Source organism: Enhydra lutris, unplaced genomic scaffold (genome assembly GCF_002288905.1).
Source record: "Enhydra lutris kenyoni isolate GAN:26980312 unplaced genomic scaffold, ASM228890v2 scaffoldscaffold9, whole genome shotgun sequence".
NCBI classification, from domain to species: domain Eukaryota; kingdom Metazoa; phylum Chordata; class Mammalia; order Carnivora; family Mustelidae; genus Enhydra; species Enhydra lutris.
Window position 1 is genome coordinate 21,343,847 of NW_019154093.1, and position 140,844 is coordinate 21,484,690.

The 140,844-nt window shown below is 42.3% G+C and overlaps 2 protein-coding genes across 3 annotated transcripts in view; both read right to left on the minus strand.

The window, feature by feature from the left end:
- The window catches only part of LOC111142972 (nardilysin convertase), a 109,152-nt gene extending 105,006 nt beyond the window's left edge, over window positions 1-4,146 (minus strand). For both annotated transcript variants that reach the window (XM_022496332.1, XM_022496331.1), the window contains exon 1: window positions 3,638-4,146. In XM_022496332.1, coding sequence (XP_022352040.1) covers window positions 3,638-3,981 — 344 coding nt within the window. In that variant the 5' untranslated portion in view covers window positions 3,982-4,146. The remainder of the gene's footprint in view (window positions 1-3,637) is intronic.
- Window positions 4,147-55,116: 50,970 nt separating this feature from the next.
- On the minus strand, window positions 55,117-120,649 carry LOC111143450 (RAB3B, member RAS oncogene family). Its single transcript, XM_022497205.1, has 5 exons — window positions 120,449-120,649; window positions 109,674-109,901; window positions 72,673-72,791; window positions 68,855-68,979; window positions 55,117-55,616 (listed from the first exon to the last, which is right to left on the minus strand). The coding sequence occupies exons 2-5, from the start codon at window positions 109,899-109,901 to the stop codon at window positions 55,429-55,431; spliced, it is 660 nt and encodes a 219-aa protein (XP_022352913.1). The 5' UTR covers window positions 120,449-120,649; the 3' UTR covers window positions 55,117-55,428.
- Between the last annotated feature and the right edge of the window lie 20,195 nt (window positions 120,650-140,844).

Genomic DNA, 140,844 nt, shown 5'->3' on the forward strand with positions numbered 1-140,844 from the left:
TCAAGTTTCTAGAATTTACATAAATGTAAGTACATGATTTCTTTTGTAGCTCTCAGATTCTATAATCTTACCAATAAGGTGTATTGTAACTGCTGTCTCATATACGAAAAAAAAAGCAAAAAGCATCACTATTCCAGGCGGTTTTAGTTGAAAAGATCAAGAAATAAAGCCACGTTCTTCCCATCCAATACAAAAGAAAATGTTATCTGATGTATATTCTGATTTCTGAGATTTGCCTAAAACTTCTGCTCAGAAGTGTGTCACCCCACTCTTAACTTTGGGAAGCCAGCATATATTCACTTGGATTGTAAACATCCTTCTATTCATCAGCATATAATAGTAAACAACATTCAGAAATAACCTGTACCTTATTCAGTACACATTCATTATTTTCTATGGTATATTGAGAATTTATTAAAATAACCAACCTCTCACTTGTAACAGTCTGAACAAAATTTAAAATAAAAGAGCTTGCCCTTCAGAAGCTTGTAAGACTTTTCATATTGTTCTTCTCCCCTTCCCCACAGAAAAACACAGGACTTTTTACAAACTGGTTAAACATGGAAAATGTTTTATACTCTTAAGATTTTACTTTGGGGAAGCCTGGGTGGCTCAGTCAGTTAAGCGTCTGCCTTCGGCTCAGGTCAGAATCCCAGGGATCTGGGATCAGGTTTCTCTTGTCAGGCTCCTTGCTCAGTGGGGAGCCTGCTACTCCCCCTGTGCCCACCCCCTCTGACAAATAAATAAAAGCTTAAAAAAATAAGATTTTTATTTTTAAACAATCTCTATACCCGACATGGGGTTCGAACTCACAATCCCAAGATCAAGAGTCACATGCTTCACAGACTGAGCCAGCCAGGTGCCCCAGTGTTTTATACTCATTTAAGTCAATCCAAACTTCCTAACTGCTCTTCATTATTAAAATAATTTACTATTTAGACTGAAGTAAATAATTCTGTCCTTCTAGTTTCCACTTTATACCAATAAAGATTTGAACAGTAGTTTCCAACCTGAAGTCCCTTAACTCCTGCAGATGAGAAGGAAATCAACATTTACCACTTATACAGATCCCTAAAAAAAACAGAATGGATGTCCTTCAGGTACGTTTAACATTTCAAAAAAGCTGAATACAAATTACACTTATACATAAGTAAAATTCCACAGGCTATTACTTAATAAATGCAGACTGGTATACAAATCTTTCCAGTCTTTATTTCCCCATAATATTCCTTTACTCAGGTCTGCCTCTGGGGCTTATTCACACACTCAAAAGACACATAATCATAATATGATGGATATAGACCATCATACAATAGACCATGTACAAAATCCCACTGAAATACAGTGAAAGGAGGAATTGGTTCTACATTTAAAAACTTCACAGAGATAACATCTGAGAGGGTCCTGGAAGGATAATTCAGCTCTCTGGGCTATAAATGCCTCACGTCTGTTTCTGACTACAAAAACTCACAGAATTTCACTTTAAGTTAGATAAGTCTTTAAAGATAGTCTAGTACGGAGGTTTTCCAACTTTATTCTACAGTCACAGAATCTTAGGGTGGCTCAGTCCGTTAAGGGTCCAATTCATGATCTCAACTCAGGTTTTGATCTCACAGTCATGAGACTGTGCACTGGGCTCCATGCTTTTTTTTTTTTTTTTTTTTAAAGGAACAAAACTTTTCATTTTAGTCTAATTGAAACTTGTAGTATGTAAGATAGATAGAAACGGACCTGCTTTTTGAAAGGAGAAAGTTGCTGGAAAACACTGTTGTTCTAACCAACTTCATTCACTTTAAAATAAGAACTGACACTAAGAAGAACAATGATTTGATAAAAGACCACAACAAAATAGAAATGCAACAATATATTCAAAGAATACCCCTGAAGTATTACCTCTCCTTTTAAGTCTTTCTTAATTTTCCCCCTAAAGGTAGTCTGTAACTCCTTATATTACTCCCCAATATATCTAGCATATACTTCCATTATGGTTTCTATAAAACATTAGTGTCCTAATTTTACCTTTTTTTTAAACGTGTGTGCCACTCTTCGAGACTGGAAGCTCCCTGAAGGCAGGGACTGTCTTACTCACTTTTGTATGCCAGCACTGAGAATAAGTTATATACTCAGTCAAGTTTTAGAAAAGATTTAAGATTGTGCAACACCTGACACACAGGAGAACTTAAGCATTTGTCAAATAAATTTACCAAAATGAGGTCATTAAATGAAATATCTAAAGCAGTTCGAACAGTATTTGACACATAAGGTATATTCTATAAACATGAGCTGTTATGTACAATTTTATATAGGGAGAAAAAACTGAAGCTGTTACTCAACATTTCATCTGGAAAGTAAGCACCTTTCATCAAGGTTTCAATTTGCTCATTCACATATTACTAATGCAACCATCCTCATCTTTGACAAGAAAAAGAAAAAATTTAGCCCACCACAAATATCTCTTGACCCTACAGCCTGCAAAAAATAGTACAAAGAGCTGTATTCTGTTAATCTCTAGGCTTGGGCATGAAAGGAGAAATTAGGCCAGTCTTAAACTTGGGGCTAAATCACTTCTTTCTAGACCTCAGTTTCAGGCATTTGTCAAGTGAGAGTAACGCTGAGTGGAAAAGATTACCTCCAAGGTTCTTTCCCGCTCTAACACTATAGAGGCTTATAAGAAATTGGGATCTAGAATCCTTCACCTTCCAACCCAATATGAGTAAGAACATTATAAAAATCAGTAAATGGTGCACTGGGTTTGGTGCCAAATCAACAGAGTTTTAATATCAGCTGCTACTCAGCTGTGTAATTCTAAGAAGCCAACTCTCTGGATCTCATTTCTTCAACCTGGAAAAAGAAGCTGTTGGACAATATGATCTCTCTTTACATCACAGTCACAACATTCTATGAAATAAGCTATCTCTGAAAGAAATATTCAGGTGGGGAATTGAGCCACCAATTTAATTAAAGATGTTCAGAGGATTCCAGCATAAAAGTAGACAATTTCAGGATTAGAAGAAACCTCACAAGTCTTCTATGACTCACCCAACTGAGAGCCAAGTCCTCTCTAACAAGACCTTGGAAGAGATCCCCCAGTCTAGTAAATGAAGACCAACCCATGGAAACAAGCCACTTCATTTTGGCCAACTAGGATGCCTAAGTTCTTTTATTAAGGCCATACCATCCTCTAGCAACTTCCACCCACTAGTTTTACCTCACTTTCAGCCATGGGCACCTAAAATATTTCTGGATAGTGATAATGTGCCCCTTAAATATCCTCTCCAGAATTAAAATTGCCAACTCCTTCAACCTTTCCTCATAACATAATACCAAGACTCCCTCACCATCCAGCTTGCCTTCCTCAGAGAACCATCCATTCTTGCTTTGGTGAATGTCAAAATTACTCGAACAGCCCCTTCCATTCTGACATCCTGATTCCTCGTAGAACCCAAGATTTTGCACTTGTTCAGCTGAAACCACATGGGAGACCCTAACTGCCCTTGCCACCTCCACCCAAGAAGCACTTGGGATGGGAAGTGTGCCCCTGTTGCTCCTTCGGAAAACAGAGACAAGAAGTGACGGCGTCAGCAACAGAGAGGCCCGCACCCCGGCTCTCCTCCCCGGTCCAAGCCTCCTCCCTCACCGGTATTGCTTGGGGTCGCTGGGAGACTTGACGATCTCAGGGTCTCCGGCATTATTAATAGGCCCCCTCCGTCCCTCCTCCTCAGATTCATCAGCTCCTAGACGGGCAACCCGGCCGCTCTCGCCCAAATCCTGTCCGTTGGGCTGCAGGTCAGGACAGCTGCAGCTAGACTTCGCCTTGTTCCTTCCAGGCATGGTCAGAATAGCAAAGGGTCCGACAGCAGCCGAGTCTTCACACTGACCCCGCGCTTGGATTCTCCACAGCGCCGCGAGCTCCCGCCCGGCCTCACGCCACAACTTCCTCCCGGTGGCACAGACTGCAGCAACCGTGACTCTCCTCAGCATTCACCACCAAGCCGGAACCATGAGCATCCCGCTCGCCAGGGACAACCTCCTCCTCCTACTCCTCCAGCCGCTCCTCCTCCTCCGCGTTCCAGAGGCGGCGGCGGCCGGCGCTGGTGCTGCCGCAGCCGCTGGGGAGGACAGGCCTGAACCCCTCCCCCAACCCGGTGTGCCTCACGCCAGCTTCCCTCATACCCCCGCCCTCCCGGCCGCCGATGACGCTACTGATTCTAGCCAATCAAGAGGCAAGAAGAGAGGTCACGCTCATGCAAACCACCAATGGGAACAGGGAATAAAAGGAACCAAAGCGACCGGGCCGGATTCTCGGAGCACCTGGAAACCCAGGGTGGGCGGGGCGAGGAAGAAGAGGCGGAGACAGTGGCGCGAAGGACGACGGGAAGAAAAGCGCTTGCGCCGCGTTTATGACGTACGAGGGTGTTGGTGTGAGGTAGTCGCTGAATAATGCTCCGCGGCTCTTAAAAAAAAATTCCCCTGATGAGAAAACTGGGAAGCGAGTGGAGAAAATGAATTTCTAAGTTCCCCCCCCAATTATATATTTTTTGTATTCTGCCTCCACACCTGGGGCGTGGCCTTCAGCCATGACTCAGCACGTAAAAAGCGGAACGCCGGAAGTATTTTTCGTGGCGGGATGGAAGCTGCGAGGGAGTGAAGCTGAGCTGTATGCCCAAGATAGTGGTTGTGGTTCTCCGCCTTATCACCTGGAAAATGTTGGTGCTATTCCCGCTCAGAGCCTAAGAAAGTGCTTGAAAGACTAGTGTGTGTAGATGTGTTCATTCTTCCATGTGAGAACATTAGCTCCTCCACAGCCTAGAGTTTACAGCGTGTCTGTCTGCTGCCCTTAAGTACCTTCTTCTAAAGTTTTTCCTGCCTCTAATGGTCTTTGGTGGGCCATCATTTACAATGTGACTGAGACAGACATAATTGAAAAATATAAGCAACTGACGTGTTAAGAAGATACAATATACTAACATCGTGAAGCAAAAGATCCTCACACATAAAGGGAAAGAATATATATAAATGAATGGAGGAAGTCAAGCAGAAAGAGGTATTGACGGCTGTTAAAGGTGTTTAAATTTTTCTAGGCTTCTGGAGCTCCAGACACAGGGAATGCAATCATGATCAAACAAAAATCCTTGTCTTTATGGGATTTGGATTTTTTTTTTCTACCCCCCAGTGTGGGGCTCCAACTCAGACTCTGAGATCAAGATGGGCATGCACTGCATGCTAAGCAAGCCAGGCACCCCTGGGGCTTGCATTCTAATGAGGATAAACAGACAATAAAATCGATATATTTTAAAAAACAATGAATGCTATGATAATTCATAAATAATAAATGAATAAGGAGTTGGGAAGGCTAAGTAATGATTCAGACAGTTGATGAAAATCTGAACGACGGCAGCACATGAGATAAATTAATTGAAAAATGTTGTCCAAATAGCCCAGTTTATTTTCATACATCTTTTCAGGAATTTGTCAGTTTTTAAGGTAAAAACTCGGGAATGCCCTCCTTCAAGGAAATGTTTTTTCTTTGTATATCCAGTTCCTAGCATAGTTTCCAAGTCAGTACAATGTAAAGCACTCAGTAATGTTAGCTGTTGAATAAATACCTGAAGTGACATGTTTATTTTGAGAGTGTTTTGTTTGTTTTTGCTTACCAAAGCAATAATACTCTAAGGAAGGAATCTGTGGGTTCAGCCAGTCATTAGAATTTTTTTTTAAAGATTTTATTTATTTATTTGACAGAGATCACAAGTAGACAGAGAGGCAGGCAGAGAGAGAGAGAGGGAAGCAGGCTCCCTGCTGAGCAGAGAGCCCGATGCGGGACTTGATCCCAGGACCCTGAGATCATGACCTGAGCCGAAGGCAGCGGCTTAACCCACTGAGCCACCCAGGCGCCCCCAGTCATTAGAATTTTATAACGACAAAGAGAGGCTGCATCTAAAGTGTTAGTTTTTCCCTTTAAGAAGAGGCCTCTGAATCTTACAGTTCACCTGACTGTAGAGATATGGTAACACTCTATGTAGCAGGACATGCATTTATTCATTCAACCAACGAGTTGAGCTCCTAATATGTGCCAGGTACTGGGAATACAAGATACTGGGAATTACAAGAGAATCAATAGGAGAGACATTAGACAAGGCACAAACTTAAATTTATCATTGTGAAAAGGTCTAAGAGGAAAAATACAGAGGGACCTAGTCTAGTCAGAGAGTTTCTTTAAACAATAGACGTTTAAACTTAAATTTGGTGACACCTAGGTGGCTCAGTCAGTTAAGCATCTGCCTTTGGTTCAGGTCATGGTCCCAGGGTCCTGGAATCAAGTCCTGCATTGGGCTCCTTTCTCAGCTTCTTCCTCTGCTTGCCTCTCCTCCTGCTTGTGCGCTCGCTCACTCTATCTCTCTCTCTCTCTCTGACAAATAAAATCTTTAAAACAAAAAAATAAACTTAAATTTGAAAAGTATTGAAATTCGTCTATAATTTATAGGAATAAACTTGTTCAAAAGCTCTGAGAAAGCAAGTCAGTATGGCTAAACTGTAGTAATCTGGGAGTAAAGGAGAAGTGAGTCAGTGGCCAAGATCATACATAACCTTCATAAGAGTAAAAAGAAGTATTTGCCTTGTGTACCACTGGATTTCTAGCTTCTAGAATAGTGTCTGGCACATTAAAGATACTCACTGGGGTGCCTGACTGGCTCAGTCAGTAGAGCATGTGAGTCTGATCCCCACATTGGATGTAGAAATTACTTTTTTAAAAACAACTAAAGATACACACTAAACAATGGTTGAACAAATGGAATAGGAAGACAGGATCACAAGTGTTTTCCAAGCAGATCACTCTGGTTGCTGTGTGAAAAGGATTTTAGTTGGTGGAGATGAGGGCGGGACTAAAAGTAAGAAGAGAGAAATCAGGAGAGTATTAAATATAGGTAATTAAGGATAGTCAGAAGAAAGGCAGGCAGCAACAAGGGGCCCCTACCCCAAGAGGAAACCACCCCTAAAAAGATTTTACACCATGCTGAAAGGAGCCCTCCAGCCTTTCCCAGGTGATTGATAGACGATAAAAGCCTGATTGGGTGACAGGCACATGGAGGGTTAATCAGATTTAAAAAGCCAGCAACAAGCCCATAAAAACCCTAGACTTAGAAACTATAGTAGCAACCCTCTCGGATCCCCTCCTTTTTGGGATGTACGATCACTCAACAAACTGCTTTGCTGCCTACCACTCTTCCTCTGGTCTGCCTCTTCACTCTTTGAAGCAGTCTGACCAAGAACCATGAACACTGAAAGAAAAGAAACCCTGTAACATAAGCAATAGAAAATTATAATTTGGATTTGAGGAGTGATAGTGGAGATGGAGAGATGTATACAGAAATGTCACATATTTAGGAGGTGGAATTGACTGGTTGGGTATAGTAATTGATTTAATGTGGAAGATGAAGAGAGAAGTGTCAAATATAACTGCATGGTATCTTATTTTCTGGATGAGTATGAGACAGAGCAGGGAGTGGACTCAGGTCCTCCCCACTTTGACTGCAAAATCCAGTGTTCTTTGGCTTCCTGCATAAGGAGGGAGGGAGGGGCTAAATCTCTATGCCTCTTCAGTAGCATATCTTGCAGGAATGCACAGGGAAGATGCTTACCAAAATGAGGACGCTTACTACGAAAACTGGTGAAAACTGCTAAAGACTGGACTAAGCCAGTCTGTGCCAAGATGGCCCCCAGTGCTGAAATTTCACCAACTTTTCCCCTCATTATAACACTAAAAATCCTCCTGGGGGGTGGAGATTTAATATGCCAGTTAGATATGGAACACATGAGGAAGCATGACCTTAAATGTACAGGTGCTAATAAATCCCAGCCTCTACCTGTAGACATCACCCTTTTCCCACCTACATTTCTTTAAAATAACTCTCCCTGACCTCTCCTCCTGGAGTCAAACTGAGGATTCTTCCCTTTGTGTTGTCTACCTTAAGTTCAAGCAAGCCCTAATAACGCCTTGCCTAAAACTCCCTTTGGGCTCCTATCAATTTCTGTTGTTTAGAGAGCCCAAGGTAGATCATGGTGACCTATCTCAGTAAACAAATTCTGAAACGGGAACAGGTTTTAGAGGAGAAAAGCATAAGCTTGGTTTGGAATGTTAAGTTTGAGTCATTTGTGTGCCATGCAAAAGAAAGCTTAGGGCGGAGATCAGAAGAGAGGCTTTAATTAGAGATGCCAATTTGGAATTTATCAGTTTATAGGTGGTAACAAAAGCATATTGAGATCACTTACATTGAGGCTGTAAAACAAAAAGGGAAAAGGGCTGAATGACCAAGCTTTGAGGAGCTTTAAGAAAATGAGCTCCCAAAAGACGCTGAGAAGGAGCTACCAGAATGGTAAGAGGAAAACCAGAAGAATGTAATATTCCAGGAAAAATACTTCTTTGATGGTTAGCCTAATACAATTCTGACCCTACAGCAAATGTCAGAGTGTCAGATTAAATGTATAAAATATGAGAACTAGCAGAGGATCACAGAAATACTTTAATCTGGCCTCTTCAGATAGAGAAATACCTACCCAGAGAGGTGAAGATCATAAGCAATCTGTGGCACAGCCAGGACTTCCAAATCAGAAGTATTGTTTTCCCACTTAAAATACAGTTAACCTGGGGTGCCTGGGTGGCTCATTTGGTTAAGTGTCTGACTCTTGATTTTGGCTCAGGTCATAATCTCAGTGTTGTAGAAAAAAGTCCTGTGTTGGGCTCTGCACTGGGCATGAAGCCTGCTTAAGATTCTCTCTCTTCCTCTGCCCTTCCCCCTGCTCTCTCTGTCTCAAAAAAATAAAATAAAGTAAAATACAATAAAATAAAATACGTTTAATAAATAATAATAAAATAAAATAAAATACAGTTGAACAATGAAAAGCTTAGGGACACTGACCTCTCATGCAAACAAAAATTTGCATACAACTGATAGCCTACTGTTATTGACTAGAAGGCTCACCAATAACAAAAACAGTCAATTAACACATATTTTGTATGTTATATGTGTTATAAACTATATTCTTACAATAAGGCTAGAGAAAATAGTTATTAGGAAAATCATAAGAGAAAATACATTTACAGTATAGAAAATACATTTACAGTGTACTGTATTTTAAAAATCTGCATGTAAGTTATTGTACACAATTCAAACCATATTGTTTAAGGGACAACTGTAGTTTAGAACTTTGTCAGTCTTCTTTTGAAGATTCATAATTATTGTTATGAATATTCCTCAGAAAAAAACAAATAAATTAAGCTATTGCCATTTTATAGGAAATTGAGACATTAGAAAGTTAAAAATCTTGAGATCCACAGGAGCACCCAGGTGGCTCAGTTGGTAGAGCATGTGACTCTTGATCTCAGGCTTGTGAGTTCAAGCCCCACATTGGGGACAGAGATACTTAAAAATAAGCTCTTAAAAAGGAAAGAAAGAAAGAAAAAAAAGTTGAAGATCACATATTATGATTTTTAGCCTCATTTACCCAGGTCCTCTCAGAGTGTTTAAATGCTTTCTTCTATCTTCAGCCACCCTTCCCTTCCTATTTTTACCTCAAGGATTCCATCCCCCGCCCCCACACCGTTAAGTTTGGTGACACTTCTATTTTTCTGAAGACAGGTCAGAAATCATAAAAATTAAATTCATATAATTTCTATGTTTGATGCTTCCCTTTGAACATTATTTCAGTCAATGCAATGGCTGTCTACATCCCAAAGGGACAAATCAAGCCCTAATCCTAAAAATTCAAAGGTGAATTAATTTTATTAACCTCATTACCACCTTTATATTTGAGAGTCATGATAAGTCAGAAATATGAAATGTTGATTTTAGGTTGAAAAGATTGGGAGTGCTGTGAGCCCATTAAAAAGTCTCAAGCCCCCAAACAAACAAACAAACAAAAACAAGTCTCAAGCCCAAAATTATCTTTTTTACTTTATGTCTGAACTTCCCCCATTAGTGAATCATTGTCCTCTTTAGAACTCTTTTTCAATGCCAATGATAACCCTGAAAGGAATGAAAAACTACCACCATTTTATGAGCAGATTTGTTTTATTCTCCCATTTTTTAAATATGCTGTGGGCATCTTGAGATCATGAACCTGGGGTGATTGAATAAATGTGGTTGCTAAATGTGGGAAGAAAAGCACAGAAAGAGGAGGTAGGTAACAAGAGATGTATTATTTACTTTATTTACAATGTTATCCTGGGCCCACACTCTAAGCAATTATATCTTTAAGCTCCAGTTATTAAGTGTCCTGCCCAATGATTGCTCTCCATATTTGGTAGCTTTGTATCTAGGTCAAGAAGTATGTATGTTCTTATACAGTCTTCTCTTGGGAGACCAAATGTGTGTACAACATTCCAAAGAATTTGTGTGATCATAAAAATTGTTTTTTTCTGGGGTCCCTGGGTGGCTCAGTGGGTTAAAGCCTCTGCCTTCAGCTCAGGTCATGATCTCAGTGTCCTGGGATCGAGGCCCCATCAGGCTCTCTGCTCAGTGGGGAGCCTGCTTCCCCCCACCTCTGCCTGCCTCTCTGCCTACTTGTGATCTCTGTCTCTATCACAAATCCAGCTAAGTGCTTTACTCCCTGATCTAAAGGTACAGATTTTGAGAATCTGCCTGGAAGGGAGACTGTGAAGGCATAAAATGATATTTAAAATAAATAAATCATGGGCCTATTGGGTGGCTCCGTCATTAAGCATTGCCTTCAGCTCAGGTCATGATCCCAGGGTCCTGGGATCAAACCCCACATCGGGCTCCCTTCTTAGTGGGGAGCCTGCTTTTCCCTCTCCCACTGCCCCCCCCCCCCCCGCTTGTGTTCCCTCTCTCTGTCAAATAAATAAATAAAATCTTTAAAAATAATAATAAAATAAAATAAGTAAATCAGGTGCATCTGGGTGGTTCAGCTAAGATTTGACCCTTGATTTCAGCTCAGGTCATGAGATTGACCCAAGGGCTCTACACTGGGCCTGAAGCCTGCTTAAGATTCTCTCTCTCTCTGCCTCACCCCTCCTAAAAAAGTAATAAAAAAAATTAAAAATAAAATAAAGGGGCACCTGGGTGGCTCAGTTGGTTGAATATCTGACTCCTTGTTTCAGCTCAGGTCATGATCTTGGGGTCATGGGCACAGAGTCTGCTTGAGATTTTCTCTCTCCTGCTCCCTCTGTCCCTCCCCCTGCTTGCGCTCTCACTCTCTCAAATAAATAAATAAATCATGAATAAATAAATAAAATATGTAAGTCAGAACATATTATTTCCCTTTTTAAAAACCTACTGATGGCTTCTCTTTGCACTTTGAATAAAATCTAGTTGCTTACCATAGCCAATAAGGCTCACTTATGATTTCTAACCTTCCTCTATGTTTACAATCTCATCTACCTGTATGCCTTTGCTTCATTCACACTGTTTTGTTTTGTTTTTTGGGTTTTCTCTCTTTCTTTCTTTCTTTCTTTCTTTCTTTCTTTCTTTCTTTCTTTCTTTCTTTCTTTCTTAGAGCCCGATGCGGGACTTGATCCCAGGACCCTGAGATCATGACCTGAGCCGAAGGCAGCGGCTTAACCCACTGAGCCACCCAGGCGCCCCCAGTCATTAGAATTTTATAACGACAAAGAGAGGCTGCATCTAAAGTGTTAGTTTTTCCCTTTAAGAAGAGGCCTCTGAATCTTACAGTTCACCTGACTGTAGAGATATGGTAACACTCTATGTAGCAGGACATGCATTTATTCATTCAACCAACGAGTTGAGCTCCTAATATGTGCCAGGTACTGGGAATACAAGATACTGGGAATTACAAGAGAATCAATAGGAGAGACATTAGACAAGGCACAAACTTAAATTTATCATTGTGAAAAGGTCTAAGAGGAAAAATACAGAGGGACCTAGTCTAGTCAGAGAGTTTCTTTAAACAATAGACGTTTAAACTTAAATTTGGTGACACCTAGGTGGCTCAGTCAGTTAAGCATCTGCCTTTGGTTCAGGTCATGGTCCCAGGGTCCTGGAATCAAGTCCTGCATTGGGCTCCTTTCTCAGCTTCTTCCTCTGCTTGCCTCTCCTCCTGCTTGTGCGCTCGCTCACTCTATCTCTCTCTCTCTCTCTGACAAATAAAATCTTTAAAACAAAAAAATAAACTTAAATTTGAAAAGTATTGAAATTCGTCTATAATTTATAGGAATAAACTTGTTCAAAAGCTCTGAGAAAGCAAGTCAGTATGGCTAAACTGTAGTAATCTGGGAGTAAAGGAGAAGTGAGTCAGTGGCCAAGATCATACATAACCTTCATAAGAGTAAAAAGAAGTATTTGCCTTGTGTACCACTGGATTTCTAGCTTCTAGAATAGTGTCTGGCACATTAAAGATACTCACTGGGGTGCCTGACTGGCTCAGTCAGTAGAGCATGTGAGTCTGATCCCCACATTGGATGTAGAAATTACTTTTTTAAAAACAACTAAAGATACACACTAAACAATGGTTGAACAAATGGAATAGGAAGACAGGATCACAAGTGTTTTCCAAGCAGATCACTCTGGTTGCTGTGTGAAAAGGATTTTAGTTGGTGGAGATGAGGGCGGGACTAAAAGTAAGAAGAGAGAAATCAGGAGAGTATTAAATATAGGTAATTAAGGATAGTCAGAAGAAAGGCAGGCAGCAACAAGGGGCCCCTACCCCAAGAGGAAACCACCCCTAAAAAGATTTTACACCATGCTGAAAGGAGCCCTCCAGCCTTTCCCAGGTGATTGATAGACGATAAAAGCCTGATTGGGTGACAGGCACATGGAGGGTTAATCAGATTTAAAAAGCCAGCAACAAGCCCATAAAAACCCTAGACTTAGAAACTATAGTAGCAACCCTCTCGGATCCCCTCCTTTTTGGGATGTACGATCACTCAACAAACTGCTTTGCTGCCTACCACTCTTCCTCTGGTCTGCCTCTTCACTCTTTGAAGCAGTCTGACCAAGAACCATGAACACTGAAAGAAAAGAAACCCTGTAACATAAGCAATAGAAAATTATAATTTGGATTTGAGGAGTGATAGTGGAGATGGAGAGATGTATACAGAAATGTCACATATTTAGGAGGTGGAATTGACTGGTTGGGTATAGTAATTGATTTAATGTGGAAGATGAAGAGAGAAGTGTCAAATATAACTGCATGGTATCTTATTTTCTGGATGAGTATGAGACAGAGCAGGGAGTGGACTCAGGTCCTCCCCACTTTGACTGCAAAATCCAGTGTTCTTTGGCTTCCTGCATAAGGAGGGAGGGAGGGGCTAAATCTCTATGCCTCTTCAGTAGCATATCTTGCAGGAATGCACAGGGAAGATGCTTACCAAAATGAGGACGCTTACTACGAAAACTGGTGAAAACTGCTAAAGACTGGACTAAGCCAGTCTGTGCCAAGATGGCCCCCAGTGCTGAAATTTCACCAACTTTTCCCCTCATTATAACACTAAAAATCCTCCTGGGGGGTGGAGATTTAATATGCCAGTTAGATATGGAACACATGAGGAAGCATGACCTTAAATGTACAGGTGCTAATAAATCCCAGCCTCTACCTGTAGACATCACCCTTTTCCCACCTACATTTCTTTAAAATAACTCTCCCTGACCTCTCCTCCTGGAGTCAAACTGAGGATTCTTCCCTTTGTGTTGTCTACCTTAAGTTCAAGCAAGCCCTAATAACGCCTTGCCTAAAACTCCCTTTGGGCTCCTATCAATTTCTGTTGTTTAGAGAGCCCAAGGTAGATCATGGTGACCTATCTCAGTAAACAAATTCTGAAACGGGAACAGGTTTTAGAGGAGAAAAGCATAAGCTTGGTTTGGAATGTTAAGTTTGAGTCATTTGTGTGCCATGCAAAAGAAAGCTTAGGGCGGAGATCAGAAGAGAGGCTTTAATTAGAGATGCCAATTTGGAATTTATCAGTTTATAGGTGGTAACAAAAGCATATTGAGATCACTTACATTGAGGCTGTAAAACAAAAAGGGAAAAGGGCTGAATGACCAAGCTTTGAGGAGCTTTAAGAAAATGAGCTCCCAAAAGACGCTGAGAAGGAGCTACCAGAATGGTAAGAGGAAAACCAGAAGAATGTAATATTCCAGGAAAAATACTTCTTTGATGGTTAGCCTAATACAATTCTGACCCTACAGCAAATGTCAGAGTGTCAGATTAAATGTATAAAATATGAGAACTAGCAGAGGATCACAGAAATACTTTAATCTGGCCTCTTCAGATAGAGAAATACCTACCCAGAGAGGTGAAGATCATAAGCAATCTGTGGCACAGCCAGGACTTCCAAATCAGAAGTATTGTTTTCCCACTTAAAATACAGTTAACCTGGGGTGCCTGGGTGGCTCATTTGGTTAAGTGTCTGACTCTTGATTTTGGCTCAGGTCATAATCTCAGTGTTGTAGAAAAAAGTCCTGTGTTGGGCTCTGCACTGGGCATGAAGCCTGCTTAAGATTCTCTCTCTTCCTCTGCCCTTCCCCCTGCTCTCTCTGTCTCAAAAAAATAAAATAAAGTAAAATACAATAAAATAAAATACGTTTAATAAATAATAATAAAATAAAATAAAATACAGTTGAACAATGAAAAGCTTAGGGACACTGACCTCTCATGCAAACAAAAATTTGCATACAACTGATAGCCTACTGTTATTGACTAGAAGGCTCACCAATAACAAAAACAGTCAATTAACACATATTTTGTATGTTATATGTGTTATAAACTATATTCTTACAATAAGGCTAGAGAAAATAGTTATTAGGAAAATCATAAGAGAAAATACATTTACAGTATAGAAAATACATTTACAGTGTACTGTATTTTAAAAATCTGCATGTAAGTTATTGTACACAATTCAAACCATATTGTTTAAGGGACAACTGTAGTTTAGAACTTTGTCAGTCTTCTTTTGAAGATTCATAATTATTGTTATGAATATTCCTCAGAAAAAAACAAATAAATTAAGCTATTGCCATTTTATAGGAAATTGAGACATTAGAAAGTTAAAAATCTTGAGATCCACAGGAGCACCCAGGTGGCTCAGTTGGTAGAGCATGTGACTCTTGATCTCAGGCTTGTGAGTTCAAGCCCCACATTGGGGACAGAGATACTTAAAAATAAGCTCTTAAAAAGGAAAGAAAGAAAGAAAAAAAAGTTGAAGATCACATATTATGATTTTTAGCCTCATTTACCCAGGTCCTCTCAGAGTGTTTAAATGCTTTCTTCTATCTTCAGCCACCCTTCCCTTCCTATTTTTACCTCAAGGATTCCATCCCCCGCCCCCACACCGTTAAGTTTGGTGACACTTCTATTTTTCTGAAGACAGGTCAGAAATCATAAAAATTAAATTCATATAATTTCTATGTTTGATGCTTCCCTTTGAACATTATTTCAGTCAATGCAATGGCTGTCTACATCCCAAAGGGACAAATCAAGCCCTAATCCTAAAAATTCAAAGGTGAATTAATTTTATTAACCTCATTACCACCTTTATATTTGAGAGTCATGATAAGTCAGAAATATGAAATGTTGATTTTAGGTTGAAAAGATTGGGAGTGCTGTGAGCCCATTAAAAAGTCTCAAGCCCCCAAACAAACAAACAAACAAAAACAAGTCTCAAGCCCAAAATTATCTTTTTTACTTTATGTCTGAACTTCCCCCATTAGTGAATCATTGTCCTCTTTAGAACTCTTTTTCAATGCCAATGATAACCCTGAAAGGAATGAAAAACTACCACCATTTTATGAGCAGATTTGTTTTATTCTCCCATTTTTTAAATATGCTGTGGGCATCTTGAGATCATGAACCTGGGGTGATTGAATAAATGTGGTTGCTAAATGTGGGAAGAAAAGCACAGAAAGAGGAGGTAGGTAACAAGAGATGTATTATTTACTTTATTTACAATGTTATCCTGGGCCCACACTCTAAGCAATTATATCTTTAAGCTCCAGTTATTAAGTGTCCTGCCCAATGATTGCTCTCCATATTTGGTAGCTTTGTATCTAGGTCAAGAAGTATGTATGTTCTTATACAGTCTTCTCTTGGGAGACCAAATGTGTGTACAACATTCCAAGGAATTTGTGTGATCATAAAAATTGTTTTTTTCTGGGGTCCCTGGGTGGCTCAGTGGGTTAAAGCCTCTGCCTTCAGCTCAGGTCATGATCTCAGTGTCCTGGGATCGAGGCCCCATCAGGCTCTCTGCTCAGTGGGGAGCCTGCTTCCCCCCACCTCTGCCTGCCTCTCTGCCTACTTGTGATCTCTGTCTCTATCACAAATCCAGCTAAGTGCTTTACTCCCTGATCTAAAGGTACAGATTTTGAGAATCTGCCTGGAAGGGAGACTGTGAAGGCATAAAATGATATTTAAAATAAATAAATCATGGGCCTATTGGGTGGCTCCGTCATTAAGCATTGCCTTCAGCTCAGGTCATGATCCCAGGGTCCTGGGATCAAACCCCACATCGGGCTCCCTTCTTAGTGGGGAGCCTGCTTTTCCCTCTCCCACTGCCCCCCCCCCCGCTTGTGTTCCCTCTCTCTGTCAAATAAATAAATAAAATCTTTAAAAATAATAATAAAATAAAATAAGTAAATCAGGTGCATCTGGGTGGTTCAGCTAAGATTTGACCCTTGATTTCAGCTCAGGTCATGAGATTGACCCAAGGGCTCTACACTGGGCCTGAAGCCTGCTTAAGATTCTCTCTCTCTCTGCCTCACCCCTCCTAAAAAAGTAATAAAAAAAATTAAAAATAAAATAAAGGGGCACCTGGGTGGCTCAGTTGGTTGAATATCTGACTCCTTGTTTCAGCTCAGGTCATGATCTTGGGGTCATGGGCACAGAGTCTGCTTGAGATTTTCTCTCTCCTGCTCCCTCTGTCCCTCCCCCTGCTTGCGCTCTCACTCTCTCAAATAAATAAATAAATCATGAATAAATAAATAAAATATGTAAGTCAGAACATATTATTTCCCTTTTTAAAAACCTACTGATGGCTTCTCTTTGCACTTTGAATAAAATCTAGTTGCTTACCATAGCCAATAAGGCTCACTTATGATTTCTAACCTTCCTCTATGTTTACAATCTCATCTACCTGTATGCCTTTGCTTCATTCACACTGTTTTGTTTTGTTTTTTGGGTTTTCTCTCTTTCTTTCTTTCTTTCTTTCTTTCTTTCTTTCTTTCTTTCTTTCTTTCTTTCTTTCTTCCCTTTCTTTCTTTTTTAGCAACAGAGGGAGAGAGCACATGCTTGCTTGCAGGGGTGGAGGAGGAGGCAGGCAAAGAGAGAGAGAATCCCAAACAGGCTCTGTGTCCAGCCTGGAGCCCAGGCATGGCTTGATCTCACCATCCGGAGAACACAACCCTGATATCACCACTGAGCCAAAATTAAGAGTTAGATGCTTAACTGACTGAGCCACCCAGGCGCCCCACACTGGTTTTCTTACTGTCTTTCAACACACTAGGGTAGTTCTTGCCTTAGGGCCATTACATCTGTTCCTATGCCTGGACTGTTCTTCCTTTAGATTTTGCATCATGGCTTCTCTTCACCAGTCATATGTCATTTCAAATGTCACCTCTTAAAAGAGGCCTTCTCTTAACATTCTATCTAAAATAGCACTCATTAACTGAAAGTATGCTATTTTTGTCTATATATCCCCTCTATTTTATAAGGTCCACTGGAGAGTTGGTACTTTGTCTATCTTGTCCCCCACCATGTCCCCAGAATCAAAACTAGTGCCAGGCATATAGTGAGTACTCAATAAATATTTCTTGAATTAATAAATGATGATACAGGAAAAAGAGGGGACCATTGAAATTACAAGGTCCCAAGGGAGGAAGAAAAGAAGGATTAGCCTTAAATTAGAAACAGACATCTTTATCATTAGGCATGGAGGGAAAGAGGCACAGATAGGTACAAAAGCAACAAAGATTTTAAATGTTGTAAGGAGGAATGAAGGGGTAGAAATTTAAAAGCCTCCACCTTCCAGGGCACTTGAATGGCTCAGTCAGTTTAGCGTCGGTCTCTTGATTTGGGCTCTGGTCACCATCTCAGCGTCCTGAAATCAACCCCTGTGTGGGGCTCTGTGCTAAGCAAGGAGTCTTCTTTTCCCTCTCCCTCCTCCTCGGCCCCTCCCTGCATGCTTGTGCATTCTCTCTCTCTCTCTTTCTCTCTCCCTCAAGTAAATAAATAAAAATCTTTAAAAAGTCCACCTTCTTTTTGAAATGTAATACAAAGTGAATGCTGGGAATGAAGGGATAGAGAGTGATGAGTCCTGCTTCTGTGGGAATCAGTAAATAAGATATTTGCTTTTTTAGTTTGTTTAAATTTCATACATCTTGAAGCCAAGCCCATTTGGTAGTTTTCATTTACTGATTAGCAATAGTTTGGGCCAAACATTTTATTTACATTAACCTTACATAATTCCTCATAACAACCTAAGTCTGTTATTCACCAGTTTATAGATGAAGAAACTGAGGTTCAGAGAGGTTAAATAACTTGCACAAAAGCACACAACAGGAAAGTAGTATTATCAAAATTCCAAAAATTTTATTTTTTATGTCTTACATGATGTCTTCTCATTCATTAATTTGATCATTGATATTCCTTGTTGTGGTTAACACCCAGTCCAGTTTTTAAATGCAATATGCAAAATAACAAATGTCATAACTTACGTATCCCATAAGTATAAGTATCTCTTACATATCTTACATATCTCATAAGTATCATAAAGAAAAGCATCTGGCTCTCCATCAGCCTACCTTCCTTCCTTTCTGAGTCATTATATCTAAAAGTCATTTGCATAGGTGGGGCTAAGCAAACTAGGTCCTGTGTCCAGGGTGTGGAAGAGCAGCCTGATGAGAGGTGTTGGAGCATGAGCAATATGAGAAGAGTGAATATGTGGGTGGATGGTGAAGGATATCAGAGTCCAAGCAGAGTGAAGAGGGTGAGGGATGATGACAGCAGTGGCAATGGCAATTGGTTACATATAGGGGTGATTTATCAAATAAATAAATATGTTGAGGATAATGGGAGTCAGGCTTCTTTTTTTTCCCTTTTTCTTTTATTTTTTATTTTTTAATAATCATATAATGTATTTTTATCCCCAGGGGTACAGGTCTGTGAATCACCATGTTTTACACACTTCACAGCACTCACCATAGCACATACCCTCCCCAATGTCCATAACCTCACCCCCCTCTCCCAACCCCCCTCCCCGCAGCAACCCTCAGTTTGTTTTGTGAGATTAAGAGTAATTTATGGTTTATCTCCCTCCCAATCCCATCTTGTTTCATTTATTCTTCTGGGAGTCAGGCTTCTTACTGAAGGGAGATGGGAGTAGGGAGTTATAAATATGGCAAAGCAGAAATTAGAGTGAACTCACTGGGTATTTACCCCAAAGATACAAATGTAGTGACCTGAAGGGGCACCTTCTCCCCAATGTTTATAGCAACATTGTCCACAATAGCCAAACTATGGAAAGAGCCCAGATGTCCATTGACAGATGAATGGATAAAGAAGATGTGGTTGGGACGCCTGGGTGGCTCAGTCGGTTAAGCCACTGCCTTCGGGTCAGGTCATGATCCCGGGGTCCTGGGATCGAGTCCCGCATCGGGCTCTTTGCTCGACAGGGAGACTGCTTCTCTCTCCGCCTCTGCCTGCCTCTCTAACTGCTTGGGCTCTCTCTCTCTCTCTCTCTCTCTCTCTCTCTCTGACAAATAAATAAATAAATAAATAAAATCTTAAAAAAAAAAGAAGATGTGGTATATAGATACAATGGAATACTACTCAGTCATCAAAAAAATGAACTCTTACCATTTGCAATGATGTGGGTGAAACTAGAGGGTGTCATGCTAAGCGAAATAAGCCAATCAGAGAAAGATAACAATCATATGATCTCATTGGTATGTGGAATTTAAGAAACAAAACAGAGGATCCGTAGGGGAAGAGAGGAAAAAGATAAAACAAGATGAAATCAGAGAGGGAGACAATCCACAAGAGACTCTTAATCATAGGAAACAAACTGAGGGCTGCTAGAGGGGAGAGAGGTGGGGGGATGGGGTAACTGAATGAAGGACATTGAGGAGGGCATGGGATGTAAGGAGCACTGGGTATTATACAAGACTATGAATCACTGACCTCTACCTCTGAAACCAATAATACATTATATGTTAACTGAATTTAAATAAAAATGAAAACAAACAACAAACAAACAAAAACAAAAAAGAAATTAGAGTGAACTTTGTGGTGTTGGATTGGAATTATAGGTATCAGTATGAACTCAAAATTTTCAATACACAGATATAGAAATAAATCCAGATAAGTGTATATGCATATGTGAACATGTATATACATACATATATTCTCAAGCATTGCTCAATTGACAGGGCCTGGGAGCAGTAACACCCTAACAACAATAAGCATACCTAATATCTCCATCTTGGTTTCCAAATTCTGTTCTTCACTGAAAGGCCATTTTCCTCTAAAAGGAACTGTTTCTTAGAGGAATAGCTGATTCCAAGGCTAGGGCAGGGAAGGTACAAGATGGATATCTTATATGCCAGAAAGTAAGGAGTATTCAAAGAATGATGAGACCATGTCAAAAGGACACAGAGGAGAGCCTGAAGAGACCCCCATACGACCAGAATGGGACAATTTGGGAATCAAAATAAATAACAACAGCAACAGGTTATAACCCGTTGTATTAAATTGGAATCCATGCATCTAAACTGATATAAATAAAGAAAGCTTTTTGTTGAAGTGGAATGTCAACATGAATGGAGAAGGGATGATGGAATTAGAAGTTCACCATTTGGCAACCATTGTAGTAATAATTAATTAAGCCAAGAAATTTCTTGGCTTAATTAATTAAGCCACTTGGTGAAAATTTGATGAGGAATGGGTATTTATATAGCCTCAAAATACTTCCCTACAAAATACTTATCAATTAAGAAGGGTAAAAGAACAACTTTACTATGGAAAAAAACAGGCAAATACCACTTAATCTGTGAAGAGTTAACATCAGTAATAGGAAAATTGAAATTGTTACCACCTGATGGCATGCAATGAGGAAAAAGCAGCATCACTTCTGTGCTATTCTTGTTAAAAATGCATAATCTTCCACATCAGTCGGCATCAGGGAAATACAAATCAAAACCACAATGAGATACCACCTCACACCAGTCAGAATGGCTAAAATTAACAAGTCAGGAAATGACAGATGCTGGCGAGGATGTGGACAAAGGGGAACCCTCCTACACTGTTGGTGGGAATGCAAGCTGGTGCAACCACTCTGGAAAACAGTATGGAGGTTCCTCAAAATGTTGAAAATAGAACTACCCTATGACCCAGCAATTGCACTGCTGGGTATTTACCCTAAAGATACAAACGTAGTGATCCGAAGGGGCACGTGCACCCGAATGTTTATAGCAGCAATGTCTACAATAGCCAAACTATAGAAAGAACCTAGATGTCCATCAACAGACGAATGGATAAAGAAGATGTGGTATATATACACAATGGAATACTATGCAGCCATCAAAAGAAATGAAATCTTGCCATTTGCGACGACGTGGATGGAACTAGAGGGTATCATGCTTAGCGAAATAAGTCAATCAGAGAAAGACAACTATCATATGATCTCCCTGATATGAGGGAGAGGAGATGCAACATGGTGGGTTAAGGGGGTAGGAGAAGAGTAAATGAAACAAGATGGGATTGGGAGGGAGACAAACCATAAGTGACTCTTAATCTCACAAAACAAACTGAGGGTTGATGGGGGGAGGGGGGTTGGGGGGGTGGGATTATGGACATTGGGGAGGGTATGTGCTATGATGAGTGCTGTGAAGTGTGTAAACCTGGCGATTCACAGACCTGTACCCCTGGGGATAAAAATATATTATATGAAGAAGACCCCACAGAGTTCCCTTGCTCCTTCTACCATGTGAGAACAGACTGAGAATGCACCAGCTATGAACCAGGAAGAGGGTCCTCACCAGAACTTAACTGTGGTAGCACCCTGATATTGACCAATTGAGCCACACAAGCTCCCAAGACCTTGATCTTGGACTTCACAGCCTCCAGAACTGTGAGAAATAAATTTCTGTTGTTTAAAAACTAAAAAAACAAATATATATATATATATATATTATATGTTTATAAAAAATAAAATTTAAAAAAAATGCATAATCTGAATCTAATGAAGAGGAAACATCAGACTAACCCAAACTGAGAAACATTCTATAAAATATTCACCTATAATCTTTAAAAGTAGCAAGGTCATGAAAATAAAAGAAAGGCTATGGAAGTGTTTTGATTAAAGACTCACAAAAGGTGATAATTAAATGCATCACTATAAAGGCCATTATTGGGAACAGTTGGCTAAACTTGAGTGGAGTCTGTGGACTAGATGAGAGTAATGCATCAATGCTAATGGCCTGATTTTTACAATTTGTGAATGATAAAAAATCATATGGGCAACCTACTCTCAAAGGTTTAGAAATTAAAATATCCTTTTTGTACTGTTCTCGTAAACTTCCTGTAAGTTTGAAATCTTTTAAAAGAAATAGGAATAAAAAAAATAAAATAAATAGGAATAAGTAAATATCTTTTAAAATAAATAGGAATCTTTCAGGTGGGCGGCTGGGTGGCTTAGTGGGTTAAGCCGCTGCCTTCGGCTCAGGTCATGATCTCAGGGTCCTGGGATCGAGTCCCGCATTGGGCTCTCTGCTCAGTGGAGAGCCTGCTTCCCTCTCTCTCTCTCCGCCTGCCTCTCTGTCTGCTTGTGATCTCTCTCTGTCAAAAAAATAAAAATTAGGGGCACCTGGGTGGCTCAGTGGTTTAAGCCTCTGCCTTCAGCTCAGGTCATGATCTCAGGGTCCTGGGATCGAGCCCTACATCGGGCTCTCTGCTCAGTGGGGAGCCTGCTGCATCCTCTCTCTCTCTCTGCCTGCCTCTCTGCCTACTTGTGATCTCTGTGTGTCAAAGAAATCAAATCTTTAAAAAAAAAGAAAGAAAAAAAATTAAAAAAATAAAATAAAATAGGAATCTTTTAAAATAAATAGGAAAAAAATATTAGCAAGGGGGGGGTCCAATGTTCCAAACATTGGAACTGACTGACAATGTCTTAAATGGAAAACGTGATTCCTTGAATTGTGGGTAGAAAACCATTACTTTATGGGCTTAATAACAGCAATTATTCTCCATCTAACCACACCTTCCAAGATCCCTATAGAAATCTACCTCCTCCTGGAAGCCTTCTTTGACTCTTCCAGCCCACACTCATCATCCATTCCATACCAGCACTCAGGGTACATATTTTTTGCATCACCTCCTTGGCATTTAATCATATATAACCTTATGACCTCTCTTGTCCTATTACCATACATAATTTTGGGGTTCTTGTTAAATCCTCTCATGAGTATATCGTCTCCATAATTATGTCACAATCAGCTTAGGAGCAGTCACCGTATATGATCTTTTTCTTCCCAGAGGGCCCAGCGTATCTTCGTTTGTTGTTGTTTTTTATTCAAGTATAGTTCATACACAACATCACATTATTGTCAGGTGTACAGCACAGTGATTTGACGAATCTGTGGTTATGGTACCCAGCAGGTTTTGTCATCACATTTCCACATTCCAAGGACTGTCAAAGGATAATTGATCTCAATTGACAATTGATACTACTTGCATTCCCACTGTGTATCAGGTACTGTAAATAATAATTCCTCACATGTATAGAATGCTTTACAGTTTAGGCAGCACCTACAAATCCATTGTCTTGTTCTACATCACGAATGAGGTGGGTGCCGCCACAAGATAAACATGCTCAGAGAACTGTGATTTACCGGAAGTCACACAGCCATTTAATAGCAGAATTGGGATGCCAAGCTCGGTCTTCAGATTCCAAGTCCAGTGCTTTTTCAACATCATCATAGGAAACAGGTAACAAGTCTGGACACAGCGATGGTCATAGATATTGTATTAATTTTCTATTGCTGCTGTAACCAGTTATCACAAATATAGTGGCTTACACAACACAAATACCTTAGCTTGCAATTCTGTAAAATAGAAGTCTAACAAAGGTCTCAGTGGGGTAAAATTAAGGGGTCCACAGGGTTACATTCCTTTCTACAGGCTCTACAAGAGAATCCATTTCCTTGACCTGCCTAGTTTATAGATGCTGATCATGTTCTTTGGCTCATGTCTTCCTTTCTCCATCTTCAAAGAAAGCAACAGTGCATCTCTTTGTGCCTCTGTCTATAATCACATCTTCCTCTTTCTCTTCTGTTTGTAAAAACTCTTGTGATTAAAGTTGGACCTACCCAGATAATCCAAGATAATCACCCTATATTAGGGTCAGTTGATTAGCAACCTTAATACCTTCTGCAACCTTAATTCCCTTTTGCTATGTATTCTAACGTATTAACAGATTCCAGAGATTAACACATGGACAACTTTGGGGGCCGCTATTCTATCATCTGTATGCTCTTCAAAGTTTCACTTCCCCAAAATTCTCTGAGCACTTTTATTTTATTTTTTTAAAGATTTTATTTATTTATTTGACAGACAGAGATCACAAGTAGGCAGAGAGGCAGGCAGAGAGAGAGGGGGGCGGGAAGCAGGCTCTCCACCGAGCAGAGAGCCCGATGCCGGGCTCGATCCCAGGACCCCAAGATCATGACCTGAGCCAAAGGCAGAGGCTTTAACCCACTGAGCCACCCAGGCACCCCTCCCTGAGCACTTTTAACATCTTAAATCATGACATGAACGGTTCTTCCATCTATTGAAAATCAATCATCAGATTCTAATAGGACACTTTGTTTACTAATACATTTTTAATTTCTAGAAATTCGTTTTAATGAAAAATGAGCCAGAATCTGATTTACAAAAATTAGTATTCTCTGAGTCCAGTGGTTCTTAATTAAACAAATAAAGGAGGTGAGGCCAGTGACATTAGGTAACTTCGTCAAGGACACACAGCTAGTAAGAGGCAGAGTAGGCATTCAAATATAGGATGCTTTATACAGTTTATGCAGCACCTACAAATCCTATCGCAAGGATCAGGGCTTTTCCATTTATGCCATTTCTTCATCAGGAGTAGCTCTTCCCAGGGCCTAATGCCCTAATTTAATGCCTGTGACTTAAATGCCAATCTGTTCCTTTGGATCATCCACTTTTTTTATGGACTGCCTTGCAAACGTAAATCCTTGCAGAAGATTAATACAAATCCTTCCAGTAGCAGATTAAATAAGACAATGGTTGTACACATGTGTTGTAAAAAGGAAAGAAAAGCATATGTGATAGATGTATACCTTAGTATATAAGCAGACAGTTGCGAAAGATAGGAAGGCTTAGAAGAGGCTTGATCCAATCCTGAGTCTGCCTCTTATGATCATGGACAAATCCCAAACTCTGGTAAACTCTCTTAACCTTAATTTTCTGATCTATAAAACACATCATTCATAGGGTTGCTGTGAGAATTACATGTCATAATTCTTTTTTTAAGATTTTATTTATTTATTTGACAGACAGAGATCACAAGTAGGCAGAGAGGCAGGCAGAGAGAGAGGAAGGGAAGCAGGCTCCCTGCCGAGCAGGGAGCCCTATAGGGCTTGATCCCAGGACCCTGAGATCATGACCTGAGCCGAAGGCAGAGGCTTTAACCCACTGAGCCACCCAGGCACCCCACATGTCATAATTCTTGCCGAGCACTTATGACAGAGCCTGGCTCAACGTTTGTGTCTAAGAACTGTTAACAAGTGTAATAAAGATCCTGATGGCTACTTTACCTAATTCACGAAGAGATTCTGGAATGGGTGATTTCTTGATTAACCACAAGGTGGAGGTAGAGACACAGGAATGCATATCTTGACTCAGGAATTTTGAATTTAAGGGGTAAAAGTAGGCTTTCTATCTGGGTCTTGCCAGAATAGATCCTATCTGCCTTTAAGATACCCACACCCATTCCTCCATTATGAGAGCCTTTGTTTTTTATCTTTTTTTTTTTGTTTGTTTTTCAGAGACAGTCAAATAGGAGCTTTTAACAGCCATTCTTTAATAATGTGAATTTTACTTCCACTTGGAGAAAATATGGTATCTGGTATAGAAGAGATGACTGTACAACTGTTATGAGAGAAAATCTTTAATACACTTATTTTCTTCTGTTTCCTCAAGTCCAGAGACAAGAGGCAAGGTGGGTTTGTTGGTTTTTGTTTTGTTTTGCTTTTTAAGATTTTTTGAAAATTTATTTCTTTTAAACCTTTTTTTTCTCTTTAAGATTACTTATTTATTTATTTGTCATAGAGAGCAGAAGCACAGAGAGCAGCAGGCAGAACAGGCAGAGCAGGCAGAGGGAGAAGCAAGCTCCCTGCTGAGCAAGGAGCCCGATGTGGGACTTGATCCCAGAACCCTGGGATCGTGACCTGGGTTGAAGGCAGGCACAACTGTCTAAACCCCCCAGGTGTCCCGAAAATTAATTTATTTTAGAGAGCGAGAGTGCATGCGGGGGGAGAGATAGAGGGAGAGGGAGAGAGAGCATCTCAATGTGCTGAATGTGGAACTCGACATTCGATCTCAGGACTCTGAGATCCTGACCTAAGCTGAAACAAGAGTCAGACGCTCAACCGACTGAGCCACCCGGGAGCCCCAAGACAGTTTTTGACTGCACTTTTTGGTCTAAAAGGCACTTGCCCTTTCTCCCAAGAAGCCCATTCAGTCCTCATGAGAATAGGACTCCTAAAAGTCTATTTTAACATCCCAGGATTCTCAGGATATAGATTTGGCTTCAGTTCTCAGAGGATCGCTTTGTGGATATATTTGGATAAGTTCATTAAAAGCTGAACTCTCATTACCTTCAAGCACGATCTTACAGGCTATGACCTATTATAATTATAATCTCAAAAAATTATATACATACTATATATAATTAGGATTAGAATCTCAATAAAATCTTAAAGTCCACTTAGATACTATCAAATATCAACTTCAAAGGGCCACTACTTTTAGGGCTCAAGAAAATATGAACTGTAGAAGCAGAGCTTAGATTTCCCCCAAAATCTAATTAGATAAAAGAAACCCCTTCATCTCTGTGTATAACTAAAGGATGAATAAGCATTAGGCCAGTGAAGAACAAAAGAGGAAAGATCATTTGAAGTTGAGTTCCAAGACTTGTAAAGAGTCAAAGAAGAAAAAGCAGTGTCCTTGTGGGTTTGAAAGTAATTACATATGGCTTAACAGTAAAGACTGAGAGGAGAATGGCAATAGTTAAAATTGGAGAGGTAAGCTGGAAATAAATCATTAGGCCCTATGTTTCATGTTGCGTATGGACTTTATCGGAGGACAATGCAGAGCCACCAAAGGACATCAAGTTTGGGCAAGACAAGATCAGATTCATGCTTTAGAAAGATCATTCTGCCTGCAAGATAGAGACTAGAGGAAGGCAAGATTAGCTGGAAGGTGTACTCAATATTTTGTCTGTCTCTCCAGATGGTCGTTCCACCCCACTCCACTTGTTTTGTGCCACAGAAGCCTGACCTATATGGGCTCCCTACAGGCTCCCTTGCCCTCTGGCTTCCGGTTGGGCCAGCACTGGGAAATAGCCTCAGGAGATCAGAGGTCAGAAGGAAAGAAAGAGCTGAGTACTGATCCCCCAGCTCCCTCCCTGCTGAGTTACTTTGTAAGGATACTTCCCTCCACCAAAGTTCTTAGCTCGTATCAAACAGCACCCTCCAGGGGTGCCTGGGTGGCTCAGTGGATTAAAGCCTCTGCCTTCGGCTCAGGTCATGATCCCAGGGTCCTGGGATTGAGCCCCACATCGGGCTCTCTGCTCAGCGGGGAGCCTGCTTCCTCCTCTCTCTCTGTCTGCCTCTCTGCCTACTTGTGATCTCTGTCTGTCAAATAAATAACTAAAATCTTTAAAAAAAAAAAAAAAACAGCACCCTCCATTCAGCAGCCCTCTTCAGATTCTGGTCATCATTCTCTCTCTTATTTTTTCATGACTTTGGCTGGTAATGATGCCCACTGTTGCTAGCCCAGGGGGAGTTTATATCCCTTGTTGGTTCTCCAAACCCTCACACATTTTGTAAATAGTTCCTTCTTAAAACACACTGGAAATTATCGAGTCTGAGTGTGCTCTCTATTTCCTGCCAGGACTCTAACTGACATAGAAAGAAGCAAGAAATAGTTTGACAGCAACATTAGTATGTCCCAGGCATTCTCCTAAACAGTATATATATTAACTCATTTAATGCCCACAGCAACTCTATGAAATAGCCCTCCTTTACAAATATGGAATCTGAGGTATAGAGAGATTAAATAGTTTTCCCAAAGTCACTAGTAAGGAGCTAAACCATAATTCAAATCCATAGTCTATTTCCAGAAGTCTGTGCTCTTAACCACTGTACTCCTCTGATGAGGTAAGAGCTGATGTTGTAAGTTGAAGCAATGGCAGTGGAACAGAGAAGAATGGAAGGGTTTAAGAGATATTATTGCTAATCTCAGCATAATGTGGAATCTTAGTTGGGATCAAAAGACAATATAAGTGCTTTGGTTTAAGAATGAAAGGAACCCTTGTTTATAATTTGTATCTTACTACCTGGGTGATCTTGAATAAGTCACTTTGTCTTTCCAGGTTTCAGTTTCTTCATCTGTAAAATGGGACCAATAATACTCCATGGGGTGGCTTTAAGAATTAAACAAAGTATTGGAAGTCCCAGCCAGAACAGTTAGGCAAGAAAAAGAAACAAAAGCCATCTAAATCAAAAAGGGAAAAGTAGGGCGCCTGGGTGGCTCAGTGGGTTAAGTGTCTGCTTTTGGCTTTGGTCCGTGATCTCGGGGTCCTGAGGCTGAGTCCCGCATAGGGCTCCCTGCTGGGGAGAAAGCCTGCTTCTCCCTCTGCCTCCTCCCGTCCCCCTGTTTGTGTGCATGCCCTCTCTCTGTCAAATAAATAAATAAAAGTACTTTTCTAAAAAAAAAAACAAAAAAAAAAACCAAAAAGTAAAACTGTCTTCATTTGCAGAGAGAGAGGGACAATCCGCCAAGAAACTGTGAGACTAATAAAACAAATTCAGTAAAGCTACAGGACACAAAATCAATTTGCATTTCTAAACACTAATAATGAGCTATCAGAAAGAAAAATCAAGAAAACAATCCCATTTATCATTGCAACAAAAAGAATACGATACCAAGGAATAAATTTAACCAAGGAAGTGAAAGACCTGTACACTGAAAAAAAAATATCATATGTTGATAAAAGAAACTGAAGAATACACAAATAAATGGAAAGATATTTCGTGCTCACGGATTAGAAGAATTAATGTTGTTAAAATGTCCCTATGGCCCAAAGTAGTTTATAGCTGCAAGGCAATTCCTATCAAAATTCCAAAGGCATTTTTCATAGAAATAGTAACAAACTATACAAATGATCCCTGAAAGTATAGTCTTCATTTTTCATAGAAATAGAACATGTAATCCTAAAATTTGTTTGGCACCAGAGCAGACCCTAAATAGCCAAAGCAATCTTGAGAAAGAAGAGCAAATCTGAAGACACCTTCTGACTTCAAACTATATTACACAGCCATAGTAATTAAAATAGTATTATATTGACATTAACAAAAGACACATAGATCAATAGAACAGAATAAAGAGTTCAGAAATAAACCAACACATACATGGTCAGTTAATTTATAAAAGAGCAAGAATATACAATGGGGAAAGGATAGTCTCTTCAATAAATGGTGCTGGAAAAACTAAACGACCACATGCAAAAGAATGAAACTGGACCTTCCTTATATTATACCACTTAAAAAAAAACCTGAAAATATTTTTTTTAAGATTTTATTTATTTATTTATTTATTTGACACACACAGAGAGAGAGAGATCACAAGTAGGCAGAGCAGCTGCCAGAGAGAGAGGGGGAAGCAGGCTCCTTGCTGAGCAGACAGCCTGATCCAGGACACGATCCCAGGACCCTGAGACCATGACCCAAGCTGAAGGCAGAGGCTGAACCCACTGAGCCACCCAGGTGCCCCAAGAACCTGAAAATAAATCAAAGGCTCAAATGTAAGTCCTGAAACTATAAAACTCCTAGAAGAAAATATAGGGGGTAATTTCCTTGACATTGATCTTGGCAATGATGTTTTGGATTTGACACCAAAAGCCAAGTCAACAAAATAAAAAATAAACAAGTGGGTCCACATCAAACTAAAAAGCTTTTGCTCAGCAAAGGAAACCATCAACCAAATGAAAAGGCAACCCATGGAATGAGAAAATATTTGCAAATCATATATCTGATTATGGGTTAATATCTAAAACATCAAGAATTCAACAGCAGCAAATAAACAAGCAAATAATTCAATTTAAAAGTTGGTAGAGGGGGGCACCTGGGTGGCTCAGTGGATTAAGCCGCTGCCTTCGGCTCAGGTCATGATCTCAGGGTCCTGGGATCGAGTCCTGCATCGGGCTCTCTGCTCAGCAGGGTGCCTGCTTCCCTCTCTCTCTCTCTCTGCCTGCCTCTCCGTCTACTTGTGATCTGTCTCTGTCAAATAAATAAATAAAATCTTAAAAAAAAAAAAAAGTTGGTAGAGGAGGGGCACGTGGGTGGCTCAGTCTGTTGGGCCTCTGCCTTCAGATCAGGTCATGATCCCAGGGTCCTGGGATCAAGCCCTGCATCAGGCTCCCTACTCTGCTTCTCCCTCTCTCTCTGCCCCTCCCCCCACTTGGGCACCTGCATGTGCATGCTCTCTCTCTCTCTCAATAATATCTCTAATAAAATCTCTAAAAAAAAGAAAGAAAGAAAGAAAGGAAAAAAAATGGGTACACGTTTTGAAGGTCTGAATAGACATTTTTCCAAAGAAGACATGCACATAACCAACAGGTATTTGGAAAGATGCTCAAATCACTAATCATCCAGGAAATACAATCAAAACTACAATGAGATATCCCCTCACACCCATTAGAATGGCTATTATAAACAAAAAATATGAAATTAGAAGTGTTGGTGAGGATGTGGAGAAAAGGGAACCCTTGTGCACTGTTGGTGGGAATGTAAATTGGTGTAGCCACTGTGGAAAACAACAGAAGAGATGATCCAGCAACTCCCCTTCTGGATATTGATCTGAAGGAAACAAACACTAACTTGAAAAGATATTTGTACCCCACATTCACTGCAACAGTATTTACAATAGCTAAGACATGGAAACATTAAAGTGCCCACTGATGGAGGAAGGAATAAAGAAAATGTGGCGTGCGCGTGCGCGTGCACACACACACACACACACACACACACAATTGGACAGTATTCAACCATAAAAAAGGAAATCCTGCTATTCGCAACATAAAAGTTGGGCATTTCTTTCCTTTGGATGTCCACAGTACTTTGGTCATCAATGACATCTTTATAGCACGTTTAACTCTGTCTGCTGTTAGATTTAGTGGTTTATATGTCTCTCCTCTGTGAAGCTCCATTAGTCAAGGTCAGAATCCTAGAATCCTGATTGATATCCTTAGCTTTAAACTACCGTAATTTGTAGCACACAATAAGTGCTCAGTAATACTTACTGAATGGACAAATAACTCAACACTCCCAGGAAATTATTTCCTGAGTTTTATCTCAATTTGCTTTTCCTGCTGTCATGAAGATGAGAAAATAACTCTGCTACTTTATTGATTAATTTTCTTATTTATTCATAAAGCCTGGGACACGCTAGGTGCTTAGTAAATATTTGTTAAATGAAGAAACTAACACCTAGCAGTTACAGGGAACTGGCAGCTTAGCACAGTGGAGATGGTGGAGTCAGATTAGTTGGATTCAAATCCAGGCTCTAAGGCTGTGAGATATTGAGCAAGTTACACAGCCTCAATGTGCCTCAATTTTCCCCAGGTGTCATGAGGATAATAGAACGTATCTCACAGACACAAAAGAATTGTGAGAGCTGAAAATACTGGCTGGCTCATAGTAAGGGTTTAACAAACGTTATCCACATAGTGCTGAGGGTAGAGAGATGCTTTGGAGCCACACCCTTTCTTTTTTAACTCAGTATGTGAAGCCTAGTACCCAGGGCATTACTCTGAATCTGGCCTTCTTAACACTAGGCAAATGTGTAAGTCCCAAACTTTTGAGAACTTAAAAAAATAACTAGGAAGATAGTTTAAATGTCAGAAATCCAGATTCCTAGGCCCATGTTTTGAGGAACACTGCACTGGGCCCTTCAAAGATCAACTTGATCACTGAAATTGGCTTGATATTGCTACCATGTCCTTGGCCCAGGGGCTGAAGTTTTCCTGCGTATGAAGAACTGATCCCTGTTAGCCCTAAATTTCAGTCTCTCATGATCTGCTGCACAGCCAATGTATAAACTTGTGGGTGCTTGCCAGATGTTTCCTCAATGCTCACTCCCCCAACAACATGCTAATTTCCACCCCCTTACTTTGGCTAGTTCCTCAGCCTGAAATACTTTTGAAGGAGATAGAGAGAGCATGAGGGAGTGAGGTGGGGAAGAGGCAGAGAGAGAATCTTAAGCAGGCTCCACTCCCATCATGGATCTCACCACCCTGGGATCATACATAACCTGAGCTGCAATCAAGAAATCAGACACTTAACCGACTGAGCCACCCAGGTGCCCCCGAAATGCTTTCTTTTCAGCCTTTTCTATTCAAATGTTTCCCATTCACCAGGATTTGGCTCAAACTACTCCTGATTCTGGCCACATTACCTGCACCTTCTCAGAAGCCCTCTTTGGCTAGCTTACCTGTACCTCTCCCTTCTCCCCATTCTGAGAAAAATAACCTCCTTTATTCCTTGCTTACCCATCTGTGCTTCCTTCAAGTGTTGCTTTAAGATTAAATGGAATGATTCCTGTGAAAAATAAGATCTTTCCAAGTTTATTTTCCATCTTATATTAGTAAACCAAGAAGGTTGAGCTCACAAAACTCATAACTTATTCCAAAGCTGTATCATGTTGTTAGCATCTAGTCTCCGTGAAACTAAGGAGACTATGTGATATTTAGACGAAAAACTAATACAATAATCTAAGTTTTTTGATTCAGAGTTTCTGTTAAAGAATAGGAAAAGTATGGTGGTAGACAGAATAATCTATTTTAGGGATAGTCTTGATGAAGGTCCTAGTTTCTGAAAGTCAGATCTGGCCTTTATCACAAGCATCTTTGTATCCCCCTGCCATACCTAGCAAAGTACTTTGCACCACGTAAGTCAATAGGTATATAATTAAATCATGGCTTGCTAATTCAAGTTTTTGATTTTGTTGCTTCACGGGATAAACATGAAGGCCCAGGGAGTATGATTTACTTGTGTGATGAATTGTTTAAATGTGGGATGAAAGACAAGGCATAAAGGTATGGCCCTATTAGGTACTGAATTGTGTCCACCCAAAATTCACATGTTAAAGCCAAAAATCACTGTATTTAGACATAGGACATTTAAGGAGGCATTTAAGGTTAAATGGGGTCATAAGGGTGGAGTCCTAATGACTAGTCTTTGTAAGGAAAGATAGACATCAAGGGACACACCTAAGAGAGAAAAGGCCGTGTGGGGACACAATGAGAAGTTGGCCATCTGCAAGCCAGAGAGAGAGGCCTTAGGGAAAACTAAATGTGCTCACACTTGATCTTGAACCTAGAGCCTCCAGAAAATAAGAAAATAAATTGCTGTATAAGCCACCCAGTTTGCCATAGTTTGTTATAACAGCCCTAGTGGACTAAAGGAGACCTTGTTCTACTTTTTTTTTCCCTGCATTTTTTTCATTTTATTTTCTTTTCAGTGTTCCAGAATTCATTGTTTATGCACCACACCCAGTGCTCCATGCAATATGTGCCCTCCATAATACCCACCACCAGGATCACCCAACCCCCAACCCTCCTCCCCTCAGTCTTATTTCTCAGAGTCCACAGTCTCTCATGGTTTGTCTCCCCCTCCAATTTCCCCCAACTCACTTCTCCTCTCCATCTCCCAATGCCCTCCGTGTTATTCCTTATGCTCCACAAGTAAGTGAAACCGTATGATAATTGACTCTCTCTGCTTGACTTATTTCACTCAGCACAATCTCTTCCAGTCCCATCCATGTTGATACAAAAGTTGGGTATTCAGCATAATACTCCATTGTATATATGGACCATATCTTCTTTATCCATTCATCCATTGAAGGGCATCTTGGTTCTTTCCACAGTTTGGCGACTGTGGCCATTGCTGCTATGAACATTGGGGTACAGATGGCCCTTCTTTTCACTACATCTGTATCTTTGGGGTAAATACCCAGTAGTGCAATTACAGGGTCATAGAGAAGCTCTATTTTTAATTTCTTAGGGAATCTCCACACTGTTTTCCAAAGTGGCTGCACCAACTTGCATTCCCACCAACTTATTCTACTTTCTAATGAGAGCAGATCTTCCCCAAAGTGTGTTCAACAGAACTTCAGCAGAATATTGATAGACATCCAGAAAATGGTTCTGTGGTCAATAAACTTGAGAAACACGGGTTGAAGAAATTAGAGCTGATTCTCAGGGTCTTTAATTTGCTAACATATATTCTGATTCTCCAAGAGGACAAAATAGTATGTAGCATTTCCCAAAATTGCCTGACCATAGAAACATCCTCTTTTTTGGAGGATAGGGGCAACGCATAGTCTTACAAGACCAGTATTTTGTGGGAAACAGTTTGGAAAATACTTCTCGTTCTGGGACGCCTGGCTGGCTTGGTCAGTACAGCATGCAACTCTTGTTCTCAGGGTTTTAAGTTTGAGCCCAGCTTTGGGTGTACAGATTACTTAAAAACCAAATCATTTAAAAAAAAAGAAAATACTTATTGTTTTGTTTTTCTTATCCTGATCAGCCTGTTCTTAACTATCCCACTATTCACCATCACTATCTAGACAGATGTTGAAGAACCTTGTACAAATGAAAATTATTCCTGGAATGGGCAATGACCCTCCCTGGAACTCAGTCAAGCTTGTTTCTTCAATGACCAACCCAGAGTAAGAAGTGGTAATGACCAAACCCAAAAGAAGAATAGTTAAAAGGGAAGGACTAAAATCTAACCTGATTTCCTACAGGGAAGTCAAACTACACTGGCAACCAAGACCTTTGCAAATACATCTTTCTTTTTTTTATTCCTTTTGTATTTCCCTAAAATTGTTGGTAATAAAATGCTTTTTTAAAAATGACTCTTTGAGTTTGTGGTATAAGGAAAAAGAAAGATGAAGAGAGAGTGTATCTAATTCTGTAGCTGGATTGAGAGAGGGATGAGGTGGAGAGTATGTGTGGTGGTAACCATTAGGAAGAGGGAAGAGAAAGAGGGAAAAGGAGACAAAGTCTGTGGTGCTTGTAGCAAGGAAGACAGAATAAAAGAAGCTCTTCCTGGCTTGTACAATGGGATTTTGAGTTTAAAAAAAAACATGTTAGGGGTGCCTGGGTGGCTCAGTTGGTTAAGAGTCTGACTCTTGATTTTGGCTCAGGTCATGATCTCAGGGTGATGAGATTGAGCCCCACGTTGGGCTCCCCTCTCAGCGGGGAGTCTACATAAGATTCTCTCTCTTCCTCAGTTGTATAAATGCACTGTTGTAGAGATGAGAGAGATCATAGTTCAGAAACAGCCTTTTAGAGGTTCTAACTGTGCAGAGACCTGATATTAGCCAGGTACAAGGAACAGGGAGAGTAAGGGAAATCCAAGCTCTGAGAAAAACATGTGTCGCATGGCCCATCTTTATCTCTTTTTTTTCTAGACATTGATGTTATTTATTGTCTGAGCTATTCATTTTTGGGATCAGATTATAATGTATCTTTTATAGCCTTATTTTGTTTAGAATGACTATGTTAATTTTGTCTTCCTAGTGAAAATGTAATGAGACATGATGTCATGTGGTTTTCTCCAGCACAATAGTAAGCAGCATTGGATAGGAAATAAATTATTTACTGCATTAAAAAAAAAAAAGATTCTCTCTTCCTCTCCCTCTGCCCACCCACCCTCCACGTGCACTTGAGTGCATGCTCTCTCTCTCTCTCTCTCTCTCTCAAATAAATAAATAACTCTTTTTTAAAAAAGTCTGAGAGAAGATTTCTTGACTCTGTATCACGGATAAGGAGGTTCTCCGCCAAAGTTAGATCTCCATTAGGTCAGTATTCAACACATATTTATTTAATATTTAATGTATCAATACCATTCTAGCAAAAGAACAAGATAAAAATCTACCCTCCCAACTTTTCATTCTAGTGGGAGTTTATTATATTTTATCTTTGTTGGAAGATGTACATACAAAAGGTTATCCACAACATATGGGACCATATTAAAGAATAATCATAAAGCAAATACATCTACGAACAGCCCAGCTTAAGAAATAGGGTACTTCCAGTACATAATGAGTCCCCATCTGGCTTTTTTACATCGTGTTTACACACATACAAGTAATTACCTTCCTGAATTTTGTGTTAATAATTTCTTTTCTTTACTTTTTTTTAAGAATTTATTTATTTATTTGAGAGAGAGCAAGGGGCGCCTGGGTGGCCCAGTTGATTAAGCGACTGCCTTCGGCTTAGGTCATGATCCCAACATCCTGAGATTGACCCCCACATTGGACTCCCTGCTCTGTGGGGAGCCTGCTTCTCCTCCCTCTCCCTGCCACACCCCCTGCTTGTACTCACTCTCTCCGTGTCAAATAAATAAATAAATCTTTAAAAGAGAGAGAGAAAGAGGAGCGCCTGGGTGGCTCATTCGTTAGGTGTCTGCCTTCTGCTCCAGTCATCTCAAGGTCCTGAGATGGAGCCCTGGGTTGGGCTCCCTGCTTGACAGGAGGCCTCCTTCTCTCTCTCTCTCCCACTCCCCCTGCTTGTGTTCCCTCTCTTGCTGTCTCTCTCTGTCAAATAAATAAATAAAATCTTAAAAAAAAAAAAAAAAGGAGAGAGAGAGAATGAGAACAAGAGTGAGAGAGCACAAAGCAGGGGGAGTGGCAGAGGGACAGGGAGAAGCAAGTTTCTCACTGAGCAAAGAGCAGTACACAGGACGCATGACCTGAGACGAACGCTTAACCACTGAGCCACCCAGGTGCCCCTTCGCTTTTCTTTAGAAGTTTTTCCATACTGTCTGCATATCCCTAAACATTATTGTACCAGTCAGGGTCCTGGCAGAAAACTGGTAGCACACTGAGAATATAAAGAGGTAGGGTATTGTAAGAATGCTAAAGGATAATGGTGTGCCTGGGTGGCCCGGTCATTAGGCTTTCATCTTTGGCTCAGGTCATGAGATCGGGGTGCTGGGATTGAGCCCTTCATCATGCTCTCTGCTTAGTGGGAGGCCTGCTTGTGTTCCCTCTCTTGCTGTCTCTCTCTCTCTCTGTCAAATAAATGAATAAAATCTTAGGGGAAAAAAAAGGAAGACTATAGGATACTATTTTGAGGCTTGTAACAGTGCTCTTTTCCACCATAGGATTGAAGTGGGGGAGGAGAGAGTAGTTACCAAAAGTAAGAAACGGTGGGCTGTGTAGAGACAGAAATGGTGGGCTGTGTGTGAGACCTTGAGTGGAAGGAATCCAACCAGCTCATAGCAAACCACAGTGAGAGTACTAGAGAATAAATACTTGACCCCACTCTCCCCTAGTTCTCCAATCTTCTGCCGGTGCCTACCATCAACCAAACCTAACCAGAAGCTAGAAGAGTTAAAAGAGCCCTTTGAGTGAGTCCATGCAACTTAGTCTTCTGGCAGTAGAAATGTGGAGAGTAAATCTAGAGGGGTAAATTGAAGATATTCGGCCTAAATACATTGCTTATTTTGTCTTTCTACGTTTACATAATTGGAGTCATATATTATGTATTCTTCTGTGACTTGCCTTTTTTGTTTATTCATTAGAGAGTTCAAGTGTGTAGATGTAGTTCATTCATATTCAGTTCTGTGTAAATCCCGTTGCATGACTCTACTACAATACATTCATCCATTCTACAGTTGATCAGCATTGGATTGCTTCTAGCTTTTGGTTAATAGATAATACCAAACCGTTTTCCAAAATCATATGAATTGATACTAGCATTAAATGAAGCTTCCTGTCATTCCATCGTCTCACCAATACCTGGTATTATAAGACTTTCTAATTTTTGTCAATTTGATAGGTGGGAAATAGTATCTTGTTGTGGTTCTAATGTTCACTTCCTTGTTTCTAACAAAGTTAGATGCTTATTGGCCATATATATGATTATTTTTTCTTTTGCTCATTTGTCAGTTATATGTGTTATAAATACCATCTCCCCCTTAATGCCTTGTTTTTTCATTCATAATATTGTATCTTTTGGGGCACAAAAGTTGTTAATTTTAACATAATCTAATTTATACTTTTTTCCCTTCATGGTTTGCACTTTTGGTTCCCCTTTAAAATATCCTTCGCTATGCTGAGGTCATAAAGATTTTTATTTTGTCTTCTAAAAGGTCCTTTACTTTGCATTATACTATAAACTTTCAGTCTTTCACAGTTGAGTCTTAAATCTACCTGGAACTGATACTTGTGTATGGTGTAAGGTAAGGGTCAGATTTAATTTTTTCCATATAGATAACCAATTATTGAATAGTCCATTTTTTCCCCAACTGGCTGCAAATGCTTTCTGTGACAAAAGACTTGTTTCAATATATGTACTAGTTTTTTCCTGGATTCTCTGTATTTTGCTAACCTGTCATAGTGCCTGAGAGTCTACCTCTAGGGACTTCAGTTCCTGAAGGCTTATTTCATGTTAGTTCCTCTGGAGAGATTATTTATTAAGCCAGTGCCTTTCAGATCATCTCAATGGGAGAATAATTTATTAGTATCTGTCAGGATCTGGAGTGTGGTCACTTTAATATTAGAGTAAGACAGAACAGGATCTAAGACAACATGGAGATTATGGCTACCTGAAAGGTGGCACTCCTTGCAAAGAGGAACAGATGAAAGTAGAGAGGGGTGATCCTGATCCTAGTAGCTAAGGAATATTTATGCAGATCTAATCTGCCACAATAAGCAAGTATGTGGAGCAGAAGTATTTCTAGAATCATATTTTCAATATATGTAAAGAAATCTGCTTATGTAAAGATATATATATATAATGTCATATATAATGTTATATATATATAATGTTTTATATATATTTACATATATATGTTGAAAAATAGCTATTCTTATTTTTAGAGCTGTTCTTTTAAAGTCAGTTAATTGAGTCATGCATAGACAACCCATGTATTTAATTTAGACAATTACCAGTTGATTCACAGGTATCCTATACACCATGACAGGCAGGAGGACATCATTAAGGCAGGTATAGAAGCTTCCCTTTCAATAAGCACAACTGTAATCCAGGCAGCTCTTGCAAAAGTTTGGAAAGACAGGTCCCCATAAGTGCCTGATAGTGACTCTGGGTATCACAGCCAACTCATCTTTGAAGAAAAATGGAAAAAAGGGGGTTTTCCAACTTAAGCAGACTATAGAAGCATTACAAAAGGACTTAAATAAGGCCTTTGGCCCTGAAGGGCTTTAAACTGGTGACCACCTGAACAAACCATTTCCTTCATGGCCCCCTCCAGAACTAGCTTAACTGTGATTCCTGCATGCTCTCAACACCCTTCCAAAATACCATCACCACCATCACCCTTCAGCTAAAAATCTAAGGTATCAGCAACTGCCTTGTCCAGAAATCATCCCATCTGTTCAGAACGAGCATTCAATTCCCTTCTTTCAACAAATGGCCATTGGACACCCTTAATGTGTTGGCATCTGTGGAAATCAGGAGATTGAGACAGAAATAAAACCCTCTTCCCTGACCTCCAGCTCACTCTTTAGTGGTGGCAAAGAGAAAGTGGCTGGACCCCAGAACACATTTATCTCTTAGAGAATGCCCCAGCAGTGTTCCATAAAGTACTGATGCAGGTACCAAAGCCAGAGGTATCTGAAACAGGGCCAGTTGAGACAGATCCTTTCCTCCTCTTCTGTTACACCCTAGAGGGGGCTGCTTCGGGTGTATCCCATGTGGGATACTCGGTCTGATATGGGACCTGGGTCTCCAGCACCAGTCCCTGTGCTTGCCACTAGAGTGAATCCCTGACCAAGCTTCAGAACCTCTTCAGGATGTGAAGGAAGGTGACACTCCATCCCAGAGCTACCCTCAACTACGAATTACCTTGCTCCTTACTTTATTAACTGACCCTCACAGCCCTTTCCTCAGGCACAAGCCTGTCCACAGGAGGACAAATTAGATGCAAATTTCATGCCTCACAGACCCCAACTACTATTCTCCTTCAGTACTGTTTTGATTTTATTCATGCCTCACAGACCCCAACCACTATTCTTCTTCAGTACTGTTTTTGAATCAGTTCCCTGCCTCTATCTCTTTCTATTCTCTTGGGAGTTGGGGGAAATTGGAAGGGGAGGTGAACCATGAGAGACTATGGACTCTGAAAAACAATCTGAGGGGTTTGAAGGGGTTGGGGGTGGGAGGTTGGGGGAACCAGGTGGTGGGTATTAGAGAGGGCACGGATTGCATGGAGCACTGGGTGTGGTGCAAAAACAATAAATACTGTTATGCTGAAAATAAATTTTTTTTAAAAAAGGATTTGTATTAGGAGACAACTAGTGTCATGGTTAAGGGGAGGGACTCTGGGGTTTCAATCCCTGCTCTGCATTTACTAATTATGTGGCCTTAGGAAAGTTAAATACCCTCTCTGTTTCCTCATCATTATGAGGCTAAGAATAGTATCTATCTCATAAGGATACTAATGAAACCTATCTAAGAAAGTTGTGAGGATTAAATTAATATGTAGGTAAAGGGCTTAGTATGGTGCCCTGGAACAATATAAATGCCAGCCAGTATTGACTATCACTTATGTCCCAGGTATACCAATCTAAGCTCTTACATTAACACCTTTAATCCTCATAATAACCCTATGAGGTTGGTACGTTATGCAAACGAGAGGTTTGTAACAAAGGTTTTTGGTTTGGTTTGGTTTTTAAGATTTTATTTATTTGGGGCGCCTGGGTGGCTCAGTGGGTTAAGCCTTTGCCTTCGGCTCAGGTCATGATCCCAGGGTCCTGGGATAGAGCCCCGCATCGGGCTCTCTGCTCAGCAGGGAGCCTGCTTCCCTTCCTCTCTCTCTGCCTGCCTCTCTGCCTACTTGTGATCTCTGTCTGTCAAATGAATAAATTAAAAAAAAAAGATTTTACTTATTTATTTGACAGACAGAGATCACAAGTAGACAGAGAGGCAGGCAGAGAGAGAGAGGAGGAAGCAGTCTCCCCGCTGAGCAGAGAGCCTGATGTGGGGCTCCATCCCAGGACCCTGGGATCATGACCTGAGCCAAAGGCAGAGGCTTTAACCCACTGAGCCACCCAGGTCCCCCTGTAACAAAGATTTTGAGTAAGATAGAAGTGAAGTAACTTGCCAAAGGCTCTGAGGGTACAGCAGTGAACAAAACAGGCATGGTCCCAGCTATCACGCAAATTTCATTAAACAAATAAAATAATTTCATCATGATCCATGCCATGAAAAGATAATAGGTAAAACAAGATGAGGAAGGGGTATGAAGATGTTGGGGTATACTTCTCTGATGAATGACTTCCAGAGGTGCCCTTCCCTGTCATGGGACTGTGTTCACAGCCACCCTGGTTTACCTCAACACATTTCAACAGCTCTGAATTTTGTGAGTGATACTACTGGAGTCTTATTTCCTTGTTGAAGTAGGTCTCCAGACTTCCTATGCCCATTTGCCTACTGCTTGCCTTGTTTATTTCACAGAAAAAAAAAATGTTTATTTCACAGAAACATGTGACCATTTACTCCCACAAATGACCTGGAAATCACAGTATAGCACAGTCGGTTCTACAGCAAAGGAAAACAAAGGGGGATATGGTTCCCAGAGGAGGTACCTAACTCAGCTTGGGAACCAGGAGTAGAGAGAACAGCATACGCAGAAGCTCAACTCTAACATGGGGCCCAGTCCTCTTCTCAAACTAAGGAAAGGTTGCCCCTCATTTTATTAGCAGCCCTCACTTGATGAACTACTACCATTTGAAAATAGTGTTTATTCTCTATGTGACGGTGAAGGTAATAGGCACCTCCAGGAGACTCTTAGGCAGAAGGACCCACGAGCAGGCCCAGATTTTCTGTTGGGATCTCCTAAGTACCTGGGTTGTCTATCTCTGCCACCAGGACACGGGGATAGAGGAGAGACTTCGTCTCAGGATTGCTGCTAGTTCATGTAGCACCTGTATTGGTTTCCAAAGGATGCTGTGCCACAGTACCACAAACTGGGAGGCTTAAAACAACAAAAATTTATTCTCCTACAGATCTGGAAGCTGGGAGTCCAAAATCAAAGTATTGGGAGAGTTGGTTTCTTCTAAAGGCTTTGAGGCAGAACCTTTCTCGTGCCTGTCTCTTAGCTTCTGGTGGTGGCCAGCAATCTTTTGCCTTCCTTGGTATGTAGCTGCATCCCTCCAATCTCTACCTGTATCATCACATAGCTTTCCTCCTTATGTCTCCTCTGTGTCTTCGTGTCCATTTTCCATCTCCTTTTTCTTATAAAGCCACCATTGTTGGTTTTAGTGCCTACCCCAATTCAAAATAGCCCCATATTAACTGGATTACAACTTCAAAAACTCTATTTCCAAATAAAGTCACCTTCAGAAGTACCAGAGATAAGAACTTACGTATAACTTTTGGAGGACATGATTCAACCCATGGCCGCACCTTTAGCAAACTGGAGACAGGTGGCCCCTCTGGTTGGATGCTGGCCCTCTACTCATGGCTTTGGTGAGCAGATGGCCCTTTTGTGTGAATTATACAAAGGAATCCTTCCTCCTTGTGGAGGTAACTCTACACTAGGATACAACGTTCTGCACTCAGAGCCAAGGCTGTATTTCACTTTTTTTTTTTTTTTAAAGATTGTATTTATATATTTGTCAGAGAGAGAGAGGGCGCGCAAGAGCACAAGCAGAGGGAACGGCAGGCAGAGGGAGAAGTAGGCTCCCCGCTGGGCAAGGAGCCTTATGCCAAACTCAATCCCAGGATCCCAGGATCATGACCTGAGTCGAAGGCAGACACTAAACCAACTGAGCCACCCACCCTGAGGATATTATTTCAATCCCTAGTCAAACCCTGCAGTCCCCCTTTGCAAGACACACCCTATCAAGTCATCTCAGACCCTGACTGCTCTGAGCTCAGCTGACCACCTGAGCTCTATGCCTCCATCCCTGACCACTTTATTCCTTCCATTCCCATACGCTAAGGGAAGAACTCACTTTTGTTCTCTTCTGTCCAGTTTTAAAATGTCCTTTATGCAATGATCTGATTCTCTATCTCCTGTGAATAGATGATATTTTTGCCTAGCCAGCATCCATTCTTTTCTCTTAGGGAAAAAGTGCCCTAATTTTCTTTTCAAGCAACCACTCCTCTCCCACTTTCAGTTCATCTGGTTTGAGTAGTACTGACCCCAGCCTCCAACTCCAGAGACAGAGATGGATAAGACCTAGGCTTAGCCAACCAGAACATCTCACCTCCTGGCATCATTAATCCTAGAATAGGTACATGACCCAGGACTTTTGCCAATACTATTAAAGCAAAGACTTTCTGTCCAGAGGGCTATATTGGTAGGGTAAGCCTGGAGTGGACTAAGATGAAGCCAACCCAGAGAGTCCTGATAATATAAGTTGATCACCTAGTTCCAGATGGGCCTGAAGGGAGATATACCACAGGATTTTACAGTACCAGGAGCTAACAAATTCACCTCCCACCATGACCTCTTTCTCTTCTTGTGATTATTTAAGGTGGGGATATGTCACTCATAATCAAAAGAATCTTGACTGGATGCCGAATCTGACCCTTCTGTCACCCCTGCTCTGCAGTTCCCCAGGTCTGCATCTGCTCTGGCCCTTCAGGGTGTCCACGCCTGAGTCCTGACAGATGAGGAGGAGTTAACCAGGCTAAAGAAAGGGAAACGGTTCCCTACCATACTGCAGCGGGAATAGGTGAAGAACTGGACTGAATATGCCGTCTTCTTAGACTTGCTGTAGTTTGGGGGTGTTGGCAGGTGGGGAGTGAGTTGGGCTGCTTCCCAGAGCTGTCAATTCTGTCTGTATTTTATTTCATTTTCTGGTGGGCTCACCACTTTCTCTCCAGCTTGGCAGCCTTGCTTCTCGCGCTGTCCAGCAGTAGAGCTTAACCCTTTGTTGGGGTACACACTGCTCCTTGGGATTCTCTGCATTCTCTACAACAGCCCGTGTACAGCCAGGAGCCACGGGGTCCCCAGAAGTGCAAACTGACTGGCTGTCCCTCATCTCTTGCAGTGCCAGTCTTTCCCTGAAGCCTTCCCAACAGTTATACCCACCCTGATTTTTCCCTATACTGAGTCCATCATGAACTTGCCTTGTCCATCATGAACTTGAATACTGCCTTGTACCGTGGCTTCCATTGCATTGGTGCTGGACCCGTTTTTCCAGTTTCTTTCTAAGATCTCAGAAGGCTACCCTCAAAGTTCATAGCACAAGCCCAGGGAAGAGTCACTCCATAAATGATGTATAGTTCAGATGAACTTTAATGCACACACTATCATTGCCATTACAATAAGGATAGGAGATACATTAGAATAAGCCAGTTTGAATCAATAAAACATGTCAACTCAGAACAGGGAGACACTGCAGATATTTGCAAATGGCATCTTCCCTTTTGTTACTGTGTATACGTGTGTGTGTGTATCTTTGCATTTGTAGAAACTCACAATACCACTTAACATTTCATATATCACTGAGAATAGCTGTCAGTATACAGAACACAGGAATAATAATTGTTAAAAAGCCTGAAAACATCTGCTTAGCTAGAATCTTATGGGGAGAGACGTGAGCGTTATTATTCCTTTTTCTGCTTAGTCCCATAGAGGGAGAACTCCAATTTTTGCTAATTGCTCCTCCTGAGGAACTCTGCTCTCCTATTATGGCACATCTCCTAGGCTGGCATGAGACCAGCCCAGTCCCTGGTTGAATAAATTAGAAAGAGCAACTGGGGAGTTGAAGGTGGTGTGCAAATTGAGTAAGGTGACATTTCTCTGTGTAACTGCTGAGACCATCAGCCTCTGGCCCCATGATATGAGGAAAGCGTCTGTTCTAAGTTTAATTGCATTAAGGGTATAGGGGTGGTGAGGAGAGTGTGTGTTCCTCTCCTTCCTTCTTCCCCACAAGCAGAGAGAAAGCCAGATGTACACATAACTGATGCCTAGGTTTTCTCTTTGGCTACCATCAATCCCCCCAAATAGGCCGGGTTCAGGATCAGGACTGCTCGCTCCTTGGGGGCAGATCCTACCCTGTTCTGAGACCAACCAAGCCATTTGCTGCCTTTGTTATGCAGTCTCAAGCAGGTTGCTTCACTGATGCAGGCCTCAGTTTTCCTTATCTGAGTACTGGGAATAATAAAACCCACATCACAGGGTTGTGTCAAAGACCACTGAAGCTTCACTGAGAAAGTACTTTGGGAACTGTAAAGTGCCGAACACACAATTGATGATTTTTCTTATAATATACTAATCATAGTACAAATGGTCTCTACTGTCTGCCCTTCCTGGGCCCCAACCCCAACCACAGCTCACTGCTCTGTTCAGCATGCACACTGGCTGATTCTCTTTGGCAGATCTTAGCCTCTGCAAGTTTCTCTTTAGCCAACCAGATTTCTGGGTATAAGGCATGTTGGCATGAGGTTAGTTCCTGGGGCCAAAATTGGGGGGGGGGTTGGCAGAGGTGGACAGGACCCTTGGAAATGGCTCCAGGAGGGGTATGCCCAGTTTCATTCTGGGATGAATGCTGCCTACTCCCAGCCCCTCACATTTGCTCCATCTTATATGTCCACAATACTTCACAGTTTCTAAAATGCACTTTTGACTCTCACAACTATTTTGCAAAGTATATAATGAGATGATTAATCTCATTTTATAGATGAAAATATGTTTGTCCAAGGTTACACAGGATATCACAGGACTCAAACCCAGGTTTTTTGGAAACCTGGTTTTCTCAGCACTGGGGGGCATTTTTTTTTTTAAGATTTTATTTGTTTATTTGACAGAGAGAGATCACAAGTAGGCAGAGAGGCAGGCAGAGAGAGAGAGAGGGAAGCAGGCTCCCTGATGAGCAGAGAGCCCGATGCGGGACTCGATCCCAGGACCCTGAGATCATGACCTGAGCTGAAGGCAGAGGCCTAACCCACTGAGCCACCCAGGCGCCCTGGGGGGCATTTTTTTTAAAGTAAACTCTGCCCTCAATGTGGGGCTAAAACTCATGCCCCAAGCTCGAGAGTCACATACTTTACCAACTGAGCCAACCAGGTACCCGTCAGTGGGGCATCTTTTGACAAAGGCTCCAGGACACTCTGCTTAACTAGAATGACCTTGTGTAGTACAATCATCAACACTACGTTCAGCACCTACCATGGGTGTCAGGCACTGCACTAAGGGCTTTACACTCATTCCCAAGTTTAATCCTCTCAACAACCTCTTGAGGCAGATTATTATACCATTTATATATGAAGTAATTGAGGCTCCAAGAGTAATGATCTCAATGCCACACAACTATTTAGTAATGAAGATCCAAGGATTAAACCCGGATCTCTTGTACTACAAACTTTATGCTCTTAACCACTCCACCATGCTACTGTCTCAGCCCTTATTCTGTAACTTGATGTTTGGAGGGACTGGAAGACAGCTCAGCACAAATCTCTCAGTCTTTAGTTTCCAGGCTCTCAGCTGTATGACAGCAACTGTCCTCAGAAAGATCTTACCCAGGGGCGCCTGGGTGGCTCAGTCATTAAGCATCTGCCTTTGGCTCAGATCATGATCCCAGGATCCTGGGATTGAGCCCCATATCGGGCTGTTCAGCGGGAAGCCTGCTTCTCCCTCTCCCACTTGCCCTGCTTCTGTTCCCTCTCTTGCTGTCTCTCTCATTCTGTCAAATAAATAGATAGATAGATAGATAGATAGATAAGAAAAAGAAAGATCTTATCCAGCTCAGCCTGGAACATGTTTAGTGCTTGGTAAATTAATCCCCCCCGAATTGGAATACATTTCTGGCTCTTAAACATGGATGCCTGGTGTCCCTTCTCAAATCCATATGTCTGTCTATACTCTGTTCTCAACAAGCATCATCAGAGATCCTTGTTCCTCTCCCCTCCTATTTACCTTTAGGAACCTCTGGCCTAGTACAAGCAGGTGTGGACCATCAGATGCTACTTAATTACTAAGATGCTTTCTGGAAGCCTGGGAAATCAAGGCCACAAGCCTTGCTGGGTGATGAGGGCAGGGGTCCACACAGCCTTGACTGTTTTCATCCTACCCAAGAAGAAAGAAGGCTTTCATAATGAAAGGATTACTGCCAAAATCCTGTTTGCCACTTGCAGCTCTACAGAAAATGGGCCTAAAATCACAGCGCATTAGCTCCAAGAGGGCCTGCAGAAATTAACTGGTATAAACTCCTGAAGCCCAGAAATAGGGAGTGACTTAATCAAGGTTGCCTATCCCAGCCCATTGGTAAAACTTGGGAAGAGATGCATCAGAATCTGAAGGGAGCTGGGAATTTTAATCACACCCCTCAGGGACTTGCTGATTTACTTTGTCAGACATTAGCCTTTCTATGACATGATTTTGTACCAACAAAGAGAACTCTTTTTGAAGTCTCCCCGAGACTCCCTATTTGGGTAATTTACTGTTTGGCCACTTCAAAATGATAGAAGAGAAGCAGGCAAAACAGATGTCACACAACTCAGTGCAGTCCATGGTATTCTGTCAAGATGGTGGGTGTCACTGAGTTGGTAGACCTAGGAAGAGATGTGGAGAAAAAGCAGCAGAGGTGTGAGCTGTTTTGCCTAGCTTCTGGGTCCCTGAGAGGCTAGTCTGCATGTGGACTAGTAACCTAACCACAGGAACCTTTTTCTGTGCTATCATCAGTGTTTGTGGACAACTAGTTTTCACATTGAGAAATCCCTCTTCCTCCTCTATTCAGGCTCATGAAGAGAAAATGGTGAAGAAAGGTTTTGTTCCAGATTATACAAAAATCTTCAGCAGAAAGTCCACAGAAATGGAATATTTCTGAAGGACTCAGTGTTTAAAAATTAGACTTACTGTACTCTGGAGCTAAACAGATGTATAAAGGAGAAAACTGAGGAGCAAAGGGGGACAATATATTTTTGGTTATTAAGTGTTAAGAACCTAACTCCAATGAGCAAAACTAAATGGGGACTTTGTTGAAAACACTGAGGTGTCTAAGAGAATCAAAGGAAGAGGTGATCTGCCAAACCTCAAGAAGCCAGAATCAGGGCTGAGAAAGCCACAGGACACACTTTCCCATCTTATACCTATGCCTCTGTCTGCATGATGGCCTTGTTTTTTCCTATTCTATACATAGGTTTAGGATAGGTCATCACAGTTTTAGAGAACGCATCTTCATAATATTTCCCACTCAAAAGGGAAGAAAATAGCTCCAATTTCTTCTTTTCAAATCCTAGGGAAGAATTCTGATTGGCCTTGCTTGATCACACGCCCACTTTACTGACAGTCTTCACTAGAATCACCCGGTTTGGATGAAGGAGTAGTAGTGCTACAAAAGAAGAGATTACTATTTCCAGAAGAAATTCTGGGGAGAAGTCATAGCTAGTCATAGCTAGCTATTACAAGAAATGATTTACCAGGGGTCCTATAGTAAATTAGGGGCAGATTCAGGGCTAGAAACAGAATTGATAAAATAACCATTATTAATAATAATTGAATAATTAATAATAATTGAGGTCTCTGGATTCTTTTCATGTGTGGTATTGAAGTAAACCCCAGCATTTATATTTTTAAAAGATCTGTGCTGTGTGGAGGATGGACTGTGGGAGAACAAATGTGGACTAGGGAAACTGGTTATGAACTCTATGGTAGCTCTCTAGGGGAGAAACAAGTGGCTTGGACCAAGATCATGGCAATGGAAATGCCATTGTCAAAACTGTATTACTTTTTTAAAGATTCAGCTCTTTGGACCTAGAAGAGTAATTTGCATCTTATTTTACATAAATTGGTATTCTATATTTATAAGCATTAAACTTTTCACGTAAGAAAAGGATGAGTATTGCCTGTAGCAACTTTTTAAAAAGGGATTATATGTTTATATGCGTAAAATATATAGCCTACCTTTATGTCTACTAAAACTCCCTGAATATCTTCATTGTTCCGTGGTTTTGAAAAAAGTAGGTTTTGAAAAAAGAAAAGTAGGCAGATTTGAAATATATTTTAAAAGTAGACTCACAGGACTTGTGCTAGATGTAGAAGGAAGGAAAGAAGGAAAAAAGAAAGGAAGGAAGGAAGGAAGGAAAAGAAAGAAAGAAAGAGAGAGAGAGAGGAAGGAAGGAAGGAAAGAAACAAAAGGAAAGAAAAAGAAGGAATTAAGAATTAAGAGTTCCAATGTGGACATGTTAAATTTGAGACATGGAGATGTCTACTGGACCCTGTGTATACATGTCATTACCAAAGACTTGGCGTCTAAAGCCACAGGACCAGACGAGGTCTCCAAGGAAGACAATATAGCTAGAACAGAGGGACCAACTGTTCTCTTTTTTAAAAGACTTTATTTTTAAGTAATCTCTACATCCAACGTGGGGTTCAAACTTACAAACCTGAGATCAAGAGTCTCATGCTCTACCGACTGAACCAGCCAGATGCCCCTCAACTATCCTTTGAGCCATCTTTTCTGCATACACTGAATCCTGCTGGGCCTCCCGCCAGGAATCTCAGGTGGGAATCACAATCGTTATTACAGTTAATTCCACAGAATGAGAAGCCAGATTCATCCCTCAGGGAGTAGCTAAGAAGTAACCAAATGAATGGTGAAATATGCATCAAAACACCATACAGATGTGTCTTCATTCCTCCAAAGCAGACCCTTTGGAGAACTAAACAAATGGTGATATTGCCCTGCTGCAAACTATTCTGACGTTTCTCTTTGGGGATACCAGGTTTTAAGACCCACGGAAATTTCTCAGACTTGGTTTCAGACGGCTTAGTGTTGCTTCCTTCAGTGGGGCTGAAAAAATGGCCACAATATTTTATAGCTCCTCACATCAAGAGATGGCACCTATTTCTCCACCCCTTGTATGTGACTTGCATTAGTCAATGGGATATTACCAAACACAATACAAACAGAGGCTCAAGAAGAAGTACTTCTACACAGGAGCTTGCCCTCTCTTGCTGCTGGAAAAATTTCTACCACCAAGTGAGCAAGTCTGGGCAGCCTTCTGGAAGATGAAAACACATGGAGAGGCACCTCAACCACTCTAGTCATTTCAGTTGGGACTCCAGGCATGTGAATGACATCATTCTAGACCAGAAGAAGAATCAGCCAACCAACCCCCAGAATCATGAGAAATAACAAATGTCTGTTGTTTCAAATCACTATGTTTTGTTATGTCCCTCAGAAGACAATAATTAACTCTGAACCAGGCAGTCTAAACATATTTCACAGGTACAAATACTGTTTCTCTCACCCTTACTCTTTCTGGAGGATTTGTATTTGACTAGTCACCAAAGGTTTGAACTAAAGGATGAAAGCTTGAAGAATATAAAGCAATGGTCAGTGGATAGCGGAGGTACTTGGGGGGCAGTGGAGATTTTCTAGGCCTCCTGAAACAACTCCACAAATGATTCAGTTTTCCCAGTTGTATTCTCATAGAATGATGTACCTTTTCTTCAGAGCACTCTTTAATTATATTTGGGTATTTTACAATGTCTAGACTAAACCACAAGCTACTAGACTCTAAGCTTCATGAAGGCAAGGTTTGTATTTAGTTTGCCACTGATTATATCTTGACACATACATTTATTTATTGAATAAATCTGAATGCATAAATTTTAGTTTTGCCTACTTTATATAAGGGATGAAGGCCTTCAAAAACATCACTTAACAGTATTTGTATCTCACGGGCCTGTCTTCTGTTGCATGCAATCCCATGCATGGGCTGATCCTCCAACTGTGGCAGGTCATCAGGAATAACTTAGTAAAGATGAAGAATCTGAAATCAATGAAATTCCAGGACACTGGTTACTGTAGTTCCTTCTCCTTACCCCGAACTCTCAGCAAACAAACTCAAACAAACATTCCTCAAGACACTCTAGGAAACTTGACACCCAAACAAAGAGCTTTGGAGCAGGAGCAGGTAATGTGAAAGGGAAAGTCAAGTCTGGCAGATATTCTTATCATTCTCTGGACATTACAAGGCTGCAGTCACAAAGTAATTGTGAGATCAAGGACTCTCAGAATTAATTAACCAATATCAGCTGGGACACTGGAGCCTGTCACTACCACCACTCCATATACCCTTCATCTGAGAGAAATCTGAATAAAGAAATGGAATGAGCATGAGTCAGAAGTGAATTTAAATGATATTACTGAGTGACTTGAATATGTTGGCTTTTCCAAGGCTATGTTTCCTTGACTGCCAAATTGGGATAATATTTTAGAAATAGCACTTCCATTAGACTATAGGTACCCCGCAGGCAGGGATCACTTGTTTTCAAATATATTTATCTAGTGTTTAACAGCACCAGGCCCACAGTACATATATTTCTGTAGACATGATAAATTTCTACATAGAGGCGATCCAAGACGAAGTCCTGACTCCATCACTAATACACTTTCAGAGTGGCCCTAGGAAATTTCCGTTTCCTCTCTGGACCTCAACCTTCCTCTTTGTAAAATGAGGAGCCTGGACAGGATTTTCTCTAAGCTCCCTTCCTGATCTAATATTTGACAAGTCTGTGGCCATTCTACCCCGTTGATGGTCCTAGAAGTTAATTAATGCTACAGACTGAGGAGACAAGAGTAAGTCACAAATCACTTTGTATTTACTGATAAATATACATTTAAAACAGGTTCTGTAAAAAGCTATAACACCATATTGCACATCTGGTCTACTTTTGCCTCTTTTAAGGTCAAGAGTTTTTGTTTTTATTTTTAATTCTTTATTTGGATTGTTAAGCAAAAGGAAAACCAGGACAAGTTACTACTAACATACTCTGCAGCTTGAACCTTGGTGGCTAATTGCACTATTACTGTGATTGATGAACACTGCACCGTAATCAGCTGGAAGCTCCTGCCTTCCACGCGGCAGAAACAAGGTCACAGAGCAGGGCTGGGGAACTGCCATCTAGCAAGCAGTTCTGCTTGTCTGCTGCCCAGCAGAAGAGTTTGCCACAATTACATTTGACTCTCAATTCTATCTGTTGTGAAGAAAATTGCTCTCTTACACTGGCTCATGAGTTGTAAAGAATGTAACAATTTTTAAGTAAAAATTTCAGTCTTTGCCTGGATATCCAATATGAAACAAAAGATTATTGGATATATGTCCTAAAATATCCAAGGGACACTAGGAGCTCAGTCTGAAATCCAAGGACTAGAGCAGATGGGTGTTACTGCCCAGGAAAATTGTAATTATGCCTGACCTGTATAGGCTTGACAGTGTAAAAAGCGCATCTAGAACCACTGACTGTAAAGGGATCACATCCTTCCGTGGTCAAAGAAGTCAACCAAGTCATTCCTGCAAAATGCCCCCCTGCTGGAGCAGGGAGCTGCTTAAAGCACTGCTTGAGGGCTAGGTAAGAACCGTCTGACAAAGGCTGATACAGGGACTTGAACTTGAGAAATGCTGGACAATTTTTGCTCCGTCTCTTAGGACCTGGTTGCCTCAGAGACTGACTACTTCCCAGAAGCATTAGACATCCATCACCTTGGATTAGTCTGAATAGTTGAGCGATTTGTTAACAAAGGGATGTAAGTCTTTTCTTGAGTGGACTTAGAATCTGATGGCCTTGGGATCAAATTCTAACACGGCTCTAATACTTGCCAGCTGTACCATCTTGACCAAGTTCTTAACCTTTTTGGGTCACAGTTTATTCATGAAAAATGTAGTACAGAATGTGGTAAGAGCATCATCCTTGGAGCCAACTGCCTGGATTGGAACCCCTGTTCTACTGTTTACTCATTATGTGACCTTAGGCAAGCTAGAGAATCTTTTTATACCTTAGTTTCCTCATATTTAAGTGAGGTTGATTATAGTGCCTCCTTCACAAAGATGTTGAGATGATAAGTAAGTTAATACATGTAAAGTGCTTGGAACAATGTCTAGTACACAGTAAGCATGACATCAGTGTTAGCTACAATGACACTAGGGGGATAATCCTCATCTCTTAGGTTTATTCTGCAGATCAACTGAAATGATGAAGGTGAAAAAGAAAGTCAGAGAGTTATTAGCACTAGAAGGGACCTTAAAGATTACCCAAATAGCCCCCTCATTTTGTAGGTGGGAAATCAAGACTCAGAGATGGAGTGACTGATCCAGAGTCACACTTGATTTAAGGGCAGAGTCCAGGATTCCTGATTCCAACGTCCAAAGCTCTATCCTGTGCATTGTATCAGAAAGCAACATCTCCATAGGGCTGACTCTGGACGGTCCTTTTAGGTAGTCACTGGAACTATGTGAGTCAATGCACTTTCCTAGGATAATGAGAGGCATTTGAAATGGAGAGAAAACTTGGAAGAGACGCTTCCAACACCTTCTCCCCTCACCAACTTCTGAGGTAGTGTGTTAGTGCAGGGGGAAGATAGGGATTTGGGTCAGGCCTGGAAGGAGAGATTTTCAGGAATCACTGCTAGTTCCACTTCATTATTTCAGCTAAAAACCAAACATCTGCCATGTCTAGACAAACTGGAATCCATTCGGTTTGTTTCTGGTGTCAGAGGGTTTTGCGGTTTTGATTTTGGTTTAGTTTTTCCCTTCAGGTATTTAGTTAAGCAGTTTCCACTAGGAGTGGTTTCATATCTACTCTTCAGTAGAAATGAAGATTTCACTCCCAGGAGAATGAGTTTGGGATTGGGACCTCTGAGTTCAGCTTTCCCAATTTTGTTAGGGTCATGTCCCCTCAGATTTATCCTGCTTAGAATCACATTTCCCAGTCAAACTACTCAGGAGCGACTAAAAGATGGGTTGGAAGAAATGGCAGGATGGTAGGAAGACATTATGAAGAACGGCAGAACTACTTGATTCAGAGAAGGCAGAGGTCATGGTTTCTTTCTCAAATCATCTGAGGGTGACAGGAGCTGAAGAAGCATGGACTCTGACAGCAGAGCTGGGATAAATGGGGTGAGGAAAGGAAGAAGAATTTCCAGGGGACAGATTTCAGCTTACAGCAAAGAAAACTTTCTGATTATGAGAGCTGTCCAAGGATGGTATAGACAATGAGCTCCCAGCCCTGCCTAGAAGGTGTGTTTTAGAAGAAAGAGATTTGGTGGGGTGCCTGGGGTGGCTCAGTCAGTTAAGCAACTGTCTCTTGATTCTGACTCAGGTCATGATCTCAGGGTTGTGGGACAGAATCTCAAGTTGGGCCCCGGGCTCAGCAGGGAGTCTGCTGGAGGGTCTCTCTCTCCCCATCTGCTCCTCCTGCTCGCTCTTTCTTTCTAAATAAATAAATAAATAACATTCTTAAAAAAATAAAAGAAAGAAAGAAAAAAGAAAAGAAGAAGAAAGAGATTTGGTTGTGAGGCCTGGCATCCACTTTCCAGAGATGTGAAGATTGAAACTGACTAGTTAGACTAGGTAACTCTAAATATTTCAAATTCTGGGAGTCTAAAAAACAAAGACCGATTTCATGGAGTTCCCACAGTTAAGAACTAGCTGGAAAACAGCAAAATCAGAAAGTCATGACCTATTCCTTCATCTTGCCTATGTTTCTCTTTTCTTTCTGTCTTTCTTGAGCTCACCCTCCTGCTCTTTTATATAGTGGGAACCTTTGACATTTTGCAGGGAATAATCTTTTCTTTTAAGTATATTTCTGACTCAGCCTTTGCTCCTTCAGCATCATTAGAGAGTCTGAGCTCTCTGGAGATTAGCTCTGGCCTGTCACCACAGCAACTGCCCGAGGCCCTGTGGGCATCCGTGGTAACAGGCATAGGGCTTTGAGAGTCAAAGCTTGGCTTGCAGTGAGAGGAAGCCCTACAGGGAGCCTGATAGGAAACAAGCATGTTGTGTATGAGGACGTTTTCTTTAATAGGATTAGCTGTGCAGGTGGGCCCTGCAAAGTATGCTGTGTCAAATTCTGGTAAATGGAGGAAATCTTATTTTAAAGACAGAAAAGAGACTCGCTTTTCAAGTCCCTGAAGTGAATCCCCTTTGTAAGATGGAGTCTTCTTTTGTAAAATGAATCTCTACCCATGCTGTGACCTGGCTCTTAGTCTAGGACTGGGTGTCTATTAGTGGGACTATCTACAGAGAACTCAAGGGGCACGTTTCCGCCTCTGCTGCAAACAAAGGACAGCAGCAACTCAGCCTGCATGGGGCTGGGGGTGGACCGACTGTAATAGGGGAAGCAGAGTGGGTGCGGGGTCACAAGAAGGGGAGATCAGGAGGGTGGGCCTTGCCTAACATGAGCAGTTTTGCTGCAGCAGTGGTGGGGTGTCTGAGAGACGGGTGTTCTTGGAGGTGCCCAACACGGAGGGGTCTGTGTCCAGCGAATCAGACATCTTGTCACAAATGGCATCTACCAGGCGCTCGAAGGCCTGCCTCACACTGATGTTCTCCTTGGCGCTGGCTTCAAAGAAGTCAAACCCTAGGGAGAGAAGAGATAACAGTAAGGACTTTTCCCTCCTTTTTATGCCCCCTGGCCAGAAAACTCCGGATTAATATAGCCGGTGCAAAGTAGTGAAGCAAGGAGGCCTAATTCCATGGCAGAGGATTCTGCTTTAAAGAGATGGTACAGGGGTGCCCGGGTGGCTCAGTCAAGGAAGCATCTGCCTTCAACTCAGGTCATGGTCCTGGGGTCCTGGAATTGAGCTCCACGTCGGGCTCCCTGCTCAGTGGGGAGTCTGCTTCTCCCTCTCCTTCTGCCCCTCCCCCGCTCATGCTCTCTGCCTCTCACTCACTCTTTCTCTCAAATATATAAATAAAACGTTTAACAAAATTAAAATAAAATTTAGAAAGAAAGAAAGAAAGAAAGAAAGAAAGAAAGAAAGAAAGAAAGAAAGAAAGAAAGAAAGAAAGAAAGAGAAACAAAGAAAGAGGTGGTACAGGGCAAGGGTTACCTGCACTGGCTGTAGAGTCAGCTAGATCCTGGTTCTACCATTGGCCAGCTGTGTTACCCCCAGCAAGTCACCTAATTCTCTTTATGAATCAAATCCCTGGTTTATAAATGGGGATAACTTTACCTACCTCATTAAACAAGATAATGCAGGTGTATAGCGCTGTGCCTGACACAGAGTGGATGTCATTAGGTGTTTTCTGAAAGAGCAAATATTTCAATATGTGTACACAGCCCTTCACATTCTCCCAATGCATTTCTCACATCCATTACTTCATCGAATCCTCATGTCTCCTCTGCAGACCCTCTCCATTTCACTAACGCAGACACTGTGGCTTAGAGAAACAAGCCAACTTGCCCAAGATAAACAGAGGAACCAGTCAGTGTTTGACAAAGTCCAGGCTTTGACCTTTTTGACCAGGGCTTTTCCTCCTCTTTCCCCTGCCTTCCACTCATCTCAGCTTGGCAAGCTCTAGTCTAGGATCTGGAAGGCTCCCCAAGATCCACACTGAACAAGCAAAGTTTCATTTGCCCTTTCCATCCCAAACTCACTGGCGTATCTCCACTCCACGAGGTTCCTCCTCCACAGATCCCCCCTAGAATTCCCCTGTATCTCTTCTTCTCCACACAAACCCAACATAAGGCACCTGGAGGACTGCGCTTGAAGTGTGAGATATCTTGTCTGTTTTGTACCTTATGATCCTGAATGACACTTTCTGGGACAATGAACAGAGCTTGGCTGTCCTGGGAGAAATAAGAAAGACCTTCTTGATTCAGACAACATGGCTGCTTCCCAGCTGTGGAATTCTGGCCAGGTTGGTGGCTGCTCTTCTCTACATGTTCCTACCCTAGCCTCCTCCCTCCTCTTTTGTCCATCTGCCTTCTTCTTTCTTCTCCTTCCAGGCCCATCTTTTTTTCTCCTCAAAACCTTCTCTCTTCCCTTTCCTGTCACTCCTTCTTTTCCCTTATGTTCCTCATACTTTCTCCTTGGGATTCTTTATATTTGTTGAGCACCTACTAAATGTCAGACACTATGCCAGGAGCTTGGGAAATACTATCTTACTTCATCCTCACAACAGCCTGTGGGTAAATATAATCATCTTCAAATTATAAATGAGAAAATGAAGCCTCCAAGAGATTACATAACTCACACAAGGTCACATAGTTACATTAGCGGAAATTGGGTTTATATCTGGATTTGGCTGCCTCCACATCCATACATAGCCCTGTCTCCCACTTCTCTTGCTCTGTTTCTTTTTTTTCTTTCTCCCTTTCAATTTCCTTCCTTCCTTCCTTGACCATATCTTCCCCTCCTTACAAGTCCCTTTGGTCCCCTCTTGCCCTTTTTTTAAAAGACTTTATTTATTTATTAGAGAGAGACAGATAGCACATGCAGAAACAGGGGGAGGGGCAGAGGAAGAGGAAGAGGGAGAAGCAGACTCCCCACTGAGCCGGGAGTCCAAGGTGGGGGGGCCCAATCCCAAGACCCTGGGACCATGACCTGGGACCTGAGCCAAAGGCAGACGCTTAACTGATTGAGCCACCCAGGCACCCTGGCCCCCTTTGCTTTAATTTGACTACCACAGTGTCTGAATCTGGGCAAGTCACTTTATTTCTCTGAATCACTTAGCCTCTCAGTCTCAGGCTCCTTGGCTGTCAAGTGGGAATAGCCATAGAACCTTTCTACTGAGAGCAACTGGGAGAACTGAGTGAGACGACGGATTAACTGCTGCCCAGAGTTGCCTGTTGGAACGACAGTTGCTTTTTCTCTACTTTTACCTTGCTCTTCTCATGTCCTCTTCATCCCATTTCTCTTCTTTTATCATCTTTCCCCACAAAGGAGGGGCCTTCTTTCCTCCTCCCTCCTTCTCCCTATTAGTGCACTGTCCACAGAGAGGGCTGAAGCCCCCAGGTACAGACAGGGTTCTTCTTCCCCCACCATCTCAGCTTGAAGGCACTCCCAACTCCTCCCAGGCCTCCTCTGGTTGACAGCCTCTCTGTGGCCCATTTCATAACCTGAGAAAGGCCAGCAGGAGAAATGCGCCCTAACTGTGGTTACATGATAAAGAAGAAGGTGGCTACTGGTTTGTTATCTGGGCCACGGAAACCCTGTCAGCTTCAGAGAACCAACCCCTGCCCCAGCATGTCTTCCTTAATGAATATCATAAAAATTGACTTCCTGGTAAATGACAATGTTTAGGGAGGTGGAGGAAGTGTGTTGCTTGCCTCGGAAAGGGGAAAACAGGTAAAGAAGGAAATAGGCTCTAACTATCAGTATGGATGAAGATGAGGACACAAGTCAAGGCCAGGGGCACAAATCCCTTATGAGGAATTGGCACCAAGGAAAGGACATGTCATGTTGTATAGGTGGGCAGTGGGAAGAGGCCCAGGAGTCATATAGTCTGGATTTGAATATAGTTCCTGTCAGCTACTAGCTGTGTGACCTCAGGCAAGTTGTTCAATCTCTCTCACCCTCTATTTCTTAATCTGTGGAATGGGGTGAGCCTGTAACAGTTCAAAAATATAATTTTAAAACCTTGTGAGCAGGGTAGGGCAAGGCAGAATTTATTTGTAATGTACAGATAGGAAAACCTAGACTCGGAGATGGGCATAAGCCAGGGCTCTACCCCTTATGTCCCCTTGTCTCGCTCAGTTGGAACAGTGACCAAACACATTGTAACATTTACTAACCAGGTACAGCAAACCAGAGGAATACAGGGGAGAGAGAGTGCGGCAGGGGATGAGGCTGCAGGAGGAGGCTTCCAGAAGTTAGTGGAGAGGGTAGACTTTAAGGCTAGCATTGAGCAGAACTCTTCACCTAACTAAGTTCTCATTCTTTAGGACTCGGCTTAAATACAGCCCCTTCATTTCCCTCTGTGCTTCCCTCTGCTATAGCACATGTTACCCAGCATGGTAGAAGTCCACTTGACAAGGAGCTCCCGGAGCAGGGGTCATGTCATTCATCTGAGCCCCAGCACTAGCCAGAGGAATAGGTGCTTGGTGAGTGTTGGTTGATGAACAGATGAATGAAGGAGTTGGGAATGAGCATGGAGGGCGTGCTTGAGAGGATGTGCTCAGTGCGGGTCATGAGAGCTCAGCTCAACATGCACGAGGACACTGAGGTGAATCAGGAGTTCTTGCCCTCAAGGAGATCCTAGTTTACTGTGGGAATCAGACACACTGATGACAGCACAGTGATAAATGCTGGAATGGTGAAAAGTGAGGGGATTAGCAGGGCACGAGAGGAGGTACCTAACTGTCCTGGGAGCCAGGGAAGGCTTCTTGGGGAAGGTGATTCCTAAGCAGATATCAGCCTAAGACAGGTGATTGTGAGTGTATGTGTGAGCACATGCATGTGTAGCCTACTAGGCAGGGGAAACAGCATGAGCACAGATAATGGGGCAAAGAACAGCAGTTTGCTATCATTAGAGCAGAAAGCCCAAAGTGATGAGCAATGAAGCAGTAAGTCTCGTGGAGACTCATGGAGAGCTCATATATCATGCCAAGGAGATGTCGTCACTATTATCTCAAAAGTACCCAAGGTATCAGAGCTCTGATTCAAATAAGCAGCTCATGGCCCTAGCCAGCTCATGGGTCTCTTTTCCTAGCAGAACCACCCCAAATGCACACCCACCCAATTACTGTCAGACTTCTGGAAGGCCCTTCATTGGCAGGCCCAGATGGTAACCTTTTCCTCAGGTTCATTAATAAGGATTCTCAGGAGCTGAGAGCCTAGTGAGGTCAGGAAGATGACAACCAATTAATCAGACTAGCCCTCCATCCTTTCCTCCCTCTAATTGGCTTCAGAACAATATTTCTGCTGTCTTTAATAGGGCCCAATCTTAGCTGAATCTGAAATAATCCTTACCACCCCCCAAGATCATGTTTACCTGTCCCATCCAAAGACAGCTGCCACAGACCCACAGAGTTTGTCCACACTGCCTACTTCTGAATTTGACCTCCGAATTCTACTCAAAACCCATGACCAGGGAACCTGGGTGGCTCAGTTGGTTAAGCAACTGCCTTCGGCTCAGGTCATGATCCTGGAGTCCCAGGATCAAGTCCCACATCAGGCCTTCTGCTCCTCAGGGAGCTGGCTTCTCCCTCTGCCCCTCGCCCCTTTCATGCGCTCTCTCTCTCTCAAATAAATAAAATCTTTAAAAAAAAAAAAAAAAAAACCATGACCAACTGAACTCATCGCTCCTCATCCTGATACTGCCCCAGAACATCTCTCCTCTACTTTCATGTTCAAATTCCTTTTCTGTCTCGCTCTGATACCTCCCATCTCTGTCATGTATCAATCTTCAACTCATGCCCTTCTAGTCACTGATGATTTGGCAAGGGACTCACTATGTTCCTTTCTGTCCAGAGTTGTTCTCATGTTCAGAAACTTTGAGTTTCATGTGGATCATTCATCCAACACCCTGAATTTATCATCTCATTTACAGAAACCTTCTCTTCTATTCTGCTCAGCTATGCATCTGTCTATATAATTTGAGCTATTTTGACTTGGATTTATACAGCTGGGACTGACAGAGGTCTAATTAATGCAACACCCAGCCTCGCTGGCTTAGCAGCCAAGAACCTGCATGTCTTGACCTCTATCTACTTCCCCAAACTCATCTTCCTGGCTCACACAATGCTCTAGAGACACTGACACTTTTTCTTTTAAGATTATCTGTTTGTTTGGGTCGTCTGGGTGGCTCAGTTGGTTAAGCGACTGCCTTCAGCTCAGGTCATGATCCTGGAGTCCCGGGATCAAGTGTGATCGAGTCCCACATCAGGCTCCCTGCTTAGCAGGGAGCCTGCTTAACCCCTTGCCCTCTGCCTGCCTCCCTGCCTACTTGTGATCTCTTTCTCTCTTTCTGTCAAATAAATAAATAAAATCTTTAAAAAAAAAAAAAGATTATCTGTTTGTTTTAGTGAGAGAGAGAGCAGGGGGAGGGGAAGAGGGAGAGAGAGAATCCTGAAGCAGACTCACCACTGAGCAGGGAGCCCAACACGGGGCTCGATCCCTGGACCCTGAGATCATGACCTGAGCCAAAACTGAGTCAGTCACTTAACCAGTTGAGCCACCCAGGCACCTCTTGACACTTTCTTCTTCCTTTTTTTTTTATTTTTAATTTTTTTAATTTCTTTTCAGTGTACCAGAATTCATTGTTTATGCACCATACCCAGTGTTCCATACAATATGTGCCCTCCATAATATCCACCACCAGGCTCACCCACCTTCCCACCCACCGCCCCGACACTTTCTTATTTGGTGTCATTGCTCATGTTATTACTCTCCAGCTCCTATTCCCGATCACCTTCATTATTCACCTGTGGAATCACTGATTGCAAAGAGCCTTCCCTCTCTCTTCCTACCCCACCTCCGCCACTCAGAACATACGATGTACCTCTCCACTGTAATCTCATGGCACCTTACACAGTCATTTCAGATTCCAACAGGAAAATGGGAATTATTCTTAACATTTAAACCAGAGGGAATTGGTTATACAGGTGATAGAAGAACAAAGAGGCAGACAGAATAGTGAGGAAACCAGAGCTCATCAACTGCAACCAAACTAATAAATCCATTACTACAGCCAAAAGAAGCTGGAACCATGGCCAGAGAAGAGCAGCCGCCTCTACTTGAGGAATGAGGATTGGGAATATACAGGTGCCCCTTTGGCCTTGCCAGTGTCTCTCCTTGGCTTAATCCAGACAGAAGCCACTGTCACAGGAACTGGGAAACACAGCCCTCAAATGTCAAACTCAGGGCAAGGGACGGGCATGTTTGCAGGAGAGAAGAGTGAAGAATGACAGCACACAGGCTAAGGACTGGCAAAGCCATCTACCCAAAGGATGTTGAAATTATCTCTCTATTATTTTGTTCCCCTAGTCAATGAACATCTTATTTTAAAATATTTTATTTATTTATTTATTTTTAAGATTTTATTTATTTGACAGAGAGAGAGGGAATACAAGCAGGGGGAGTAGGAGGGGGTAAAGGAGGCTTCCTGTGGAGTAGGGAACCCGACATGGGGCTCTATCCCAGGACCCTGGAATCATGACCTGAGTCGAAGGCAGACGCTTAACTACTGAGCCACCCAGGAGTCCCTATTTATTTATTTTAAAGATTTCATTTATTTATCTAGAGCAAGGGGGAGGGGGAGAGGAAGAGAATCTCTAGCAGACTCAGCACCGAGCACAGAGCCCAATATAGGGCTGGATCTCATGACCCTGAGATCATGACCTGAGCCAAAACCAAGAGTCAGACACTTAACTGACTGTACCACCCAGGTATCCCATCAATGAGCATCTTAAGGGCAGGGAACCCACTCACCTCTGTGTTCCCAGGGTCCATCATGTGTTAGGTGATTGTGGCAGATCATTCCCTTGCCTTCCTCTAGAGGATCTGGCTCCCCTTCCCACTGGCAAGTGGCTTGCAGAGCCTACTTGTGGGAGGAATATATCCCTGTTCCACTGACATTAAATTTGGTCATCTGACTTGCTTTGGCCAATGGATGTGGGCATTCCAAGTCCCAATAGAAGATTTAAGAGCTTTTGTCTAGTTTAGCCACCTCAGATTGGATCCCAGAGTAAGAAGACACAGGGAACAGAGTCACAGCTGACTTGTAGCTAGCATCTGTGAGAAACAAACCTTTATTATCTAAGTTCCTAACTTGAGTTATATGTTATCACTAAAGAAATTTCACTAACACTGTGACCGAGGGTAGAAATTTGATGAGAAACCATGGCAAGCTTTTTGGGAAAACACCACTGGATGATGATATAATGGGGACATTAAGATTTTTAGTCCAAAGCCTGAGTTTGAGTACTGGACCTAATACCTGTTACCTGAATCATTTAGAAAAGTTACATAATCTTTCAATGAAAAAATAAAGACACAGAAGTGTGGCACAGCTCATTGTGTGCAAGAAAACACAAGTGTGGACTCAGCTTCTTCATCAGTATAATGGAGCTGATGATAATGGCATCTTCCAGGCTAGAAGTAAGAGTGAGGATCATAGAAAATTGTTGTGAAAACACCTTGTAAACTATAGTCACTGCACCAAAGTTAGTTACTATCAATGTCAGTTGGGTCTTTGATTCTCTGTAACCAGGCTCAGTGATGCAGGTTTCAATTGTTCATTCCAATCAAAAAAAAAAAACACCCAAAATCACCAAATGAAAAAACACCACAACATCTAACAGGCACCTAAAATAAGCAAGCCAGTGTATAAGGGTCTGTGGAGTCTGAGTGATAAGTAGGAATTATGGGAACTGAAATCATGGACTCAAAGAGGAATAGAGCCAAATGTACCTTCCCATTCAATGAATCCAAATCCTGTTTTTCAGATGGCCAAACTAAGACCCAGGGACAGGAAACATGATGCTCAAGGTCACATAGTAAACTAGTGGCAGAAACAGGATAAAACCCTCAGCCTCCGAGGTCCTAACCCTCAGCCTCCTAACTCCACTATACTTTGTGGGAGTGAGTGTATGTGTGTGTTCCAAAACCACATTGTAAATGAGTCTCTCCTCCCCTTGTAGGCAGAAGTGCATTTCTCTTTTACTATCCTTTGAGTTTTGGCCAGACCCATTTGCATTCAGATTTAGGGAAGGCACAAGAAGTCCCTTTCTGAGGATCACAGGAGGGCAGAGGCCCTAAAATGCCATGTATCTTAAAACAGGAGTCCCTGGGGCACCTGAGTGGCTCAGTCATTAGGCGTCTACCTTTGGCTCAGGTCATGATCCCAGGATCCTGGGATGGAGCCCCGCATTGGCTCCCTACTGGACAGGAAGCCTGCTTCTCCCTCTCCCACTCCCCCTGCTTGTGTCCCCTCTCTCGCTGTGTCTCTCTCTGTCAAATAAATAAATAAAATCTAAAAAAAAAAAAAAAAAAAAAAGAACAGGAGTCCCTGAAACTCCTGCACTCTCCCAAAGATCCACTTGCCTCAGTGACTCCATGGTCTCACCCATGTCCCAGGAACTTTGAGGATATTGACGACCTGCTGCTACTCACAGCTTTAATAAAAGCTAGCTGCTGGCCATATCACTAGTCTTGGCCTAGTGAGCTGAGAAAAGCTAAAGGAAAGGAAAGCTAAAAGCTGAAGAGGAATCCCATAAAGTAGAAGAGAAGCACTACTATGGTGGCCAGCACACCACTGAAACTTACTTAATTGTTGGAACAGCAGAGGGATAGGATGGATGTGGGGATGAGGAAAGCTGAGCACCCTCCCTCACTGTTCCTGGATCCCATCACATCCTTGCAAAAGTCTTAACGTGGTCCACAAGACCCTTCATGACCTGGGCCCTGCCCTGCCTCTCTACTCTCCCCTCATACTACTCTCCCCTTGATTGTCTAATCCTTGTGGAATGGGCTTCTTTCAGTATCATGAGTGCTTCAAGCTCTACCCAACATTAGGACTATTCTTGATCTGGAATATGGCCCTCTGCCTCCCCCCACACACCCACCCACACACACACTCACACCCACTCTGCCTGGCTAACTTCTTCTCATCTTTTAGTTCTCAGCTTCAGTGTTACTTTCTCAGAAGATCTTGAGTCTCCAGTCTAAAATTAGGTTTCTCTTTTCTCACTTTCTTCACAGTACTTGTAACTTATGTTACTTTTATCTGCCCACCATTCCTTCCTTTGGGGAATCACTGTTTTAAAGAGTTGTGGTGGCACTATAGGTTATCATACCCGCCTCCCCCCGCCACTGGGACAGGCATGTGACTCACAGGTGGCCAATCACAGTCTTCCCTGACATTGATATATGGCGGCTGGGACACAGAAGGCCTTTTTTTGCAGGAGTTGGGAAGATAATCTGGAGCTGCCATCATCCATCTTACTCCTCATAGAGTTTGGAGAAGGAAGGAGGCTGAAGGGATCAGCAAAGTTGAGAAATGGAACGTGCAATTGAATCCTAGGTCTAGTGGACTTTCCAGCTATAAGAGCTAATAAATTCTATTTTAAAAACAGTATTTTAAATCTATTTTAACCTATTTTAAATCTATTTTAAAAACATATTTGGAATTCTATCACTTGCCATAACAGGAGTCCTACCTCATGCAGAACTTATCACAATTTCTAACAGTTTTATTGAGATAATCCACACACCATTCAGTTTGTCTATTTAAAACATGTTAAATTATATATTTGTATAATTATTTGTTTATTATCCCTTTTCCATTAGTTCCCTGATAATAAATACAATAGCTGTTCTGTTCACTATTATAACCCAAGTACCAGGACAGAGCCCAGCTTAGACTAAGTGCTCAATGAATAAGTGAATAAATGGATGAATGAATGAATGAATGAATATCTAACCTATTCTGGGTACTTAGGATAATGAACCAAATGAGACATAACCTTGTTGCTCTTGAGGTCTAGCAAGAGAGACATGTGTCTAAATAGTCAAATACTAGTAAGCAACAGAGGAAAGCTTAGGAAATTGTGTAGGACAGACATGGTTTACTACGACCTGCCCAAATCTGACCTATTGATTAAGGCCTTCTTTAAGTGCCTCCCTAAACTCAAGAATTAATCTGACTTCATCTATGTTCCTACATAAATTTGATAGATCTAAACTGACTCCACTACTTATTAACTGCATAAACTTGAGAAAATTATTTAAGCCCTCTGAACTTCATTTTTCAGAGTATTGGACATACCCTACAGTACCTACTTGGAAGGGTTATAGTGAGAATTAAGTGAAATAATTAATACACAACATCTCATAGAATGCCTGGATCAATGTCACCTACTATCATAGTTATTATACAGTGAGGTTAAGTGGTTAGGAGCACAGGCCTTGGAGCCAGACTTCTGCTTGGGTTCAAATTCTGACTCTACCTGTTAGTAGCTGTGTGACCTTAAGCAAGTTACTCAATTTCTCTGTGCCTCAGTTTTCTCATCTGTTTAAAAAAAAACAATTTAGAGATAAGAGAAGTATGTATTTCAGAGGGCTCTAGTGGAATTAAATTAAATGAGTAATACTTTAAAACACTTAGAATAGTGCCTGGCACAAGGTAAGCACCTAATAAATATTTAACCAACTCACTTGTTAAAAATCTTAGTCATGAGCGCTTGGCATGCCAATTATATTTTTTTCCAAATATAAAACTAACTCACCTTTTAGAACTTAGTCTTGTTTAGTTCTAAGGATGACATGCTGATTACATATCCTTGTTTCTAATACATCAAAGTATATACATAAAATCAGCTTGCATCCTTCCAATGGCATAAGTCTCTTTGGGAAAGGCTACTCTCGATTCACACTGTCAATGATTTACAGTTCCCTGAACACACAGTGCTGGTCCTTGCCTTTACCAGTTTATTCCCCTGAAATATCCTTGCTTCTTCTCCTCCTTACTTGGCTGCTCCTTTTGTCTTCAAGATTCAGCTTGGGCATCACGTTCTCTGGTCCCCCTGAGTCAGGTGTCTCCTCTGTGCTCCCCCACAACCCACAGCACATCCCTCTATCACAACACCAATCACATGGGGTATCACTGTTTCTGTCCTTCAGACAGGGGAGTGTGTGTCCTATTCCACTACACAGGACCTGGCATACAGTAGGCACTCAGAAAGTCTTAACTGGATTGAAATAAAATGAAGTAGCCAAATACTTAACATAATAAAGTTTAATCAAAACATATTTTTGCAGTGTCTACTCAGTGCCAGGTCATCAAAGTAGGCACTGTTGGCACAAAAATAAACTAGACTCATTTCCTGTCTTCATGGAACTTTAGGGGAGATGGACAAGTAAACAAGTGCACCCAAGTGTGATAAGGACTGTGTCTGCTGTGTGGGAGGCAGGGGCACGAAGGAAAGAGCTCTGGGGGCCAGGAGAGGCTTCACAGAAATGTGAAGCTTGAGCTGTTTTGAAAAGTGAGTGGAGGTTTAGTTTACCAGCTAGATGAGGGTACAGGATGGGAAGTAGAAGAGAGAACTCTAAACAGATGGGGTGTAGCCACTCCAGGGAAAAGTACTGGGAGTCTCCCTGGGGACAGCAGGTTGAAGGCCCAGGGTCACCCAAATGTTTGGTTCACTGTTTGAACCAGGGGGACAGGCACAGGCACTTTCTGGATGCTGTGAACTTCTGTGATGGGGTAAGAACAGCAAGATCCCAGATAACCCAACCTCCCTCTTTATTAAACACCTACAGTTTGCTGATTTCTATTCCAGGCCACCCTGGGGAGCAGGGGAGGGAAGAAAGACGTATAAGACACTCTCCCACGCATGTACTCATAATAAGTGTGATACAAATACATACCACACACAACTCACATTTGTATATTATACAGTTTGCCCACCTACAAGCCCAAGTATCTATACGTCAGAGACCATCAGAGAAAACAACTTTAAACTCCCTACTCCTCAACATTTATAACACCTAAGTTATAAGACATACTTAGGGAGACTGGCTAAAACTTAAGCAATAGAGCCTTTCTTTCAGGGGAAGTTTTCTCCGAGGTGACCCTACACTGAATCCCAGTATAGAAAAAAAAGAAAACAAAACAAAACAAAATGAAACAAAACAGGGAAGCCTGGGTGGCTCCGTCGGCTAAACATTTGCCTTGGGCTCAGGTCATGATCCCATGGACCTGGGATCGAGTTCCGCATCGGGCTCCTTCCTAAGTGGGGAGCCCGCTTCTCCCTCTGCTGGCTGTTCCCCCTGCTTGTGCAGTCTCTTTCTCTCTCTGGCAAGGCAAAGCAAGGCGCTGCTCTTTGAAGCAAGTATTGGTAGGAGTTCTGCTGTCAGGCCACCAAGACACATCTGAGACACCTGGGTCTCAGGGAAGCACAGAGATAAAGGTGCTTGAACCTTGGAAAATGCCAGAGCATCACTGAGCTGTGCCCTTAAACCACATTGTTTCATCCCTTCATAGAATTATTTTTGTTGTGAATTATGTTTTGGTAAAGAAACCTCAGTTTACATTGAGAGGAATTCTAAGATGTAATGTTGTGATTGTAATAAGGACGTTTGATATTAAGGACATGGTCACATCCAGCATATAGAGCCTGCTCTACAGCTGCCAATGAAAAGAAGTGCTTCTCAGAAAAAATGGGTTTGTTTTTATTTTAAAGACCATCTCAAGACTGTGTACTTGATTATGTTTCTTGCCTTACATGGCTGGTAGGAAGCTCAAAGCCAATATTTCGGCCCAACTCTCACGCATGTCAGAGAACTTAAAACATACACATTTATCTCACCCCTGTCTTCCTCTTTTTTTCTCCTACCTTTGTTTTCCCTTTACTCCAATTTTCTTATTTCTTTATTTATATACTATGATGATTCTTATAAGACACCTCAAAGCCTTTGTGGAAAGAACTGGTGAATAAAAGAGTTCATAAATTTAAATTTTGGGGTGAATGGGTGGCTCAGTGGGTTAAGCCTCTGCTTTTGGCTCAGGTCATGATCTCAGGGTCCTGGGATCAAGCCCCGCATCAGGCTCTCTGCTCAGCCAGGAGCCTGCTTCCTCCTCTCTCTCTGCTCTGCTACTTGTGATCTCTCTGTCAAATAAATAAATAAATAAATAAAATGTTTTTAAAAAATTTAACTTTTACTTAGTAATTCAGTATAATAAAATATACACATCATAAATAACAAATTACCTAAAACTCACTAGCACAAAGCTTACATGCACATTGCACAAACATAAAACAATATACACAGAGCACACATGCACATAATTCACAATCACAACATACCCTTCATGTTACATTCCCATGTAAACATGCACAAATACACACATACACACATGTTGTGCCCATACCAAGCTGCTCGGCAAGGAGCCGGCCCTTCTCAGTGGGAACAACCCTCTCTTCCTCCATGTCACACTTGTTCCCAACCAGGATAACCTGTGCATTGTCCCAGGAGTAGGTCTTGATCTGAGTAGCCCTAAAAAGAGACAGAGAGAGGACAGTGTTAATGACATTCTGTTATGCTAGCAAGGACCCTGCAAAACTCGAAGACATGGTTTCCCTTCTGGGGCTAGCTACACCCAAGTTGTGTCAATGAACTCAGCTGAGGACAGATGGACACCTGCCCCAGCTCTGCCTACAAACCTCAACCCAGATCCTAGAAGCCTTCCTCTAATACATCTGTCCATCCCTCTCCTCACTGGGCAGAGAGCTCTTTTTGAAACACCTATCTTTTTTTTTTTAATTTTATTTATTTATTTGTCAGAGATAGAAAGAGAGAGAGCATAAGCAGGGGGAGTGGCAGAGGGAGAAGCAGGCTTCCCACTGAGCAAGGAGCCTGATGTGGGACTTGATCTCAAGACCCTGGGATCATAACCTGAGTCGAAGGCAAATGCTTAACTGACTGAGCCCCCCAGGCATCCCTAAAACATCTGTCTGACCACGATAAGTCCTTTCTGAAAAGGACTCTCCTATGGACCCCTGACTAGCTGTGTGATGAAGTCTAGAACCCTCAGGTGTTGAAGACCATTCACATCCTGTCTCTCTAGCTTCATCCCACTTCCTCCCACTTCTCACTATCCCGAAATGCTCTTCCATGGCTTGTGCCTTTGCCTATCCTGGGAGTCCCTTCCCCACACTAACTCATCACCCAGGGCCCAGGGCTAGTCGCATAATTCCTTGGGGGAAGCCTTCCCAGGCCTTCTCAGGCCCAGCTAGCCTCTCCCTGCTCCTCTGTGACTTACAAACATTCACTGAGGCCTCAGATGGTGATTCTTTGTGGAAACCAAAACGTCAGCAGTGTTTTCCTTCACATAGGATGGTTATGAAACTTTTTTAAATGTTTTTCTGGGGGCTCCTGGGTGTCTCAGTCATTAAGCAACTGCCTTTAGCTCAGGTCATGATCCCAGGGTCCTAGGATCAAGCCCCAAGTTGGGCTCCCTGCTCAGCATGAAGCCTGCTTCTCCCTCTCCCACTCCCCCTGCTTGTGTTCCCTCTCTCACTGTGTCTCTCTCTATCAAATAAATAAAATGTTTAAAACAACAACAACAACAAACTTTTCTGTAGGGGCGCCTGGGTAGCTCAGTTGGTTAGGCAACTGACTCTAGATTTTGGCTCAGGTCATGATCTCCGGTCATGGGATTGAGCCTAGAGTCAGACTCCAGCTCAGTGCAGAGTCTGCTTGTCTCTCTCCCTCTGCTCCTCGCCCTCCCTGTTCGCTTGCTCTCTCTCTCTTAAATAAATAAAATCTTTACAAAACATTTTTCTGTATTTTTCAAATTTTTGAAAATGAGCATATGCTACTTATGAGAAACAAAATTTTATTTATTTATTTTTTTTAAAGATTTTATTTATTTATTTGTCAGAGAGAGAGAGGGAGAGAGAGCGAGCACAGGCAGACAGAATGGCAGGCAGAGGCAGAGGGAGAAGCAGGCTCCCTGATGAGCAAGGAGCCCGATGCGGGACTCGATCCCAGGACGCTGGGATCATGACCTGAGCCGAAGGCAGCTGCTTAACCAACTGAGCCACCCAGGCGTCCCACAAAATTTTAATATAATGAATAAAATAGGAACCTTATATCGTGGATACATCTATTTGTGGGGACAGGACTCTGTCTCTAATTACCCTATCAAATAGAAATGATTACTTATCCTTTTGGTCCCCTGCACCTTTACCATGGCACCTGTTACATTTGGCTGGATTTATAAGCTCCCTCCTTGAAGGCAAGGAGAGTCTCATTCATCTCAGGAATGCCAGTCCTCAGCACAGAGCAGAGAAGGTGTCAGCCAAGTGTCTGATGAATGGATAAGCCAGCTAATAGTTAATCCCGAAGCAGTCTTAAATGTGGCCCTATCCTGACACTGACACTCACTCTAACTCAACCCTAACTGAAACATGGACCTATTAATGACTCTGCTCCTAAAGCTGATCCCTCACTAATCCTCTCTTTCTTTAGGGGTGAGAAGCCATTCCTTCAAGGTACAGAATTCACTCAGCCACATTTGTTGTGGGCTGACAAAGCACCAGATTCTGTGCTGAGCACTGGGGCTTAGATGGCTAGTCTAGGGCCACGTTGCTAGGAGCAAAACTGAAAGGCCAGAGCTTGGGAGAAAGAGACACTCAATCTTCAGCCTCAAGGCAGATAACTGGAGCCAAGTCTCCATGTCTCCCCAAACTACTCTTCCTATCCTCTTCCTCCCTCCTCCCACCCCCTTCACTCCCAACTCCCAGATTAGCAACTCAGGTTATTCTTGGAGGAATCATCACCAGGTTTAAAATCACTGTGTTCCTGAGACAGAAGGAACAGGGACTGATGGTGAACGGGAAGAAGGTCAAGGCTGACAGGGAATGAGCAGCGTGGAGACACTTAAAGAAAGAGCTCATCCATGATAGGAGATGAGGGGAAAGATGGAGAAGGAGGGAAAGAGGAGGAGGGGAGACAGATCATGACTGAAGAGAGGAGAGGGGATAAAAAGGGGGTAAAGGAAAAGGGAAGAGAAAAAAGGAGTAAAGAGAAAAGAGAGGAAGGAAAGGAGAAAAAGAAGATAGGGGGTACTTGTTAGAAGGGAAGAGAGAGAAAGGAGGAAGGGGAAGGTGACCACTAGGCTGAGAAGGAGAACGCAGATCACTGTGAATGACAGACATGTGGACTGCACCCTGGACAGTCGGCAAAGCCACTCTCAGCTCAAGGCTGCAACGCACCAACAGTACTTCACAGATCATGGCAACTGTTTTGTCAGAGAAGGGAAGTCCTCAAAGGGAAGCTATTATGCTAAGAGGAGCAGGAGATAAGCATGGCCCTGGCCAGCACTGCTGCTGTATGCCTGGCCTGTTCAGCTCTCTGATTCTGAAGAAGACCCACGGCACAGATGTTCTACCTCCTCCCATCCTCATCCTTTCCACTGGGCAAGGCTCCTGGCCCTCCCTCTTACCAATCCTTTCCTTCAGCTCCCTTCTCCCTGTGAGTTATGCTCCAGGAAGGAATTTGTAAATTACTCAGAGGTTGTACCTCTGGAGCTGCTAATTTCCATGGTATACTGAATCTTTAAAACTTGGACTGGATGTACTCTTGACCCCCAGCTGAGGGATAAATTTTATGGGGAAGTCATATGTGGATTCATTCACTACTGTGACCAGAATGATTTTCCCAAAACATTAATCTGAACCTGCTGATTCCCTATTCAAATGTTATCAGCTAGGAGATAAACTCCAAACTCCTTACCCCAGCACTCAAAATTCTTCAGGACCTCTGGTCTTCCTATACCCCTCACTTACCTCTGGTCTTTGCACATCTGCATTCTTTTCCTGAAATGTTCTTATCTACTCACCCCCTGGCTAAGTCCTGCTCATCTTACAAAATGTATCATCTGAGTCAACAACTCTAGAATGTCTTCCCTGCTCCCCAAGCTGGGTCAAAGCCCTCTACTGGGTTCCCACAGCCCTGGTGCGTGTCTCCATTACTGCATATCATGATATTCTCACTGCTTGCTTGCTGCTCTGTCCTCTCCTCTCATCTACATGCTCCTTGAGACCAGGAGCCATGTCTGATTCTTCTAGATTTCCCTAGCACATAACACAAGGCCTAGCACACATTAGATTTTTCTAGACAGTTTGATGAATCATGAATGAGTGAGGTGAATGAATGAATGAGGTGAATGAAGGAATCTCATACCAATCTTGGACAGCATTGAAGGATTCCTCATTGGTAATGTCATACATCAGAATGAAGCCCATGGCCCCACGGTAATAGGCTGTGGTGATGGTCCGGTATCGCTCTTGTCCAGCGGTGTCCTGCATAGGAAAAAGAGTTAGCCTCCTAGAAAGTCTACTTTTGTTCCTAAAAAGTCCTCAGAATAATTAAAAAATAACCCAAGGTATATTTAAGGAGCACCTATTATGTGTCTTGTATTGTACTTGGTGGTTAGAATAAAATGTCTTTTAAAACCTCATAAAAATTGGGGCATCTGGGTGGCACAGTCAGTTAAGCATCTGCCTTCAGCTCAGGTGATGGTCTCAGGGTCCTGGGATTGAGCCCCACATCAGGCTCTCTGCTCAGCTTTTCCTTCTCCTCCTGTTCCTTCCCACCCCCTATGCTCTCACCCTCTCAAATAAATAAAAATCTTCAAAAAATAAATAAAACCTCATAAAATTTATTAAGAAAATAATTGAGGGGCACCTGGTTGGCTCAGTCAGTAGGGCAGACAACTCTTGATCTCAGGGGGTCATGAGTTTGAGCCCCATGTTGAGGGCAGAGTTTACAGGAAGGAAGAAAGGAAGGAAAGAAGGAAGGGAGGGAGGGAAAATAACTGAAATTTCAACAGAAAAAAGGGAAAGAGGAACAAACAATTCAAAGGAGAAGAGAGCAGTGAATAATTATTATATTAAAAGATTTGAACTATTTTTTTTTCTAAGATTTCATTCATTCATTTGATAGAGAGAGGGAGCAGCAAGCAGTGGGAGAGGGAGAAACAGGCTGGTGGAGCAGAGAGCCCAATGCGGGGCTCCATCCCAGGACCCTGGGATCATGTCCTGAGCCAAAGACAGACACTTAACAAATGAGCCACCCAGGTACCCCAGATTTGAACTATTTTAAATTATAATTCCCATTATAGATGAGGATATAGTGAGATGTACAACCTCACACCTTGCTCATGGAAACTTGGTTGAGTCTTTCTGAAAATCAATTTGGAAGTCTCAAGATCATTAAAAATATTTGCACCTTTAAAAAAAAAAAGATTTTATTCATTTATGACAGAAAGAGGGAGTGAGAGAGGGAACACAAGCAGGGGGAGCTGGAGAGGGAGAAGCATGCTCCCCGCTGAGCAAGGAGCCTGACATGGAACTCAATCCTAGGATGCCGGGATCATGACCTGAGACAAAGGCAGATGCCTAATGACTGAGCCATCAAGGCTCCCCAATATTTGCACTCTTGACCCAGAAATTTTCCTCCTCAAAACTTTTGCTACAAAATTAGAAAATCAGACCTATGCACAAAAATATTTGTTGGGACATGCAACAATGCTTGTATATATGATATGGTATCAGTTTTCTAACTATAGATGTAGAAAAGAAAACTGGAAAAAAGCATATCAAAAGACTAATAGTGATTATCTCTGTATGAGAGTCAAGAATTACAGGGATTTTAATTTTTTTCGTGCACTTTTATTTTATCTACAATAAGCACATGTTGCTCTTATACAAGGAGAAATAAATATTTTGCTTAAAAAATAACCAACACAATTCTGTATCTCAAGCAGATCACAGCCCAGTTGGCAAGACAGACATGTAAGCAAGCAAGCAAAAACAAGACCAACAGTGAAGTGTCACTGGTGCACATTGGGATGCTTCACAAACGTCCACACAGCCCTTATGTGAGGGACCAGCCAATCTTCTCTGTTTGATTACAATTTCAGAATGCATGATCCTCGAGCATGTATAAAACATTTCCTCATATATTAGCTTATTTTAATTTTATAAAATCCCAAGGTAGGTATTATTAGCATTTATATTTTATAGCTGAGAATACAAAAATGCAGCCAGGGTATGTGACTTTCCCAAGGTCACAAAGCTGGTGACACAAACTATGCCTTAAATCCAGGACTTCTGATTCCAGGTCCAAAGCACATACCACTAAACCTTAATCAAAGAAGGATGTATGTACAAATATTTCCTAAACACAATCTACAATGATAATAAAAACAAATAAGGAAACAATAATAACTACACCATGTCATTATTTGCACATATGTTGCACCTGTTATCCACATACTCAGAAACACTGTAGGTTACTCCATTTTACTCCAGATGAGGAAATTGAGGCTTAGACAGATCACCACTGTCAGAATTGCAATTCAAAATAAGTCTATCTGGCTTCCCTATGACCCTGCAATTGCACTACTGGGTATTTACCCCAAAGATACAGATGTAGTAAAAGAAGGGCCACCTGTACCCCAGTGTTCATAGCAGCAATGGCCACAGTCGCCAAACTGTGGAAAGAACCAAGATGCCCTTCAACTGACGAAAGAAGATATGGTCCATATATACAATGGAGTATTATGCCTCTATCAGAAAGGATGAAGATCCAACTTTTGTATCAACATGGACGGGACTGGAAGAGATTGTGCTGAGTGAAATAAGTCAAGCAGAGAGAGTCAATTGTCATATGGTTTCACTTATTTGTGGAGCGTAAGGAATAACACAGAGGGCATTGGGAGATGGAGAGGAAAAGTGAGTTGGGGGGAAATTGGAGGGGGAGACGAACCATGAGAGACTGTGGACTCAGAGAAACAAACTGAGGGTTTTGGAGGGGAGAGGGGTGGGGGGATGGGTGAGCCTGGTGGTGGGTATTATCGAGGGCACATATTGCATGGAGCACTGGGTGTGGTGTATAAACAATAAATTCTGGAACACTAAAAAGAAATAAATAAATAAATTTAAAACAACAACAACAAAAAAAAACACAAAATAAGTCTATATGATGCCTACACTCATTACAATTGTGAATTTATACTATGATATGTAATTCATATCCATGAACCATACTTTGTGTGATCTAAAAATGGAACAAGAACTATACCTGCCCTCAAAGAGCCTCAGTAAAAGAGCAGAGGTAGCTAAGACATACACTGATAGACTGATAATAAGAAGTATGTGGCGATATGTCTTGAGTTCCAGATAATCAGTATAAAGAAAACGTGTCACACAAATCAGGTAAGGTAGAAACATGGTGATTTTGAGTAATTATAGAAGATGTCAAAGCAGAGATAGTGTATCTGTTAGGATATACTGAGTTATTCAGTAACAAAGCAATCCCTAAATCTCAGCAGCTTAAACAAGGTTTTATTTTTTACTATTACTACATATCCATTAAGAGCTGGGTGCTCTGCTTTTTGTCTTCCTATTCCAGGATAAAGACCAACAGAGCAGCTACCAGAGGGAAAAAGTGTGAGTCGTGTGCTGGCTCTTAAAACTTCCACTTCTCCCATTTCACTAGCCAAAGCAAGTCACACGCCCACATCCAAGAAAATGCAATCTTTTAATATGCCCAGGAGGAGAATCATAAATGTGGCAGACAGCGTAGCTCCCACTAATGGAATCTGTACCAAGTCCAGAAGCACTGGCCTGAAGATGTGCTTATGTGACAATAGTAGGAGGACAACTAGGACTTCTTTCTAAAGAAGAATTTTCCAAGCAGAGAAGTGAAGGAAAGTATTATGGTAGAAGGAAGAGTTTTTGCCATTGAGTTACTCCAAAAGAACTAAAGGAATGGTAGGAAATGGGAAATGGGTAGGTGCTAAAACTAGAAAGAGCTTTAAAGGTTGTGCTATGGGTTTGGACTTTTTAGGCTCCATGCCCAGCACAGAGCCCAACATGGGGCTCCAACTCATGACCCTACGATCAAGACCTGAGCTGAGATCAAGAGTCAGACACTCAACCAACTGAGCCACTCAGGCACCTCTGGACTTTAACTTTTAAAATGAAAGATTTTGAGGCAGGGAATTAACATAACTAGATCTTAACTTTATTTAGAAAGATCACTCTGGCTGTGATGCAGAGAATGGACTGGAAGAAGAGATGGCAAGCAGGAATGCTAGTTAGAAGATCTTTGCAGCGGTTCCAATGAGTCCCAGTAAGCATTTGAAATAGAGTGGTAGCACTGAGAATGAAGTAGAAACAGATCCAAGAGGTGTTTAAGAGGTGAACTGTAGGGCATGGTGATGGATTAGAGGTGAAGAGATGAGAAATTAAAGATAACAGTTATGTTTTTGGCAGGGCTTATTTTCTCCATGTTCTCAGCAATTCAGCTCTGGCCCAGACTTGCACAACCTTACTCAGAAAAACTGAATCTGTACTTACTACACCCACCATTCTTGGGGAGCATATAAATCTCCATCTCCTTTTGTTGAGCATGGTCCTTACTCTTCCTCTTCCTCTTACTCTTCCTCTCAAGTGGCTTATCAGAGTATTCCTACTAACCACATACAGTACTTCTCCCTAAGAGTTCTGGCAAATATAATTTTCTCCATTTCATAAATGAGTACGCAGATGAATGAATTAATGAATGAGTAAAGAGATGGATGAGTGAGTGAACACGTAACACTGGAAATTTTAGGCACCACTGAGAGAAATCATCAGTTTACCACATCTATGCAGAAGTTGTGTGTGTACCTCTGGAACCTGCCAACAGTATTTGATCCACTCCACCCCCACACACCCTTGCCTCAGCTTCCTGAACTCCTCGGAGTCAACACCACAGATGAGACTCCTTCCACCCATCAGCAGGGCAGGCCTCAAATCTTGTCCTGTAGGGTCTAGAGTTTAGCCAACCATCCCAAGCAGTGATACAGAGGCCCAGGAAGGATTTCTGAGCAGCTGCATGGCTAGCAGGTCTCAACTCTTCTCACTCCATCTGTGTTATAGCATTTCCCTGTGAGAGTTTCTAGTCCCCCACCTCTTGACTAGAGCCTGGCCCTGTGTGCCAGCTATTTGACAGGAGAGTCCTGCCACCCAATTGATGTCCAATTAAGCCCCACATTGGGTGTAGAGATTGAAGAAGAGAAGAGAAGAGAAAAGGAAAGAACAAAGAAAAGAAAAAAGAAAAGAAGCCAAGCCCTGGTATGGAGTAATAAATGAGCTTGGACACAGAACCAGTTTCATCCCCATGCTCCTAGTGCCTAACATAGGGTTGTGCATACAGTAGGGATTCAATCACCACTCGCTAAACACAAAGACCACATAGTTTTGAGACTGAGTGTGGTCTCTGAAGTTAGACTCCTGGGTATGAATCCCTATTCTACCACTTACAATGCGGCTATGGTAGGCAGCCTCTAAAATGCCTCCCAAATCACTGTCCCCTGGTATTTATGCTCTAATGTAATCCTCTCCTTGGGCAATTTTCCCTTCTGAGCAGTATTCTCTCCATCTATAAAGTGGGAATAATAATGGTATCTATTTATTGTGAAGATTAAGAAAGTTATTATATCTAAAATGCTGGGAATGTTTCTTAGTACATAGTAAGTGCCATAAAAGAATCAGAATTGTTTTTTCTGCACTTCCAGAGTTAGCCCCAGGAACAGGGCCAGCTTCCCAGTGTCTGCCCAGCTGGAGTAGATGAGCTTCATGAAATGTGTCACTTCCCACTCATTCAAACCTGCCCAGGGCTGCCTCCAGCCAGAGTCTTAATATGATGCTTTCCTCAGGGAGTAGCAAATGGTCTGATAGAAAGGGATTGGATGAGCATAGAAGTTGAGCAGGGTTTGGTCTGACTCCCAGCTCTGCATTCATCAGTTGTATGATTTTGGAAAGCTAGTTTTGTTTTGTTTTTTTTTTTTAATCTCTCTGACACTCAGCTTCTTCACACCTAGACTAGAAATAATGATGCCTCCATTGTAGGCTGTTTGCAATTACAGAAGATTTTTTAAAATGTCTAGCTCATAACTGCTACTCAAATATGGGAGTACATATCATTTTCATTATTACTTAACTCTTCTAAGCCTTAGTTTTCTCATTTGTAAAGTGATGATAATAATACCACCCTTGAAGTGCTTGTGTGAGGACTACAGATAATGTATTTGTAGTGCCTGGCAGAAGGCCAGGCACACAGTAGGTGCTTAGTAAAGCCCATAGTAGTTCCTACTACTACTGTTGATATTGTTGTTATGGTTATCTCACTTGAAGAAACGCAAGGTTGGAACAACAACAATCCAGCTCTCACTATCCTGTGCTCAATGGAAAGTAGCCCAGAGAATTGTTCCTGAACCTCCCTCTCTCTTTTATTTTTAAAAATCACTTTGACAAACATTGATTCCCCTCCTACTGATGAGAGTCAGAAATAGAACCAAAGAGGAGACAGGAAGGAGGAGAAAGAAAGAGGCATGACTCACTGGCTACTTGAGGAAGAAGACCATGTCATCAAAAGCAATCAATTCACTTCTATGAAACAGGCATTCATTGAGCTCTTTCTGTGGGCAAAGCATTACGCCAGAGAGTGGACACCAGGGTGAGCAAGCCACTGCCCAGCCTCCAGCAGCCGCACGTGGCAGACAGACACACAGGCAAGGGGGAAAGAAGCTAACATCAACTGAACACCTACTATGTGCCAGACATTTTGATAAATGCTTTATATACGGGATCTCATTATTTACAGTAATAAAATAAAACGCTAGTTGAGCATTGTTATATGCCAGGCTCCATGCTAAGCACCTTTCCTATTTTATTTAATCATCAAACAGCCTTGACAAACTGTTATCTCTATTTACAGATGAGAAAAAGTTAAATGACTTGCCTAAGATCCTGCAACCAGTTCATAGCAGACAGAGTCAAACCTGGGGTCTGATTCCAAAGCCCATCCTCTTCCCAGGATGCCCATTATTTCCCATCATTTCTCTTAACTGTTGCAGCAGCCTAAAGCAGGATAAGTTTGAGTCTCCATTTTATATATAAATTAGCTGAGGATCACAGAGGTTAAGTAAACCGCTAGAGTCATAAGCTATAAGGAGACAGAGTCAGGACTCAAATTCTGTCTTTTGACCACAGCCTGTGCATTTTCAATACAACCTACAGCCCAACCAGAATATTCTTGATCCCTTTATGCCCCCTAAGACAGGACCCAGCCCACTCTGCAGCATACCATCCCCCCAGATAGGAGGTCCTCTAAGGCTTCCTGGGGTGAATGATCTCCCCTCCACCAGAGGGTAAGGCTGTACCCACAGAGCTTAAATGGAATCACATGTGTCTGGCACTCAGGTGCTCAATCAATATTAGTTATCTTCTTTATCTTCCACTGAATCACCAACCCAGCACAGACCCTTCATTTCTCTCTAGAGTTTCCTCATGGTCGCCCACACGTGCCACACTCATTTCTGCTCCATATTTCTGTTCATGCTACTCTCCGCCACATCTTCCCTCTCTCAGCTCCTCCACTTGTCTTGACTAACAGATTGTTGAATTCTAAAGCTAAAAGAAAACCTTAAGAGTTTTCAATTTACCCTCTTGCTCAAAATAGGAATTCATTCTACAGCATACTTGTATTGAGTGTTTCTAATGCTGGATGCCCACCACCTTAAAAGGCAGCCATTCCGCTGATGGACAGTTCTGTTTATTAGAACATTTCTTCCTTCTGTTGAGCTGAACTCTGTATGTGGTAATTTTTATCCATTGATTTAATTCTGTTTTCTGGAGACACAAAGAATAAATCTAATTTTTCACTCCTGTGGCAGCCTTCCAAATATTTAAATCCTATGTTTGCTTAGCTCTTAGAGGTTATAAAGTTTGTTCTTATTATCTCAGTTAATTCCCAAAGAAATCCTATGAAAGGAAGAACCAAATCCCCTTTCCACAACAGAGGCAACTGAAGCTTGCGGAGGCAAAAGACAGTGAATGATGGAAAGGGGCTTAAGTAAACCCAGGTCTTTTGGCTCCAAGGAACCATGGCTCTTTACACAAGGCTACAGCTCAGTTTCAAACCACCTGTCACAGGGACTTGGACAATTAACTGAAGGACCAGAACAGTGATGGGAACTTGAAACTCTATCATGGGAGGACAACCACAGGAAGGAAGATGTTTAGTACTCTGGGGAATAGCACTGCTATCTTCAAATATCTAAAGTGCCTAACAGGTTTCCCTCCTTTGCCTTTCTTTTCTTTCAAATCTTCACTGGCTGTGGCAGAGTTGGCCAGGTCCTGAAGATCAAAGGATACTACAACACATACTGGCTTCAAATCTGCTGCAGAAGGTAAACACGCATTGGATGGGATTCTGAGGCCTGAGAGGCTGTTCCCATAGAGCCTTTCTGTGCCTTTTCTTGAAGCAATACTCTTCCTTTGAAGTGCAGCTCAGCTCAGCTCAGTAGAGAAGCTCCCCTGACCATCCTGGCAAAGTCAAATGCTCCAATTACAGGCTGTCCTGGCACCGCGTACTTCTCCTTTGTGGCACTCATCCCCACTGTAATTTTGTATTTATTTGTGTAATTATTGGATTAAAGTCTGTTTCTTCTGCCAAACTGCAAGCGCCACAAGAACAGGATGTCTGGTTCTGCTTACTATTGTGTCTTGGTGCCGGGCACAGCACTAGCACATAACGTGGGGGAGGTTTCCAATAAATACTTGTGGGAAGGATGAATTTATTGGGTGTCTGCAACATTTTCAATATAGCACACTGACTGTCAGATGGGTCTTTTCTAAAATCCAAATCTCATTATTTCCCTTTTGACCTAAATCCCTTCTCTGGCCTCCCACAGCCCACACCACAGGGTCCAAAATTCCCAGTAGAACACACAGACCCTTCAAGGAACTAGCTCAGGCTTCCCTTCCAGTTCCTTCCCTCCCTTAGCTCCATTCGACCCATGAGTTCCAGTTTTGCCTAACTACGTGTGGGCTTCTGCAGATTTGCAGATGTTTGCCTGGAATCCCCTTCTCTTTTATAATTTACAAACTCATTCAAAGGTCACATCCTCTTTCAAGCTCTCCCTGACCCCCCTCCCCTGACAAAATAACTTCCCTCTCCACTCTTTTATGCTTTGGTATTATATCCCTGAACACGTCACCTTTAATATAGTTACTGGTTTATTTATCTGTCTCCTTTTTCAGATTATGAACATCTTAAGACCCAATTTTATATTTAGCTAAATACCAGACCCTTAACTATAGCACCTGACACACAGTAGGCTCTTAATAAGAATGCTGAATGAAACTCAAGGGGTGACCATGAACTGGATAGGGAAAACTCACTTAGTAACTTCAATACTGGTTAGAAAAGGTCTGTGAGATCATACAAACCACCTCCTCTTACTGGTCCCTTTCCATGTTATAGACAAAGGGAGAGGCCCAGAGCAGTGACAAAAATGTCACACAACTAGTAAGAGGTTATTTCTGGGGCCTCCATCCCTAGATACCACCCTGCTGCATACCTTCTTCCCCGGCCAAACTCTTCCCTCCTCCCTCTTCAATTCACTATCTCTGAGCCATGTAGGGAATTAAAAATAATGAACACCAAGAAGGCAGGTAAGGAGAGCTTCTGGACTGGTTCTCCCCACACCCCACCCTCTTACCCATAGCTGCCATGCCCCAAGTTCTCTGTATTTTGCAGCAGCAGAGAGCTGAGGCATTATGTCCCATGGGAATGATAGGAAATCAGAGGTAGAGGGCTTTTCAGGGAGGTTCGGTGGTGCCTGGGAGAAGCAGAGGACTGAGGAATGGAGAAAGTGATCTCTTGGAGCTAACTTGGTGTTATAACCATCTGTCCTCAGCAGTATAAACCACATTGCAGAGCACCTACAGTTTATAAACATTTTGTTGCATCACCTCACTGGATACTAACAATAACCCTGGATGCAGACTTTTTAGAGCCAAAAGAAATTAATCTTAGCTCATCCTGTCTGATTCCTTTATTTTGCAGGTAGGGAAACTGAGACCTAGAGGTCTTCCCGAGGTCATACAGCTACTTGGCTGGTCTGGGATTCAAATCTATTTGGACTCCACAGGATGTTCTTTCCAGCATACCATATATTATTATCACTACTGGTTTACAGGTGAGAAAATTAAAGTCTAAGGGCATATAGGTAGTAAGTGATGGAGCCTTGACGGTGAAGGGCAGGAAAGAGGTCACTGGAATCCAAGACTGGGGATTATACAGCACTTCCCTGCCTGCTGTAATCCTATCTAACCTTTGAGGTCCAGGTCAAAGGGCGTCTACTCCAGAAAGTTCTTTAGGATCCAGCATCAAAGTTTGTCATCATTCCTTCTGAGCTTCCACAGAACGTACATGGGACTTTATTTTAGTGACAGCAGAGCACAGAATATTAGAGCAGAAGCTTTCCTTCCAAGAAATTCCACAACTATTTATTGAGCCCACACTGTGCCAGTGAAAAAGTTCCATGTAATCCCTGCTCTGGGAATTCTCAGTCTAATGGGAAAGGTATCTCAGATATGACAAATCCCATGATAGATACATATAGGGTCAACTCCCTCATTTTACAGAAGCCAAGGCCCAGAGAAACAAGTGCCCTGGATTCTTATTTTTGGCATTGGTCTCTTACACAAAACCCTCAAAAACTGAAAACTCAAAATCTCTCAAGGATATAACTATTGCTTTCCATTAAGATATAGGCATGACATTTTACTTCAGGCAGGTAAACTAAAGGTCATAGGACTTCCTTTCATTGTCCCTCAGTATATCTGACATGTCTTGGGTATTCAATAAATATTTTCTGAATGAACACATCACAGCACTTGTATCAAGGATTTGTTTCCACTCCCATCTGTATCTCCTCATTTAGACTGTGGTTTAGGGGCTATGTCTTTCATTTCTGTACCTTCAGCAATATCTAAAGCAGTGCCTGGCACCTGGCAGGTATTCAAAAATACTAAATGAACAAAGAAATTAATGAAGGAGAGAAGGGCAGATAATGTGATCTCTCTGTTGTCCTAATTAACAAAGATGACATCTCCAGACACACACTCCTCTTCTTGAAACCCCTCCTTTCCTCTGCATTTATGAAACCTTGCTTCACCAATATGTTCGCCTTATCTCCCCCTACTCCTGCTCTGTCTTCTACACTGGCTCTTTATCCTCCCCTGGGCCCCTCACTTCCAAGTTTCAGATGGAAATTTCCAATTATCTGCTGAACCTCTCCACTTAGTCTGAATGCCTTTGAAATGTACATAGTTGACTATTAATTATGACCTATTTCATTTGTGTCTTCTCTAACTAATAAGCCCTTATCAGTACCCAGCACAGGCCTGGGCACATAGCAGGTATTTTAAAGATGAATGAACGCTGAATGAACCATCATCCATAAAACCAGAGTGCTTTGGCATGGACAAATTTAGCATCAGACTTGCCAACCCATTTCCTCTTCACCCTTTTTGCCTCCAAATTGACATCAGCACCATTATGAGCATTCTGAGAAGTCTCTCTGGGGAATTCACTTAATTTTTCACTTCCTGTATCTTTTAGGTGACTCACCCAACTCCCTTTCAAGACAGGAAGAGGTGGGGGAAGAAGTGAGGTAGGAAGAGGGCCAGCAGGAAAAAAAGAAGCTTGGAACAAGATTATACTTAATACATTCCCAGGTCACAGCAAGTAAAAGGATATGAGAGTCAGACATGTACTGAGAAATTGTCAGAGATAAAAATAGGAATCTTGTCAAACAATTTGCGGAAAACAAATGGTTAATAAATATGCAGATGATTGCTCAATAAGTAATCAGAGAAATGCAATTTGAAATGATGAGATAACATTTTTTTAACCTATTGAATTAGCTAAAATTAAATAACATAATATTCCATGCTGGCAAAGATAGAGTGAAATAGGAATTTCACTATTGAAAATCTATTTAAAGGAAATAATCTGAAACCCAGGAAAAGTTTTATACACAGGATGATCACTGATCACTGTAACATGAGTCATAACAGCTCCAAACTGAAAAGTAGTTAAACATTCAAGTAACAGAGAACAGCTAAGCTTAGCTTAGAGGCCAGAGACTGTGGCTTATTCTTTTACCATGATTTAGAGTACCCAACACATTTAAGTGCAACAAATATAGTTGAATGCATGAATTAATGAATTTGGTGCATCTTCCCTATAATGTACAATGAAGTCATTAAGAACATATTCATAAAGATTTTCTAATGTTAGCTATACTTATGCTATAATGTTACTTTTTTTTAAGATTGATTTTATTTACTTATTTATTCATTTGTTTATTTGACAGAGAGAGAGAGCGTGAGAGAGGGAAGAGGCAGGCCTACCACCAAGCAGAGAGCCCGATGCAATGCGGGCTCCATCCCAAGGTCACAGGATCATGACTGGAGCTAAAGGCAGACACTTAATGACTGAGCCACCAAGGCACCCCTATAATGTTACATTTTTTTTAAAGCAGGATATAAAATTGAATGTACAGTATGACTGCAATTATGTTAAAAACTCATGGAAAAGAAACTGGAAAGAAACCAACCAAAACATCGATAATGTTTTCTTCTTTATGCTTGTTGTAATCTTAAAGTATTTTTTTTAATGAGCATATACAATTAAGAAAAGTTAAGCCCATAGTAAGTATTGGCAGTTGATACTCATACTAACAGTCCCAGGAGAACAAAATATGGGGAAAACATGGAGGATAAACTATAAGTCGATAATTGTTGCAGCTGTATTATGGAGTTGACGTTATATTTAGTATCCCTACTTGAGTGTGTGTTTGAAATTTTCCATAAGAAACAGTTAAAAGGGAAAAAAAATAATAATAAAGCCTGAAACAGCATGGTGTCTGGGGAAAATACAGGCAGTTCCATTTTCACTAAAGTATAAAATACTCAGAAGGATTCTAAGATGTCCATTTTCTTCCCAAATTTTAGCATCTCTGAAATAAGAATATAAATTATAATTGATAGCATTTTAGATTCTCTGAAAAATAGTACTTAAAATACTGATTGGGGGGGGTGAAGTTGAACGTGAGGCTGGAGCTAGCTAGATCATCAAGGTCTTGAATGCCAGGCCAGGGGCTTGGACATTGTCCTGGAGAGAACAGGGAACTCCTGAGGGGTTTTTGTGGTGTCCAACATAGGGCCTATCACCTGCAAGACTTCAGAAAGTGCTAAACGGTGAGGCCCATGGGGATAAGGACACTGCTGCTTATGCCAAGGGCCAGGGAAATTGCCCTTTATCAGAGAAGTGTTTGAGTCCTTGCTCTGACCCCTCATCACCTCCTGAGAACCAATTCTCTTTGAATCGGGTAGAACCATGGGGTTGTCATAAAGTTGTCTTTCTCCCTCCAATCCCCTATAGCACTTCCACTTTCCTGAAAAGAAGGATCATTTCTCCAGAACCTGAGCCAGCACCACAGCTGAAAACCTGATGTGAATACACTCACATGCCTGGGTTCCATAGCACCTTCTGACATGACATTCAAATCCCAAAAACTCAGCTTGGAGCCTGGCCAGAGACCTACTCATGAACTCATTTCCAAACAGAGACACAAAGAGTTAAAATAGAGATGGCAGCTGAGAGATGAGGATAAACTCCCCAGGACTTCTAGGACTTCACTAGAAACACAGTCCGGGACCTCCACCCTGCCCAGGGCTGTGCTTTCTCTTTGGTTTCATGGCTGTTTTCTTTGGGGAGTTGGCCCAAGTCACCATAGCAGACAAGGCCCCTGAGGATCATTTGCATACAGGTGCCAGAGTGTTCTAAAAATAGGATAAACACAAAGCAAATGCCTTGAAATGTATTTACAAGGGAGGGGAGACAATCATCAGAAGAGGGAGGGGGAATCTGTCAGAGGCAACCTGATGATAGTAAGGGAGCCACATGGTGCAGGCTGGGAGTCAGGAGGCCTGGGCATGATTTAATTCTACCACTAACTTGCTTTGTGGAGTTATAAATATGCCCCACACTGGGCCTTGGGTTTTCCATCTTTTTAAAAAGAATTGTATTTAAATCAATTTAGTTAACATATACTGTACTATTAGTTTTAGGGATAGAATTTAGTGGTTCATCAGGTGCATATGACACCCAATGCTCCTTCCCTCAAGCACCCTCCTGAATGCCCATCACCTAGTTACCCCATCTCCCGCCCACCTCCTCTCCAGTTTGTTTCCTAGAGTCAAGAATCTCTTATGGCTTGCCTCCCTCTCTCTTATCTCCTTTTTTTTTCCTTCCCTTCCCCTGTGTTCATATGTTTTGTTTCTTAAATTCCACATATGAGTGAAATCATATGGTCTTTGTCTCTCTCTGACTGACTTATTTCACTTAACATAATACACTCTAGTTCCACCCACACTGTCACAAATGGTAAGATTTCATTCTTTTTTTTTTTTTTTTAAAGATTTTATTTATTTATTTGACAGAGAGGCAGATCACAAGTAGGCAGAGAGGCAGGCAGAGAGAGAGAGAGGAGGAAGCAGGCTCCCTGCTGAGCAGAGAGCCCGATGCGGGGCTCGATCCCAGGACTCTGGGATCATGACCTGAGCCGAAGGCAGAGGCTTTAACCCACTGAGCCACCCAGGGGCCCCAATTTCATTCTTTTTGATGGTGGAATAATATTCCATTGTGTGTGGAATCTTTATCCATTCATCTGACAATGGGGGTTTTCCATCTTTAAAATAGGGATATCAGACTAAGTAATTTTTAGGGCCTCTTCTAGTTCTAAGGAGTCATGATAAATAGTAATAATGATAATTATTAAGATAAATCGAGTATTACTAACTGTCAGGCACTGTGACAAGTGTTTTTCATGCATTATACTTCACAATCTTCACAACCAGCTCTATGAGATGAGTAGGACAAAGAAAACAAGGCACAGAGAGGTTAACTACTTGTCCAAGTTAGTAAATGCTGAAGCTAGTTTAACCCCTGTGCCTTCCAGAATGCTAGGATGCTAAATTTATCCCTGGTTTTCTAACTTAATAGTTTGACTGCCTTAAGCTCATGCCACTCCTCCCATTCTTTCTACCCAGCTTCTAACCACCCTGAGCTACTCTCCAGGTCCCAAATATTGTGTTCTTCAAAGTCTCTGTTTTTTTCATGCTGTTCCTTCTGCCTAGAACAACCTGATTTCCTACCCTGCTGACCCAGTCCCTACTTACCATTCAGAATTCAGTTCAAATGTTTCCTCTTCTCTGATTCACATTTTCCCCCAATAACCCACAGGAGAAGTAATGACTGGCTGCCATTTGCTGAGACTTAGAGTGTGCTAGGCAGTGTGCTAATTCGTTATTACCTCTTTCTGAGAGAGGTTCCATCATCATACCCCTTCAACAGATGAAATAATGGAGACTCAGAGGTTAAAAACTTGCCTAAGGTCATGCAGCTGATAAAGTTCTGAAACAGGTATTCTGACCCCACAGCCTTCCTAACCTCCATTCTACCCTCCCTTAATGAATACTGTGTGAATTGCCAAGTTGTCTTATCCACAAGACCACAAGCTCTTCCCGTTTTGTTTTTCATTTGGCCTGGTTTTTACTTTTTAGGATTGACTGAACCGCTGGGAGGTTATTTGGAGTAGCACACCTGAGGGGAAAAAATCAGGCTAGAGTCAGAACCAACCTGGAAAAGAAAGATGAAGTTCTTCATTCTGTCTAACCTTTCTTTACCACTATAAATCCCTTTGGAGAGGCGCCTGGGTGCCTCAGTCCTTGGGCACCTGCCTTTGGCTTGGGTCCTGATCCCAGGGTCCTGGGCTCGAGCCCTGCATCGGGCTCCCTGTTCAGTGGGAAGCCTGCTTCTCCCTCTCCTACTCCCCCTGCTTGTGTTCCCTCTCTGGCTGTGTCATTCTCTGTAAAATAAATAAATAAAATCTTTAAAAAAAAAAAAAATCCCTTTGGAAACAAGACCAAAAAAAAAAACTTTTTAAAATTCCATGTATTGGTATTCAATTTTATTCCCAGCTCAGAGGTGGTATCACCTCCTCCAAGAAGCCTCTTAAAATCCTCATTCTCATCATCCCCTAATTTAAGTGTACCTTCAGCACTTATTTGTCACTTAAACATCATCAGCATTTAGTGAGTGGGTACTGTGAGGGGCAGCAGTAAAAGGATGGATTTGGGGGTGGAACACACCTGAGGTCAAATTCCAGCTCTGTCACTTCCTGGCGTGTAACCTTAGACCAGTTATCTGACTTTCTGAGTTGATCTGTTAGCTGCAAAATGGGGCTGATAGTAATATCCTTTTCCCTGCATTTATGGGAGGATAAAGTAAGTGTTGTGACAGTGCGTGCACAGCTGTAAAGCTCTGTATAAACATTAGTCATGTTCATTCAATTTACAGTTTGCCCTCAATTATCTGCTGTTCCTCCCGTGGTGCCACATTCAGAGCAGGCAGATTCCAGGAGAGCTGGAGGTGTGGGAAAGTGGGAAGAGGGAGGAGCCCAAGAAAACAGGGCTGGTAACTACCTGAGCAAACTTCCGCTGGAAGGAAATTAAAAGGCTAATTTTGCCTCCACTGAGCCTTCGGGCTCAATCAGTTGACACAGCAACACAGTGGTGGGGGAGGCCAGTATCCTGAGAGAACATTTTTCTCCCCTCACAAAATGGCACCTCCTAAGAGCCTGGACACAATGTCCAACCTTAGCATCACCTCTGATTTCCTCTATTCACTCTTTCTCCTCTTTCTTAACTCCCTTATCTCTTTCTCCCTAAGTCCTAGCTGAGGAAACTGAAGGGTTCAGCCTGGAGTCCTCTTTATTTTTTTATTTTTTATTTTTTTAAGATTTTATTTATTTATTTGACAGAGAGAGAGAGAGAACAAGAGAGGGAACACAAGCAGAGGGAGTGGCAGAGGGAGAAGCAGGCTCCCCACTGAGCAGGGAGCTCGATGTGGGGCTTGATCCCAGGATCCTGGGATCAAGACCTAAGCCGAAGGCAGAGGCCTAACAACTGAGCCACCCAGGCACCCCTGGAGTACTCTTTAAAACAGTGCCTGTGGAGGAGCCAGGGATATCCCGGATGGCTCCAAGACAGCACTAAATTGTTATTTGGGGTAGATCTCATTTTTTTGTATGTAGAAACACTGTGATCCAGTGAGAAGAGCCCAGGTTTAAAGGTGGGTCATGAACACCTGGGTTCCTGTCTCACTGAAGCCATTTACCAGCTGTGTGACCTCTGGAAAAGTACAAACACTCCACCTCTCCGGGCCTCAGTGTCCTCATGCGTCCAATGAGGATGACAAGACCTCCTCTCAGGATCAAATGAGATCACCGATGTATCCAATGATCTAACTGGACTGGTGTCCACATATCTCTGAGAGGAAAGCCCGTGAAAAAGCAGTGTGGCTATTCTACAGAGGGGCCAACCGAAGAGGAGCTTCTGATCTCCCAGCCACAGAGGGGCACAACTGACCAGAGGAGGTTGCTGGCGGAAGGAAAACTTAATACAGGCCCAAAAGAAGGGTCAGACATGCCAGGTGCAGGAAGAATGTCGGGCCTTGACTTGGAGAAGTATAAAGCCACGCACGGCCTGAGCACTGACTTCCATTTTGCCAAGCTCTCTTGAATGCTTACTTTTTGCGAGGCCCTGCTGGGTAACAGAATTGTAGACATGAATCAGACCTGACCCTACCCTCATGGAACTTGTGGTCTGGGAGGAAAACCAAGTACCAAACCCTTGCAGTACAGCTGGTAAGTGTAGGAAGTAAAAGCTGGGTCCTTAACCCAGGCTAGAGGTGAGGTGGGTCAGGGAAGGTTTTCTAGAGGAGGTTCTATATGAACTGAGCCTTTAAGGTCAAATGGAAGTTTGCTGGTGGAAAAGGGGGGTCAAAGGATGAGAGGGGGAGAGAGGGGAGGGTAATCCCTAGGGAAAGGGAAAGCAAGACACATAAGGTACATCCTAATGCTCACAGTTGAGCCTAATGCCTAATGCTTGTGATGCTTAAAGCAGGCATTACAATTAAATGCAGTCTGGTATCTTGGATGGGATCCTGGAACAGAAAAGGGGTATTAGGTAAAAACTAAGGAAATCTGAATAAACTCTGGACTTTTGTTAATAACAAGGTATTGATATTGGTTATAATTAGAACAAAGGTACCATATTAATGTAAGATAGTAATAGTAGGGGAAACTGGGTGCGGGGTAAATGAGAACTCTGTGCTATCTTTGTAATTTTTCTGTCAGTCTAAAACTATTATTTTTTTTTCAGGATTTTATTTATTTATTTGAAAGAGAGAGAGAGAGAGAGAGAGAGGGAGGTAGGGAGCATAAGCAGGGGGAGGGGCAGAGGGAGAAGCAAGACTTCCCACTGAGCAGGGAGTCAGCCAAGAAGCTCTATCCCAGGCCCCTGAGATTATGACCTGAACCAAAGACAGATGCTTAACCAACTGAGCTACCCAAGCGCCCCTAAAACTATTCTGAAAGATAGAGTTTGTTTGTTTGTTTGTTTGGTTGGTTGGTTGGTTTTTTAAACTGCATCCTGTGTTTGGACTGAGCATTTGGAGAACACATGGGTGGAGTGTGGACTGCCTGAAGGGTGAGTAACTGAAGATCGATCTGGGAAGGCAAAAAAGGCCCGGAGTGCCAGGAAAAGGAATTTATTGGGTATCAGTGGATAGCCCTTTCTGGGTTTTAAGCAGTGGAGTGACCGGAATCGGATAGCATATGGAGCAAGCAAGACTGGGGCAGAGGTAGCCACTCAGGTTGCTGCTATAGTCTAAGTGGGGGAAGTAAAGGAACCTGAGGTAGGAAAGTGGCAGAAGGGAGGCTCGCAGTTAACCCTAGATAAATGTTTATGGAGCAGAACCAAGGAGGGAAATTTGGGAGAACTGATAGTTCATATGAACACCTAGATGACTAGGACAAGAACTGAGAAGAAAAAAGGAGGACTCTCAGTGTTGAGGTAGAGGCTCAAAAAGGGAGTATAGATATTACCTTGGCCTTCACCTCCCCTCCTTTTGCCCTCTTGTCCACCTCCACCCTGAGGCCTGAGCTCAGAGCCTCTGCGTCATTAGCACAGAGCTGACAGACTTCACAGAGGAAGCGCAGAAGCACGGGAGTACGGACAGGATAAGAGTTTCCAGTTGTCCCCTGGCAACGCAAGGTGTGGGGCAACGGTGTGGGAAAAAGGGGAGGCCGTAGAAGGAAGGAATTATAAAGCCTCAATAGCATGGCCTCCCCTCCTCCCACCCCTGCCCTCAGCAACCCATCAGGCAGGACCCAAGCAAGCTGGGAGAAGCTTCAAAGGCTTTGAAGGCAACTGGGCATCTTTAGAAGCAGAGCCCTGCTGCTCTATCACTCACTGAAACTGGGAGTAAGAGTTCCACCACAACTTATATCTAATTTCTCTGCTGATGGACTCCACCCTGCAAACCCCACGCCTCACAGTCTTTGAAACGGCAGTAACCAAGATCAGTCACAATAATGTGGCACACCAGAACACTCATGAACTTATCCCAGCTCTACACTCACCACGTGGCTTTGGGCAAGTTTATTGAGCACCAAATATGTTACAGGCATCATGTTAGGTCCTTTCCTTATATTGTCTCATTTAATCTTTACTGCACTACTGAGAAGTAGCCACTAATACTATTCCTGTTTTACAGCTGAGGAAACAGGTTCAGAGACTTCATTATTTTTCACATTGCTGGTGCCGTGTTTTCATTCTGCTTCTACCACAGCCAAACTAAGCCAGCCCCACCCTTCCTTTCGCTCCGCCAGGTCGTGCAGCAGCTCCTTACACACTACCATGCTAAGTGCCAAGTCACGTACTTACATACCTATATATCCTTGTGGCACAACTTTGGATGCCCATCAGAATCACCTGTGGCGTTGGAGGGGGGTGGAGAGAGGGAGCAGAAGGAGGGCAGCTGGAAAGCTAAGAGGAGATAGTTTACAACACATAACCCATCCTTTCTGGGTGTTTGTTTCGAGGCTCCAAATTTCAGCAATGATATTGTCTCCCTACCACCCGTGAACTCCTTGCGGTATCAAGGGCAGTGGGAAGATGGAGGGGAGCTGGCTGTGAAAATGATACAGGCGATCTGGGGGCACCTGGGTGGCGCAGTCAGTTAAGCATCTGACCCTTGGTTTCAGCACAGGTCATGATCTCATGGGATCTCAGGGGTCGTGAGATCAAGCCCAGATGGAGCCCTGAGTCGGGCTCCACGCTCAGCAGAGAGTCTGCTTAGAGATTCTCTCTCTCTGTCCCTCCCCGCACTCGCTCATGCGCATGCTCTCTCTCTCTCAAATAAATAAAACTTAAAAAAAAAAAAAGAATAGAGGCTCTGGCAGCAGATGGCCCTAATTTTGAATCCCAGCTGTGCCATTTACCAATCTTAGTAAGATTTGGTCAAGTTCCTTAACTTTTGAGTCTTAGTTTTCTCATTTGTTCTGGTATGGTTGCAATAATTTTTTGAAAAATGCATGGAGAGCATTTGTACAATATATAGTTGCTCTTAGCAACATTGTCACTGTCTATTGAGTATTTTCTAAGCACCCAAGCCCTTACCCATGTGAAGATATAACAAGGAGGGGAGGGGAAGAGGGCACAGGACATAAAGGGGTTTTGAAGACAGACCTCAATTCAAATCTGGACTCTGCCACTTGCTACCTATGTGAACTGAAGTAAGCGACCTAACTTCCTCTGCACTTCAGTTTACTCATCTGTAAAATGGGGATAATAACAGTACCTAGCTCACAGGGTTTTGTAAGGATGAAATGGGTTCATAAAAGAACTGAGTACAGGGGTGCCTCACTGGCTCAGTTGATGGAGCATGTGACTCTTGATCTCCGGGTCATGATTTGACCCCCACACCGGGGGCAGAGATTACTTAAAACATATATATATTTTTTTTTTTTTAAAAAGGCACCGAGTAGAGATGGCCATCAGCCAGTGCCACTGGCAGCTCACACCAGCCCCGTGAGAGCTATTAATAGCCCCACGTCACAGGTGAGGATATTTTACATCAGTGGTAGTTGGGGCTTTACTGCCACAATAATTATTGATGTATGAAATCGAGGGGGAGGCATTCCACGTAAGAATGGCACCTCCACCAGCCTCTTTTTTATTTAAGATTTATATATTTACTTGGGGTAGGGGAAGCATGTGCATGTGGGGAGGAGCGGAGAGAGGGAGAGCAAGAATCCCAAGCAGACTCCCCAATGAGTATGGAGCCAGATGCGGGACTCCATCCTACAACCCTGAGATCACGACCCAGCTGAAATCAAGACTCGGATGCCTAGGGAGCCTGGGTGGCTCAGTCAACTAAGCATCTGCCTTTGGCTCAGGCCCAGATCCTGGGGTCCTGGGATGGAGCTCCACACTGGGCTCCTTGCTCAGTTCAGAGCCTGCTTCTCCCTCTCCCTCTGCTGCTCCTCTGCTTGTGCTCACTCTCTCTCTCTCTCTCTCTCAAATTAATTAATTAATTAATTAATTAAAATCTTCAATTTTAAATTAAATTTTAAATTAAAAAGAGTCAGATGCTTAATGGACTGAACCACCTACGGGCCCCTGCACCAGCCTTCTGACCTCTAAAAGCAGAGATCAAGAGAAAGCAAGGCCCTGTTCTCCCTTGCTCCATAACCACTGTCTGTCTTGGTGTCACCTGTCTGCATTTTAACTTTTTATGTTGTACCTGTTATTTCTCTATTCATGTCAGTCATGACAAGCAGCCCAAGGTTTCTCAAGCCGTCCTTGATTTCTCTGTATTCTGAATCCCATACAGTTCTGCACTTTATCTTTTCCAGCCCTAACCCCTCCCCACTGACACTTCTCCCTGGGCCTTCTGAAACCCGCAGTCAGTCATCAGAGAAATCTCTTCTCCCTCTTCTCTGAATGGTGACCAAAACCTGGCTTCTCCTGAGGATACACTTCCTCTAAAGCCTCCAAACTGATGGTTGCTTCCTCCCTCCCCACCTTTAAATCTCTAGGCCAGAAGGTGGAATAGATATAGTTGCTTTTCACTCCTGCTTCCAGATCATTTTCTTTTCCTCCTTCAAAAATCAAAACACCTCCAGCTTTGAATCTCACATCATGACACTACGCCACCGTTATCCGTCTACTGTCCAGTCAACAACTCCTGGTTCATTTGTTATTCTGGAGATTTTAATGTCCAGAGAGATGAGCCTTCCAACATCTTGGACTCTTTACTCCTTGAACTTCTTTCCTTCAGTGATGTTCATGTCTAACCTCTCCCAGCTCAGCCACTCACCCTCATTATTGTACCCTGTACCTTGTTATTGTCAATAGTGATTTCCAGCCTCCCATCTTCAGATCTCTGTGATCTTTCTAGCTCGTTGCTTCAATGGTCATCAACCCCTATGATCTTTTCACTGTCTTCTACCCCACTTGCATCGTCACCTCCCTCTCTGCCCGGCTTGAATCCTTTGGCCAATTATACAATGACTTCCTGTACACACTCCTGACTCCCTTGGCATTCTATTGCTTTGTCCATACTTGGCAAAGCAGCACTTTCATTAAATCCAACTCTCTGCCTATTCTATGACTGTATCCACAGAGCAAAACACGGTTGGAAAGAAACACACAACCATGCTTCAAATTCATGAATTCATGAATTTAAATTTATGATCACTAATTTCAACTGGAGCCTTAACATTAATGAGCAATCAATTTACATTTCCCCAGTCTGCTCACTCTTCTGCCTTCCTAGATGATACTCTCCTCTCTCCTCAAATCTCCGCACTTCCTGTCCCCCATCGTCACTCTCAGCTGATGACCTTGCTTCCCACTTTATCGGAAAATTATATCAGGAGAACTCCCACCAGCACATGTCGCCCTGGCCACACCTGTGCCCATAATCTCTGTTCTCTCCTGTGTTGATGTGGCTGCACAGTCTGTGCTCCTAGCAAGGGATCACCCTCTGCTTGTGATGCCATGCTCATCAATTCAAGGATATTATCCCAGCAATGCTCCCCTCTCTCCTGTAGCATCAGTTTTGTGTTTTTGTTTCTTTAGTGGTTGCTTAGTTGGTTGATCTCTGTTGGATTGCTCCACCAGCACACAAACATACCAGTACTTCGACCATCTTAGAAAAAACAAAAACCTTTTCTGACTCACACCCGCCCCTTCACCTTCAGCTACCACCCATTTGATTCCTTTTCCTAAGAGCAAAAGCCTTGAAGGTGCCATGCATACTTGGTCTATCTGTTTTCTCTTCTCCCACTCTGATTAGGCTTTTGTCCCCACTACTCCAGCAGGCAGCTCGGATCAAGGTGACCACTGAACTCCATGTTGCTAAATCCCAAAGTCAATTCCCAGGCATCACACTCATGACTAGCAGTAGCACTTGATATGGTTTGTCTCTCCTTCCTACAAAAAGCTCTATCTCTACTTTGGCTGCCAAGACACCAAACTTTCCCTTTTCAGTTGCTCTTTTTCAGCCCCCTTTGCTGCTTCTTTTACTCATCTTCCAAACATTTTAGTGTTGGAATGCCTCTGAGCTCAGTCCTCAGAACTTTTCTTCTTTCTAAGTTCTTGCTATCCGTTGATTTTATTTGGCTTCATGGTTTTAAACACCACCTCTATGCTGATGACTTGCTAATTTAGATCTCCAGCCAGGGCCTCTGCTCTGAACTGCAGATTAATTCATCCAACAGCCTATTCTGTTATCTCCACTCAGTTTTCCAATAGGCATCTCAAACTTAACTAAAACTCAGCTTCAGCTGTCTCCTTGAATCCTGCCCTCCCTGAAGTCTTCCTTTCTACATCAGAGGGATCTTCGACCTTCTGGTCACTCAGCCCAAACCCTCAGCACCATCCCTGACTCCTCCTCTTCCTTCTGTGCCCACATTTAATTCATCAACAAATCCTGTCAGCAATATTTTCAACATATACACAGAATCTGACTACTTTCACGACCACCACAATTACCACTCTACTTCCAGCCACATCATTCCTGGCCTGGATTATTACAAATCCTAACTGATCCTCCCTGCTTCTGCCCTTTGTCTGTTATGATTTATCCTTGAAACAGTCATAATCTTTCCTCAGAGCAATCCTATTAAATATTGAGGCATGAGTCACTAGAATATTCTGGAGTTAGTAGTGATGCTTGCACAATTTTGGGAAGACTAAAAATCACTAACTGTATACTTTAAGAGGGTGAATTTTATGATCTATGGATTTTAGCTCAACTTCTACAATAGGTTATTAAATATAACATGAGTCAGACCCTGGAACAGTAAAAGGACATTATTTGAAAACTAGTGAAATCCAGATAAAGTCTATAGTTTAGTTAATAATATTGTACTAATTTTAATTTCTTAGTTTTGACAAATGCACCATGGTTATGTAAGATGTTGATATTAGGGAAACTTGGTGATGGAAATATGAGAACTTGCTGTACTCCCCTTGCAAACTTCCTATAAATCTAAAATTACCCAAAAGTAAAGTCGGTTTTTAAAATGTTAGTTAGATCATGTAATTCCTCTGCTCAAAGCCCTCCCAACTCATTCTGAGTAAAATCTAAAGACTTCCCTTAATTTTCTGAGGAACCTCAGTTTTCCATAGTAGCCACACCTACATTCCCATCAACAGTGCACAAAGTTAGAAAAGTGTACAAGTGGAACAATGGTTCCAATTTCTCCACATCTTCACCAACACTTGTTAATTTTTTTATAATAGCACCCCAACACATGTGAGGTAATACCTTATGGCTTTGATTTGCATTTCCTTGATGATTAGTAATGCTGAGTCTTTCTCATATACCTGTTGGCCATTCGCATGTCCTCTCTGGAGAAATGTCTTTGTAAGTCCTTTGATAGAACTGCCATATGATCCAGCAATCCCATTTCTGGGTATGTACCTGAAGGAACTGAAATCAGAATCTGAAAGAGGTATCTGCAATCCCATGTTCACTGCAGCATTATTCACAAAAACTAAGATATGGAAACAGCCCAAATGTCCATTGCTAGATGAATGGATAAATAAAATGTAGTATACGCATACGATGGAATATTATTCAGCCTTTGATAAAAGGAAAGTCTGCCACTTGCAACATATGAATGAACCTGGAAGACATTATTCCAAGTGAAATAAGCCAATCACAGCAAGGCAAATACTGCATGGATCTATTTATATGACATAACTAAAGTAGTAAAACTCAAAGAAGCAGAGAATAGAATACTGGTTGGTTTCTAGGAGTTGGGAGGAGGGGGAAACAGGGAGATGTTTTTGCTGTGCCTATAGTGCCTAAATTAATAATACTGTACTGTGCACTCAGAATTTTATAAAAAGGGTTAAATCTCATGTTAAAACCACCACACACACACACGAAAAAAAAAAAGATGTGGGGAAGGGGACACAAGGAAACTTTTAAATGTGATGAATATGTCTGTTATCTTGATTGTGGTGATGGTTTCATAAGTTTGCCTAAGTCCAAATTTATCAATGGCATCCATTAAATATGTACCTTTTTTGGTGTATCAACTATACATTAATGAAGCTGTTTTTCAAACCCCCAAAGTCCAGTTATGGAATAAACAAGTCATAAGAATAAAGGATGCAGCATAGGGAATAAGGCCGGTGATGTTATGACAGCATTCTAGAGTGACAGATGGGAGCTACACTTATGGGGAAACACAGCTTAATGTATAGAGAAGCTGAATCACTATGTTGTACACCTGAAACTAACGTAACATTCTGTGTCAGCTATACTAAAATTTAAAAAAAAATTGTTAAACACCCAAGTTTTTACAAAGACCTCTAAGGGCCTCTAAAATGTTCCCTCCCACCAACTCTCTGGCCTCATCTCTGACTGCCGTCTCCCTGCTCAAGCCATACTCCCTTACTATTCCCGGAATGTAGGGATACCCCTGCCTCGGGGCCTCAGGGGCCTTCTGAATTTGCCATTCCTTCTGTTTCTTGTGGAGGGAATGGCTACGCCACATGGTGTACGAAGCAGAGGCAGGAGCTGTGACTAGTAGGTTTCAGAGAAGTCCAATCACCTCACAGGAAAAACACTGCTCAAAGTACAGTACAACTCATGCCCTCCCTTAATGTCAACCTCCTTGATCAGGGTGTCTCCATGACACCACTCCCTCTTTCCCTGTCCTGTAATGTACCCCCCCACCCCATCTTCCTCCCAGAAGCCTTTTTTACCCACTCTTCCCGATACTGAACTCTTTCCTTTACATCTCCATTGCATTCACTCTGCACCACACATTTTAGTTTTTTACAGTTTTCTAAATTGTTTTAACTCCTCAACTAAACAGCTCTCGCTGTGAGGGTACAGCTCTGCCAAAAGGGTTAGCCACCAACCATCACGGACTCAATCAGGACTCAGAGGAAGAATTCAGGTGGATGTTCATCGATTCTTAAAAGAGATGCAGTTGAGATCACATCCAGACTTCTGGCGCCACAAATCAATGCCTGTGGGTACCAGAGTTAATAAAAACAAAAACTACCAACTAATGATCGTTTACTATGTGCCAGGGACTATGTTAAGCATTATCTTATTTCCTTCTCTCAACACTATGTAGGTGTTACTAAAATTCTCCTTATTTCGGAAAGAAGAAAGCAAAGCACAGGGAGGTAACAAGACTTGAACAAGGTAACAATGGCAGACATGGGTTTGGAGCAGGGGTCTGGCTCATCCCACACCTCTGCTCCTAAGGACATGCTGCACGGCTTCCTGAACATGCAAATCATTCCAGGCAATGTCAGAACACTGCCACTGAGTCAAAAACAGCGGTCAGGGGCGCCTGGGTGGCTCAGTTGGTTAAGCTACTGCCTTCAGCTCAGGTCATGATCCTGGAGTCCCGGGATCGAGTCCCGCATCGGGCTCCCAGCTCCACGGGGAGTCTGCTTCTCCCTCTGACCTTCTCCTCGCTCATGCTCTCTCTCACTGTCTCTCTCTCTCTCTCAAATAAATAAATAAAATGTTAAAAAGAAAAAAAAAAAAAAAACAGCGGTCAGCCTGGACCGCAGGACTAGATGAACAAGACAGCCCTGCCTTAGAGGATGTTATTATCTGCTAGACCTGACTCTCGTTACAATAAGGCCACCTCCTCCATGAAACCCTCCCTGATGCTCTCAAGCTGAGGGACCACTCCCTGTCTGAACTCCCTTAAAACGTTCTGTACCTCTCGAGGCATCATTCATGTCCATAGCATTGCTGATATTTGTATACATGTTATATCTGTCTTCTTACTCCACTGTGAGCCCCTTAGAGGTATGGATGTTATCTCACCGGTCCCTACCACAGCCAGGCATATGATGGGTCCTTAAAAGCAATCATGCTTTTGCAAATGTCTTTTCTTTTCCTTGTAAAGATCTTCCCCGGCATTAACCTGAAAAACTCTGACTCATTTGCCAAGACCCAGCTCAAGTGTCCCCTCCTTTGCAAAGCCGAAAATAACTTCCCTAGGCAGAGGTAACAGCTCCTTTCCCTTTCCCACAGCACTTTATCCCTTTATTATATCATTCATATTGTATCGTAGCTCTTTATTTGTCCTCTTATGACAGTGCCTGGAACATAATAGGTATAGGTTTATTGAATGAATGAGTACACAAATGGCTTGTAGGTATCTACATTTCTCCCACACCAACTTAGGTAGAGGTAAGGGGATAGTGGACCCGAGGAATGGAGGCCTGTCACATAGCCAATAATGCCTTTTGGTTAATTCATTTGCAAATTGCAAAGGCAGACTATGCCTGTGATTCTGATTTGACTTCCCATAGTCTTTGTTGTGATTTTAAAAATCAGATTAAACCTCTCCAGCAGCTGGTTCCTACAGGCTTTGGGGAGATGAAAGTGTCAACATGTCGCTGCAGCCACACCAGGAAACTTGCTGCCTAGAAAAATCAATTCTAATTATTGTAAGGGCTAAGTATGAGATGCTGTACCGAGGAACTGTCTCCATATTCCTAGAGCCACAGGGACCCGTCAGAGCCCCAGCATCCCTGTTAAGCCTCCAGCCTCCTCTGTGCTGCCCACCTGTCCTTTGTGGGTCCCCATCTATGTTCAGGTGGCCAGATTTTACCTTCCTCAAGTGGTAGGAAGAGCACTGAAATGTGTTAAGAAACCTCATTGTGAGCCCTTAGTAAAGTCCGCATCTCTCTCTCTGGACCTCAGCCTCCTCATGTCTAAAATGGGAAATTGAGATGTAATGAGCTCTGACCTCATAGGCTTGTTGGCACCTTACAAGGGGACAGGCACTCTCTGTGGGTTGTGTGAGCCTAAAATGAAAACAGTACCTGTTGCAGGCAGTTAGCAGAAGGGACTATCATCGGAGGCTAGGGAACCCAAGTTAAAGGATGGGGAGCATTGATAGTAGATCCTTTTCTGTGTTATTGTTATTATTTATTTTTGCTTCTATCACTTCTAGTTAGTTATTATTTGTTTGTTTTTTAAAAGATTTTATCTATTTATTTTTCAGAGAGAGAAAGAGAGCACAAGTCGGGGGAGCAGCAGGCAGAGGGAGAAGAGCAGGCTCCCCACTGAGCAAGGAGCCTGATGGGGACTCGATCCCAGGACTCTGGGATCATGACCTGAGCCAAAGGCAGATGCTTAACTGACTGAGCCACCCAGGTGTCCTTTTTGTTTGTTTGTTTTTTTGTTTGTTTCTCTTTTTGTTTTTATTTAAAATTCCAGTTGGTTAATGGGGTTCCTGGGTGGCTCAGTGAGCTGGGCATCCAACTCTTGATTTCAGCTCAGGTCATGATCTCAGGGTGGTGAGACTGAGCTGCATGTTTGGCTCTGCACTGGGTGTGGAACCTGCTTATGATTTTCTCTCTCCCTCTGCCCCTCCCTGCCCCTTGTGCAAGCACAAGCTCTCTCACTCTCAAAAATAAAGAAGGAGATAGATAGATAGATAGATAGATAGATAGATGATAGATAGATAGATAGATAGATAGATGAATTCCAGCTAACATACTGTGTAATATTAGTTTCATGTGTACAATAGATCTTTTCCATGTTATCAACAGATGCTGTGGTAGTCAGAACAATAGCACCCCAAAAGATACTCACATCTTAATCCCAGAACCTATGAATATGTTACCTTGCATGGCAAAAGGGACTTCACAAATAGCATTAAATTAAGGTTTGGAGATGGGAGATTATCCTGATTATTCAGGTAAGTCCAAGATAGGGTCCTTGTAAGAGAAAAGAAGGAAGGTCAGAGAGCAAGACAGAGAATCAAAAGATGTTGCATCTCTGGCTTTGAAGGTGGAGGAAGGGGGCACAAGCAAAGGAACGCAAGTGGCCTCTACAAGCTGAAAAAGGCAAGTTAACAAGTAGCTTCTAGAAACTGGAAAAGGCAAGCTAATGGATTCCCCCCTGGAGCCACCAGAAGGAACACACACCCACCAACACTTCAATTTTTAACCAAGTGACACCAATCTTGAACATCTGACCTCGAAGACTATAAGATAATAAATCTGTGTTGTTTTAAGCCACCAGGTTAGTGGTAATTTGTTAGAGCAGCAATAGAAAACTAATACAGACATCCATGAGACAGCTGCCCAATCTCATAATAACCCATTACTATAGATACTTAAATTCTTGAAAAAAATCTCTCTCGATGTCCTAGTTTATTTCCCTTAACAGGAACAAGAGAACTGTGCTACTCATTTTATTTCACTTCTGGAGCTCAGAGGTAAATCCAGTCTCACTAGTTCTGGAGAGCAGAGAGTGTGTCACTCTATTAATTTCTCTATCCCCAATGTAAGCCATAGTAAATATTTGTTAAAAGACTGCTTAAGAGCCACAATCCTGGGGTGCTTCGGTGTCTCAGTCCTTAAGCCTCTGCCTTTGGCTCAAATCATGATCCCAGTGTCTTGGGATCAATCCCCTATCAGGCTCCCTGCTCAGTGGGGAGGCTGCTTCTCCCTCTCCAACTTCCCCTGCTTGTGTTCCCTCTCTCGCTCTGTCATAAACAAATAAAATCTTAAAAAAAAAAAAAAAAAAAAGAGCCATAATCCTTCTTCTTAATGTAGGTTTCCAGTATGGTTATATTTCCCCACATTCCTAAGCTCCATTACATTAATTGCACTTTTTTTTTCTTTTTCTTTTTTTTTTTTTTTTTAAGAGCAAGAGCAAGAGAGCAGGGCAGAGAGGCGTAAGGGAAAAGGAAGAGAAGAGAGAAAAAAAATTTTTTTAAAGATTTTATTTATTTATTTATTTGACAGACAGAGATCACAAGGAGGCAGAAAGGCAGGCAGGGCAGTGGGGGGCAGGGGGAGCAGGCTCCCCGCCAAGCAAAGAGCCTGATGCAGGGCTCGATCCCAGGACCCCGAGATCATGACCTGAGCCGAAGGCAGAGGCTTTAACCCACTGAGCCACCCAGGTACCCCAAGAAGAGAGAAAATCTTAAGCAGGCTCCACACCCAGCATGGATCCCTATGCACAGCTCGACCTCATGACCCTGAGGTCATGACCTAAGCCAAAATCAAGAGTTTGACCCTCAACTGACTGAGCCACCCAGGTACTCCATATTTATTGCATTCTTATATTACTGGTTCTAAGATATAAGTCTTTGACATTCCCCAATCTAATTCACTACTTCTCTTATTTATAAGTGACTCAAAAGCCATGTTGATAATCTAAATTTCAACAAGGTGGCTAAAGGAATAAGGGAGTTGGCTACTAAGTGAACCTAGCTGACTTCCCAACAGCCCTACCTCATCTGGTCTTATTATTCTCAGCTCCTGGTGACATATAAAGTCACCTGTTATTACTGTAGAATTCAGGATTCCCAGGAAATCTCTTAGGACTCCTCCTATTTTTCCCAACTTTCATTATTCTGCCCAACTTCCCTTTGGAGTGAATGCTTACCTCTATCTATCTCTTCAATTATAAAAAGAGCCATTGGAGGAGGGACCCTCCCTCCTTCCCTCCAAGAGGAAGACTAAACATGGAGACAGAGGCATCTAATATAGACCTGGGTGGGATGCTTTAGGCCTGAAGCATTTTAAGGCTGGGCCACATGGACTTTAACCTTGGGTGCACCCTGCATAAGCTAATTGCAGCTGGCGCATGTTGGCCTATGATTGGTTTCTACATCTACCTGACTCCAGAGTGAAGTATTAGCAAGCTCCACTTCCCTGTGGAGCTTCTTCATCCTACCTTTTATCAGCAATAAGGCTGTCAGGTTACTCCCCATCTCTCTGACTCCCGCATCTATCTCTCTGGTTCCAAACTTAAGGAGGAAAGAAAAGGAGTATCATTTCTTGATCTCCCTGGAACCTTAACAAAAACTACTGTTTGTTGAGTGTTTACTCCAAGCCAGTCATTATGTTAGTGCTTTACACATTGTATCCTTCCAATATCATTGCCAACACAGCAAGTAGAATAATGGTGGTACACACAAGTGCTGTAGTAACTGAAGGCTTCAGAGGAATGAGTTGCAGAGAAAGAAAGATGATGGAAAACTGTGATACCAGCATAGGCCCAGGAGTAAGGATAGTGGCCTATAAATCCTTCACAAAACAGAGTTCTTAAACAATCAAAGAAGAATGTTGGGGAGGCCAGCCAGTCCTTTCCCAATTTATATACAAATAACCCCAGACACATGAAGCACTCCTATCTTTAAAGTCTTCTGGACATGCAGGGCACCAAAAAGCCTCACTGGTGGGAACAGGCAGGAGGAGATACTATCTTTCCACAACAGAGACCCCTGCCATCATGTCTCCTGACAGAGATAGGCCTGAGGTGAACTGGTGTTGTGAAGGTCATCCACAAAGCTAGCCTTTTAAATTGTTAATAGAATTGACCCTGAACTCCAGCTGCAAGCCTAGGGATGAGATTAAGTCATATTTCAGTGATTTCAGAGTTCTGGGTCCCAGTGCCTGAGTTTGAAACAAGTCTATTCTTCTCCTTACCACAGATAAAATTGGTTTTTTTAAAGATTTTATTCACTGGGACACTTGGGTGGCTCAGTCCATCAAGTGTCTGCCTTCAGCTCAGGTCATGATCCCAGGGTCCTGAGATCGAGTCCTCCAATCCTTGATCAAGTCCTTGCTCAGTGAGGAGCCTGCTTCTCCCTCTGCCTGCTCTGCCTGTTTTGCCTGCAGCTCTCCCTGCTTCTGCTCTCTCTCTCTCTCTAACAAATAAATAAATAAAATCTAAAAAAAATTTTTTTATTTATTTATTTGAGACAGAGAGAGAGCACACATGCAGGGAAGGGGCAGAGAGGGAGGAAAGGGAAAGAATCCCAAGCAGACTCGTGCTAAATATGGAGTCTGATTTGGGGCTCAATCTCATGACCCCAAAATCATAACCTGAGCCAAAACTAAGAGTCCAAGGCTTAAATGACTGAACCACTCCGGCATCCCCCAAATTAGGTATTTTTTATTCATGTACTTTGTGTCTATCTTCCCTCCTAGAGATAAACGCCATGTGAGCAGGAAGGCTGTTTCCCCACAGCTAGTACAAGGCCTAGCACAATGTCTACTGAATGAATTAAAGAATGAAATTTACAGTTTGGATCCACATAAGGAACTTCACATCAATGTCAAACACTCATTCTTTTTTTTTTTAAGATTTTATTTATTTGTTTATTTATTTGACAGAGAGAGACACAGCAAGAGAGGGAACACAAGCAGGGGGAGCAGGAGAGGGAGAAGCAGGCTTCCCGTTGAGCAGGGAGCCCAGTGTGGGGCTCAATCCCAGGACCCTGGGATCATGATCTGAGCTGAAGGCAGATGCTTAAGGACTAAGCCACCCAGACACCCCTCAAATACCCATTCTTTACAGAGATAACTACCTCCCTGGGTCAGAGGGAAGCTGGGAAAGATACAAAGAATGATTGAAATCACATACAAGAAGAATTCACATGGGGAAAATCATCCATGATCCCCTGATCTCCTCAAGGTTTCAGAGTTCTCTTTAGGCTCTCCTTTGCATTTCCTCACTTCATCTTCCTAGCAACTCATGAGGCAAGAAGAGCAAGGATTATTTTCTCCCTCTGGTAGTTAGGGAAACAGGCCCAGGGAGGAGAAAGTTCCCTCCAGATCACATGACGAGAGGGCAGAGAGCCAGGACTAAAACCCAGGACTCCAGAGTCCTAGGTCAGTTCAGTCCTACAGACCCTGATTCTTCTGTTGACCAGCACCAGACCCAAGAGTTCCTGCAGTGGGCCTCAAATGGAACTAGTGGAAGGCCCTCTCCCACTCATCTCTTTCCACAGGCCTCCAGTGGTTGCTTGGCAACCAGAACCCAGCAGTAAATGGCCTCCAGTCAGGTCTGTTGCTGTGGAGTTACCAAGTCTCTCTCCCTTCACACCTGTGCATGCTCTCACTCTCTAGTAATGAGACTTCTCCCCCACCCCCACCTCCCCAGTAAGATTCTCTTCTTGATGCACAGTAATTAACCTCTCATGAAACAGAGGGGGCTCTCAGGGACGTATGCAGCCAAGGACCCCAGGGAACAAAGCACTACCAATGCCTTCATCATCCAATATCCTCCAGAGATGAGAGAACTCCTTTTGTGAATGGTCCTGCTCAGCAGTGCTCAGAAACTCCTCTTGTTCTGTCTCTACCTTCCACCCTGACAAAGGCTTTCTGAAATCCTGAGAGATCAAATTGACTGGAGAAATTTAATTGAACACTTCAGACAGCGCCTGTCCTGTTCCAGCACTCCTGGAACCACAGGAAAACCTGCGAAGGGACCCAGTTAGCCTCTGCATATGAACTAGGAGCAGAGGGAAAAAAAGAACCTAACATTTATTGTGTTCCTAATACATGCCAGGCCCAATACTATGTTATCACATGTAGCCCCCCATCGACAAACCTGTGCGCCTTTTACAGTTGAGGATATTATCTATTCACAGAAATAAGGTAATTTACCAAAGCTCACATGGCTTTAAAAAAAAATCACAGAACTTTTGTTTACAGAAGTCTATATGTGTAAGTTGATATATATAAATAGCTATGTGTTCCTCCTCCTTCCTAAACAATTAATGGATCATTCAATTCCGTAAATTCCAATCCTAAATCTCTCTCAAATCTCTCTCATTTCCACCCCTTAGGTCATTTTGTCAGTCTTACTATTATGTTCCAAGTGCTGTATTCTCCCAAAATTCATACACTAAAGCCCTAACCCCCAATATGGCCATCTTTGGAGATGGGGATTCTAAGTTAGTGATTAAGGTTACCTGGGGCCATAAGAATCTGGTCCTGATCTGATAGGATTAGTGTCCTTATAAGACAAGACACCAGAGAGCCTGGCACTCTCCATACATAAGCCCCAAGAAGGACCATGTGAACACAGCCACCTGCGACCCAGAGGAGAGCTCTCACCACACATCAACCTAGCTGGTACCCTGACCTTGGACTTGCAGTCTCTAGAACTGTGCGAAAACAAATTTCCATTGTTTAAGCTACCGAATCTGTGGCATTTTGTTACCATAGCCGGACCAGACTAATACACTTAATTCAGGCCCTTTATAACTTACTGGAACCACTGGCTTCTTTGTCTTGCTTCCACCTATCCTCAAAACTGAAGCAAGGGATTTTTCTAAAATGCAAAGCTGTCCTTGTTAAAACCTTTCTGTGGCTCCCCACTGTCTGGCAATGGTCTCCAAATTTAAGCCCCTGTAAGTAAGGCCATGTGAGCACATTCCCACAATATTTGTTTATTTACTTAGATCATATGTACATACTTATCTACTTCTGTAACAAAAGATGTTAAAATACATAAAAATGATATAACTACTATCTCAATGTTCACATTTTAATGTATTTATGAACAGTACAGACCTTTTTTTTTTTCTATTGGAAAGCACACATGCACAAAATCTCTTTGGTAATTTTTTTTTTTTTTTTTTTTTAGCAAAAGCAATATGATTGACTATGTCAGATCTAATTAGGTCATCATTGATTTTACCTCTAAACATGTTTAACAATGAACTTGTGCTGGGAGTCAGAGAAACTTCAGTTCAGCCATTTTCCATGCTCTCTTGGGCTTACTATACTGAGTATCGTCTTCAGGCAGAGGTTTCTTTGCAGGACACTTTTAAAACCACATATCCATTGTGAAGGTTTATTTAGTTAAATCAGGTGGTATAATGAGTAAATCCACTGCAAAAACTCACAACAGCTGGACATAAATGAAGGAGGGAGGGAGCCACCACTGCCAACCCCTTAGAAGGACAGAATGTCTTCCCTTACTTGAAGACTTTTTGAATTCAGGATATGTGACCATGTGATATGGAGATCACATGAAGACATCTTTGTCAATCCACATAGGAAATATTAGTAAACACGCATTTTATGTTCATAGATAAAAATAAATTCTAATAGTTTCTTCAGCTCTCTCAACAATCATCAGGTAGGTAAACTATGGCCCATTACAAGAAACTTCTATTTGCTGTGAAAGGTCTCCCTGACCTTCAAGCTGCTGCCTTCCAGCAAATTTCTCTCTCAGCACCCCTCCCTCCTCTTCACAGCCTTGCTCCAGTTCCCCTGTATTGCTCACCATGCCCCCATATCCTGTGCTCTCATCTCTCCATGCATTGGCTGTGAAGAGGATGTTAGACCACACAAGGGGAAGCGCTCGGCACACATACTTAATAAATGCTTATTGAATCTCACCATATGATTGGCAAACAAAATGGCAGTTAAACCAAAGTGGTTCTTCAATTTTAGCCTGCCTCAAAAACCACCTGGAAGGCTTGTTATAACACACACATTTTTGGGCCAGAGATCAGAGTTTCTTACTTAGTGGGTCTCAGGAGGGGCGTGAGAATTTTCATTTCTAGCAAATTCCCAGGTAATTCTCCTAGAACCACTGAACTAAGTAGTCTGACTGAACAAAATAAACTTTTATCTCTATATAAATTAATAATTAACTTTATCATAAATGGAAATATGGGCTCTGTAAGACTCAATAGCACAGTGTAGAGAAAAGAGCACATAACTTGGAATCATCAGAAGGTCTGAGTTGGGAATCCCACTTGGCAAATGTGTGGTCCATCTAACGCCAAGTTAGTTACGGAGTCTGGATTTTTTTCTTCTGTAAAACAGGAGTGAATTAAAATAATATCTGCCCCATGGGGTTAATTGTAAGATAATAACATATGGAGATAATTTATAAAAAGAAAAGTGTTGTATATAGCCAGTAAGATATATGCACAATGTATTAATGTACATTTAACAAGTTGAACGGAGAGATAATAAATAACACATGCTTTGAATACTTTAAATCACTAATCTTCAAAATTTCCAATCCTGGTACTAATTCATTATTGAAAAGTATATGATCCACACTTTACTATATCATCTCAAATATATACATATATACATACTCATTTATTTAATTTGTACCACTGTACTAATAAATGTGTAGTAAATACCAATAATAGTAGTTGTGGTGGCCAGCTTCCAAGATGGTCCCCAATGATCCTCACCTCCCAGGATTCATACCCTTGTTTACTTTCCTCCTACACTGATTCAGTGACCTGCAGAGTACTCTAAGTCTAAGTAATAAGAGACATTGCCACTTTCTCTCTGGTTTCTTGGCTCTCTTCCCCTGGGGGATGCCATGAAGATGCTTAAGCAACTACATGAAGAGAACCACATGGGAAAGAACTAAGGCCTCCTGCTAACAGCCAATACCTGATACACATGAGTAAGTAGCTTTGGAATGGGACCCTCCAGCCCCACTCAAGCCTTCAGATGACTGCAACCCAAGCCAGTATCTAGCTACAACCTCCTAAGAGGCCACAAGACAGACACCAAGCCACTCCCAAATGTTTGATCCACAGAAACTGTGCAATAATGAATTATTGTTGTTTTAAGCCATCAAGTTTTGAAGTGATTTGTTATACAGTGACAGATTATGGACAAAAGAACTAACATTTACTGTGCATTTACTATATTCCAGGAACTATGCTAAGAAACAAGAGCCTTATGATGTAGATGTTATTATGATCCTCAAAAAGGAAAAGGTAGCCTAAAAAGGTTAAGTAATTTAGTCACAATTCCAAGATTAATAAGTGGCAGAACTGGAAGCTGAATCCAAATTTCTAACTCCAAAGCCCAGATTCTTGGTCACCTATTTGTATGGGCAGGATAAAGCCTCTTAGACAGTTAAGCAGCAGAAGCAACTGAGTTCCCAAGAGAAGAAAATCTTCTATAAAATCAGCAAGGGGCAGTCCAGAAGCCAGGCCTTCAACAGCACTAGTGCTTGATGCCCTAAGACCCAGAAGTTCCAAATTGGCCCCCACCTCCCAGCCCTTATACTAGCAGACTAGTCACCCCCTGATAATCCCATGCAAGATGCCCAGGACTCACCCAGATTTGCAGCTTCACTCGCTTTTCATGGCGGTAGACTGTCTTCACCTTGAAGTCAATGCCCACTGTGCTGACGAAGGCTGGGGTAAAGGTGTCATCAGCATAGCGGAAGAGGAAAGAGGTTTTACCAACGCTGCTGTTGCCGATGATGAGCAGTTTGAACATGTAGTCAAAATTCTGGTCAGAAGCATCTTTGACTCCAGCTTTAGTATCAGTCACTGAAGCCATCTGTAGGAGAGACCTGCGGTCACTCAGGAACACACCTCCAGTGTCACCAATCTTTAATGGTCACTCCACCATTCACACACATACACTCCACCCAAGCATCACTGAAGAAACACACACACCACAGAATCACCCGAGTACTGCACCTGCTCCAAATGTTGTCTCAGGATTGGGGCGGAACACCATTCCTCCCATTCATTCCTTCTGCAAATATTTACTGAGCACATTGCTCTGGGTCAAGTCCTATGCTGAGTATAGGGACTACAAATATGAATCAGACAAGGGGTATAACCTATGAGTGGTCACAGATTAGAGTGAAAAAGCATGTAAACCCAGGTAACAAGGCAGTAGATAAGTCATAAGATGGAGGGAAGCCTTGGCCCAGGAAGCCCATAAGAAAACATCTAACATCTAAACCAGTTAGAAGGCATGATGATCAGGACACCTGGGTGGCTCAGTGGGTTGGTTCTCTGCCTTCGGCTCAGGTCATGATCTCAGGGCCCTGGGATTGAGCTGAGCCCCGAATCGGGCTCTCTGCTCAGCAGGGAGCCTGCTTCCCCCCCACCCACTCTCTCTGCCTGCCTCTCTGCCTACTTGTAATCTCTCTCTCTCTCTCTGTTAAATAAATAAATAAATAAATAAACAGAAGGCATCATGGTCAAGGAGAGTCTCCCACAGGAGGCAGCTCCTGAGCTAAATTTTGAAAAGAAAAAACGAAAACAGTAGACACATGAATATTCCAGAAGAGGCTCAGCATAGGGTTATCATTCCCCTCCTTCAAAAATGTTCATGACTCGGGACGCCTGGGTGGCTCAGTTGGTTGGGCGGCTGCCTTCGGCTCAGGTCATGATCCCAGCGTCCTGGGATCAAGTCCCACATCCGGCTCCTTGCTCGGTGGAGAGCCTGCTTCTCCCTCTGCCTCTGCCTGCCATTCTGTCTGCCTGTGCTCGCTCTCTCTCCCTCTCTCTCTGACAAATAAATAAAATCTTTAAAAAAAAAAAATGTTCATGGCTCCCCATGGCTCTAAAGATCTAAAGATCTTTAACCTGTTTAGGTTAAACAGGTTAACCTGACAAAGAACCAACTAGCTAAAGAATAAACTCTCTAAAATTTATCTTCCCCTCAGCCTTCTCCCTACCAACCTGTGCCACTCTTACACCTTTTATGCCACTTTTTTTTTTAAGATTTTATTTATTTACTTGACAGAGATCAGAAGTAGGCAGAGAGACAGGCAGAGAGAGAGAGGAGGAAGCAGGCTCCCGGCTGAGCAGAGAGCCTGATGCGGGGCTCCATCCCAGGACCCTGAGATCATGACCTGAGCCGAAGGCAGAGGCTTAACCCACTGAGCCACCCAGGCGCCCCCTTTTATGCCACTTTTAAATGACACACTTGAAATATGTCATGTTATTTCTTGCTTTGTTCCTTTAGACACATATTCTTTCTGTTTACAACACCCTTCTAAGAAACTCATCTTCATCCTTATAGATCTAAATGAAGTCTCACCTTCACTGTGCAAGGCAGAGGCTTGCACTCCTGCCTCCATGCCCCCAGAGTACACTATCAGCCCTGGTATCATTTCAAAACTGTTTACCACTCCAGCTACTCCTTCAAACCAAGTATCTTGGACTTAATGTACTTCATTTCTGCATCTTTAGCCTCTAGCACAAGTCCTAGTATATAATAAGCACTCAGTAAATGTGTTCTGGATTAATAAAAGTTATGTCATCCCTCTGGGACTCAATCTCATCATCTGGAAAATGGAAAGGACAATTTCTGTCCTGCTTTTCTTACAGGGCTGTTACAGGACTCAAATGAGATAACAATAAGTAAGACTTTAATAAACTGGTAAATCCCACACAGCTGCAAACATAAGTCATTATTGTTCCAAATCCTTTAAAGCCTCAATCCTTTGTTTATTTATTTTCTTATTTGCTCACTCATCCATTCAGCAAGTATTTATTTATGTGCCAGGCCTTCCCTGAGATCCCAGCTCTCTCAAACCTGCCACCTTCCCTAGATCACTTTGGATTTGAACCCCATAATGCAGCACTCGGCCCCACAGTCCTATTGGAGTAGCAGGTGCCCTACTTCTCCACCTGCAATCTCTCCTTATGCTCAGCACTGGGTTCTTGGACAGGCTGTGTAAGTGATCAGAAGAGGGTGAGAGGACAACCCTCACATGACATAATGTCCAGGGTGTCACTTTCTTTAGAAATTTGTTTTTGAAGGAAAGAGTCAACAAAACCAAAAGACAACCGACAGAATGGGAGCAGATATTTGCAAACGACGTATCAGGTAAAGAGCTAGTACCCAAAATCTATAAACAACTTATCAAACTCAACACCCAAAGAATAAATAATCCAATCAAGAAATGGGCAGAAGTTATGAACAGACATTTTTCCAAAGAAGACATCCAGATGACTAACAGACAATGAAAAAATGCTCAACATCACTCATCACAAAGAGGTACCACTTCACACCAGTCAGAATGGCTAAAATTAACAAGTCAGGAAATGACAGATGCTGGCAAGGATGTGGAGAAAAGGGAACCCTCCTACACTGTTAGTGGGAATGCAAACTGGTGCAGACACTCTGGAAAACAGTATGGAGGTTCCTCAAAAAGTTGAAAATAGAAGTACCCTACAATTGCACTACTGGGTATTTACCCCAAAGATATAAATGTAGTGATCCTAAAGGGCACGTGCACCCCAATGTTTATAGCAGCAATGTCTACAATAATCAAATTATGGAAAGTGCCCAGATGTCCATCAATAGATGAATGGATAAAGATGTGGTATACAGATACAATGGAATGCTACTCAGCCATCCAAAAAAAAGGAATCTTCCCATTTGCAATGATGTGGATGGAACCCATGGGTGTTATGCTAAGCGAAATAAGCCAATCAGAGAAAGATAACTGTCATATGATCTTGTTGATATGTGAAATTTAAGAAACAAAACAGAGGATCATAGGGGAAGAGAGGGGAAAAAAATAAGACAAAATCAGAGAGGGAGATAAACCTCTTATGAGACTCTTAATCATAGGAAACAAACTGAGGGCTGCTGGAGTGGACAGAGGTATGAGAGTATGGGGTAACCGAATGAAGACATCAAGGAGGGCACGGGATGTAAGGAGCACTGGGTATTATATGCAACTGAAGAATCACTGACATCTACCTCTAAAACTGAGAGTACATTATATGCTAATTAACTGAATTTAAACTAAAAAAAATTTTTTTTAAACTAAAAAAATTTTTAATAAAAAAAAAGAAATTCCTGTTTTTGTTCCTCAAAAGAAAAGAAAGAGATTTTGACTGGAGGAATTAGCTTTATAAGCCTCTGAGGTGACAAGGACAAGAAACTGACAAATGTAGAAAATTGAAAGCTCTCCTGAAGAAAGGTCACTCAGATATATAGGATTATTAACAGGTTTTAATGATGTAAGAAAGATGTCACGGTTCAAAGCCAATGGCCAAGAAAGAATACTTGAGACATCTTTGGTGCAAAAAGGTGACTTTATTAAAGCACACCAACAGGACCGGTGGACAGAAAGAGTTGCTGCATGGGCTTGTGAAGGGTGGCTAATGATAAACTATGGGGTTGGGGAGGTTAGGAAAAGGGAGGCTTCAAAAGAACTTTTATATGCAAAAGAGGACCTACAAGATAATGGATGCCTTGCCATTGTCAAGTTAAGGTTGTTTTCCCCTCTCTCGAGGTCTTAACATTAAGGTTGTTGGGAGATGCCTGGAGGAGCTTTGCACAAGTCCCAGCCAGGGGTGGTAGGTTGCCAGGTGTCAGCTCGTGCTTTGTCTTCAGCCAGCCTTCCGCTGCCTCATCAAGATAAGACTGGGGAAGGGTTGGGCTAAGTAGGCCTTCTGCGTTTAGCAGGGTGTCGACACTGACTTGGAGACTGTTGAGTCCCTAGAGGAATGTCACTCTGTCCGTTTCAAAGACTTGTCAATGATCTGTAGGTAGTAAGGAAATGTAATGGTTTTTCTTCTGCCTTTGTTTCTCACATCATTTAATATGCCACCAGTAGCCTTGGGTGGCCTCTCTTCTTCCTTCTCTTATCTCCCAGCTCTCAAGCCTTTATCCAAGACCCTCTGTCCCATTCCTGTATCAATCTGCCTCATGACAATGCTCACCAGTGGGTTTGGAAAATGCCCAGGACACTTGGACACGTGGAGCATGTATATGAAAGAAGAAAGTGAGACCAGAGAGGAGGTGCCATCGCTTTTTTAAACTGTCTTACAGCCCTAAGTTTCCAGCTTTTCATGGTACAAGATGCAGAGCCTGTTTCAAGAATTGGCAATTCAAAGGAATTATGCTTTCTTTCTACTTAAAACAAGGGAAGCAACCACAACAGCCTCACACCATCCTCTACTACTCTGCTTACAGTCATTTCTGTTTACAAGACAGAATTTCTGCTTTGAAAGTGTATATTCATCATAAAAAATTAGAAAAGAATACAAGACACCCCATCCACTCAGAAACTGTCATTGTTAACATTTAAATGTATTCCCTCCCTTATTTTCTTATGCAACAAAATACCATCTGTTTTTAAATTATATTTTATTATTTGTTGATTTAAAAAGTAATACATACATTGAAAATAATTCAAACTTTTACTGTTTGCAAGCATTATCTTATCACCATTTGTAGCTGGCATTATTTTCCTAATTTTTATGATAAAAAATAAGTAATATATAACCTAAAGATTGATAGTGAAAAGTTAGTCCTGTTTTCACCCCTGATTCCCAGCCTCTCTGTTCCTCTCCCCAGAGGCAAATATGATTCCAATGTATGTATTTTTCAGGGTTAGTCTTTGCATTTACAAACATAGAGGTCTGTTTATATTTTTTATCTATATATAAATGATAGTATACCATATATTCTTGTCTATTATCTTCTATGTATATTTTAATAGCTGAGATCATACTTTCCATTCCTTTTTTTAATTTTTTTAAGATTTTACTTATTTGACAGAGATCACAAGTAGGCACAGAGGCAGGCAGAGAGGGATGGGGGGAGAAGCAGGCCCCCTGCTGAGCAGAGAGCCTGATGTGGGGCTCAATCCCAGGACCCTGAGATCATAACCTGAGCTGAAGGTAGAGGCTTAACCCACTGAGGCACCCAGGCACCTTTCCATTCATTTTTTATCCTGCTTCTTTTCACTTAACATCATACCATAACTATTTTTTCTGAGACTTTTAAAACTCTTCATAAATGTCATTTCAATTGACTACATCGTATTCCATCCTATGGATGTGTCATAGGACCATTTCTTTAATATCATATCTTTATTTTTCTATTCTTAATTATTATATCTTTACATAAATATTTGCTCAGTTTCCTATTTTTTCCTTAAGAAAGATCCCTAGAAATGGAACTGCTGGTTAAATAACAGCAGTTATAAATAAATAAACTTTCAGTAACTTTATGAAAACACAGATTTGATCCTTAACCTCATTTCACGAACTCTATCTCATTTTATCTTCTAAACCTGGGAGGTAAAATTAGGAGGACAGATATTATTATTTCCATTTAATCAAGAAAGAAACTGAGAACCAGAAGTTAAGGATTTGCTCAAGCCTCACAGCCAACATTTGAGACTAGACTTAGTACCGTGCATTGTTATAGGAAAGTTCAAAATCCCTGCTCTATTCCTCAGCTGAATTTTTGGGCAAGTCATACCACCTCTCGAAGTCACAGCATTTTTACTTTACAATAGAGAAAATACTACCTCTTTCACAGAGTTGTGGTATAAACAGAATGAGCAGTTGCCATATGTAATCAATCTAGCACGGTTTCTTGGCCCATGAGAGGTACTCAATAAATATTATTTCACTGGCCCCTTTAATTCACTTCTGCAGTCAAATCTTGTTCAACTGCTCTCTTCCTAATCTGGACTACATCACTGGAGCTTGTTTTACAATTAGCTGTCTGCCTCCTCTTCTGGATTCCTCTGAGTTTTATCCATCCTTCACCCTGTCAACACTGGACCTATAGCAAATCTTTAGGGCATGTTACACCCCTCAATAAACATTTACTGAGCACTGCCATGTGCCAGACTATTGATGTAAATGTCATATTATTAGTCTTCATTTTCTCTGATGCAGCTGTTTACACTCTTAGATTTTTGGAAGAAGGGAACTGGAAGTGGCAGCTTTACCATAACAAAAAGGCTGGCTCCTGGTCCCAGCTTTCCCAAAATTCAACGTATGAACTTGGGCAAGTCATTTAAACTCTGAACCTCAATGTTCTCATCTATGATATGATAATATTCCCTACCTCCGAAAGCTGCAGTGGATTTTAAGAGAATCCATATAAATGTGTCTCTTAAACAGTGTTGAGAAAAACACATGTGGCCTTGTGGGAGAATCGGTGGGGAAGGTGCCTGGTAAATATGAGCTACGTCTGCCACAGGGAGTGAGGCAAGAGTAAAAACTAGTTTCAGTTCCTAATCTGATCCACTTCCCTTCATTTCACAGGTTAAAAAAAAAAAAAAAAAAAAAAAGGAGGCTTCCTAAAGAGAAGTGATTTGTCCAAGGTCATACAGCAAGTCAGTTGGAGTATCATAACTAGACCTTCTGTTATTTAATGACTCCCAGACTGGATTAGGCTTAGGAAAATTTCAAACTTCAACATGTTTAGGGTGAGTAAAGAAGCATCTCCAGCACCCTGCGCAGCTCTTTTCTACCACCTGCCATACTGCACTGTCAACATCTGTTTATGTGCACACAGCGTAGCTTTCCCAGTAGGTGGTGTGAGAAGAGGGAGAGGTGGAGGGCAGAGGTTCTGCTGAAAGGCATAATCAGATGGAGGCCTCCCAGGGAATCTTTTCAGCAAGGTGGCAGGGGCTACACGGACATCTGGAAGAGAGGCAAAAAGCATCCCAGCAGGCAGCCGCCTGAGGCAGATATGAGCAGACAGGTCACTGCACAGTGGTGAGTGCAGAACGCATTTGTAAGATAATCATCAATCAGATCTTTCCTGTCTTTTGTGCCAGTCACATAAATGATACAGCTGGGTAGCTCACTGTCTCCGTGACAAGCAATAAAGATGAAGGCCCAGGGACCATCTGAGAAGTCATCTCTGGTCCCAAGCTGCGGGAAAGAAGGAAACAACCCCTCTGAGGACTGGTATGAAAAACAAGGCTTTCAGTCTGATAGGCAGCAGAAAGAAGCACTAAGAAGCTAACTCCAGCTAGGAAAGAGGGGAGAGAATAGGAGAGAGCCCGAAAATACAGTAAGAGATCAACTCATTACATGCAGTAAACAAATGAATGAATGAGCCTCTCTCTTTCTCTCTCTCTTTTTTAAGATTTTGTTTATTTATTTCAGAGAAAGAGAAAGGGAGCACAGAGAGGGAGGGAGGGACAGCCGGAGAAGCAGACTCCCCGCTGAGCAGGGAGCTCAACACTAGACTCGATCCAGGACCCTAAGATCATCATTTGGGCTGAAGGTAGACAGACACTTAACCAACTGAACCAACCAGGCACCCTGAACTTCTCTTTTGTTTTTCTGGTTTGTTTGTTTTTTTTTTTTTTTAAGATTTTGTTTATTCATTTGACAGAGAAAGGGAGAGAACAAGCAGGGGGAGCAGCAGAGGGAGAGGGAGAAGCAGGCTCCCCACTGAGCAGAAAGCCTGACATAGGGCTTGATCCCAAGACCCTGGGATCATGACCCAAACTGAAAGCAGACACTTAACCAACTGAGCCACCCAGTCACCCCTGAACTTCTCTTTTGATAGAGCACAAATTGAGTCCGAGAGACCTGGACTGAGCCCTGGCTCTTTCAGCAGTTGTAAACCTTAGGCAGATCAGTTTTCTCATCTATAAAATGAGTTAATCAAAGACTTCCTGGTAAACTGTTGCAAGAATTAAAACCAATATATGAGAGAGTGCTTTATAAACCCCCTTTTTTTTTTTTTTTTTTTTTTGTCTGTCTGCTTCATGTTTTCTTCTACCAAGTCATTCTAGGTAGTAGAACTAGCTTAGGGTTCCAAATCAAACAAACTAGATTCAGTTTCCAGGTCTGTCACTTATTAGCTGTGAGACTTTGGCAAGAAATTTTACATGACTAAGACACAGTTTCCTCATTTGTAACACAAGCATTGTTGGGAAAATTACAGTCAATGTTGGTAAAGCATCTAGATAATATATGATATAGCAGGTGCTCAATAAACGTACTCCATCTTCTCATTGGGAACGTTTATTTAGTGAGGATAGGAAAGGAGTTGGGCAAATGTGGACCTCACCCCATTATATGCAAACTCCGCCCTAAAGCCACACTACTAACTTGTTTAATTCAACCTTTTCTTTCCAAAGATTTTATTTCTTTCTTTGACAGAGACACAGTGAGAGAGGGAAAACAAGCAGGGAGAGTGGAAGAGGGGGAAGCAGGTTACCCGCTGACCTGGGAGCCCAACGTGGGGCTGGATTCCAGGACCCTGGGATCATGACCCGAGTCGAAGGCAGATGCTTAGCAACTGAGCCACCCAGGTGCCCCTAATTCAACTTTTCTTTAGACATTCCCCAACCTAGTACAGTCAGCCTAGCCCAGCCCACCTCTTCACTATTTCCCCAAGTCTCTTTGAGCCACAGAAACTGTATCATAATAGCTACCATTTATTGCACACCTACTAAATGCCAGGCACTCTACTAAGTGCTCTTGATGCATTTTATCTTGCACAGAATGTAGGCACACCTGCATAATATTAGTGGCCTCTCTCTTTTGTACACTGCTTTATAGCTTATGAAGCTCTTTTCACCCATGTTACCATATTTGCTTCTTACAACAATTGAGGGGGGAGAGTGATGAGTGAATTGGAGGCAGGAGCACCAGCACAGGTCAATTGTTCACTGAATCAACATTCCCTGAGCATCTACTGTGCACCGCACCCCATTCTGTACTCTGGGGAGGTGGAGAGGAACTGTACGGAGTTCTGAGCTTAGGGGGTAAATCTTTTGAAACATCCTCTATGGGTTATTGCTATTTCTCTTCACATCATATTCCTTAAGAAACTGGAGACTTATTTACTGGACTGCAGATAATTTTTGAGTTTTGCCTTTTCCCATAGTGTTTCGTCCGATAGGAACACAACTCCTCCACTGCTGGCTAATTCCTTCATGACCAGAAAGACTTCCCTTACCCATCGTCTTCTGGCAAAATGTCTTCTCTGGCTAACACAATGTGGGATTTCCCACTACTATAGCCAGGGCTTTTCACGGTATTCCATGGTCTTTCTCCCTTTATATGCACAGAACAGGTGGACAGCCACCTATAAACACACTCCTTTTACTGTCCCCAACCCCTTTCCATCTGAATTTCAGGAAGTTGGGGTGGAGGGCCCTGTCGTTCTCCCACGCACCTCCACACCTGTATTAGCTTCTAGAGGCTGCCAACCTGCCCTCCCTAAAGTCCTTCCTATGTCTGGATTCAGTAACAGAGGCAGCCAGTGGACGAATTTTTCTGTCCAAAATTCTCTTGTCTGGGATCCCAGGTGGTGGTGTAACAGAGTTCAGCGCCTGCGCCCCCTCCTAGGCCTTCTGAGTAGCTAAGACAGATTTAGCACCTGGGTGTCTATGGACTCCGCACGGGTCCAATTATCTTTTCACCCTCACACAACCCACACCTGCCTTCCTCCCCAACCTAACCCAACACACCCACTATCCTAATCTCTCCAAGCTCCCAGACAGTTTATCCACCCCCAGCCGTCAGTGCCCCTCCACTCCCCACCCCTAGCCAGAACTCAGGCGCCCACTGCCCATATCCAAGGCCACTGCCTTCTCCCTCCACCAGCTCCCCGCCCCCTTCCTCTGCAGTCTGGGTAGACCCAGCCTTGCCTCCCACCTTCCCATTCTTGCAGGCTTCCCTCCTCCAAGCCCCACCCCCCCAGCCCCCACTCACGGTTATCCCCCGTGCCCGCGACAAGCTGGCCTCAGGCTCCACATCCCTTTCGCTCCTAGCTCTCGATTCACATGCCCTCGCCCTCTTCCCCTCTCCCCGACCAACACCCATCTCTGCCCAGCGCCCCTTTCCCTCATCACCTCACTCCTCTCAGCTCACCATGACCCCTGCAGACCCTGTCTACTGCCCTCCACGCCGCCCCTTGCCCTCGCTGTCCTCAGTGCCCTCGCTCAGCGCCCGCTTCACGCCTCTCGGCGGCCTGGCACCCCCTTCCCGCACTGCCCCTCTCGGTCCCTCCTTACATCTCCCCGCCCCCAACGCCTCATGTTTCCCCCCAGCAAGCCCCTACTGGGCTCCAGTGACCACCCCTTTCCCACCTGCCGCCGCCCCCTGCCCTCCGAGCACCCTTCGCCGTCCTCGCAGTCTGGTAGCCCCCCCCCCCCCTCAGCGCCCCTTCCCAGGCTACGCGCCTTTCTCCCGGCCATGGTGCCCCCTCCTCAGCGGCCTCCCCCAGCCCCTTATCCTCGGTGTCCCCTCCGCTGCCCGCACTCCTCAGCGCCCGCTCGCTGTCGCCAGTGCCCCGAACCGGGGTGGGTCCCAGATTCTCTCCGGGCGGGGTGCCCGAGCCGCGCCCCTTACCTGGGACTCCGGGCGCGGGACGAGAGGCTGGCTGCTGGTAAAGCAGCGGGACGGCGGACCTGGCGACACGCAGCAGAAGGCTCAGTCGGGTTCTCGGGCAGGGCGGTGCGGGGCGGTGCGAGCCCGTGCGAGTCTGTGCAGCTCGGGTCTAGCACCCACCTCGGCTACTTAGGGCTAAGGCTCCCGCTCCCGCTCCGCTCCGCTACCGCCGCATCCAGGCCCCACCCACACCCCGCCCAGGGGCGGGGTCCGTGTTCGCTCCGCCCCGGGCTCCAGCAGCAGGCAGGTGCAGGAAATTCGTTGTATCTTGGACCCGCCCCCTCCGCTCCGAGTTCGCCGATCTGTGGGTGACTACCGTGATTTGTCTTAATTGTCACATCTCATTCAACAGACTGACTGAACTTACTATGTATGGTCATCAGAGAGCTTTGATAATAATGTAGATGATGATGGGTATGCAGCTTTGCCATTTCCAAAGCACTCTTCTGTCCTATTGCTTCACACCCACAAAAGCCCAGGGAGAAAGGCAGAACCTGGGCCACTGACTACAAGAGGAAACTAAGTCAGAAACCTGGGCATTGTCCTCTAGTCTATGCACTCCTTCATTTCCCACATCCTATCAGTCTGGTAATAACAGCTCCTTAATATATCCTATCACTGCCCTTCCTCTCCATCTCCACAGCTCTCACCCTGGTTCAGACCTCATCACTTCTTGCCTGGACTAATGTAACCACCTCCTAATAGATCCCCCCACATACACTCTTCAATTCATCCTGCACACCAGCAGCCTGAGTGATTGTTCTAGATGTCACCATGTTACCATCAACCTTATTAAAACAAAACAAAATAAAAACTTCCAATGGCTCCCCCATTGCCAGCAGTAGCTTGGAGTGAGAAACTGTTATTGCCTTCATTAGGAAGTCCCAATTCTGTCAGAGGAGGCAGGTACAGGAGGAAATTTGATCTTCCATCCTAACTTGGACTTCACTTTAAATCTTCCCAAGAGCATAGGGGTAGTTGCCAGCTTTAATTTAGAATCATCATTCTTCCCCCACACTCTTCTCCCATTTCAGATCTTAGAGGTCTGAGTCAAATACCAAAACCATTTCCCCCCAAGTTCCATTATGACCCTATCTGCAATTTGTCTCTCCAACCTGGGAAACTGCCCAACTGATAGTCCCTCTGGTTGTCTAACTTCTCTCTCAGACTCATCCTTATACATTTCTGAGCTTCTCCATCCTCCTCCCCTTCACTCACCTTCCCACTGCCCACCTCCCCGGCAGACCTGTCCACTGTGCCCTCTAGAATCCTGTTCCCTTATCAATAAACTCTCCTACATCCTCTGCTTCTTCAGAGAGTTTTCAGGTTATTTCTTTGCCTTTGTTGAAACTTGACCCTCTTCCAGGACTCCTCTTGTAGCCCCTTTGCAAGAAAGTTTCTCACTTTCCCACTCCCTACATCGCCTAAAACTAGGGGATGGAGTCAGCATTGCCACTCCTACCCTTCTGTAAGAATTCCTTCTCCTTTGCTCTTCAGCCATACCTCCTTCTACTCATCACAAATGTCACACTGGCCCCCAATTATTCCTTATGCATTGAAAATTTCAATCTTTGGCTTGCGGTTATTCTCATTAGCCCCTGCCCTGCCATCCTGACTTCAGTAGCCACGTGGTTTCCTGATCCCTCAGTCCTTGGTCTCCTCACATCACTTTGGCCACTGGCTCCCATGGTCACACCCTAAACTTCTTACTAATCCCAAACTAGAGCCTCTGTGATCCTTTTAAAGATTTTATTTATTTATTTGACAGAGAGAGATCACAAGTAGGCAGAGAGTCAGGCAGAGAGAGGAGGAAGCAGGCTCTCTGCTCAGCAGAGAGCCCGATGCGGGGCTCGATCCCAGGACCCTGAGACCATGACCTGAGCCGAAGGCAGAGGCTTAGCCCACTGAGCCACCCAGGTGCCCCGAGCCTCTGTGATCTTAAAATCAAATATCCTATACTACCTGTTCCCTCATTCCCTGTCTCTCACCAGGCCCTAGTTTACTCACTTCAAAATGGGTGTAATGATAATGACTATTCATTCTTCACAGGAATAATGAGATAACATATAAAACAACTTTTAAAGTTGTGAAACAATATGAGAACAGATGGTGTTGTGTTTATGTGGCCTCAGGTCTTCTGATTACTTTCTCTTTCTCCTTCTCCTGGAAGGCCATGTAGTAAAATGGAAAGAGCATAGAATTGGGGCCAGCTAGATCTTGTTTTCAATCCTTGTTCCACCAGTTGCTTGCTGTGTGATCTTATGCAAACTGCATAATTTTTTGAACACACAGACACACACCTCATCCTCATTTGTAGCAATAGAAATAATGAGAGCTACCGCCCAGAGTCATTGTGAAGACCAAATAAGAAAATGAGATAGCTGCTGGAAAGCACTTGATACAGTGCCAGGTACATAATAAGCTGTGGTTATTATAAACCAATGTTATTTTTAGCCACAAGTGCCTTCCAAGAAGGATAGACCCTAAAATACAGAAGGCCCTTTTGTCCTACTCAGGGCCTTGAAGGGTGTGGCTATGTAAGGGTGGGAAGATAAGGAGGAATACTATATTGCTCTGGGCAGAAAAGGGAGAATTTAGAATTTGCTTGGTAAAATAGGAGGAAGAGGAAATAAAGAGAACTTGAAGGGGGGAAGGAAAAAGATGAATAGAAAAATCAGTGTAAGGGTAGGGGCTACATGGGTCAAAGGTCAGAAGAAACCCTCCCATAGCAAGCAGGCAAAAGAGTGTTTAAGCTCTAGGATGCGTAAAACGAATATCTTGTCACATGTATGATGTGACCACTGTCTTTGACTCTTGAGACTTTAGGAAATGTCATTAAACTCAGGAATGCTTTCTGAAGGGAATACTGAAGATGAGTGAGTAGGGAACTAGTGCAAAGGGCTTTGTTTTTCTGAGTTGAAAAAGAAAGCTAAAGGCAGAGACTATGAGAGAACAGCCCTCATAGAATTTACAAAAAATTTCCAGGAAGGCTTAGAACTTACAAGGGCTATAAATATGAAAATTGAATTTTAAGCCCATTGCATTTAGATCTTAACGGGGCAGAGAGACCACTTCTGACACTTGAGCTGTATCAGTAATGTCCCCCACCAGCTATCTCCCAATTAACTAGCAAGTTTACACCAGAGAGAAGAACATATCAAATTATATTTAACTGTCTTCACTTCCAGATCTAAATGCCCAAATAAAAACAGGAAGAAAGACTTATTCTATCCCAAAAGTCTATCTTTTGCCTTGGATCAGATTGATTAATAACTGTAATCATTAAGGGATGCCTGGGTGGTTCAATCAGTTAAGCACCTGACTTTGGTTCAGGACATGGTCTCAGGGTCCTGCGTCTGCTTGTCCCTCTGCCCCTTCCCCCTCCCTCCCTCATGAGCTCTCTCAAATAAACAAAATCTTTAAAAAATATAACTATAATCATTAAGACCTTAAAATATGATGGGTTCGTTCATATATTTTATTTCATTTAGTCCTCAATACAACCACGCAAGGTATGACTTGTCATCCCATTTTATATTATAAATAAAGGAACAGATTTCAGAAAACTCAAGTGACTTGCCAAGGGTATATATCTGATAAATGGCAGAACCAGATACCAAGTCTGTCTGATTCCAAAGCTAGGACTCTTTTTTTAGACTTCAGAATTCTGGTTCCTCAGTGAACACCACTGGGGTTAAGAGTCCTACAAACAAAATTTCCTTAAGCCTTTTCTAATTGTAAGAGTAATCAGCCTTCTCCAGCTCCTGGTTTTTATATGAAATATAAAATTGATGCTTTTTATTTTTTTATGCTTTTTATTGAATGAGAATCAGTCGTTTAGAAAAGTTCGTATCAAAAAGGCAGACATCATTTGGAATGTTCAAATCTTTACAAGATTCAAATCCACAGCCCTGTATGAGTCCCTCATGACCAGCCTAGGAACTTAGGTGTGTTGACGGGTTAAATGTTTTCATCTGACCCCTTCAGAGGTTGCCTCATGCAATTAGGATAGGGTGCTTAAGCAGGTGCCAGAAGGTCACCAGAATCTGTAAAGCAGCTCTAGAAACACAGGGTTCAATGAGAGGAGTGGTGGAAGACAGGATGGAGAAGAGGCAGGGGCCAGATGATCTTAAGGACTCATAAATCATACTAAAGATTTAGGAATTTACCTTGCAAGCAAAAGGCTTTAAGCAATGGAGTAACATGGTCACATCTGCATGTAACAAAGAATGTTCTGATTGTGGTGGGTGTGACAAACCGGATGGGAAAGGTAGGAAGCAGGGAGCCGGCGCTCAGTAAACACGGAGTACAGTCAGAGGTTGCTGTGATAGTCCAGGTGAGAGATGAAGAGGATCAGAACTCAAGTCCTAGCAATAGGGGAAAGTGAAAAGTAGAGAGATTTGATACATATTTAGGAAAGATTAAATGGGAGATATGAGGGAGAGGGAACTGGCATAAACAACCAGGTAGACAGGGAAGCTGTTTACTGACAACAGAAGCACAGAAGATGTTTTGGTTACCTACTGCTGCATAACAAACCACTCCCAAAAATGCATGGTTTAAAACAGCAATAATGTATTGTTTCTCACAATTCTGTGGATGGCTGAATGGATTAGTCTGCCGGTTTTAGGTGAGATCAGCTGGAACTTCACCTGCACCGGGAGGTCCAAAACAGCCTCCCTCATGGGTCTGACAGTTGGTTCTAGCTGAGGGCTGGGTGCCATGGCTCTTCTCCAATTCTAATCCACCAGCAGGCTATCTTAGCTTCCCTGGCGGTCTCAGGGCACCATTCTAAGAGGGTAAATGCAGAAGATGCAATCTCTTCAGGCCTAGCCTCAGAATTGGGTACCAGCGTGGCTCAGTCTTTAAACATCTGCCTTCAGCTCAGGTCATGATCCCATGTCCCGGGATTGAGCCCCACATGGAGCCCCGCATGGGGCTCCTTGCTCTGCAGGAAGCCTGGTCTCCCTCTTCAATTCCCCTGCTTGTGTTCCCTTTCTTGCTGTCTCTCTCTGTCAAATAAATAAATAAAATCTTTAAAAAAAAGGGGGGGCCTAGCCTCAGAAATTGCATAGCATCATGTGTACTTTATTCTATTGGCCAAATCAAGTCGCCAGCACAGCCCAGATTCCAAGGAGAGAAATAAACTTCACCTCTAATTGGGAAGAATAGCAAAGTCACATCACAAAGGGGCATGGAGAGGATACAGGGAAGAGAGAAATCTATTGCCTTTCAACAATCTACCACAGGAGTGGGAACAGATTTAGATAATGAGTATCTCAAATGTCACTTCATGCACTAATCATTCCTTCCTTCTCTGTGCTTCAGTTTCTTGATTTGTAAAATAAATGAATGTGCATGGCCATTCTCCCCACTAGCAAAAGTTTATAAGTGAAATTGGTTAAAATGTACATTGAGGACACCATCCCATCATCAGGGCATACCACGGTCAGCAGGAGTGCAATCTGAGACAAACAGGAAAACATTCAAGATGTGAATAGTCAGAACTCAGGTACCACCCACCACCCCCTCCCACTTCCTTCACCCACCTTGGCAGTCCTTCACAGAAGCTGATCCATTCTACCTCCTGATAACTCTCCACTCCGTTCCTTCCAGGGCCACAGCCTCCTCACTCTCCAACTGCTACTCCTTGTAATACAAACTCTACATTGTAGAGGAAGAGAGCTCTCCTGAAACCCAGTTTAAAATCCCCTACCACAAGGAGACCTGGATGCATGTGACCCTTGATCCTGGGGTTGTGAGTTCAAGCCCCTTGTCAGATGTAAAGGTTACTTAAATAAGACAAAATATTTAAAACAACTAATAGAACCCTGTTTATTGGGAGGTTATGAATCCTAGGAGGGGAGACAAATTAACAAGTAAACAAAATTCATAAGATAATTTCAGTTGGGGCGCCTGGGTGGCTTAGTGGGTTAAAGCCTCTGCCTTCGGCTCAGGTCATGATCTCAAGGTCCTGGGATCGAGCCCCGAGTCAGGCTCTTTGCTCAGCAGGGAGCCTGCTTCACCCTCTCTCTGCCTGCCTCTCTGCCTACTTGTGATCTTTTCTCCGTGTGTCAAATAAATAAATAAAATCTTTTTTTAAAAAAAAAGATAATTTCAGTTAGTGATGAGCGCATTTGAGGAAACATTCCAATAGGATGGAATAAAAGTAACTAGGAGAGGGGATTATTTTAGAATTATTAAACAGGGGAAAGCCTCTCTGAGGCTTTTGAGTGACATTTGAGTTGAGAACAGTTGGAGGAGAAGGAGTCAGCTCATTTCAGAGATGTGGAACTTAAGGGCCGAAGAGGACAGTTGTCTCTAGACTATGGCTAACTGACCAAACTGGAAACCTCCCGCTCTTGTAGGATGTTTATACAGCAGTGGCATGGGCATAGCCATGGTCTGTGGTCAGGGTCTTTGTGTCCACAAGCCCATGTTGGGCACACGGTCGCCCTTGGTCTCATCAGTTATCACTCACCACTGATTTGTTCTCTTTTTAGACCATCTCTGTTAAATAAGGGAATTGAATTAAAATAAACCCCAAGGCTTTCTAAGGGAAAGCAGGGTGGGGTCATCAAAAGCACATAAGCTTTGCAATCAGAGAGGTCCTGGTTCAAATCCCACTTTCACCATTTGTAGTTAGGTGATTAAATTTCTCTTGATCACACAGGTTGCTCATCTGTACAAAGAGGATGAGAATTGTTTCACTGGCTCTTTGGGAGTGCTAAATTAAAAGTGATAATGTATGGAAAACAGGTTAGTGTATAATAACATGTTCAAAAATACCAGCTACTTTAAGGGATCTCATAGCTCTTGTAACTAAATCCATTATGCTTGCTGATGGTTTCCCCCCTTCAAATACATGTTCAGGAACCTGAAGAACAGTTACCACTTACTTAGAATCTTTAAAATAAGTCAAGTTACTTTTCTAGTTTTGGAAGAATGTCTCCTCTATTTGTCTTTTCTCCTGGGGCTTGCTAAGGGAGGGGAAGTCAGACCTGTGACCCCTGCAAAGGTTCAGTCTCATGCTCCCTCTTGTGCTCTAAATGGGAACTGCATTCTCTCAGGACTGACCAAAAGCGATGGTGCTGAAATCAACCTGACTACAGCGGTGAAAAAAAAGGAAACTTTTTTTTTTTAAAGTAAAAAAAATTACATTGGGCGTACCCAACATGGGACTCAAACTCATGTCCAGGAGATCCAGAGTCACATGCTCCACTGACTGAGCCATCCAGGCTCCCCCAAAGAGAACTAACATCTGATAAGCATCTGTGTTATTTCTGGAATGTCTGAAGTCATGCACTATCTCGTGTCTCTCATCAGCCATTCAACAGAAAAGAAAACTGAAGCTCAGCAAGGTTGAATGACTTTTCCAAGTATCCTGGATAAGAGACAAAGCAGACCTAAATAAAGGAAAGAACTGGAAAAATCAGTGATGTTTGTTGTACTATAGAATAAAATTTAAACTCTTTAGCCAACTTGATCAGATCATTTTTTCTATCTTTACCTATCACCACTAATGGTTTTGGTCTCTGCTCTCTGGACACACAGAATGACCTTAAACCTCAGTGTTTTTGCACACGCCTTTTCTACCTTGTGTGTCTTCAATACCCCTCCTTTATCTAGAAAACTCCTTATTCATCCTGCCATCCATTCCACCCTTCTTACTTAGAGATAATTTAATCACCCCCTCCTTTGTATTATTTCTAGACCTTAAGCTTGCTGTTGGTACTGAGAGGTGAAGTAGAACGTTCCGCCCTAGGAAATTAACACTCCCCCTGCTTTCATTCAACAACTATTCATTTATGGTATACAGGTATGGTTGCAGTCTGAGCACTAGAAAAACAATAATGAACAAAACAGAGTCTATTCTCACAGAGCTTACATTTTAATGAGTAAATCAGATATTAAATAATCACATCAATAATTAACATCATGATAATTGTTTTGAAGGAAAAACAGTGGGGATATAGCAGGTAATTGTGGTGGCATGATCAGGAAACGTTTTGCAAAGTAACATTTAAGTGCAACTTCTGAAGAATGACGTGGGTGAAAATATGGGGAAGGATACTCCAGTGAGGAAGGAGCATGTGTAAAGGTCCTGAGGAACTTTGAGAAATGGAAAGAACACACTTGTGGCTGGAATGCTCACAATAGAATGAGAGAATTACATGCATCGAAGATGGAGACAGACATGTGGGTCAAATTATACCACCCACTTAAACAATATTATTGATTTTGGATTCCATCCTTAGAATAATGGAAGAGAGACAATAAAGAGTTTCAAGCAGGGAAATGATATAACCAGAATTTTAACATAAAGAAAGTAGTCTCTGTGGAGAACAGCTGGAGAGAGGGGAAGGATGTACGCAAGGACACCACCTAAAATAGCTAAAATAAATTCATTTATTTAGCTGTTTCATTAATATTTATTTTTTTAAGATTTTATTTATTCATGAGAGACGGGGAGGGGGTAGGGGGAGAAGCAGGCTCCCCACTGAACAAGGAGCCCAATGCAGGGGCTCTATCCCAGGACCCTGGGATCATGACCTGAGCCAAAGTCTGAACCACCCAGGTGCTCTGTTTCTTTAATATTTATTAAATTCCCACTATGTACCAGACTCTCTCCTAGACTTTGAGGATACAGCAGCAAATAAGATAGATAAAAGCCCTGATGGATCTTACACTACAAAAATCTGGGCAACAAATGCTGCTGTTGGTGGTGACAGAGATGATGAAGAATGTATTGGCTTGGCCTGCGATAACCAAGTACCACAGACCCAGTGACTTAAATAACGAAAATTAACTTCCTCTGGATAAGGTCAAAGTGTAATAGAAGATGTTGATCAGTTAGGTCGGAAGGACAAATAGGTGGTTGTGGTCAAAGAATAGAATTTCCAAGTTCAAGATTTCAAAGGTAGAATGTCTTTGAATGATAATAAGAGAGACCGTTGAAGGGGGAGACTGAGATAGAGTGGAGGTCATTGGTGATGAGAAAGTCAAATAAATGAGTGGCGAAGATGTTAGGTGATGTTTTTCATCACTTCTCATGGCAAGTAATGGGAAGCTGAGATTCAGCTGTATTAAATATAGGGGAATGTTACCTCATATATCTCAAAGTCCAAAACCAAAGTGCAATTCAAAATTGACTTAATCCACTGGCTCCAGCCATGTTTCTCTGGCAGTTTTCTCAGTGTGTCCCCTCCCTCCATGTGTCAGCTTCACACTCAGTCTGCTAACAAGCACAAATCTCTTTCTTGGGAGACCTCTCAGAATTTCTAAAGTATTCCTTTGAATTATGAATCACTCCAAGAGAAACCTGGCCATCCAAACTTAGCGACCCATGGACTCTTTTTTGAGGGGACTTAGTGTTCCATGAAATATATTATAACCTTTTATTTATTTATTTTTAAAGATTTTATTTATTTATTTGACAGAGAAAGAGAGACAGCAGCAGAGAGGGAGAAGCAGATTCCCCGCTGAGCAGGGAGCCCAATGCAGGGTTCGATCCCAGGACCCCAGAATTATGACCCAAACCTAAGCAGACGCCCAACGGACTGAGCCACACAGGTGCCCCGGGCTATAACATTTTAAACAATGGTTACTGAGAAACAAATCAGTCATGGTTAGTGGCTAACCACAGAAAATTACTCTGGCTTATTTATGGAAGGAAAGAATAGTATATACATTGAATAGATCATAAAATATCCAGGGAGGCGAGAGAACCAGGTTTGGGGATACGTGTTGCAGACATGCCAGGAAAGGCACCACTACTGTCGCCGTTAAACACTAAGCTTGTATAGCCAACACTACTAGCTTCTGACCCTACACACCACCATGGGCACTACAATCAGCATTCTCTCAAGAACTCAGTCAAATTTCTTCTACAGAAAGCTGCAGAAGTTGGGTCTGATTGGCTGAGCCTAGGTCATGTGCCAAAAGTCTAGCTACATAGGCTAGGAAAGCAATTATGTGGTATTTCCAACTTCTGAAATGGAAAAGGGGCTTTGCCAGTCTTTAAAATTTTAAAGTTGAAGGATTTCTTAAACCTAAGAACGGGATTTTAATGCAATGACCAAAAAGAATCAAAATATCCATACAATCTACTAATTTATTTGCCCTACATGAACTCTGTCCTTCCCCTGCTGCATATTTACACTTCAGAAAAATCCCAATTAATATAATGCAACTCATAGGGCAATTACCCACTCACTAAAGGTGGTGTAACCCCAAGTCTCTTCATTTACTACATCCAGTTACAAATCTAGAACCTCGAAGTGATGACCTTGGAGTCACACCTGTATATGTGATATCTTTTTTTTTTTTTAAAGGTTTTATTTATTTATTTGATAGACAGAGATCACAAGTAGGCAGAGAGGCAGGCAGAGAGGAGAAAGCAGGCTCCCCACGGAGCAGAGAGCCCAATGCGGGGCTCCATCCCAGAACCCAGGGATCATGACCTGAGCCGAAGGCAGAGGCTTTAACCCACTGAGCCACCCAGGCGCCCCTGTATATGTGATATCTTAATTAAAAAGTCTACCACTATAACCAGTAAGGTTCTGTTGTGGTTAATAGGAGCGATTCTAAATATTTTAGTCAGAAAATCTTTTAATACAGAGAATTAGGAACCCAAAAAATCAGCAGGAGGTCTATAGGAAAAGATACTGGGCTGGGCCTCAAGGATTGACTCCCACAACATCATAGTCTGTCCTGAAAAAGGACATGAAAATTTTACATCAATAGGGAAGGTGGAGAATCAGGAATCTAGCCTCCTAGGTTCTGGTTCCAGGGTCATTCCAGCTTGGCTGTAATCTGGGGATAAGGAGGCCACTGTCCTCCTGGAATACACGACCATTGCTACAAGCTGGGATCAGGAAGCTGCTGCCGGAACTCTTAGCTCCAGAGCCATGTCTCACCTGCAAGGTCCTGCCAGCAAAATGGAGGACTTATGCTCTGCCAGCTCTTCCCCCCACAGTTTCCAGTTCAGGTCCCTCATGCAAGCATTGCTGGAAAGTGAGTTTACTGCTCAAAGGCAATATTGAGCAAGGTAGCATGATGGTAAACAAAGCAGTCTGTAAATCCACCAAGGGTGATGCTATAGTAGAAAGAAGCTTAATGGGAGAGAAATCCAGATCAAGACTCTCTTCCAGAGACCCCTGGGTGGCTCAGTCAGTTAAGCATCTGCCTTCAGCTCAGGTCATGATCCCAGGGTCCTGGAATCAAATCCCACATTGGGCTCCCTGCCCAGTGGGGAGTCTGCTTCTCCCTCTGCCTGTCTCTCCCCCTGCTTGTGCTCTCTCCCTCTGTCTCTTTCTCTGACAAATAAATAAGTAAAATCTTAGAAAAAAAAAAAAAAAAGACTCTCCTCCAATAAAGTCAAATCACTCTTTTCGTCCATGATAGGAGGCAACCAGTCTAATTGAATGGATTTTGATTCAGTGCCTGGCTGGAGGCTCTGGATTGTGGCACCAAGTCCAGAGGCTCAGCGTTGGTTGCTTCTGCTAGCAAAGTGGACATTCAACAGCGCCAGTCCTGGAGAAGATGCATTACTGGGAGCCATAGCCCTGATGCTGTCCTGCTCCTCAGGGCCTTGAGTGGCCCAGGAGGGAGGTCACATTTTTCTGCCCGCAGAAGGGAATGGAAGTGGTACTGAGGAGCTGATAGAGCCAGAGGGGTCTTGCTGACAAGATAAAGGAAGAGAGTGAGTGGACTGGCCAACGGAGGCTGTTGGAAAGTAGACATCTCAACAGATGCTTTCATGGAAGGATGTGCCAGGACCAGGTAGGATACCCTACATCTCAGAAGATGTGAGCACAGGCAATGTCTCCTATCTGCTGTCATGACACTGAATAATTCTCTGAGATTTAGATGTCACTCAAAGGAGAAGAAAATAAAAATGTGGGTGGCTGGTGGCTCAGTCGCCTCAGGGTCCAACTCTTGATTTTGGCTCAGGTGGTGATCTCACAGTTGTGGAATAGAGCCCTCTACTGTGCTCTACGCTCAGCAGGGAATCTGCTCAAGATTCTCTCTCTCCCTCCACACTTCCCCACTAAAATAAATAAATAAATCTTTTTAAACATTTATTTATGTTTTAAGATCTTATTTATTTGTCAGAGAGAGAGAGAGAGCATGCACAAGCAGGGGGAGTGGCAGGCAGAGAGAGAAGCAGGCTCCCTGCTGAGAAAGGAACCCCACGTAGGACTTGATTCCAGGACTCTAGGATCAATGATCCAATCCAAAGGCAGCTGCTTAACTGACTGAGCCACCCAGGTATCCCAATAAATAAATCTTTAAAAAAAAGGAAGAAAAGAAAAATTTAAAAAGCAGGCAGTTTAAATCTCAAATACCTGAAAAATCTCAGATCTGACTCTAAAAAATTTCTCTGTTTTCATGAAGAGTGGGGTTTGAGAAAAAAATTTTTGGAATCTACAATTATGTTCCCTTTTTTTGTAACTGTATAGTTATCCTGAAAATGTAGACCCACTATACAGCATAGGTATTGATCCATTCCTTGAGTTGCTTGACTAGAAATTGTATCAGATGATATAGTGGTTAAAAACATGGATTTGGGGCACCTGGGGGGCTCAGTGGGTTAAACCTCTGCCTTCTGCTCAGATCATATCCTGGGGTCCTGGGATCGAGCCCCGAGCCTGAGCATCGAGCTCTCTGCTCAGCAAGGAGCCTGCTTCCCCCTCTCTCTCTGCCCGCTGCTCTGCCTACTTGTGGTCTCTCTCTCTCTGTGTCAAATAAATAAATAAAATCTTTAAAAAACAAAAAACAGGGGTGCCTCGGGGGCTCAGTGGGTTAAAGCCTCTGTCTTCGGCTCAGGTCATGATCCCAGGGTCCTGGGATTGAGCCCCGCATTGGCTCTCTGCTCAGCGGGGAGCCTGCTTCCCTTTCCTCTCTGTCTGCCTGCCTCTCTGCCTACTTGTGATCTCTGTCTGTCAAATAAATAAATAAAAATCTTTTTTAAAAAATTAAAAAATAAAATAAGAATATTTAAAAAAAACAAAACCAAAACCAAAAACATGGATTCACCAAACTGCCCACATTCAAATCCCAGTTCTGATACCTACTAGCTTGGGTAAGTTACTTACCCACTGTGTGCCTCAGTTTCCCTAACAATAAAGCAGAGATGATAATAGATGGTAATAGAACCAAATCCATCAGGTTGTTATTAGGATCAAATGAGTAAATATCACAGGAAGGTTAAGAACAGTTTCTGGCACATGGTGCTATATAAATATTTGCATTATCAGATGAAGAATGTTTGGAATCAGTAGTCTTGAAAGAAATTTAGGTTGAACAATCCTTGAAAGAATTTTGGAAAACTATGTACTTTAAAGCTGACACCTTTAACTTGATATTAAAAATTTCATTATTTAAATAACTGTAAAGGACATAATTTCTGGCGTACTGTAAATATTAATATTTTAAAATAAAATTTGTGTCACTTTTCAGAATGTATCCACTAGAATCTAAGTGCCACGGAAATTTTATACCCACTTTATCCACTTAAAACTAATACATACACAAGCTCTTCTTAACAGCTGTAAATTTGATATCATAGTTCCTCCTTAAACTTGTTTTTTGCTCACTCTACTCACAGAATTTTAACATAATGAAATGTTTTATATACTTTAAAATATTTTATTGATCACCATGCCATACTTCTCTATAGTAAAACTATGCCCTTAATTGGAACTAAAATGCTAAAATTTCCTCTGACTGTAAGAAGCTATGTTAAATAACTTTCATGCCTTGTTTTACAATCCTTTACCCTCTTTCTCTCCCCTTTAGCTGTTGCTGCGGCAACCTGTTATATTATGAGATTGAGGATGAAGACATGTAGCTATAACTGCATTTCCTTATCTCTTTTTTTTTTTCAAATTTTTATTTAAATTCTAGTTGGTTAACATACGGTGCAATACTGGTTTCAGGAGTAGAAGTCAGTGGTTCATCACTTACACACAACACCCAGTGCTCATCACAAACGCCCTCCTTAAACCCCATCACCCATCTAGCCCATCCCCCACCTACCTCCCTCCATCAACCCTCAGTTTGTTCTCTGTCGTTAAGAGTCTCTATGATTTAAAAAAAAAAAGTCTCTGTGATTTGTTTCCTTCTTTTCTTTCCCCCTCCTATATGTTCATCTGTTTTGCTTCTTAAATTCCACATGAATGATATCATATGGCATTTGCCTTTCTCTGACTGACTTACTTCCCTTAGCATACATAATACCCTTTAGCTCCATCCACATCATTGAAAATGGCAAGATTTCATCCTTTTTGATGACTGAGTAATATTTCATTGTATATCTACCACATCTTCTTTATCTACTCATTAGTCGATGGACATTTGGGCTATTTCCATAATTTGGCTATTGTTGATAATGCTGCTATAAACATCAGGTGCATATACCCCTTTGAATCTGTATTTTTGTATCCTTTGGGTGTTGGGTGAATACCTAGTAGTGCAATTACTGGATTGTAGGGTAGCAAAAAAAAAAAAGTGCAGCATTTGCAGGGCTCCTGGGTGGCTCAGTGGGTTAAGGCCTCTGCCTTCAGCTCAAGTCATGGGATCGAGCCCCACGTCTGACTCTCTGCTCAGTGGGGACCAGCTTTCTCTCTTTGCCTGCCTCTCTGCCTACTTGCTATCTCTGTCAAATAAATAAATAAAATCTTAAAAAAAAAAAAAAGTGCGGCATTTGCTTATCTCTTGCTTTCTGCCTCAAGGCTGTTACCTCTGTATGTATATTCCCTCAGGAAATTAAATCCTCTGAGGCAATCCTTGACCAATAAAGATAACCAGCTCAATAATAAACCCTATTTTAACTATCCCTCCTATGCTTCACTCTCCCCAGCTTCCCACTCCTGTTCTCTAGAATCTCTTACTAAAATATATGACTTGTATAGAAGGCCTTATCTCAGGCCTGGCTTTTAGGGAACCTAAGCTAAAAACATAAGAGTTAACAATTATTTTAAAGATTTTATTTATTTATTTATTTATTAGAGGGAGAATTAGAGAGAGAGAGAGAGGGCATGAGAAGGGGCACGGTCAGAGGGAGAAGCAGAATCCTTGCCAAGGAGGGAACCTGATGCGGGACTCCATCCTGGGACTCCAGGATCATGACCTGAGCCAAAGGCAGTCGCTTAACCAACTGGGCCACCCAGGCACCCAACAATTTTTTTTAATTTAAAAAATTTTTAAACATTTTTCCAGATTCAGTTATCACTATAATCGATCAAAACAGTAAGCATTGGAGCGCCTGGGTGGCTCAGTGGGTTAAAGCCTCTGCCTTCGGCTCAGGTCATGATCCCAGAGTCCTGGGATCGAGCCCCACATCGGGCTCTCTCCTCCGCAGAGAGCCTGCTTCCTCCTCTCTCTCTGCCTGCCTCCCTGACTACTTGTGATCTCTCTCTCTGTCAAATAAATACAATCTTTTTAAAAAAACCAATAAGCATCAATTATTAAATATAAAAGTAAAACTTTATTGGAAGTCCATCTATTAGTGACAAAACTTTTTAAAAATATGGTTCATGTATCTGAGGGAAGAATGTTACTTATGGCTAGCAGGATTCAGCATTAACTTTTATATCAAAAACAATTCTCAAAATGTTAAAAAACCTCATTCTCAGTTTCTGAGCACCTGCAAATTTTTTATTAACTCATTAATTAGGACCAGCAAAATGACACAACCCATTCAAAGGAGGATATAAGAAATGTCCATCTTTATTGTCAGTAACAAAAAGGAATCCGAAAGAAGGCTGCTAAATCAAATACAAAACTGGTTAGTGATCTATCTAGCCATCACATTTAAGGTTATCTTCTCCCTGGGAAAGAAATCATTTTCATCTTATTAGTTTTCTTATAAGTTAACATCTAACTCCATTGAGTTTTAAAATGTCTGTACCCTTTTAATTTTTTTTAAAGTCTAGATATTTTATTTGTCTCCACGTTTTTTTTTTTAAAGATTTTATTTATTTATTTGACAGAGAGAGAGATCACAAGTAGTCAGAGAGACAGGCAGAGAGAGAGAGGGAAGCAGGTTCCCTGCTGAGCAGAGAGCCCGATGTGGGGCTCGATCCCAGGACCCCGAGATCATGACCTGAGTTGAAGGCAGAGGCTTAACCCACTGAGCCACCCAGGCGCCCCTGTCTGTACCCTTTTTAATAGTAAATGTAAACCAAATTAAGTTATAGTCTCTTGGAAAATCAGAAAACCCTTTATGCAAGCTTGTTACAACAACGCTCTACAAAAACATTAAAAGTTTCAAACAATTTTCCTTAACACTAGTTATTATTTTTAGAAATATAAATGCTGAGAAATGTTCACATAAATAAATACATGGGAATGGAAGGAGTTTTGTTATTGCGATGGCATTAAATTCTTTAAACTCTTAACTGAGTGATATGCCCAAAAATCACAGTGCTCTAACATCAAAAATGTCAAATGATATATCAGTTGATAATTCAATTAGGTCATCTTTCAATCACGTTGTAAGCAAAGAAGTAGAAAATATTTACTTTGTGAAAGAATTTGTTGCTCATTCATTAGTCATTTTCTTTCTCAGTTTCTGGGAAGTATGCCACAAAGACTTATAAAATACTTGTTAACTGCATCTCAGATTTTTCCCTTGCCTTTGAGGTATACTGTATAACCCAATTCCTCAGAAATGGCTAAAAAAAAAATCTTTGCCAATCCGACATACTTTGAGGGGAGGTGGGTGGGGGGATGGGTAAAATAAGTGATGGGGATTAAGGTGGGTGCTTGTGATAAGCACCAGGTGTTGTATGGAAGGGCTGAATCACTATATTGTACACCTGAAACTAACATGACGCTATATGTTAACTGGAATTTAAATAAAAACTTTTAAAAATATACTTCAACAAAATCTATTTATCTTACGTGATTTAAGTATGTTTTAATCAAACACTTGGTTTTCATTCAATTTATGGGAAAAGTTTTATGTATTACCTAATTGGCCAAGTCAGTCTTCACTGTTAAATCAATCAGCTGCATCAGACTTCCTTCAGAGACTTCAGTTTGGAGATTTGGAATAGGTGTTTTAAAATTGAATATATTGGCATATAAATTACATACAATAAAATGTGTGTTTACAGTACAATGAGTTTTGTCAAATGTATACGCCTGTGTAACCAACACTTCCATCACCACAGAAAGTTCCCTCCTGTGCCATTACAAGTTAATTCCCTCCTGTGACCGCTGCCCCATCCCCGCCACCCCCTTCTGCCTGCCTCCTAGATAACCACTATTTGATTTCTTAGACTGTAGGTAAGTTTGCCTGTCCCGAAACTTAATACACATGTATTCTTCTTTTTTATGGTCTATTTTTTCACACAGCATGTTTTCAAGAATGCATCCATGTTGTTCCATGTATCAGTATCATGGTATCACAGTATCACATGTATACATGTATACATGTATCATGTATCAGTAGTTTTTGTTCTTTTTTATTCTGAGAAGTATCCTTGGTATGAATATGCCACAATTTATCCATTTACTTGTTAATAGACTTTTAGGTTGTTTCCAGATTTTGGATATTATGAATAAAGTTGTTATGAACATTCTTGTACAAGTTTTTGTGGGTTTTAAGATTCTTAAAATTTATTTGATAGAGCACAAGCAGAAGGATCAGCAGGCAGAAGGAAAGGGAGAAGCAGTCTCCCCGCTAAGCGGGAAGCCTGATGTGGGACTTGATCCCAGGACCCTGGGTTCATGACCTGAGCCGAAGGTAGCTGCTTAACCAATTGAGGCACCCAGGCACTCCTACAATTTTGTTTGTGGACCTCTGTTTCATATAATCCATATAGTCATGATATTGGAATTGGTGGGTTACATAGTAAGTGCATTTTTAACTTGATAAACTCCCAAACTGTTTACCGCAGTGGTTGTACCCTTTTACATTCCCACCAGCAGTATACAAGAGTTGCTCCACATCCTCTCCAACACTTGGTATCATCAGTCTTTTTAATTTTAGCAATTCCAGCAGGTAGGAAATGCTATCTCCTAGCTCTAATCTGCATTTCTCTGATGCCTGATAATATCATACATTTTCATATGCTTATTGGCTATTCATATATATTCTTTTGTGGAGTATCTCTTTAAGTCTTTGCCCAGGGGCAACATCGTAATTCCATTTTTCAGTTCAAATAAACACGTTAATATGAATCTCTGTTGACAACTATCCTAGCTCCAAATTCTAAGATTAATTCTGAATTCTAAAAGATGAAGACTTGCCCTGAGTTTGCCAACCAGATAACTTTAAACTTTCTTCTATGCTTCCTTAGAATTCTCCCTTGGGAGAGATGCCTTTCTAAATAATAATTGGGGAATGGAAGAAGAAAATTTTCAACATTTCCACTGTACAACTTGTCTGAATTCAGAACAGCTCCAAATGGGGCAAACTGCTCATTTCTAATGTCAAATTTTGCTCCTAATAGAACTATGCTTAAGACAGAACTAGGGACAGGACAAAAAGCTTTAATCATGGAAGCTTAGTAGTATTTCAGTTTTACTTTGGTACCCTCAGAGGTTTTTACACGATAGAGCAATGCACCCCATCAAGATTCAAAGTGAGAGGTATGCTTTTTTTTTTCCCCCAGTAAAGTGGGGAAAAGTGAATAATGAAAATGGAGGAGGGAATGATAACACTTCCTGGGAAAACTTTTTAAAATCGTGTTTAAGGGGCACCTGGGTGGCTTAGTGAGTTAAAGCCTCTGCCTTCGGCTCAGGTCATGGTCCCAGGGTCCTGGGATGGAGCCCCACATCGGGCTCTCTGCTCAGCGGGGAACCTGCTTCCTCCTCTCTCACTCTCTGCCTGCCTCTCTGCCTACTTGTGATCTCTAACTGTCAAATAAATAAAATCTTTAAAAATAAATAAATAAATAAATAAATAAAATCGTGTTTATATATATACCTAAAAAGTTACCATTTAAACCACTTTTAAGTGTACACGTCTATGGCATTAAATACATTCACATCATTATGCAACCATCACCACTGTCCATCTCCAAAATTTTACCATCTTTCTCAACTGAAATTCTGTAAACACTAGTTCTCCACTTCCCCTTTTCCTCAGCCCCTGGCAACCACATTCTACTTCAACTATGAATTTGACTGATACCCCATATGAGTGTGGCCATACAATATTTATCCTTTTTGTTACTGGCTTGTTTTACTTAGCATAACGTCTTCAAGGTTCATTGATGTTATAGCATGCCTTCATTTCTAAGACCGAATAACATTCTGTTGTATGCATACATCATATTTTGTTTATCCATTCATCCACAAAGGTATGCTGGAATTACTTCCATCTTTTGGCTATCACGAAAAAGGCTATGAAAAAGGCCATTCAAATCTCTGCATTCAGTTCTTTTGGGTATATACCCAGAAGTGGAATTGGTGCATCCTACAGTAATTCTATGTTTAATTTTTTGAGGAATCCTGGGAAATCAGTTTTAAGAAAAATGAGCTGAATATCAATTCACTTAAGTTTCTGTGTTCATGTATCTCTTATAAAGTCTGTACCCCAGATTGAAAACTCCTGTTCTGAGTCACACCTTGGGACATAGGGGAGGTAATGCAATGTGTGGTCGGAAAAAAGCATGAGTTTGAAGTACAATAAGCATGGTTAGAATTCAGTATTTACTTAGAAACTGTGGGCAAATCAATTCCCTCTCCATGGTTTCCTTTTCCATTAATGAGGCTAACAATACCTATCCCACAGAACTATAAAGAGAATAGATGAAAGGAACCTACCGGAGAGGTTGACAATTCACTTGAACTACATTGTTCTGGGACCTTGGTACACAGGGCAGAGGTCCTCTGCCCTAGAGAAGCATGGCCACCTGGTAACAGCCACAGATGTGCAGAGAACTGCAATGTAATGTAGTGTGAGGCCAGGACTGATGTGCTTGTGGGAGTAGGTACAGGGGATACTTTCTCCTCATGAGAAAGGTCAGGAAGGACTCTCAGGAAGAGGGAGCAGTGGGAGCAAGCCAAGCAAAGACACAAAAGCATAAAAAAGCATGTTGTGAGGGGAACTTGAACAAATTTGGTGTCACAACACGAAATGTAAAGACATGAACAGAACAAATGTAGCTGACGAAGCAGGCAGCTTTTTTTTTTAAGATTTTATTTATTTATTTATTTATTTGACAGACAGAGATCACAAGTAGGCAGAGAGGCAGGCAGAGAGAGAGAAGAGGAAGCAGGCTCCCTGCTGAGCAGAGAGCCCGATGATGATGATGATGATGATGATGATGCGGGGGCTCCATCCCAGGACCCCTGGGATCATGACCTGAGCCGAAGGCAGAGGCTTTAACCCACTA

Bases quoted from the DNA above. Each gene is read 5' to 3' on its own strand.
- LOC111143450 (XM_022497205.1), bottom strand. From the start codon at position 109,901: ATGGCTTCAGTGACTGATACTAAAGCTGGAGTCAAAGATGCTTCTGAC. The intron at 72,792-109,673 runs GTGAGTCCTGGG...TTTCCTATGCAG, and splicing joins GAGTGAAGCTGCAAATCTGG to GACACCGCTGGACAAGAGCG. The intron at 68,980-72,672 runs GTATGAGATTCC...GTCTCTTTTTAG, and splicing joins TTCAATGCTGTCCAAGATTG to GGCTACTCAGATCAAGACCT.